General features: G+C 38.5%; 1 protein-coding gene and 2 pseudogenes across 6 annotated transcripts; 1 reads left to right on the plus strand and 2 right to left on the minus strand.

Moving 5' to 3' along the window:
• The first annotated feature begins 256 nt into the window (after positions 1-256).
• On the plus strand, positions 257-94,420 carry ANAPC1 (anaphase promoting complex subunit 1). Of its 6 annotated transcripts, none has more exons than XM_048222649.2 (49): positions 257-521; positions 1,075-1,190; positions 2,181-2,417; positions 3,433-3,594; positions 6,864-6,915; positions 7,141-7,241; positions 7,803-7,885; positions 8,984-9,057; positions 10,905-11,050; positions 11,274-11,494; positions 12,202-12,411; positions 15,110-15,205; positions 16,618-16,708; positions 16,800-16,865; positions 20,136-20,270; positions 23,143-23,283; positions 24,241-24,301; positions 26,201-26,388; positions 31,715-31,789; positions 33,773-34,041; positions 35,274-35,365; positions 36,291-36,439; positions 39,107-39,185; positions 39,611-39,647; positions 39,739-39,809; positions 42,144-42,322; positions 45,157-45,371; positions 47,677-47,795; positions 52,505-52,776; positions 55,868-56,102; positions 58,130-58,221; positions 60,118-60,252; positions 60,433-60,515; positions 61,404-61,482; positions 62,185-62,259; positions 66,150-66,226; positions 66,748-66,838; positions 66,931-66,984; positions 67,856-68,049; positions 72,173-72,259; positions 74,521-74,638; positions 75,551-75,628; positions 75,992-76,059; positions 77,519-77,657; positions 79,523-79,609; positions 80,804-80,899; positions 82,517-82,715; positions 88,473-88,607; positions 94,049-94,420. In XM_048222649.2, exons 3-49 carry the CDS (start codon positions 2,205-2,207, stop codon positions 94,162-94,164), a joined length of 5,835 nt encoding a protein of 1,944 aa, XP_048078606.2. In that variant the 5' UTR covers positions 257-521; positions 1,075-1,190; positions 2,181-2,204; the 3' UTR covers positions 94,165-94,420. The 6 variants fall into 6 exon arrangements, with proteins under 6 accessions (XP_048078606.2, XP_048078607.2, XP_057165058.1 ...); XM_048222650.2 differs by having other exon boundaries at positions 16,803-16,865; XM_057309075.1 differs by lacking the exon at positions 1,075-1,190 and having other exon boundaries at positions 257-882.
• Positions 73,424-73,731, minus strand: LOC113242391 (60S ribosomal protein L35a-like; annotated as a pseudogene).
• On the minus strand, positions 86,032-87,448 carry LOC113268486 (protein S100-A10-like; annotated as a pseudogene).
• Positions 94,421-105,191: the final 10,771 nt, after the last annotated feature.

Raw genomic sequence — 105,191 nt, forward strand, 5'->3', positions numbered from 1 at the left:
TATCTCCTAATTCAGAGTTAAGAGGCAGTTCTAGTTGTAATGACATGACTGGAGAAGATCTGGACGCCAGGATGGACCTGTCACGGTACACACTCCGGCAGAGGCAGGCCGGCTTTGAAGGGCCGCGTTGCGCTAAGGGAGGTTGAAGCAGCCTGCAAATCCTGCGCCGCGCTTTCTTCCCGCAGCTGCGCAGGCGCTAGGACGGAGATATTGCCGCGCGCCTCCTGCGACGCCCCACCCCGTCCCGCCCCTGCGCGAGGCAGGACGGGAAAGCCAAGATGGACGCGTTCATTTGAACCTCTCGCCTGAGTGGCTTCCCAGCACTTCAGCCTGTCGTCGCAGTCACGCCAGCAGCTGCTGCCCATTCTTCCTCCGGAATAGGGGAGGGAGAGGGAATGAGAAGCTGCAGCGGCCGAGGAGTCACCGTGACCGACCCCGCCGCTGCCCTCGGGCCCCCTCGGCCCCGCGCCTCCGGGGAGCAGCCGGGGCTCGCCGCGCCTGACGCGTCCCGAGTTACACAGGTGCGGGCCCGGGCCCGCAGCGTCCGGTGGTTCACCGCATGTCCTGTGACCCTCGCACCCGAGGTTGACCTGCGTTCGGTGACCGGAGGGCTGGGAGCCCAGGGGCAGGCCCTGAGCGCGCGTTCGCGCCAAGTGGCCCCCGGCCTAAGGACTGGGCTTTCCGGGGTGCACCTCCCCGCGCCGCTCCTCGCTGACTTCCTTCCTGAGCTAGAAGCGGTGTTCCATGTGGGCCTCAGCTTCTACATCGGCCCCTTGCTCTGCCTTTTTGCGGAGACTCTATGCAAGATGCCTTTCCTGTGCATTTGGGTCTCTTCTTGAAGCAATTTTGTGGTTACCTTTGGCACGGTAGTTTTTGTTTATGGTAAACAATGCCGATAACTTGATTTATAGCTTATCAGTGTAACATAGTACTTTCATATGTAGCTTTTTATGTTGCCCTAATAAGTAAACACACAGAAATTTGGGGGACTATGAAAGTATTAAATATATTTTAATCGTACAAAAAGATGTTGCACTGTTAAAATAATTATGTAATAATGTAATTTTCTCAAAGTTTTAATAGAATAACATTTCGAAATTGCACAACTGAAGTTGGATAAAGTCGCAAGTTTAATGCTGGCTATCCTGTTGACTAGGAAATAGGAAGACCAGCAGTTTTGTTGTTTTCTTGTAAGTTTTATAAGGCACGTTATTAGTGATGTTCTAAGTTCAACTGTTCTCGATTCTGAATTTTAGCAGGAGGAAATAAGTGCCACCATTGTGACATACAGTTGTCTCAGGAATAATGTTAATTCACAATAAAATAGCTGTGCACCTCTGGTTGCTGCATAGGATCTACAGAGGCTTTGAGATACTGCAGCAAGGAAAACTGATGCCAAAAAAACCTCAAATGAGAAATCTAAATCAAATTTAATTAAACTCTTAATCATGAGTGCTTTTCAGATACTAAAGGTTGTCTGTGGTGCTGACATCAAATGTTTGTTTTGATTTCTGTGTTTGAGGATTGCAGTTTAAATGTGATGCCACAAAACCTATTTTGAATGTAGGTTTTGTCTCAGAGACAGAACTGTCATCCACTTTATATACCACATTGCAGAGTATCAGAATTTTATTAGCTGTCGATTACTGTATATAGAAATGTCTTGGAGGTAAAGGAGCATTTTTCCACCCACAGCTCATCTACATCTAATGAATTGTACTGTAATAGATTGTGTTAATGAAAAGCTAACACTCTTAAATTTGCTACAAGCATGACTATTCCATGGCCGGGGTTATTCATGCCTTGGTTCTGGTTTGACCAAAAAATGGAATTCATTGTAGTTATATGTTTAAATGAATTGGGGTGTCAAAACTGCTGATGACACTTGATAGTTATTAGGTCTTTTGTGGACTGGTCAACTAAAAGCAGTACTTCAACTACTGATGAGTTAGAAGTAATATTTTTTTGTTTGCTTCATTCCAATATGCCAGTGATCCTTTAGGTATGCTTTTCATGGAATCTGGAATGCCCTTTGATATTATGATTACTTGTATACCTACAATATGATAGGGTTATTTGACACTCATCTAAGGATTAATGACTCTTCTGTAAACCGTTATGATATTTTCATTCAGGTTTTGACTTTAGAAGCTGACCAGAATGTGTTTGAATTCATGCAGAAATAATGTTGATATTTGGAACCCATGTCGAACTTCTATGAAGAAAGGGCAACGATGATTGCAGCCGGGGATTTGCAGGAATTTGTTCCTTTCGGTCGAGACCACTGCAAGCACCACCCTAATGCTTTGAACCTTCAGCTTCGCCAGCTGCAGCCAGCCTCTGAGTTATGGTCTTCTGATGGTGCTGCTGGCTTGGTGGGATCCCTTCAGGAGGTTACAATCCACGAGAAACAGAAGGTTCCATTAAGTTTCCCATTACATTTTTGAAACATATTTATAATTTAAGGCTACTCAGATGAAACAGAGATGAATATGATGTAACTTGTGGAGTAGAGATTCAGATTTGGTAATTTCAATCAAGGCTAAAGTGACGATATTATTGTATTATAGTGTCACAGCTGTTTAGACGTGTAACTCATGGTGTCATAATGAGTGTCAAGTTCAGTAGTATGATTATGGTCTCTTTTAAACGTCCTCTTCACTTAGTATGTAGAGACCAGATTTCATGTTATTTGATGAGTAGATGGTACAGTTAGAAATTGTCCCTACTGCAAAAGATGTGCATGTTTCTAGAGGAGAAAAGAAATGCTACACAAGTAGATAGAGTAGTAATACTTAAATAGGGGAATGAGATGCAAGTATGTATCAGAAAATCAGTCTTTCCTGCCTTATTCCCTTTTCCTATCCAAAATGCCAAATCTCAGAGAGGGGAGGTTTATGTAGTTAGAAATCTAAACTTTTCTTGTTCCCATTCATTTTGATGGTTTGGACAAGGGAAGGAAGGTGAGTGTATACGCAGTTGTGAAACAGGGAAATCTGCATTATGCATAAACTCTGCCAGTGATTCCCATGTGTACCTCACTACTCCCTTTCCATCACCCCCGCATGTGCTTAATATACCTTTTTAGTGTCCCAAGTATGTTGGTTTCATTCTATAGATAAGTATAATTTTTGTTTGTTTATATTTTTGGCAGAATAAATGTATTATAACATAAGGCAGTTAATATGGAGAATTTTTAAGTGAATTTTTGTTCATGAAATCCTGTAAGATTTATAATACACATCCATTCTGTTAATCAGTGGCACCAAACCTTCTGAGAGTTGGGTTTGGATTGAGTCTTAATCCACAGGCAGAGAGAGAGAGAGTAGGAGACTTGTATCTGGATGACCATTTGATTTAATTAATAAATCTTGTTCCATACTATTGAAAAAGAGAGTGCTTTAACATGTCTTACATTTGTTAATTTTTAAGGAAAGCTGGCAGTTAAGGAAAGGTGTCAGTGAAATTGGAGAAGAAGTGGATTATGATGAGGAACTCTATGTGGCTGGAAATATGGTGATCTGGAGCAAAGGAAGTAAAAGCCAGGCATTGGCTGTTTATAAAGCGTTTACAGTTGACAGTCCTGTTCAACAGGTGAGTTGATTTGAATTTTAGCATTTAGTTGACTATTTAACACTTTTTTTTAAAAAAAGCTTTTATCTTAGAATTTAACAGAAATGATAAAAACATAGCTTAATGATCCCAACAGCTGGATGTATATTTTAAAATGTAGTGAAGATAATGGTAGGAAAATAAAAATTTCATTTGTTTTCTGTGTCATTACTTTTTTTATACTGTCCTTTGTCAGTTTAATGATAATCTTTAAACATTGTCCTTGATTAATTTGATTGTCAATAAAAATTTATAAGACATTAAGGGTACAAAAATATTTTAACACATGATGATTATAATTGATTGCAGAGTTTTGAATAAAAAAAATTGGGCTCAGAATAATACTCACAGAGAAAGGGAAAGGAAAAAACACCTAGTTTACTATTGTTGTAGTTGACTCTTAAGCCTGTGTTCTGAAATAGGTAACTAAAGGGAAAGAATTAAGCATTTGCCATGCCTTTTTGGAAGACATGCAGTTCATCTCCAGTTAATAAAGGAAAACCCTTATTTATAAAATGCTGGTGAATAAATAAAAAGGAAATGGTAAGATTAGAAAATGACCATTTTTTTAACCTCGCATGTAAACTGATAGAGACAAAGACTGTAAACGGACACTAACACTGTTGGGTAAAAGGATACAACCATAGCACCAAGGTGTCACCCTGTGGCTTACTTGTTAATGTGAAGGAACAAATGTATCTCTACTTGTGAAGCATCTGTTGGTCTCCACCTCAACCAAATTGATTGAGTTTATCATCACTGGTAGTGGGGAAGAGGAGTAATACGCACCTCTAGCTGTAATGCAGCATGACGTACATGATGTCATTTACTAAGTTGTCTTCTCAGAAATACTTAACTTCACTATCTAGGTCTAACTTTTAATCATAGGAAATATGGGGATAAGAGGATCAACTTTTAAAATATCAGGAGATGAGGAATGGGTTGGATGTGTAGATGAAACAAGAATGGCCAAAGCTTGATAATTATTGAAGCTGGTGGATGGGAATTCATTGCTATTCTGTTTACTTAATATATATTTGAAATTTCCCATAATAAAAAGTTTAAAGAAAAAACGCCATGAGAAAACAATTGGGGGGACGGTCTACATTCTGGTCTCTTTAAAATGTCAGGGAGAGGTCACTTCTCGCCTTTCGGCTAAAATCAAGTGTAAAAAGTCAGGGAGAAAGAAAGAAAAGGTGGGGATTGCTCTAGATTAAAAAAGACTAAAGGGGCATTCAAATTTTGAAATTTGTTAAATGGACTTTGAATCCTGGTTCTAGAAAATCAGCTAAAAACATTTTTTGGGAAAATTTGAAAAACTTGCAAATGGACTGGCTATTAAGTGATGTTAGAAAGTTATTTTCTTCTTAGGCAGGATGATGGTTTTGTTGCTATATAGGAAAACATCTTTATTTGTAGGAAGTGCATGGTGAGGTGTTTAGGGGTAAAGTGTCATGATGTGTAATTCAAATAGTGCCCCCTCAATCCCATATATACACAAATACATGCACATAAACAGATAATGGCAAAATATGAATAACTTAGATTTAGGTGAGACAGATTTTCAGTGTACTACTTCAACTTTTCTTACTGAAAATTTTCAGAAATAAAAAGTTGAGGGAAAAAGGAATACATTTATAATAGTTGGATTGGTAGGCTGTTTATAAGATTTTGGAGGTTTTTTGACTAATGTTAAATTTCTTATTGGTAAACACTGAAACATTTGTACCAGGACACTGCTTATTTATTATTTTTACGTTAATTCTTTCCTCATGAGCACTATACTCTTCTAACAATTTATTGGGAAAGATAAACTGAATTATTTTGAAACCTAAGGGCATGTGTGAAAGTGTTTCTGTTCAGAAGTGTTAAAGTCAATGATCTTTTTTTTTAAAGATTTTATGTATGTATGTATGTATGTATTAGTGCTCATGCCTGCGTTCACTTGTGCAAGCTGGGGAAGGGGAAGAGGTAGAGGGAGAGAGAATCCCAGGCAGGTTCCACGCCCAGCATGGAGCCCTATGTGGGGCTCAGTCTCACGACCCTGAGATCACAACCTGAGCTGAAATCAGGAGTTGGACGTTCAACCAACTAGGCCACCCAGATGCCCTGCCAGTGATCTTTTTGATGATGATTTTTCTGTATGTAATTCATATGATTAGTGTAGATGTGAAAAATGGACTTGATGATAGTTCTTTGCTTCTCTGTTTCCATCTTCGTTTCTCCCAAGAATGATTTCCTGTTTACTGGATTCCATGGATATGTGGTTAGATGTTTTCTCTCTTTTCTCTTGTCTCCTTTCTCTTAAGATTGCTTATAAGTAGGGGTGCCTGGGTGACTCAGTCGGTTAAGTGTCCAACTCTCAATTTCTGCTCAGGTCATGATCGCAGGGTCATGAGATCAAGCCCCAAGTCAGGCTCTGTACTGGGTGTGGAGCCTGCTTAGGATTCTCTCTCTCCCTCTCTCTCTCTGTTCCTCCCCCTCCTCCCCCTGCTCTTTCTCTCTCTCTCAAAAAAAAAAAAAAAAAAAATGGTTAAAGTGGTAAGTTTTATGTTACATGTATTTTACCACATTGGAAAAAAAACATAGGGGTGCCTGGGTGGCTCAGTCGATTAAATGTTTGCCTTCAGCTCAGGTCATGATCCCAGGATCCTGGAATCGAGCCCTGCATTGGGCTCCCTGCTCAGCAGAGAGCTTGCTTTCTCCTGTCCCTCTGCTGCTTCCCCTGCTTGTGCTCGCTCTGTCAAATAAATAAATAAATAAATAAATAAAATCTTTAAAAACAAACATAAAAATGCTGTTAAATAATTTCAACAAGTGATTGTCATGCATGCCAGTTGAAGTCTAATGGCTTTTCCTAGTTTGTATTTTATAAGAGGGGCCTTTTAGAAAGGAAAGTGTTAATTTTTTTGAAGTTTTTTTTCTAAAATGAGTCTAGGACAGTCCGAGAGTGATAAGATCTTTGGGTAAGTCTGGAGATTATAAAATAGCGTGGCGATTTGGAACTCTTCTGATAACTTTAGCTTTCTAAAACTGATTTGCAAACATAGTTTGTCTTTTCTTATAATATTTGTCATTAATTAGTCTAATTTTATTTTATCTTATTCTTTTTTGTTCCCATGGTGTGTGTGTTGAACTGATAAAGAGGGAAAGGTATATGTAGGTGTCATTGTTACTAGTCAGATGCCATTAGTGAAAAGGTTATTATTTAGATACAATTTTCTCAGGTAAGCATTTTGTTTTAATTTTAGGCATTGTGGTGTGACTTCATCATATCACAGGATAAATCTGAGAAGGCCTACAGTAAGTTTCTTTTTTGAAATTTTATTCATCTTACTCCAAATGTTTATCTCATTTTTTTTGTTGTTGTTCAGAATAAGTAGCCACTAATAATAGTGATTTAGCCTAAGTATTTTTTTAATGGTACATTAAAGAATTTATGCTGTTGGGATTGCAGTTCATAATTGTTGAGATTTTTTTTTTTTTTGGAAAAAAATGCATAAATCTTGTTGTACCCTTTCTTTTCAGGTAGTGATGAAGTAGAAAAATGCATATGTATATTGCAAAGTTCGTGTATTAACATGCATAGCATAGAAGGAAAGGATTACATAGCTTCTTTACCTTTTCAGGTGAATTGAATATTTCACTGTTTTTGTGTTTTGTTGTAGAATATTCTTGAATTAATTGGTTGCAGAAATACTGCTATTCTTATGCTTTGTTGTAATCAATAATGTCATTTTTATTAAAATAAAGTAACCAAATTTTAACAGTTTTAATTCTTACCATTTTTCCATCCTTTGCATAAAAAATAAATTATTTAATGAAGTGGATTATGGAGTTTTTTTCCTGAGAGATTTTTTTCAGTTTAAGTTACAGAAAGAAATCATTTTGGTATATTAAAGCACGTGAACAAGATTAGTCTTTTTCCTGTTTCTCATTATCTTTTTTATACCTAGTGTTACTGTTAAAATTTCATCACATTGTCATTTTGGTATTGTTATTAGCCAGTGGCAGGAATTTCTGATTGAACTCTTAGATTTGATTTTGTCTTGGACTTTAAAAAAATATAGCTAATGATCATTGTTTTGTGAATCTTTAAATTGGAAGAAAATCTAATGTTCTATAGTTTCCTAAGCACATATAAAGAGTCATTGCTTTTACTTCTTTTTTTCTGTCCTTTTACCTGATAGGTTGCAAATGTTTGGCCCACCAAATATGGATTGTTGTTTGAACGAAGCAGTTCTACACATGAGGTACCTCCAGGTCCACCCAGGTATTCATTTTACTCAGTTCAGTATATTATTATTTGGGCTCTTTTAGTGTTGGTTTTGAGGTAAAATTGTTTACCTAAAAGTTTGGGATGATGATAATTTCCATGCTAACAGCATAGATAAATGCCATTTTCTCGCATCTCAGTATTGTATACTTACGAGGTCTACTTCTGACTTGGCACTTAATTATCTACTGCTTTCCTCCTCTCCTCCATAGTAAAATTAAATGAACACATACTTACGGATATAAAGACTGTTCTTAGAGCTGTCATTGTTTCGTTGTGTTACTTTGGATAAGTCATTAGAGCTTTCTTAGCTTTAGTTTCCTTATCTGTTTACAGAAGTACTATCATTTACCTCTTAGGATTTATACAAAGATAAAATGAGCTGATGTATATAATCTTTGACATAGGACTTAGTATATATTAGATGCACAGTAAATGGTAGGTGCTTATTGGTAACACGTTTACCTTGTGTCCCTAATAAATTTTGAGCTCATTGAAGGGCAGGAACATATAGTACCTGTCATAGTCTGGTGCAAGTAGTAGACACTGTTTTTAAAAAATTGCTTATAGATTTTAATCTTTCTGTTTAGATAGACGGCCTGTTTTTTTTCTCCTTTTTAAATCACTCCTTAAAAAAAGTAGCCTTTTTATTTACTTGAAGTTTTTCTTCCTTTTTTTTTTGACACTTTTTTGTAAATGAACGTAGGACACTGAATTTCTTTCTTAGCTGCCAAAGACGCACTGCCCCTAAGAGGTTTAAAAAAAAAAAAAAAAAGATTGCCTTATGCTTATTACTCCATTGGCTCTGTATTGTGAAGATTGCTATTTGTAGAGATTCCCTGGGCTGTATCGATTTCCCTGTGTGTGTGCATGCATAGAATTACCATGCACAAGAAAAGATATTTCCAGGAATGAAATAGAAGATACTGTGAAAAATAGTATGTAAAAAATTTAGAGGCTTGCTTTTTGAGATGGTAGATTTCCAGTTGCTTGTATAATCTGGAGAAGATATTTCTTTGCAAGAAAAGTACAAAATTTGCACATGAATGGATTCATTTTGTGTTGGCGATTGACTGATTTTTTGTTTATTACTAGAGAACCTTTACCCACTATGTTCAGCATGCTGCATCCACTAGATGAAATAACCCCACTTGTTTGTAAATCTGGAAGTAAGTGTATTTTTATAAATTCTTTCATATAAGCTCTTTTTTTTAAGGTTGGGGCATAAGAAGAAATGAAGGAGCTTTATGAAAATTGGGCTTGTTTTATGGAAATAAACATTTTTATTATGAAAATATATATTAAAGCAAGAATTTCTTGAATACCATGGTATTAACTATTTTAATAGTTATTCTTTTATTAAAAATAGGGCCTATAGGGGCGCCTGGGTAGCGCAGTCGTTAGGCGTCTGCCTTCGGCTCAGGGTGTGATCCCGACATTGCGGGATCGAGTCCCACACCGGGCTCCTCCGCTGGGAGCCTGCTTCTTCCTCTCCCACTCCCCTGCTGTGTTCCCTCTCTCGCTGGCTATCTCTCTGTCACATAAATAAATAAAATCTTTAAAAAAAAAAATAGGGCCTATAATCAATCAGGAATATTGATATATTCGCTAACCTATCTGTAAATGAGTGTGGACTCTGTTCCTCAGTAATAAGTAAATGAACAATACTTAGATGAACTAAAATTGTTGTTGAAGAAAAAAGTGCAGATTTTTAAGCCTGTACTGTGTACATTTTAATAATTCATTTTCTCTTTATAATAAAATAATTTGTGGAGATGTAGAACTTTTAATATTTCCTACAGGTATTTCTAGATGCTTAAGAATTTAAAAGTGGCCAGACATGATAGGTAATTATAAATAATGAGGACTTGAAAACTGAAAAAAATGTTTATTTTTCTTGACCAATTTTACTTGCACATATTCTGAAATTCCACTGAGGTTTTAATCTTCTGTATTAGAGCTTGGCAAACTACAGCCTATGGGCTAAGTCCAGCCAAAAGCTTGTTTTTGTATATCTTATGAGCTAAGAATGGTTTATATCTTTTTAAAGAGTTGTAGAAAAAAGCATTATGCAGCAGTCAGTATATGGTCCACAAAGCCTAAGCTATTTATTCTCTGGCCTTTTACAGAAAAGTTTGATGATAATTCTGTATTATATTGGTAACAATTACGGACAGCTTAAATAAACATGTTAGAGCCTGTGACCGAATGGTGTGAAGCATTATTGATCACATTTTTGAATAATATTTAATGACCTCAGGAATTGCTTATTCATAATGTTAAGTAGAATAGAAAACTGAATACAGTGATTCTAATTTTGTAAATGCATGAGAAGTGTATGTATACGTGTAGGTAAAAAACACTAGAAGGAATACTTCTTAGTATATTAATAGTGGATATTTTGAGATGGTGGAATTATGAGTGATTTTTATTCATTTCTTTATAAAATATCTCTTATTTTTATAAAATAATTATTTAAAATTAAAAAATATTTTAACAGAGGGAAGCATTTAGGAAGCTGTTAGATAAGATTATAATATCAATTCAGGGTACTACAGAAGTAAAAGCTAAACTCACTAGGAGAAATATTTTGCGTGTATACTCAGTAAATAGTGTACTGTTCAGCTCTGTTGATAGAGGACAGATTTCATACAGAAGAAAAACAGTCAAGAGGTCAAACTTGGCAGAATAGTTGCTTGCAGTTTACAGATCAGTCAGTTGAGTAGCCACAGACCTTCTACCTGTGGGCGATGGGACAGCGAGTCAGCACACATCTTCAACATGTAATTGCATGTATGTGAAACTGAAAATGGTAATGTATTCTTATCTTTATGTATTTTGAGGAAGTTGATGCCCAAAGTAAATTTAAATTCAGGGTAATTATATAACATATTAGTGGATTTTGTATCTTAATTGGCTGGGTTTCTCTTTAGGAATTCTAGAAAGTCACTTCATAAAGAACTGTCTTGCAAAGTTCATTGTTCAATACCTGATCCGCTTCTCTTTTATCATTAAGGTCTTTTTGGTTCATCAAGGGTGCAATATGTTGTGGATCATGCAATGAAAATTGTTTTTCTCAACACTGATCCTTCCATTATAATGACCTATGACACTGTTCAAAGTTTGCATTCTGTGTGGGCTCTCCGGAGAGTCAAAACAGAGGTAAGGATAAAGGCAAGTCACTTCTTAGTATGAAAGGATAGTTAACACTGAAAACTTTCACATGTATTTGGAAGAATCATTTGTGAAATGCATTGAGCTTCTTAGGAAAAAAGAAATATTGTGTCTTTAATAACTGGCTTCTACCCTGAATTCTCACCAGGAAATTACCCTTTTAATCTAATTATTGCCTTTTTTTCCCCCCTTCTCATCATTTTGACTTAAGGAAGAGAATGTTGTCTTAAAGTTCTCTGAACAGGGGGGAACCCCACAGAATGTGGCCAGTAGTAGCTCCCTCACAGCACACCTCAGAAGCCTCTCCAAAGGAGATTCCCCCGTGGCTTCACCTTTCCAGAATTACTCCTCCATTCACAGTCAGAGTCGCTCGACCTCCTCACCCAGTCTACACTCTCGTTCACCTTCTATTTCCAACATGGCAGCTCTAAGGTGGGAATTAAGTGTGGAAGTGTTTCCTTGTTTTAAACAAGATTTCCCAAGAAAGAGATACCTTCTTTTCAAACTTTTCTTAATGTTTTGAAGGATTTAAAATCTCTGTTGACAGCTCTTGGGTATTTTTTTAGGGAAAGTAGCAATTATCCCAGTTGTGTTACTAAGTAAAAGTTCTTTTAAATGAGTCCTATTTAGAAGCTGCCTGTGCTTGTCATAAGATTGGTTGCCTCATTTCCGTCATTAAGTGGCAGCAATTTGATGAATATTAATTGCAAAAATATTTCGGTTTTTCTTTTCTTCCTTTCTTTTTTTTGGTTTTTGCATTAGTTTTTTCATTTTTATTAGTATCTATCTGGTAATATGGGGACATAGTTTCGTTGGTATGTACATACCTGAATGTAAAGGAATGCAGTTTGGACCTTTTTGAATTAAAAAAACAGTTCATGTTCTGAGGCAGAAAATGAACTAATTTTCAGTTTTAAAATTAAAGGATGAATTCTAACAAGAATTTTAAATCTTTAGAATATAATAAAACATGTTAATATGAACCATTTAAGTAGTTATTCCCTTTAAAAAATGTATTTTTGACTGGGATTATGCCATGAATGCACTTGATACATAGAGTTTTAGAAAATATGATTGGGAAGCATGTTCTGTCAGCCTGCCTTGTTAATTGTGATGCCCTCTCTATGTTTATTTTGCAGCCGTGCTCATTCTCCCGCCTTAGGAGTGCACTCTTTTTCAGGGGTGCAGAGGTTCAACCTTTCAAGCCATAATCAGTCTCCGAAGAGACATAGTATTTCTCATTCTCCAAATAGTAATTCTAATGGCTCCTTCCTTGCACCAGAAACAGAGCCAATTGTTCCTGAACTTTGTATTGACCATTTATGGACAGAAACAATTACTAATATAAGGTTTGGGATATATATTTTTCTATTCAAAGAAAAATGTTGATGAAAGTCTTAGAAAATACTTGGTGTTTTTCTTAGAGTTTCCTTTTAATCTTTTAATATAATCAGTTATTAATACTTATAAAAATACAGAGATAAATATTAAGGCTAGCTCAGTTTCAATAAAGGATGTTAATGATATTAAAGTGATTATAAAAATATTCTTTTATCATTTCCTATTTCTTCTTTAGTAGTAAGAATCTCTCAGATTTGAGGTGTTTGATGTTTTAGGGAGAAACAATTTCTGTAGATGGAACTTGGGATTTTATAGTGTTTTTTAAAAGTTTTATCTCTATGTTAGTTGAGTGTTAGCTGTTATTTATGGGAAATGCAACTCAGACCTCTGTTCCGTGTGGTCTTTCTCCTTTTACGTTCTCTTTGGTCATTCATTAATTCAGCCAGTTCCAGTGTGTGTGCTAGTGACTGTGGTTTAACAGGCAAATTGGTCACTGTCCCTGTCCTCAAAAAGAGACAGCTAAAGATGGTGACCCAGAGGCACTGCCTACTCGCTGGTAGGGCTTTGGGAAGTATTTGCTGGGTGGGAAAGGGAAGAAGGACACAGTAGGCAGGATGATCAGAACAGAAGTTTAGAAGTATGAGAGTGTGATATGTACAAATACTCTCACTTTGCTTATGCTGGAAGGAAGGGCAAGGGTTGAGAAAGGGGAGGCTGGAGAGAGAGATTGCCCTTTAGGGCTGCTCTGCCTAATGAGGGCTGTTAAGAAGGTGCTTTATATGTGGGTCATAAACTTAGGGGAAAGAGCAGAGCAATAAATGTGGGAGTTGTTGGCTTATAAGTGGTGATTGAGGCAAGGGAGGTGGATTAGAAGTTAAGGAGTGTGTAGACATTGGGCTCCTGGAGGGCCTGCGAATGAGCTTGCAGTTGCAGAGGTTCTAGTAACCTAGCATCATATGGTAATCATGTGCATGTTGGTTTATAGGACTTTTCCTAAGGAGAGGGTTTTAACATTCATTAGATTCTCATAGGGGGTCTGAGACCTCCAAATAATGGATCTGGTGGTATAGAGTCAGAAGAGAGCTAGGGACTGAAGTCTTGGAAACTTAAGCTTTTGGGGGTAAAAAGAGAGAAGAGCTGCTACAGAAAGAGCAGGAGAAGCAACAGAAGTGTCATGGGACACTGGAAAAGAGAGCCTTTCAAAAAGAAAGCTGCCAGTATTTCCAGGTGGTGGTGAGGTGTGGCACTAAGCAATGAGCTCAGAGAGGAGGTACCTGGATGGCAGTGAGTTCACTGGTGATCTTGGCTGGAGCACTTGGAGAGGGGCTGTGGAGGGAATGGGGTGGAAGAAGTAAATGGGGACCAAGGAAGTGAACGTTGGCATACAGATTATGTTATGGATTGCCTTTGAATGGGGATAAGGATACAAAATTAGAGGGATTCTCAGGGTCATGGGAGAGTTCTGTTACTGCTTAATTACATTAGAGAAAATCAGTCTTCATGACTAAATACCTCAGTGTGTATCTCTAAAATGTAAGGACATCTTACCTAACTACAAGGCCATTTTTACACCTAGCCAATTAACATTAAGTCCTTCATATCATTTATTATTCAGTCCATCTTCATATTTCAAGATTTTTATCTTAATATGAGAGAGTAGGCTGCAAGGGCTATACTCAGTGTAGGGAAAGCATTGAAAATGAGAGAGGAAATGATGGATAGAACGAGGAGCCAAAAAGGAGCACAAGTGGAGAGATTAGCCTTCAGGAGAAAGACAAAAGACAGTGATGGTTATTAGATACATAAGACAGGAGGCTGGGCTCAAGCCTTACAGCTACATTTTCTCTGTGACGCAGAAGGCAAATGCGTGTTCTTAGGGGTTAGGGAATAGGTATAGTTGGAGGAAAGCAAAGCTGTGACTGCAGTGTTGAAGTAGCTTCTCTGTTTTTGTTCTTCATAAAAATTTCCAACATTTAAAAATAATTTGTCTTTAAATATATCTTGGTAAATTGAATATGTTGCAGATTCTCATTTTACAGAATTATGGTCTTCTGTTCTACTCCAAAAAGAAATCTTTGGAAATTAGAGATATGATTTCAGAAAGAGGGTTGAGGGGGGCGCCTGGGTGGCTCAGTCGTTAATTTAATGCATCTGCCTTCGGCCCAGGGCGTGATCCCAGGGTCCTGGGGTTGAGCCCCTCATCTGTCTCCCTGCTCAGTGAGAGGCCTGCTTCTCCCTCTCCCACTCCGCCTGCTTGTGTTCCCTCTCTCGCTGTATCTCTGTCTGTCAAATAAATAAAATCTTAAAAAAAAAAAAAAAGGGTTGAAGTAGAGCCTAATCTGTGAGAGAGAGAAGAGGTCATGTCGGAAGAGGTCTGACCCCTTATACCCTTTAAGGGATAGGGATTCAAGTTTGCAGCTTTAGCAGTATGTAACTTTACTAATATGGAATTAAAAAGATCATTGATAATGGTTAAATTTTTTGTAATTTATTCCCAAAAAAGCTGTGGAATGGACTCAGAATCAAAGAACTGAAAGGAATTTCAGAGATCATGAAGGTCCAATCCTAGAGGTGTTGTGGGGTCTTCAATGTTAATGCTTGGCCCAAGTAGTTTTAAGATTTCTTTCAGGATATTTTCATTAAGAGTTACTGTGGCAGATTTTAGAACCAATGCTGACAATTATTTTATAAATGTATCTACTACAGAGAGAAAAATTCACAGGCCTCAAAAGTGTTTATTACATCTGACCTATGTGGGCAGAAGTTCTTGTGCTTTTTAGTGGAGTCTGAGCTCCAGTTACGGTAAGTGCACGTACTTCCCTTTGATTCTGTGTAAATAAACTTAGGGCTGCTTTTTCTTTCTTTTTTTGACTTAAGTAGCTTTATTGAAATAATTTACATGCCAAAAAATTGACATGTTTTAAGTGTACAATTAAATGATTTTTAGTAAAATTATGGAGTTAATGCAACCATCACTACAATCTGGTTTTATAACACTTCTGTCCCCTTAAAAAGATCCCTTATGTTTGATTGGCAGTTGGTCTCTCTTCTGATTCCCAGCCTCAGGTAACCACTCCATACATAGGCTTTCTACCTAGTAGATTTACCTTTTCTGGAGATTTTATAGAATCATACAAAATGTAGTTTTTTTGTGGGTAGCTTCTTTCAGTTAGCATAATGTTTTTTAGAATCTACCGTGTTTTAACATGTGTGAGTACTTTATTCCTCTTGCAGTATAGTAGTCCATATGTAGATACACCACATTATGTTTAATCCATTCATTTGTTGATGGACGTTTGGTTTCCACTTTTTGACCATAGTGAGTTATGGCCCTGTGAACATTGGAGTGGGAGTCTGTGTGGACATACATGATTTCTTTTTTCTTGAGAAGATATCTACAAGTCGAATTGTTAGGTTGAACCATAAATTCATGTTTAACTTTTTAAGAAGTTGCCAAACTGTTTTCCAAATAGGCTACGCCCTTTTCTATTCCCACCGGCAATCTGTGAGGGTTCTGGTTTTTTTATTGTGTTGTCCGTTTCTTTGTAGCCATTCTAGTGGGTTTGAAGTGTTCTTAATTTTCATTTCCCTAATGACTTATGATGTTGAGCATCTTCTCATGTTCTTTCTAGCCATTTATCTTTTTAGGTAAAAATGTGTATTCAGATCTTTTGTCCACTTATTTACCTTTTCATTTGGAAATAAATGATAAAACACAGACAGTTGCAAAATAGTAGGGGAGCGGTCCTGTGTACCCCGCACTCTATCCCCCAGAGGTAACATCTTATGTAATTATAGTACATGATCCAAACAAGGAAATTGACATCAGTACAATCCACACACCTTATTCGGATCGCATCAATTTTACATGTACTCATTTGTGTGTGTTTATATGATTCCGTGAAGTTTTCTCGTGTGTAGATTTGTGCAAACGCCACAGTCAAGATATAGAACTTCTTTATTACCTCAAAGATGTCCCTCATGCTATTCCTTTATAGTTCCGTACACCAAACCCACCCACCCCCATCCCTGTCCCCTAGTGACCACTAATCTGTTCTCCATTTCCATGATTTTATCATTTGAAAATGTTACATAAATGGAATCATACGATATGTAACCTTTCAAAATTGGCTTTTCCTAGTGAGCATAATACCATATAGATCACTCTAAGCTGTTGCACGTATCAGTAGTTTGTTTCTCTTTTTAATTTTTAGCTGTGTAAAGTTTCAAGAAAGTAATGATAAAACTCAGCTCATCTTTGGCTCCATCACCAACATACACGCAAAGGATGCAGCACCTGTGGAGGTAAATGCAGGCACATATCTTGAGACGTTGAAAATCATTATGTTTTATAATTTGCACAGATTGGCAAGTAAAATTTTTGTCTTTCTGTCAGAAGATAGATACCATGCTGGTCCTTGAAGGCAGTGGAAACCTGGTGCTGTACACAGGAGTGGTTCGGGTAAGTAGTAAGTAGCCTTTCATCCTTTCGTAGGACCACCTCCTTGATGATGATGATGATGATGATGATGATGATGATTTTTAAACATTCTTTTTTAAAGATTTTATTTATTTATTTGACAGAGCGTGAGCAGAAGCAGGGGAAGTGGCAGGCAGGGGGAGAGGGAGAAGCAGGCTCCCTAGTAGTTCGTTGTTTGGTTATACTAAAACTTTTACCATTTTATCATCACTGGGGGTGTTTATGTTGCTTCTGCTGTTTCCTCTGGTAATGCTTTTTTTTTTTTTTTGAAGATTTTATTTAACTAGGGATGTACTGTATGGTGACTAACATAACATAATAAAAAATTATGAAAAAATAAAGATTTTATTTATTTGAGAGAGAGGGAAAAAGAGAGAGAGAAAGGAAGCACGAGCAGGGCGGGGGGCAGAGGGAGAGGGCGAAGCAGGCTACCCGCCGAGTAGGGAGCCTGATGTGGGGCTTGATCCCAGGACCCTGGGATCATAACCTGAACCGAAGGCAGATGTTTAACCGACTGAGCCACCCCTCCTCTGGTAATGCTTAAAAAAAATTCTTACACATAGTTTCTTAACCTTTAGAGTATATGCATATTCAACTTGGCCATGGTGAGGGGGATGCCAAATTGTCTTCCAAGGTGTAGGTTGTACCAGTTTACAACATCTCCCCTTACTCTTGCCTTCAACAGTGTATGAGAGTTCCGAATGCTGCTTTATGTAACATTCTTGTGAATCCATAGTACTATTTGTCCCCCCCCCCCCCCCAAATCGGTGCTTTGTTAAAGCCAGGTGAGAATGGAAGTCTAGGCGCCCACTTGGCCTTTGCTGACAGGACTGAGAGGTGGGACATAGTTTTTCCCATGGTATTTGTCTGGAGTAGATCGCTTATTGTCTAAAAGTTTTGATCTTGTTAAGCTATTCCTTTCTGATTTTTTTGGCCAAGGAGAGAGGTATTTCTGGGGCCCATTTTTTGTTGTCTGCTCTCTTAATGAGATTGTGGTCTGCCACAACTTCTTTGTGGTACCAACTTCTTTGCTACCCAGAGGCCAGTCTGAGAACTGAATGGTGTTACAGATCAGCATTTAGTTCTCAGATCTTTTACTGTGTCATTGTTGGTCAGTTTCATACATAGCTCACTCAGAGGCCTGCCCAGGATTTCATACACGTATTTATGGAATCCTTTTCTCTACTTACTTCCTTTCCATTCTTCCTCTCACTCCCTAAATGGGACAGAGGGGGGTTACTGCCTTGTTATTGCAGGGTGGGGATGGAACACAGTGCTCCACCCATAATTTCTGGGGAGGACAGAAGGGAATAAGTATGCCAGCTTATTATTGTGGATAAGGATGAAAGCCAGTGTTCCTCCCCCTTATAGCTTTTGCACACCATGGGGAGGTACAGAAGGGCTACCTCTTGGCAACGAAGGCGGCAGCGCTCTGTCCATGGTCTCTGCACCTACAGTGCTTGATGAGAAGGGGAGGAGTACCACCTAGTTACCACCGTGCAAAATAGGCCTGGCCACAGGTCTTATGCTGGGGGAGGGATGCCACCCACTCCTCACAGAGGGAATGACAGAATTCTGCTCATAATCTCCAGAACACAGCTCCTGGTATGGAGGAAACAGGGCCATGGCTTTTTAGTGTTTCCTGTGGTGGGGCAGGTATGGTGAAGATGTCTCTGTCTTGGTTGGTCCCTTTTTTCCCGACAGTTTGTCTAAAAAGACCAGGATTTCTCTTGGTTTGCAGCTGTGGCCATTTTTGGGTTGCAGGCCCCTTGAGAGCTCAAGACCTGGTTAGGGAAAGAGTGAAAGAAACAAAAATGCCTAGGGAATTCATCATAGGTTATGCCTGGTCCCCAGGTCCTTAGCCAGTGTCTTCTTTACCTTTCAGAGTCTTCTCCATTGCATTATAGATTTTGTGCAGAATCTATTGTAAACAGCGGGAGGGGTAGCATGAAATGTGCCTACTCCATATATCATTAACTGGAGGTCTCTCATAGCTTTTTATTTTATTTCTTTAAAGGTTTTATTTATTTATTTGAGAGAAAACATGAGTGGGGAAGGAGCAGAGGCAGGGGGAGAAGCAGACTTTCCACTGAGCAGGCAGCCCAATGTGGGGTGATGTGGGGCTCCACAGAGGGCTCAATCCTAGGACCCTGGGATCGTTACCTGAGCCAAAGGCAGGCGCTTAACCGACTAAGCCACCCAGGCACCCTCTCGTAGCTTTTTAAAAACTTTATAGATACTAGTTTTCACCCTCAATTTGTTTTCTAATCCTGAGGATTTTATTTGGGTAACTTTGTTAATTTATTAGCTTTTGGGTAGTATATGGACATAAATATGGATTTTGTTAGAATTTCACTTGAGTTCTGAATATTTCCTTTGAGTCTTATCAGAGTTTTCAGCCTGTGTGGATCTGAACTTCTGTTGTGTTTTTCCTGAGAACCCCATCGATAGCCAAAATAAAGGGTGATTAGCATGGATTGTCAACTCAGTCTTTTAATGAAGAATTTATATGAAGGGAATATTTGAGAGTTTATGAGGGAAGGAGGCAGATTATGAGCTCAAGAGCACAGTTTGGATTACATTGGATTTGATTTCTGGAGCATCAATCAGCTTCATATTTTTGGCCACTTGAAAGTAATTGATGTTCATTCTCTCTGCCTGGAGATTTCGTTAACAAGATTGCTGCTTATAGTCTCTGAAAGCTTAGTGTCCCTGCTCTCTCTACCACCAATATGGTAGGAAAATGCATAGTATATGGGATTTTGTATAATGTTCTGACTATATTAGCATTCACTCGCTTTCCTGCCACAAATAATTCCTCCATAATGAAGAGAAGGAATCAGACCAAGAGAAATTATACCAAGATATTTGTAGTTGAATAGTGGAATTACTAAAATCTTAGTTTGGTTTTTTTTTTTTTTTTGAAGTATTTATGTGAAAGAGAGTGAGAGAGCACAAGCAGGGGGGGCAGCAGAGGGAGAGGGAGAAGCAGGCTCCCTGCTGAGCCAGAAGCTCAACGCAGGGCTCGATCCCAGGACCCCGGGGTCATGAGCTGATCCAAAGGCAGACACTCAACCGACTGAGCCCCTAGGCGCCCCTAAAATTTTAGTTCTTTTTATTCTTTAGATGTGTTTGGTGTGTATAAAATTTGGACTAACAAAAAAATTTATGCTTATGTGCCATAAGGTTTTATTTAAGGATATGATACATTAAAGCCCATATTTTTTCCCCGCATCTTTTTATTGCTTAAAGGTGGGAAAGGTTTTTATTCCTGGACTGCCAGCTCCTTCCCTGACGATGTCTAACACGATGCCTCGGCCCAGCACTCCACTTGACAGTATCAGTACTCCCAAGCCTCTTAGTAAACTACTTGGATCCTTGGATGAGGTGAGTAAAGAATTAGGTGTTGTCAAAAATTAGAGAACTTTTTTTTTTTTTTTTTTTAATTTGACAGAGAGAGAGACAGCGAGAGAGGGAACACAAGCAGGGGGAGTGGGAGAGGGAGAAGCAGGCTTCCCGCTGAGTGGGGAGCCCGATGTGGGGCTTGATCCTAGGACCCACGGATCATGACCTGAGCCGAAGGCAGACACTCAACAACTGAGCCACCCAGGCGCCCGTAGAAACTCTTAATCATAGGGAAGAAACTGAGGGTTGCTGGAGGGGAGGGTGGGGGGGGATGGGGTAACTGGGTGATGACATTAAGGAGGGCATGTGTTGTAATGAGCACTGAATGTTATATAAGACTGATGAATCACTGACCTCTATCTCTGGCACTAATAATGTACCATTTGTTAATTAATTGAATTTAAATTAAAAAAAAAAACAAAAATAAAATAATAAAATATTTAATTAAAATTAAAAAAATTAATAGTGTTTTAAAGAAGTTTGGTTTAAATATTAGTTCTTCCCATGGTTAACTTTTTTCTGTTTTAAAAACGACAGAATTGGAAGTTTAGCTAATACTTGGTAGAATATACATGTTTTCAAACACAAACGATTCAGTAAACATATTGACCTCCCTTGTGATGTGTAAGGTGCTACGGAGATGAGAATGAGACATTCTTTTTCATCTAGGAACCTCATAATTGATTTGGGTGGAACAGATGTACTGTCTGCATGAGAAATTATAATTTAAGGTAGACTATTAAGATTTATGAATGAGGAACAGAGAGTACCATAGCAGATTTGCTGATAGGAAGATACATCCTGATGGTTTGATGGGGCAGGACCAGAGGCTCATATCTGAGGGGCATGTCTGACTTGGTTTGGACCTTTAGGATAAGTAGGATATCTGTAGATGGAAAGGGGCATTTGGGGAGAAGAGGAATCACGTGGGAAATGGCTGTGGAGGCAGGTAAGTGCATAACATTTTTATGCATATTCGTATTTCCATCATGTTGCATATAAGACAAGTCTGTGGAATGAATGAATGCTTATAAAAGTACAAGGAGCCTGTTGGGGCAGGGCAGGGAATGGGTAATAATAACTTGTTTTTGAGTGTTTTCTATGTGCTAGGCATTGTTCTAAGTGTTTTATATGTATTAACTCATTTAATCCCTTAGAATGGCTTTTTTGGGAAGATACCACTCCCCATTTTACCAATGGGTACATAGAGGTATAAGGAGGTTACTTATCTAAAGTCATATAGCTAGTAAGCTGGGATTTCCACTCTTAGTAACATGTTCTTAAAGGCAGAAGGGATGAAAAGGCTTTTATTCTGAATGCTATCACCAGAACATTACAGCCTTTTGAGGATGGAGTTATGAATGTTAGGCTCTGTGTTTTAGATGTTTATCTTGGGACTTAGACCAAAGAGATTCCAGGTGTTGTTTTTGTGTTAATTCAAGAGGAGTGAAGAGAATCCAAGTTACGGCGGCATATTAGAAAGGAGGGGAGTGACTGGTGAAGTGGAAATGGCAGAATCTGTCAGTTGATTGGTTTTGTGCTGTGCTGGGGAGAGGTGTTGGGGAACAAGGCTCAGTGTTCTCTGAGCAAGCTACGTGAACACCCATGCTTACCAAGTTAGGAAGCCTGGAGAAAGGAGGTCTGTATTTGAGAGGCATTTGGGTGCAGATGTTTACAGGAAGTTGAAAGTGAAGGTTGGTGCAAGCAATTAATTGTACTGGTCAATGTCTAGGCCCTGGTTTTATTTTTTAAATATGTGCAGCATTGAGTTCTTTCCCTTAAAGTAGGACATTTGCAGAACTTTCAAAAGGGAGCTGGAGAAGTGTCAGAGTTTTGTGTGATTTGGAAGAATTTTTGTCTTTTGTAATGTAAAATGGTTTCTAACTTTCTTAGAATTCCTTTAACCCAGGAATGGTTAGTGTCTTTGTGGTAGCCATGGGGTCACAAGATGATTGTATTACACATTGATCAATGGCTTTCCACGTCTCTGGTTGATTGTGCAGCTAGACTTAGATTCAGGACCAGTGGAGCTCGGTTTTTGTGGCAGCTGTGGGAATAGAAGCTTGAATATAATAAATAATCTTATACTTGATGGGCTGTCAGTGTTGACAAGATATTCACTTAGAGATGTCCTATAATTGGAATTATGGGAATACAAAAAGGGTCAGTGGTTAGGACTGGATCTAAAGCTGGAAGCATCTGCATATAATTAGTAACTAAGATTATTTAGTATTAATTAGTAACTAAGATATGTTTGCGTATCTACAATTGAGCAAAGTAAATGTTCTCATACTTTCAGAACAAACATTTGGCTGTAGAGGAGATACCACTTTGTACCCATCTTGTTTCTTTGCTTTCTCATTGCTCTCTTTTCCCTCTGGGGTCTTAGATCCTCAAGTCATCTCTGGGCTGCCTCAAGTTACAGTTTGTGTGTCTAGCTGTGTAGGATTGCCAGAAGTGTTGCTGTTTCTTCTTCCTCTTAGCGGTGGCATTTCTTGTGCACTCAGTGTATCCATACTCCCTACCAAAATCCCCACCAAATATTGCACATGCCAAGAAGAATTTTGGGCCACCTCCCTGTGACTCCCTTCTTTTCTTCTAGACCTTGGCCCCTCAGGTGTACGCTGTCTCCCTAGCTCTCCAGTGCTGTTGATCAGATGTTTCACTATTTTACTGACCTTTTCTAGTTGCTTTGGCTGAGGATCTTGGTCTGCCGTAAGGTGCTTTGTCATACCCAGAGCAGAATGATTTTAAGTTATTACGTACAATTGTTAGACCATGTACAAAAAGAGATTTCTTTGTCCTTAATTCCTCAAAAAATATTTCATATGTGTTGTATTTCTGACTTTTTCAGGTGGTTTTGTTCTCCCCAGTTCCGGAACTGAGGGATTCTTCAAAACTTCATGATTCTCTCTATAATGAGGATTGTACTTTCCAGCAGCTTGGAACTTATATTCATTCTATAAGAGACCCTGTCTGTAACAGAGTAACTCTGGTAAGTATATTTATTTTTAAAAGATTAGGTAGCTCTCTAAGAAATATGACTATCATTTCAAATTTGTCAGAGTGCAGAATTTTGTCTGAAAAATAAAAACAAATATTTTTCATGATTTTTAAAATCTCTTACAATGTGTCATTTTTTGTACTATTTTACTTTAAAGTAATTCTGCTTAACTTTTCTACGGTTGCTTTATTATTAAAAAATTATTGAAGGGGCGCCTGGGTGGCACAGCGGTTAAGCGTCTGCCTTCGGCTCAGGGCGTGATCCCGGTGTTGTGGGATCGAGCCCCACATCAGGCTCCTCCTCTATGAGCCTGCTTCTTCCTCTCCCACTTCCCCTGCTTGTGTTCCCTCTCTCACTGGCTGTCTCTATCTCTGTTGAATAAATAAATAAAATCTTTAAAAAAAAAATTATTGAAAACAAATCTTGTTCAAATAGTTTAATTTTATGTTGTTAAGATTTTTGTCCTTTCATTAAAAGTTCATCTTTTTTAGTGATGGTGACTCTTAGTGTATGTATAAAAATTAAACATTTCATTAAAACAAGAACTTTTGGAAATGTTATTTATTTATTTTTAAAGATTATATTTATTTGAGAGAGAGAGAGAGCATGAACAGAGGGAGAGGGAGAAGCAGACTCCCTGCTGAGCTGGGAGCCTGATGCAGGGCTCGATCCCAGAACCCTGAGCTCATGACCTGAGCCAAAGGCAGATGCTCAACCGGCTGAGCTACCCAGGCGCCCCTGGAAATGTTTTTTAAATAAGCAAATTTACAGTTTCTGAAATTTGGACATATTCAGTTCCATTTGAAAAATACTTGTTTTTCATTTATTTTATTAAATTTTACTTTGACAGGCAGTCTTATAAAACATAGCCATTTTTAAGACATTCAGAGACTTAGAACGCACAAATTCTATTTACATGCTCCTGTTTGTTTCCATTCTTTCCCCTAGGAATTGAGTAATGGCTCCATGGTTAGGATCACTATTCCTGAAATTGCCACCTCTGAATTAGGTATGATTGAGGTCAGACCTCACTTCCATGTATTCTCAGTTTGATTGATAAGATTTGTAGTATTTGCTGATTTGCAGTAGTAATTGGGATTTTAAAAAATTTGCTGTTTTTGAAGCCATGGGATTGAAATTTTTACTTTGCAGAGAAGCTGGGGAGCACTTTTCAGTGTTTACTCCATGTGTTCTAAGGCTAGGGGTATACTTGAAGGATGTGCTAGTTGTGTTTCTCTGAGATTTCTTACGTTGAAGAAGGCCATACAGTGAGTGGACATGCCTCTTTCAAGAAAATCTGAGAAACAAGGAAGCCTAAGCAACTAAAATAGTTTTTGGCGTGTGTGATGGCTTTTAATCATATAATAAATGTTTCAATTGTTAGGTAAATTGAGAAATTAACATAATTGCCTTAATTGAATAAAACTTAATGTTATAGTCAAAATACAGTTAGGTGTATTTTAATAAAATTAAAGCCTGCTTAAGTTACTATTGAAACACAATTTGGAAAATACTAGGAGAATATTTCTGAATAAAGAATGGTAAAACTTTAGAATTGAAGGGATTTGTCAACAATCTTAATGTATAAGAAAACTCGTAACATCTATTAGTTTCGAAATCTAAGTGGCAAAGCAAAGCATTGGCAGATTGTGTGATTTCTGGAATTTGCTAAGTAGGATAGAATGACTTTCATTTTAGGAAATATCTTTCATTGGTGTGGTAAAATGATTCTATGAGTAGGTATAGGATACCTTACTCTTCAAAGAGTATTTAGCCCATAATTTCAAGGCCACGTACCTTAGAAGTATAAGCCTAAATAAAATACATAAAAACAAATAACGGATTAAATAAAATAAATAAAAGTGAAGGAAAATCTTACTCTCTTATAGCCAAATAGAAGTCACTAAATTTCTGTACTTCACTTAGAAGTTTCTATACTTTACTTATAAACATTCCTCAGCCCCTCAGGCAGTATCTGGTTTACACGTGTTTTGGATTCAACCATGACAAACTTGGTTATTTGGTTTTCTAACATTTATTCTAGTTGACTCTAATCTTTGCTGTATGTGTACACACATAGCAAATTGATGAGAGAGAATATGCTGCTGAGGATGGCCTGGTGACAGTGGCAGTGGGAAGGGAAGACGGGAAACCTCTAAAGATAAGATGTGAGAATACAAAAACATTGCAATTTGGGGCCACTTAACTACAAAAAGCAGACCCAGGCCTCTTCAGCGCAGTAGCCTGACAGTGTAGCACTGTGACTGATATTTCTACAATGGCTTTGAGTCACTAAGGAAGGTGAAAATTATGTAGTATTGGCTGATGCGTTACGTAAAACATTCATAAAATGAATGGTGTTGGAAATAAAAGTTATAAAGTTTTGGCTAGCAGGATGTTAACTCATTGAGAACATCTTTTAATGATAGTTAAGCATTGCTGTTTGAGGTTGCGTGTATTGAGTATTGCATATGAAATACTGAAGTATTTCAGCAGTATTTTGTGTGAACTTATTCATGTAGAAATTACATGTTTTTGATAAAATGACCTTTAATTTATTGTCCCTACTAGAGTATTTTTGAGAGCAAAATGGGGAGCTATTAGTAATTGCTGGGGCAGTGGGTATAAATCATTTCTGTCTCAAACAATCTGTTGATTGTCTTATTTCTGATCCAGAGTCAGTGAGCGGAAAGCTGCCCTGAGACCTCTTTCAATTCCTGTTGAATTCAGTAGTTGGTTTAAATTTCAGGTGATCGGCAGGGAATGTTTGCATCCCGGTGGCTCTGTAATGACAGTTTTCTTTTCAGAGTAATTGGCCTTTACACAGAAGTAGTTAAAAAACTCTTATTAAAAGGGGAAAAGAAATGCATATGGGAAGCATACTTAAATTAATCTTTGTTTTTAATAGTGCAAACATGTTTGCAAGCAATTAAGTTTATCCTGCCAAAGGAAATTGCTGTTCAGATGCTTGTCAAGTGGTATAGTGTCCACAGCGCTCCGGGGGGACCCAGTTATCACTCCGAGTGGAATTTATTTGTGACTTGTCTCATGAACATGATGGGTTATAACACAGACCGCTTAGCATGGACCCGAAATGTAAGTACATGTAGTTTTTTTTTTTTTTCTGAGTTATTCTGTTGTTGCCAATGTAATGTTTACATGATTGGTAATACAGTATTTAGAATACTTAACAGATAATTTACTAATAGGTATACCTTTTTTTTTTTAAAGGTCTTTTTTTTTTTTTTTTAAGATTTTATTTATTTGTCAGAGAGGGAGAGAGGGAGAGAGCACAAGGGGGCGGGTGCAACAGGCAGAACAGGCAGATAGAGAAGCAGGCTCCTTGCTGAGCAGGGAGCCCAATGTGGGACTTGACCCCAGGACCCTGGGATCATGACCTGAGCTGAAGGCAGCCACTTAGCCAGCTGAGCCACCCAGACGCCCCTACTAATAGGTATACCTTAATCAACAAAATGGAATAATACTAAGGCTTATTGTGTCTATCTATCTATATGGTAAATCACATGTCATTTAATATTTAATGATAATGTTTTACTAGTAATTATTGAGTTTTATAACATGGGAAAGCGTGTTTGACTATAATTTCTCATTTCATCTTTGTAAAATGACTGCAAGTTATGCTAGGATTAGTGATAATCATCTTGGTTTTATTAATGAAGAAACTGAATCACAGAGAGAACACAGACTGGTGATTTGCTCAAAACAGGGCCTAGACTGTGTCTTCTGAATGGTGGCTTAGTGTTCTTTTCTGTAGTCCATACTGTTTTCACGCACAACTTGCTAGTCTGTGGGGAGGAAGGTTTGATTTGAGGGCGATTTAAAGGGATTTAGCCTAAGTGTCTGATAATGATGCAAAGCCGTGTCCCTCTCTCTCCACTCCAGAAGCTTTCTTAAAAGGTAGGCCTTTAACAGGTTATTTACAAAACCGGCAGAGTAGTGTCTTTGGTATTGGTGATTCCTTTTGGCTCTAGAGATAACTCCCAGGACAGTCTTGCCTGGATCACTCTGAAGAAATCACTCCAGAACACACTTACCTTTGTCTGGGTAGCTTAGCTGTATGTTTTAGTCTTATACTAGTAAATCCATTTAAAAAATCACTTTTTTCGGGGCGCCTGGGTGGCGCAGTCGTTAAGTGTCTGCCTTTGGCTCAGGGCATGACCCCGGTGTTCTGGGGTCGAGCCCCACATCAGGCTCCTCCTCTAGGAGCCTGCTTCTTCCTCTCCCACGCTCCCTGCTTGTGTTCCCTCTCTCGCTGGCTGTCCTGTCAAATAAATAAATAAAAATCTTTAAAAAAAAATCACTTTTTTCTTCATTATGAATATACGTTCTGAGGAAAATCTGGAAAATGGGAGAATTAAAAAAATAATACTGCTCAGATAACCACTCTGAACATTTTTATATTGCCTTTTAGATAAACACGATATAAATGAAAAGTTCCAGTACCATTAAAAATTCTTAGGAAAAAACCCCTCATTTTATCATCTTCATAGTAGGCTGCCATGTGGTTTTATCATAGTAAGCCAACAGCTACTAATAGAACGTTGTTAAATCAGTCTTTTTTCTCATTAGGAATAATTTGTAAACACAGATCTTTACAGTTCTAGTCATTTCCTAAGAATTTAACCTTAGAAGAGCTATTACTAGGTCAAATAATTTTCAAAAAGGTTGTCCCATTGACATTCTCACTAGCTTTATTTAGAAGTGCCCATTTCAGCGTAGTGATGATTTGTGGTGTGGTGAACCTTTGCCGACTTAGTGAGACATTTTCTCTTATTCCTGTCTAAGTCAACGGGAATGGGTTTTTCAGATTCTCACTGGTTATTTATTTACTTATTTATTTAAGTAGGCTCCATGCCCAGTGTGGGACCCTGAGATCAAGAGTTGGATGCTCTACTGACTGAGCCAGCCAGGAGCCCCTCTCATTGGTCATTTATAGTTGTTAATTTTTGACTCACATTTCATGTCCTTGCCTATGTTTCATTCTCTTCTCTGCCCAACAGCCAAGGTAATCCTGTCTGACAAAGTCAGGTCATGTCACTCTGCTCAGAATCCTCCAGTACCTTCCCTTCCTACTCAGAGTAAAAGCCAGAAGCCTGCAAGGTGCCATGTCATGTGACCCATCCCTCTCTTACCTCTCTCATCTTGTCTCCTCATCCCTGTCTTGCTCACATTGTCCTCCCCACTGGCTTCCATTTCTTTTCTTGGAACACACCAAGCATGTTCTTGCCTCTGGGTCTTTGCACTTGCTGTGAAATCCAGAGGAAAAAACCTTTCCCCCACACAAGACAAGCCTAGGCCTTTTTCATATGGCACCTCAGTGCAGCCTGCTCTGTCCATTCCATGTGAAATTGTTACCCCTCCCCATACTTTTTATCCCCCTTACCTGTTTTATTTTTCCTTTAGCACTAATTAAATATGCTGCATATTTTACTTATTTATATAGCTTGTGTGTCTCTCTTCCTTCTAGATTGTGAATTCAATGTAAGCAGGGATTTTTGTTTAGTTTTGTTCACTATCTCTAGGACCTACAGTAGTGCTTGGCATATAGATAGATGCTCAGTGTATTTGTTGAATGAATGCCCTTTCACATCTGAATGAGATATTATTTTAAGAATTCGTTTTTATTTTATCATATGAAAGAATTTCTCTCTGAAATTTTCTTGAGAAAAACCTTCCTGGGCAAATAGGGACAATTTTCTTATTTTAAACAGTTTCATGAAAATTACTTTAGTCCACATTTTCCCATTCTTCATTAAATATGAAGAAATCGAGCCTTACTGGAAACTAAGGATTTCTGCAGTGCTTGAGCTTCTTGTAGTTCTTCTGTGTTACTGTGCTGTGGGACTTGTTGATGAATGCAGGTTGTTGTGCTCCGTTCTCTAGCAGAGAACCAGGGGCCCCCCTCAGGTTTCCATGCTAGGGGGAAGACTGAGCACCCACCATTTTTTCTTTTGTAAAGAAGAACAGGGCTTTCTGACTTATTTATTGGATAATAGTCCTGAAAGAGGGAATAAGGAAATCAGTTCTGAGGCTGAGTTGCTTTCGCATTTATTTATAAGACTGCATGATTAAATCCTTGCTATTCTTTTGTCCGTACATCAAAGCTCAGGATGAAATGGTCCTCAGTGACAAATGGTTTTCATTTCGCTTTGTTCAGATATATCCTTTTTTGTTTTCATTTAAATAATGGGGTGGAGAGTAGGGAGTACAGAATTTTTGCCAATGACTAGGTCCATGATTTTTGGCATTGTTTTGGGTCTTCCTTAATTTATTGATGTGTTAAATGGAGGTCTGGACCAGATACTGTTTCCTTCTGGTTCTCACATTCTGTGAGTGGTTGCATCTGGGGTTGACGTTTTGTGTCCTTCAGGATGCTCATATTTTCGTTAGAGGTTGAACCTCTGCTGGGGGCCAGGCGTGATGCCTGGCTTTTCAGATATGCATTAGGCAACATAGTTCCTTTCATGGACTCGACAGTCTCAGGAGAAGGCAGATAAGTATTTTACATCAGGTTATGATAAATGTCAGGGATCTGCAGAAGCATATAACAGGGTTGGGTAACCTGCAGAATATTAAAATAATGAAAATAAAATAGATCCATATATGCCACAAAGAGGTATCTGTATCAGATAATTTCTGTGTTGTTTTTCATAGCACCAGGTCTTATAAATGTGATAACCATAACAAGGACATTCTTTATGACTGTGGTACTTAGAATATGTGAGAGAGAATGTGTGTATGTAGGTGTGCGCGTATGTGCTAAATTTTGGTTGAAGGTTTAGGTAAGATAGCTAACAAATGCATCTGTTGCTTTGATTTTACTCTTGTCATTTTTTTTGGATAGTATTGTGTGTGAGTTGGACTGTGTTTTTTTTGAATGCTTCACAAGAAAATCTTTTCTCTTGATCAGTTTTAAAATTACTCAGTTTTAAAAACTACTTTATTCCATTTTATATTTGATATTTAAATGTCATATTTATGAATATTTAAATATAAGATATTTAGCTTTAAAAATTACTTTATTGCTATCTATCTTTATATGAAATCAACTTTCATATGGGCGATATTGATTGACAAATATGTAAGTTTTTATAATAAAGCATTGGAAAATAGCCATTGCCATTTATGGACTTATGATTGATTAATTGCTAGTTCAATGACATGTGAAGTAGCAGAGGTGGCAAAGGTGATGCTGGGGGAACTAAGACTGAACTGTGAGAAAGGTGCTTTTATGTAACTGTATGAGTTAGGATAGGCTAAATATAACAAAGTCCTCAAAAGGTATAATGGCTCACACAATAAAAATCTAAGTCTTGCTCATATATAGTACTTAGCAGGTGAACAGGCTGCACAGTTACTAGGGACCCAGGCTGATGGAGCATCTGCCGTCTTCAACATGAGGCTTCAAAGATTCCAAGATTGCCCTGGGGTTGACTCCATCAGTCAGGTACAAAGGAGAAGAGCCTGGAGGAGCATACACAGGAGTTTTTCATGAACAGGGCCTGAAAGTGGTAACATCTTTTCTTTTTTTTTTTTTCCTTCTCTTTCTCTTCTCCTTTCCTTTCCTTTCCTTTCCTTTCCTTTCCTTTCCTTTCCTTTCCTCCTCTTTCTCTTTGTCTTTCTCTTTCTCCTCTCCCTCTCTCCCTCTTTCTTTCTCTCTTTTTCTTTTTTTAAAGATTTTATTTATTTATTTGTCAGAGAGAGAGCGAGCACAAGAAGGGGGAGCGACAGGTAAAGGCAGAGGGAGAAGCAGACTCCCTGCTGAGCAAAGAGCCTGATGTGGAACTCGATCCCAGGACCCTCGGATCATGACCTGAGCTGAAGGCAGACGCTTAACCGACTGAGCCACCCAGGCGTCCCTATCATCCACTTTCATTCATAGTCACACTGTCATAGGGCCATACCTTTCTCTGAGGGAGGCAGGGATATGTAGCCTAGCTGTGGGTCCAGGAGAAAGAGGAGAACTCTTTACTTTGAAGAGTAGCTACCTGTCTCTGCCATAGAATTGTTAGCCTGTCCACTGTAGACAGACTCTAATAATAATGCGTGCTTGTTTCTGACATTTGGCTAACATTGGGTTGTACTTAGCATATTTGGGATATGGCTAAAGGTTCTTGTTTTACTAAAGCAGTGGTGATCTGTGTCATCCCAGAAGTCGGGGAGGAAAGGGAACCACCATTGCAGTGCCTGTGAGCCGAGGCACTGTACTAGGTGCCTTGTATATATGATTTCATTTCTTCTTCACAGCCCCCTGAGAGGAAAAGTATTCATGTTTTTCCAGATGAAAAAATGAGTTTTGGTGACTTTCCTTAGTTTCCATAATTGGTGGAACTGATAGCTGAATTCTTTAAGATGATCAGTTAATTTATATGATTTTATCTTTTTTGGGGTTTTCTTTCAGTTTGACTTTGAAGGATCGCTTTCCCCAGTCATTGCACCTAAAAAAGCAAGGCCTTCTGAGACAGGATCTGATGATGTAAGCATTATTATTTCTTGATACTACAAATTAATTTGCGAGTACTTGTACTGGAATCTACAGAAGTGGTACTCTTACTGATTTGTGTGTATTTCTAACACCCTTTGCTTCATTTTGATACTGAATAGCGGTTATTTTGAAGGTTGGATATGTTATGTTTCCTGTGGTTATTCATATACTTTTGTCTTTAATGATCATCTAAAAATGACTGAACATAGATAATACTGCATGATTTGAGTTTGGATTTGTAGCTGTTTTACTGCTAATTAATCCTCTGGCTTAGGTTCTCAATCATATTAGATTCCATGGGTATATTCTTAAGTGATTCAAAACAGTTTTTTTAAAATTGAGGTATAATTTACATAAACGAAATGCCCAGATCTGAAGTTTACAGTTTGATCAACTTTGACAAATGGACACTCATTGTAACCCATACCCCTCTCAAAGCACAAACATTTCCATTATTCCATAAAGTTTCCATGTGCCATTTTTAATCATTCGCTTCCTTCCCTTCCTCTATTCTTGAAGCAACCACAGATTGGAATTCTATCACTATAAGTTAATTTTGCCTGTTCTAGAACTTGATGTAAATGAAGTAATGTGGTACATAATCTTTGGTATAAAGGTTTCTTTGATTTAGCATGATGTTTTTGAGATTCCTCCCAGGCGTGGCAGATATCAGCAGTTTGTGCCTTTTATTGCTGAGTAGTATGAATATACCATAGTTTGTTTATACATTCTTTTGCTGATGGACACCTAGGCTGTTTCCATTATTTGACTAAATTTTGGTTGGATTATGAATAAGGCTGCCATCAGTATTCAGTGACAAGTATTTGTGGACATATATTTTCATTTCTTCTGGGTAAATACCTAGCAGTGAAATTGATGGGCCATTGCTGGATCCCAAACTCATTATACCTCATTACAATCTGACCAGTGATATATGAGAGTTCCTCTTTTCTTCATCTTGGCCAACATTTGCTGTTGTCAGTCTTTTTCATTTTAACCATTTGAGTATATATAAAGTAGTTTCTCTTAGGTTTTAATTTGCCTTTTCCTCATGACTAATTGTGTTAAACACTTCTTTATGTTTTTATTGGCTACTTATCTTTTTGTCAAGTTTCTGCTCAAACTTTTTATGAGTTTTTAATTGGATTTTTAAAAATATTTATTGAGCTGTAGAAGTTCTTTGTATATTCTGGATATGAGTTGTGTACGTTTTGGTAATATTTTCTCTTCAGTATATGACTTAATAGTGTTTTTTGATGAACAGATATTTAAAAATTTTCGTTACTCATCAATTTTTTACTTCTATGGTTTGTTCTTTCTGTACCTGGTCCAAGAGTGTTTAAGTTAGAATAACATACTGTATTAAACCTTACAAAAACATCAGTGAATTCCAGGACCTGAAAATAGCATATCATATTCTCTCAACACGATACAATAAATCAAAGTGGAAACCAGAACAGACTCAATACTTGGAAAATGGAGTACAATCAGTGTGAATATAAAATTCAGTTGATTATTAGGTTGTAATTGCCAGCCCCAGCATCTTATAAACATAGGTAAATATACTAACTGGACACAAGTAGACTTCTCACCTTACCAAAATACAGATCAGTGTAATGGTCACTAAACTTGCCTATCTACACTTCCCACCTTTTATTCTGTACTTTTGGCTTCATAAGAAATCACCTAAGTTAATCTTAATTTTCTTTCTCAATCTTTGTAAATCGTGGGGGATTCTTCTCTCAGTCTTTCCTAATAGGGCATGACTAAAATTTTTCAAATGGGTTTTGAAGTGGTTTGTCTTAATGTCTATTGCTGGCATCTAGAAATTGCTTAGCTATTTTGATGTGGGTCTAATTTTTAAGCTTTGTGATTTTTTTCAACTTAATGTGAAAATAGAACTTGAATTGTTTTAATGATGACATCACAAGGAGGCATTATTTTAAAAATTAATATCTTCTTTATTTTTCTCAGGACTGGGAGTATTTACTAAATTCAGACTACCACCAGAATGTTGAGTCTCATCTTTTGAATAGATCTTTATGCTTAAGTCCTTTGGAAGTTTCACAGATGAAGGATGAGGATTTTTCACAGAATCTTATTCTGGATTCTTCTACACTTCTGTTTACTCATATACCTGCAATTTTTTTTGTTCTTCACCTTGTCTATGAGGAGCTTAAGTTGAATACTCTAATGGGAGAAGGAATTCGTTCACTTGTTGGCCTTCTTGTTCAGTTGGCAAGGTAAATATTGTTTGTAGATTAGAAACTGCCAAGAGGTTCTTAGATGACTTGATCTCAGCCCTGAATGTCATATAGGAACCTTGCAAATAAATTTCTGAAATCTACCTTTTCAGAAAACCAGAGCATTTTTTATAAACCACAGAAGTGTTTGAAGGTACTGGCTATGAAAAGGCCTTGTGGGTTTTTATGGGGTTCTTAGTCTTTGTCCTAAGTTTAGTGGGAAGTCACAAAAGTGTGTTAAACAACGGAGGTGACCTGTTCAGCTCTTCATTTTGACAGGATGACTACACTGTGGTGGGCGTTCTAGAACACCTGCTGTTTTACAGTAATACCTAAAGTCAAATAGGAGGTATAGTTAACACAATCGTAGTTTACATATATGAATTGTAGGTATTGTGATCCCTGTTTTAATGATGATGAAACTTGTCTAAGTTTGTTTCTAAGAACATGAATATTGTTTGTTAGTTGAGGGTTCTTTTTGCTGTGTTTTTGTTTTCTCAGTCTGTGGTTGTCCCTCTCTTTGAGGCTCTTGTAGTGTGTCCATAATAAGATTGTGTTTGGCACTGAATTCTGAAGGTCAGATTTGGGTGCTATTTCAGCCTTTGTGACCCTTGGTAGTAAAGAAAGCTGAATTTGAATAGAAATGTCAACCTCTGAGTTAAGATTATAGCACATTTTCTAATTTCTGTGATCTTCCTCGAGACTCTGAAATTCTTTTCTGAAATATGGCAATTTTAATTGATTGTCAGTTTTTTTTATGACAAATCATTACTAGCATGAAAATTCTTTTGTAATGAAATGACTTCCAAACCATAATCGTGGCTTTCTGAAATAAGTAACATTTTTATAATGTTTACATTCTTAAAGCTATTTTTTACATATGTATCTTATTTAATCTTCAAACCTTCTGCATGAGTAAAGGAGAATTTACCTACTTTCTGGAAGAAAATATGAGGTTCATAGAGATAATTTGCTGAAGACAATAAAACAAATAATGGAAGAGAAACTAGTTTTACCCCCATAAAATTTATCTAGCAAAAAGTTTAGGTTGCGTTTGTTATTTTGGTCACTTCAAGGTCCAGAAATAGAATAAAGGGACTCTAGATTTGATGATATTCTTTGTCATAAGTTCTTTAAATTGAAAAGTTGAACCGATGAATCCTAACTCTGTGGGGGAAAATGCTTTAATACCTTTCTTTTCATTTCTTTTTTATATGCACTTATCGTTTTAGGGATTTAAAATTGGAACCTTATGTAGATCATTACTATAGAGATTACCCAACACTTGTCAGAACTGCTGGACAAGTGTGCACAATTGATCAAGGTAAGTGTTTAAGCCGTTAAACATTTTCTAAACTGGGAGTGATGTTTGCTTATATCTTTCTCAGTGAATAGCAGTATATTTCTTACCTCTAGTGTCTAAGTCAAAGGTGGTATCTTTCCATCAGGTAGATTTCAGTTTGTAGTGTTTGAGCTCTGACATACAGCGCGAGATAACATTAACCTCTTCAGTGTCTGGGAAAAATTTTACCCATCCCCAAGTGCTAAGGATGCTTTGCTGTAGAGCTGTCTAATCAGTAGCAAACAACCAAATGTTACTTAAATTAATTCATACTGAAAAATCAATTCCTTATTTAGTTGCAGTAGCCACATTTCAAGTGTTCAGTAGCCACATAGGGTAGTGGCTGCCATATTGCATAGTACAGGTACAGAACATTTCCATCACCACTCTACCACCATAGACCTTGAACTACAGGGACTCAAGATCGGAGCCCAGTTGTTAGAGTGGAATCCTAGGGTTCTCTTGTTTTCTCACCTTTAGGATTAGGGTACAAAATTTTGGTTAGATTCTTTATATGCCTTGAGTACAAGAATTTGCTAAATTTCCATTCAGAATGGGATATGATAGTAGTCATTTAGATTCCGCATGTTATAATATAGTCAGTTATTTTCTGTGACAGAAAACATGAAGTATTTTGGAGAAAAATGTTATTCTGATTGTTTCCAAATGGCAGATACTGATATTTTCCCTTTAGAATAAAATGGTATTGTGGGGCACCTGGGTGACTTAGTAGATTGAGCATTCGACTCTTGATCTTGGCTCAGGTCCTCATCTCACGGTTGTGAGTTCAAGCCCCATGTTGGGCTCCGTGCTTGTCGTGGAACCTACTTTAAAAAAAAAAAAAAGAGGAAACGGTATTATCTTAATATATTCTTGTGTCTTTATAAATGTTTATCTAATTCTAAAGGTCAAACAGGATTTATGCATCATCCATCATTTTTTACTTCTGAGCCACCAAGTATTTATCATTGGGTGAGTTCTTGTCTGAAGGGTGAAGGAATGCCACCCTATCCTTACCTTCCTGGAATATGCGAAAGAAGCAGACTGGTAGTCTTGGTATGTATTGCCTACCTTGTTTATTTTTTTCTTTTTAAACTTAATTTTTAAAATTATACCAAAAAATTTACTTTTTTTCATTTTGTGTACATTTCTGTGAATTTCAACAAATGTATAGGTTCATGTAATTACCACCATAATTAGGCCACAGAACAGTTCCATCACCCCCAAAACTTCCCACAAGCTTTCACGATTCATCCAAGTTGTTGCCTGTGTCAGCAGTTTGTTGCATTTAATTGCTGAGCGCTAGTCCTTCGTGGGATGTTTCTCAGTGGTTACCCATTCATCTGTTGAAGATATTTGGGTTGTTCCCAGTTTTTAGCAGTTATGACTATAGCTCCTATAAACATTCATGCCTAGGTTTTTGTGTGAATGTAAATTTTTATTTCCCAAGAGTAGATACCCAGATGTGGGATTGATGGTTATAAGGGTAAGTATTTTTCAGAGCAGCCATACCATTTTACATTCTCACCATCAATTGTGAGAGTTCCAGTTTCTCTACATCCTTGTCAGTGTTTGGTATGGTCATGATTTTTAATTCTTGCTATTTCTGATAGATGTGTAGTAGTATCTCATTGTGGTTTTAATTTGCATTTCCTTAATGGCGTATGATGTTTAGAGAGTTCTAGATAGGAGGTTTTGTCAGCTATGTGGATTGTAAATATTTTCTTCTGGTTTATAGCTGTCATGTCTGATCATTTTCTTAATGTTTCTTTTAGCAGAGCAAAAATGTTTAATTTTATTGAAGCCAGTTTATCCAGTTTTTCTTTTATGGATAGTGCTTTTGGTGTCTAAGAATTCATTGTTCAACTTTAGGGCACAGTTACTGTCTCCTATGTTTTTTTTGCAGAAGTTTATAGTTTTATGCCTTATACTTAGATCTATAATCCATTCTGATAATTTTTTTTTTAAATAACATATAAGGTTTAAGTTAAGGTTATTCCATTTGGGTGTCCAGTTCTTTTAACACCATTTGTTGAGAAGACTCTCCTTTCTCTATTGCTTTTGTACTTTTGTCAAAAATTAATTGGCCACACTTTTGTGGATCTATTTCTGGGCTTTCTATTGTAGTCCATTGATCTGTGTTGCTGTCCACACTGCATTCATTACTGTAGCTGTATAGTGAGTCTTAAAAATTGGTTAGTGTGACAATTCCTTTTGTTACTCTTCTTTTTCAGAATTGTTTAGCTATTTTAGTTCCTTTGCCTTTTCATTTAAATTTTACAATCAGCATGTCGGTAGCTACAAAAAAATCCTACTTGAGTTTTTTCTCCAAAGAAACACATCTTTACTTACTTTAAAAAATTAGTTCACTTTGAATAGTTAATACATATCCAGGGTCAAACCTTCAATAGAACCAAAGGACTTTGGTAAAGGTGTGTTCTTTCACGCTCCTGTTCCTTAGTCCCTTCTCCCAGGAGCAGCTGGCCTACAGGTCCTTTGTGTACCTTTCCAGAGATGGGGCCTTCCTGGGCTTACAGGAGAACCCCATGCTTTTGTCTCCTCCACAGGTTATCACTGGTTGTCAATGTCTTTGTACCCCACATGTCTTTTCCTTAAAATGCATACTGCTCTGCTTCATGTTGAGAGAGGCTTCAGAGTTCCCTGTGGCTCTGAAACAGACATGTAAAATAGTGGTTCTGCTTTTTTTAAAAAATGGTGGTAAAATCTACATAATGTGATATTTATTATTTTAACTGTTTTTAAGTGTACATTTAGTTCAATGGCATTAAATACATTCACAGAATATTAAGAGCAGGTTAATCCCAGAACTTCCACATCCCTTGATGCTTGTGTCGAAACATTTAAGCGAAACCACTGAATATATTGGTCCTGTCCAACTCTGCTGAATGGGAGGTAGACCTGGTATAGTCTCTAGCCACAAAGAGGAGCCAGAGAAATACGAATATACCAAGTCGGTCAGCCTCCAACTTAAATTATGTTAGTCAACTTACAGGTATTCATATTATGACTTTTTTTTTTGTTAGATATGATGTTAGGTTCAGGAATATGTCATTTGCAATGCTTGTATTGGTTTAGAATATAGGATTTTTAAGATTGTCCAGCATTGTGGTAAAATTTTAATAGAATTGTGCTACTTTCTTTCAGGAAAAAAAAAAAAAGCTACTTGCAGGTGTAGCTCTTGGTGGTAGTAGCAAGTAGCAAATATTCAGATGAGAACTTTGAAGGCCAAAGTGGAGAAGGGTTTGGGTTAAGGTTAACTTAACAGAAACAATCCAGGTTTCCATCAGTTGATGAATAGAGAAAGTTTGGTAAATCTGCGTAGTGGACTGCTACTCAGCAATAAAACAAAGCACTGACGCATGCAGTCATGTGAATGAATCTCAAAGGAATGCTAAGTTAAAGAAGTAGGGCACAGAAGATTACATATTCTAAGATTCATTTATGCGACATTGTAGAATAGGCGAAACTATAGGGAAAGAAGACAGGTGAATTGTTTCTGGTGTAGGAGGAGTGGATTGTCTACAGAGGGATAGGAGAGGTTTTTTTGATGTGATGGAAGTGTTCGATATTGTGATTGTAATGTTATATTATTGTATAATGTTTGTCCATACTCAGAGCTGTACACCTAAAATGGATGAATTTTCCTGTATGTAATTATACCTCATTCGTTTAAAAAATAATGTTAATTTTCTCCTTATGCAGAGTATTGCACTCTACATACTTGGTAATGAGAGCTCTGTTTCCGAGGAATCCTCACAGTATTTATCCAGAATAACTATAGGTAAGTCAGTGTAGTGTTAGGCTTCCCAAAATGAATTATTTTTTTTCCAAAACAAATTTTTATAAACTTTGATATCAGAGTTGAAATTAAAAAATGAAAAATTTCCTAAGTGTTTGCTTTAGAGGCCACGTCTGGCTTCATTTTAGAGGTGACCTTTTTTACTGTTCTAGTCTGCAGTCCACAGCTGATTTTCAGAGACCAGGAGTACTTCAAATTTAACAATTTTTTTGTTTTTCTAGTGTATGTAAAGAGGACTATTTTAGCCTCAGGGAAATTATTAGTTTCCAGCCTGCCAAAGGATTGCTTATTTTGTTATTTTTTAGGAGTTATTTGTTAGTGAATTTTTATTCCAAAGGTCTTCTATGTGTTATGTTTTTTTAATGAGGATGACTATTAAAATAAAATTTCACTTTGTTGCCTTTTAGCCCCCCAGAAGTCACAAGCAGAACAAGAAGAAAACAGGTGACTTTTATTCAGATTGTGCTTATATATTAGAAATATAAAGCACTATTGTGTTTTACTGTTGAATAACTTCATGTTCATTCCCTTACAGGTTTAGTTTCAAGCATTCTACATCAGTTTCTAGTCTAGCTGAACGATTAGTTGTCTGGATGACTAATGTAGGTAAGGTAGTCCTTGTTACTTTTTACATGTCTTTGAGATGCTGGTGCCTGCTTTCGCCCAGACACCACCTTCCTCAGTAGGCCCAGTTCTAGAACTGGGAGGCAGGACAGGGGCTCTCACTCTGTGAAAGGGTCCTGCAGGACCAAGATTGTGGCCCATTAAGCCACACTTCCCTGAACTTGTCACAGCTTCCATGGCATATGGAAGCTTTTTATCTCTCAGTGGGTAAGAAATGTTTATTTACTATTCACCTTAGGCCAGTCAAAGCTGTGACTCTGCAGACTGGCCTCAAAATGGAGGACCTTAGTCATTACACGTTCACACTTGAAGCCATTGTAATACTCACATGTCAGAAGGGAGTATTTCTGGTAAAATCTAAAAGTAATTATACAGACATTTCAGGGTATGCTTTTGAAGAATATAGGCTAGTGATGGAGGCTCCAAGATGAGAATACAGTTGGGAGGAAGAGATGGGAAGAAAGGAGTTCCCTATTCCCTTTTCCCAAAGCCAGTGCTCTTAGGCTTTAAACGGAGTAAAATACTAAAGACATTTTTTTTTGAAAATGAAGAGCTGAAAAAAACCTTTAAGTTATGGATACGAAGATATAAAAAAATGGCAGTGTTGGGGCGCCTGGGTGGCGCAGTTGTTAGGCGTCTGCCTTCGGCTCAGGGCATGATCCCAGCATTCTGGGATCGAGCCCCACATCAGGCTTCTCCGCTAGGAGCCTGCTTCTTCCTCTCCCACTCCCCCTGCTTGTGTTCCCTCTCTCACTGGCTGTCTCTCTCTGTCAAATAAATAAATAAAATCTTTAAAAAAAATGGCAGTGTTATGGACTATGTTATAATGTAGTGATGTAATGAATATTACAGGATGTCTAAATTCTTAAAGAGTATTTTAAATGTCTTAGTTTTTTTGCTGTTTTTTATATGCTCCCTTGAAAATTACAATAATTGTCCTATAGAACTATAGATAGGATACCTGTCCTGAAAAATATTAGGTGAATTAGTTCTATTTGTATATTATATAATATTTTATAAGTGTTATTCTCATAATGAAATATTTTTACCTCAATAATTAACTTTCATTATTAATAAATAACATAATTTGTAGTATAAAATTTAGAAAATCCTAAGAAAAATAAATTTTACCTGAGGATTTGAAAAATTTTAAATATGAAGTGTGGTAAAATACAAAAGAATGTATAAAATGTACAGAGAATAATAATGTGAACATTGTTGTGTACTGGTCACCTACCATTATAAATAGAACATCGCTAGTGTTTTAGAAGGCCCTGCATCTCTGCTCCACGTGATAATCTTCCTCTCACACACCCTCCTGGTAACCATGGCCCTACCTAAATTTTGTACTACCTCATTTTTTCCGTAGTTTTATCATCTTTGTATATTGGTTGGTATTGTATGTCTTTGAACTTCATATAAATGAACGTAGATATAATTTTTTTCACTGCATCCATGTTGACGCATATAGCAGTAGGTCATTCATTTTCACTGCTACATACTCTGTTGTTTGACTACAGCACCATTTATTTATCCATTCTATTGATGATAGCACTTAGGCTGTTTCTTCCCTTCCCTCTTTTTGTCATAGTGAATAGTGTTGCTACTGGGTATTTTAGTAGTTATGTCCTGGTGTACTTGTGTACAAGTTTCCGTATGGCTGTTAATGCACCATAGAGGTGGACCTATCTGTACCTGCCACGTGTTTTCCAAAGTGATTGATTGTACCAGTGGGTGGGAATTACTGTTGCTCTGCATAGTTGCCAACACTAGCTGTTGATTTACTTTAATATTTGTCAAGTGAGTGTGAAATTATAATTTTGGTGATTTTAATATGAACTTTCCTGATCACTTTTCATATGTTTATTGCCCATTTGTGTTTCCTCTTTGGGAAAGTCTTTTCGTCCTTCCTTTCTTTGCTATTGGGTTGTTTCTCTTTCTCTTAAGGTTTTTAGTTCTTTTATTATTATTTTTTAAAGATTTTATTTATTTATTTGACAGAGTGAGTGAGAGAGCAGAAGCAGGGAGAGGGAGAGGGAAAAACAGGCTCCCTGCTGAGCCTGATGCAGAGCTCCATCCCAGGACCTGAGCTGAAGGCAGATGCTTAACTGACTGAGCCACCCAGGTGTCCCGGTTTTAGTTCTTTTAAAGGGAACTTTTATACTAATCCTTGATGTCAAGACACTAGTCTGGTAGTAAGATGAATAAAATTGATTTCTTTTTTGTCAGGATAGATGATGATTAACTTGAGTCAGAGGATAATTGGGACAGTGGCAGGTCTAAATGAAAAATTTTCTCCCTTCCTTTCATCACAAGGTTTCACTTTAAGAGACTTGGAAACTCTTCCCTTTGGAATTGCCCTTCCCATCAGAGATGCAATTTACCACTGTCGCGAGCAGCCTGCTTCAGACTGGCCAGAAGCTGTCTGTCTCCTGATCGGACGTCAGGATCTTTCCAAGCAGGCCTGTGAAGGAAACTTACCCAAAGGGAAATCTGTGAGTATCAGCGTAGAAAGTTCGAAGTTCAGATTTAGTCTCAAAGTAGAAATGTTCTTCATTTTTCTTTTAAGTCTTTCTACAAGTGTACATATCGGTTTGTCTTTTATATTGTATGCCATATGAAGTTTGTAACTGAGCAGATTTTATTTATAAATTGAACATGGGAACATTTTGTGAAGGCTCTTTCTTGCCTAGACCTTTCCTTTGAGTCAGGACAAGTGCTGAGTCAGTAGATCCACTACCGTGACTCTTTCTCTACTTGTACTATATTGGTAATTAAATATATCCTCAATTTGAATATGTAACTATTTTCTCTTTCATACTCTTTTGATATGTTGAATTTCTTGAATTTAACCTTTTAAATAGGTGTAAATATATCTGTTTAATCACATAAAACTGAAGCTCCAGGAAAGGATTTTTTGGAAGCTGGGATGGGGGACACTAAAGTTGTTTAGAAGATGTCTTAGGTTATTCCTCCTGAAATTCTGTTCTTTGTCAGTCTCCTGCTTTTATAAAGAATGGGTTCTGAGAAGCTTACAAATAGAAAATGAAATACATCATTACTCTCCAATTATCTCTTTTAAAATCAGCCTCTTTTAAAACTTAAAAATGGAATTTCAACTACTTTTTCTAGAACTCTGTTTAACTTAAAAAGATATAAATGGTAGCACTACATTACCCTGAGGATCATAGAGATTCAGGGAAGATTTTCCCACTCTTGGTGACTCTCGTACTTTGGGGTTTTTTTGTTTTGTTTTTGTTTTTAGAGTGAGTGGGGTGAAGGGACAGAAAGAGAGGGAGAGAGAGAATCCTAAGCAGGCTTTTCACAGCATGAAGCCCGACACGGGGCTCAGTCTCATGACCCTGAGATCATGACATGAGCTGAAATCAAGAATTGTACGCCCAACCAACTGAGCCACCTAGAAGCCCCGTTTGTACTTTGTTTATATCCCCAGGAGAACAGCCCAAATTTGCCTCATCTTGTATTAGCTTTTGAACCAACACATATTAATCAAAGTATTGTAACTATTTGTAATCCACATTAGGTCTTAGGCTATTAATGCTTCTTCAGAGCTTCAGAGTCTGTATCAAAATTTAATTCCTAACGTCAGAGTTGCCTACTGGATCTATGAGAAAAGCAGTTTCCATGGGATCCCATCTCTGGCAGGCTGGCCCAGCATATCTCTCTTATAATCTGCACTCATATAATAGCTCTTAGTTGAATTAGTGTTTGTCCTACTTTAAACAGAAACCCCCCCCTTTTTTTTTTTGCTAATATGATTATTCTTTCCTTTACCAAGATAAGTTTTAGCTTTTTTTTTTTTTTTTTTAAAGATTTTATTTATTTATGTGACAGAGACAGCCAGCGAGAGAGGGAACACAAGCAGGGGGAGTGGGAGAGGAAGAAGCAGACTCATAGCGGAGGAGCCTGATGTGGGGCTCAATCCCAGAACGCCGGGATCACACCCTGAGCCGAAGGCAGACGCTTAACGACTGCGCCACTCAGGCGCCCCAAGTTTTAGCTTTTATAGCTCATTTGTTACTGTGAGTGAGAGCAGTTTAACATCATTATCACTGAAACCAAATGGTATTAATAATCTTTCATCTATTTAGATGTCATTTTAAGTAATTCTATCTAAATTCAGTTATCTGAGGTTACATTTTATATTATTTGAGGCTACCTTTTATGACTCATTGAAATTCAGTTTATCAGCTATTTGGATCTTTACTTTATACCTAAGTCTCCCAGTAGAATAGTTTCTTTTAAACTTAGATATTCCAGGGCGCCTGGGTGGCTCAATTGGTTAAGCGACTGCCTTTGGCTCAGATCATGATCCTGGAGTCCCAGGATCGAGTCCGCATTGGGCTCACTGCTCAGCGGGAAGTCTGCTTTCTCCCTCTGATCCTCCCCCCTCTCATGTTCTCTCTCTCTCAAATAAATAAATGAATAAAATCTTAAAAAAAAAAAAAGATTAGGTATTCCATAGGAACCATAATGAATATTTATGAACTAAGTAAGAGGGATCAGTTAGTCATATCTGCCATAATTTCTTTAGGCTAATGTTGTTTCTATGTTAAATGTTGCAAAACTTTAGCGTTTTAATTGGGAGTTAGTCTTTTGTTAAAGGAGTATAAAGTTCTTCAGAGAAAATGAGATTTTATGCTATTGAATTATTTGGACGGGAAGGCTCATATGAAAGCACATGCTGAGTTTCTGGGACAGAATGATAATCAAGGGATTAACCTTTTTCATTTGTTTTGCTGCAGCCACTTTCTGATTAAGACATTTTTATTTAGGACATTCTTATTTTAAAAAAAGGTGAAAACCAATAATGATCCATTTAAAGTACTAAAGTAGAATATGTTCAACTTCCTCCAGCCCTTGGTATATATCCTTCCAGTTGTTTTCTTCTGCTTATATTAATTGAAGATAATATTTATGTTTGTGTGGGTTCTTTAGTAATAGTGAGTGGGTTTCATATTCCACTTGCAGTAATTTGTTTTCTTTTTAAGATATTTAGGATATAGTTAGATTTTTAAAATTTATTTAGAATGCTTTGGTGGAATCAGCTTCCTGACTTTTGTCCTAAATTTAAAGTTTTTCCCTTGGCTCAATAAACAGTTTTCCCGAGTGAGCAATAAATTGTACTTTTAAAAAAGACTTCTAGATTAGAGTCCTAGTATACACTGGGAACCCAAACCAGCCTTGCTTTGGAATATGTATTTTCTCTGTACGATAGTCACGGTACATTATCCTGTATATCCTTGTGTTCAGTAAGTGCATGGTGTTTGGTTTTTAAATTATTATTACAACCAAGTCTGTTACTCAGGTGCTCTCATCAGATGTTCCTTCAGGAACAGAAACTGAGGAGGAAGATGATGGCATGAATGACATGAATCAGGAGGTTATGTCGTTAATATGGAGTGAAGATTTAAGAGTGCAGGACGTGCGAAGGCTTCTTCAAAGTGCGCATCCCGTCCGTGTCAATGTAGTACAGTACCCAGAACTCAGTGATCACGAGTTCATTGAGGAAAAAGAAAACAGGTAAAGGAGGCATGTTGTTATCTGTTGTCAGTGTTTTTTAACACTGAAAACCCTAAAAAGACATTTCAGAGTTACAAGTACCATGTATTTTAAGTTTTTATCCATCCTCGGTAAACCATACATTTTTTCAAAATATTTTGTCATTTGATAACACAAGAGTGTCTGATGACATGTGACCCTCCTCCTCTCGAAATACAGCTGTGTGCTATTTAGAAAGTCCATTTTGCTTAGTTACTGTAAGAATTTACAAACAAAGCAAAACTCTGAACTCCTTTTTCTGTATCTTGATGAGGAAAAAAATATGTGTGTGTGTATATGTATATATATATATATGTATATGTATATATGTAAGTTTTAATGTAGCTTAAACTTATACCACTATTTTTTTTTCTGATATGATAGGTAATACTTTATAAATCTTCTCTACTGCCATTCTCTAACATATATTATATCCCATGATAATTGTAATGCTCAGTAGTAACCATCCTGTGATATTCCAGAGCCTTGGGACAGTTCAACTTATATTTGAAAATTCTCTCCTGTCCTGTTACCTGCTGTGTCTGTCACCTGTCATTTTCCACCACTGTTTTCTGGTTCTTTTTGCATTGCTTACGGTGGTCCTGCTTTATGGAGAAGGATCATCCTATACCGAGCCACAGGGTGCTGAAGATCTGAGTTAGTCCTAATCTGCCTCTCATTGTCCTCTCCATGTGTACCTAGGTATTAGTCACCTATAACTGAGGAGTCTGAGGGACAGAGAAGTTGTGTGAAAACATAGTGGCTGGTGTGGGCTCTGGATGTGCTGGGTGTCTTTGGATGAACTACTTAACTTCTTGCTGCCTCAGTTGTTTCAACTATAAGAATAGGCATAATTGTAGCATTCATACCTCACAGGGTTGCCCTGTGTATAGAATGAGTTATATCTATATAGTGCTTAGAACACTACCCAGTACGTAGTAAAGCTCAGTGCAATTAGCCATGATTATTAACTGAGTTCATTGATTCTATGAGGCTAGTTTTTTTTTTTACCTTTATAATCAGTTATATCTCAGATAGAAGGGATTATAGTATTTTGTTTTCATTATTACAGTTTTGCAGATTATGTTTAAGGTTTCTGCTAAAAAGTTCTATGGGATATGGCCTTGAGTTTTTTGGATTCTAAATTAACATGGGGCACTGTTCCTAAAGAATCTTGAAACAGCAGATTTTTCTCACCAAAAAAACTAGAAAAGTAGCTGTATGTGTGTACAGTTAGGGAGAAAAACATACTTATGAATAACTTTGTCTGCAAAGAAAATGTTAACCTCTGACGGGGTATTTCTGTATCCTAACACAGATATCTCAGCAAAAGATAGAACTTTTGTTAAGTGTTTCCTGGTTATAAATGCCCCTACTTCCACAATTTCTGTTTGATTTTGCTTTAAGGGGCTATATGGAATGTAATTTAACATAGAAACAAGTTAAGTGTGGTGTATTAGTTTCCAAATATAGCCCACTGAAGCCATTTTAACTCTGAATGTAACTTATTTATAGTGCTATTAATCCTGTAAGTCTTAGCAGTCATGTAAGTGAAACTAATTCTTTTTTTTCCTGGAGACACCATAAAATCCACTGACCTCTACTATAGGGACTTTCTGTCCTTTCTGTGTACAGGCCACAGAAGTGGCACTTTTTTTTTTTTTTGGAAGATTTTATTTATTAGAAAGCGTGAGAGAGAGAGATCATGAGCAGCGGGGTGGGGTAGAGGAAGAAGCAGACTCCGGCTGAGCAGGGAGCCCAGTGCAGGACTTGATCCCAGGAGCCTGCTGAAGGCAGATGCTTAACTGACTGAGCCACCCAGGTGCCTGCAGAGGTGGCACTTCTGAGGCTGTGTTGGCAAAAAGGATGGGAGGAGGATCCCAGATGTACTGAGGGCAGCTAGACTGAAAATAACAAAATGAGGAAACCCAAAACATATTTTCCTTTGAGCAGGTTAGCATCAGAATGGCATTTTGGGTTTCTCTTTTTGGTTGCTGAAGGAGAGTTGGCTTGGTTTATAGACCAGCTGGTTTTCACTCAAAGCAAACATGAAACAAAAGAAATGTATCTCTCCCTTAGAGTTTCTAAGGGGAACAAAAATATTAAAATGAGAATAACCATATTTGGATGACTCATCCACATCTTTGTGTGGATTTACCCTGATGTGATTTCCTCTTACAGAGCAGTTTTTCTTTTGGAATGCCTAACTACAGATAACATTCCAGTTGTTTGTTTTCTTTTTTTTGCTTAAAATTTTTTCACATGTTGGTTTTGATTTTAATTATAGATTGCTCCAGTTGTGTCAACGAACTATGGCCCTTCCGGTAGGACGAGGAATGTTTACCTTGTTTTCGTACCATCCTGTTCCAACGGAACCACTGCCTATTCCCAAATTGAATTTGACTGGTATGTTAAATTCTGGGCTCAGTGAGGAAGGAAAATGATTAAGTATGTTTTTAGTGGAGTTATTGGATTTTTTTAGTTAAAACTAAAGAAATGCTCTTTCTATCCCCACTGATTTCAAATATCAACCACTCAAGTGGTTGTCAGAGCTCAAATAGCAAATCTTACTAAACATTGTGGGATTAGCATGCAGCCCATTACTAAATTTTGCTCTTAATGAGACCGTTTCATGATATAAAAAGGTACTTGGGAAAGTTTAGGAAGATACTATTGATGATGGTGAGGTTACTGAACTTTAAATAATCTTAAAGTATAATATGTAAAAACATTGTATCTTAATGTTTGTTATCTTATTATGAATATATGATCCTTGTACAAAAACACAAAAATATACTAAGCAAAAAGAAAAAATCCTCACGTGTAGTATAGTAGTCCCACTTGCTAGAGTGTTAACATTTCGGTATGCATGGTTCCCAATTTTGTTTTTCTGGTTAATAATTTTATATATTTTTAATTATCAGAAAACATAACTCTGTTTTAGAAATTGTTTTCATATTTACTATAGCGTGAGCATCCTTCCATATCTAGCATACATAGGTATACAATTATGTTATGCACATATGTAGGTAGGTGAGTATTATATACAGACATTTTTTTTTTTTTTAAAGATTTTATTTTATTTATTTATTCGACAGAGATAGAGATAGCCAGCGAGAGAGGGAACACAAGCAGGGGGAGTGGGAGAGGAAGAAGCAGGCTCATAGCGGAGGAGCCTGACGTGGGGCTCGATCCCATAACGCCGGGATCACGCCCTGAGCCGAAGGCAGACGCTTAACCGCTATATACAGACATTTTTAATCAACAACTTCATTTTTATTTGCTCCAGAGTAGTTTATTGATGGAATATAGTTTATGTAAACAACCTGATTTTGTTGGAAATTATCATTTTTTTGCTATTATAAACATGCTGTCAGGATATAGTCATTTATTTATGTTAATTGCTTTAGAAGTAGAACTCCCAGGACAGCAAGGCTTTGATGTAACGTATTGTCGAATTACCTTTCAGATTGGTTTTGTGAATTTTTATTTCCGCAAGATATTTGTGTGTTCGTTTCCTAATATTTTTGATTACAGTGGGTTTTATAGTACATATTCACCTGATACTGGTTTGAATATGTTCTAAAGGTGACAGTTGTATACATTTGAAATTATCATTGAAAATTCCTGAAGTATAGTATGTGTGGTTTTATGAGACCTGTACGAAATGTATTTATCATACACACAGTATGATAAATGTATAATAATATATACCAATATAATTCTACAGTGTTTTAAGTTGCATAATTTAAAAAAATCCGGGTCCCATTCAGATACTTGGAGAGCTTTTATTTTGAGTAACATATGGAAGATGAGATCAGCTGAATGAAGAACACATTTTCATCTCCAATATTATACCTATTCTGGAACCCTGATCTTACTTAGAGACATAGCAAGCAGAGTTACCTTCGATATTTGAATTGTTCTCTTAGAGATGGAGCAGTATGGCAAAATCTGAATAATTACTAAATCTTCCTGGAGTGCGGGGCATATAGGTGTTCATTCTGTTAGTCTTCCAACTGTTTGAAGTTTTCATATAAAGAATTTGAGTTAAAAAGAAAAGACTCTCATGTAAACTGGCAAATGTTAAAATGTTTTAAATCTGGGCAGTGATGCTTGGGTGGGTGTTAAAAAAATAAATACATGAATCATCTTTTTTTTTTTTCTGATTACATTCAGTTAAATTTGCATATTCAGAATGTGTTTTTGACATTAGTCCAAACTTTTATTCTTTTAGCCATTCTGGTAAGCCCCCCCGAAGTTATTATCTTATTTTAATAATTAATTTAGGAAAAGATACTTTCTTAAAATAGCTTCTTAACTCACACTGTTACTTTCTTAAAATAACTCCTTAACTCACACTGGTATAAGTACTTTTGTATGTTGTTATTCTTACTGAAAAAAATTTGCTTTACCCTTTGCCTGTCATTTTCTCTTGTAGTGTAAATATGATGAATTGTTTTAGAAAGTTCATTTGTTTTTTCATTTTTAATCTCTCTGCCTTTTGAGAAGGTAAAAGTATACCTCATGAACTTGTCACCCAGTGGCACTGTCATACACCAGTATTGAGTTAGCTCTTAGGTACACAAAGCAAATGGGAAAAACAAATGTATTTTACTTTGTGGGTATGTGTGAGTATACACACTCCAATTAAGACATTGTGCATCTATCTGAAATTTATTTTACATAACTTCAGAATTCCTTTAAAACCATATTTTCAAACTTGTAGTGAGCTATATAATTTTGTGTGGTATTTAGAATACTTATTTTGAATATTCATCCATGACGTGGCCTAATTAGTACAGAACATTAAAGATATAAAAAGAATTCAGGATTTGACTACACAGTGGAGATCCAAAAGAGAACCAAGAGAACTCAAGGAAAGGAATTCAGAGAGAGCGTAGCTTCATGAACATTTAATTTACAGTGCTCTTACATAAGTTGACCATAAAATTTAATTAAGCAAATACTGTATGGTTCACTGGGTAACTCAGGTAAATAAAATGCTGCTTTTTATAGTACTATCTGAATGTAATTCGGCATTTTTAACAATGGCCTATAATTAGATACTTATATAGAGAGACAAACATATATAGTAAGAGAGCAAATTTATAAAAGTCCTTGTCTCTTTTTACAATATATTTTCTTTAATGTTCAGGGAAAAATATAGGATGGCATATTTGAAATTAACATCAGTGTTATCAATCACAGGTTGAAATTTATTATTCGTATAGTTTGTGATGTTAGTCTTCGTTTTATTTTTTAATTAGCTTACTTCTGTTTGACAGTTTTTGAAGTAGAGGGTATCCTAATCAGATCTGTATAAATTTAAATTGGTATCAGTTATCATAGCCCCATGTATTTTAGCAAAAAGGATAATGAGTTATTTTTTTGAGTATAGTCGGCATACAATGGTAGATTATTTTCAGGTATACAGCATTGTGATTTAGTAACTGTATGTTATGCTCACCACAAGTGTAGCTACCATCTGTCATCATGCAGTGTTTTTATAATACCATTGACTATATTCCCAATGCTGTATCTTTTATTTCCATGACTTATTTGTTCCATAACTGGAAGCCTGTATCTCCTACTGTCCTTCACTCATTTTGCCTGTCACCCTACTGTCCTCCTCTCCGGTGATCATCAGTTTATTCTCGTATGTATAGGCTTGATTCTGCTCTGTTTACTCATTTCTTTTGTTTTTTAGATTCCACATGTAAGTGAGATCATATGGTATTTTTCTTTCTCCGTCTGAGTTATTTCACTTAGCATAGTACCCTCTAGGTTCATCCAATGTTGCAAAAGGCAGGATGTCATCACTTTTAATGGCTGAGTAATAGTCCTGTGTGTGTGTGTGTGTGTGTACACTCTACGTCTTCTTTATTCATTCATCTGTTGATGGATGTTTGGGCTGCTTTTGTATCGTGGCTATTGTAAATAATGCTATAATAAGCATAGAGTGAATGTATCTTTTCAAATTAATGCTTTTGTTTTGGGGGGTAAATACCCAGTAGTGGAATTATTGGATCAGATGGTATTTCTGTTTTTAAATTTTTGAGGAACCTCAAAATACTGTTTTCTACAGTGGCTGTACCAACTTACATTCTCACCAGTAGTGTGTGAGGGTTCCTTTTTTTTTTTCACACCCTCACTAACATTAGTTAATTCTTTTGTTTTTGATTCTAGCCATTCTGACAGGTGTGATATTTCATTGTGGTTTTGATTTGCATTTCCCTGATGATGAGTGATGTTGAGCATCTTCTCATATCTGTTAGCCATCTGTAGGTCTTTGGAAAAATGTCTGTTCAGGTCCTCTGCCCATTTTTAATTAGATTTTTTTTTTCGATGTTGAGTTGTTTAAGTTCTTTATATATTTTGGATATTAACCCCTTATCAGATATATGATTTTCACATGTTTTCTCCCATTCAGGTTTCCTTTTTGTTTTGTTGATGGTTTCCTTTGTTGTGCAAAAACATTTTATTTGGATGTAGTCCCACTAGTTTATTTTTGCTTTTTTTTTTTTTTAAAGATTTTATTTATTTATGTGACAGAAGGACAGCCAGCGAGAGAGGGAACACAGCAGGGGAGTGGGAGAAGAAGAAGCAGGCTCCCAGCGGAGGAGCCCGATGTGGGACTCGATCCCGGAACGCCGGGATCACGCCCTGAGCCGAAGGCAGACGCTTAACGACTGCACTACCCAGGCGCCCCTATTTTTGCTTTTGTTTCCCTTGCTTAAGGAGACATATCTAGAAAAATGCTGCTTTGGCCTACGTTGAAGAAATTACTGCCTATGTTCTCTTCTAGGAGTTTTTTGGTTTCAGTTCTCACATGTAGGTCTTTAATCCATTTGGAGTTTATTTTTGTATATGGTCTAAGAAAGTGGTCCAGTTTCAGATGATGAATTACTTTAAAGAGGGTTTTTCCACCTTGCATCAAATTTGACGTACATGTTAAAGTTTAAGTCCTCATAATAACCTAATGTCATTCCAGGTATTAATGGGGTTAAGGGTTTTGAATGTAGAAAAGGTAATCCGTGTTCTCAAAAATCTAAATTGAGCAATTTTTGGTTTATGAATTATTCTCTCAATTTTAAATTCGTTTACCTGATTAGGACGGGCCCCTCCTCGGAACACAACAGTAGACCTTAACAGTGGGAACATCGATGTGCCTCCCAACATGACAAGCTGGGCTAGCTTCCACAATGGTGTGGCTGCTGGCCTGAAGATAGCCCCTGCCTCCCAGATCGACTCAGCTTGGATTGTTTACAATAAGCCCAAGCATGCCGAGTTAGCCAATGAATATGCTGGCTTTCTCATGGCCCTGGGTCTGAATGGGCACCTTACCAAGCTGGCCACTCTCAATATCCATGACTACTTGACCAAGGTGAGACTCCCAGCTCCTGCAGTGTGCCTCATCCAGGCCACTGCAGTAGCTCCTGATTGTTCTATTTGCTCTTCCTTCTTCATTCTTGTACCTCTCAATCCATTCTTCCCATAGCAGGCAGAGTGTAAATTAGCATATATCGTTTTCCTGGTCAAAACTGTTTAAAGATCTTTCATTGCTCTTGATACACATTCTGGGAGCCTATGTGATCCCACTCACTTGTCCAGCCTTACTTTGTACCACTCATCCTCTTGCTCTCCACACTCCAGCCATAGGGACTGGCCATTTTAGCTCCTTGGCAAACCAAATTCTTTCACTTCAGAGTTTGGCAAACCAAACTCTTTCTCTTGGCATAAATTCTTTTTTTTTTTTTTAAATGATTTTTTATTATATTATGTTAGTCACCATACAGTACATCCCCGGTTTCCGATGTAAGGCTCAATGATTCATTAGTTGTGTATAACACCCAGTGCACCATGCAATACGTGCCCTCCTTACTACCCATCACCGGTCTATCCCATTCCCCCACCCCCCTCTCCTCTGAGGCCCTCAGTTTGTTTCTCATAGTCCATAGTCTCTCATGTTTCATTCCCCCTTCTGATTACCCCCCCTTTCTTTATCCCTTTCTTCCCCTACCAATCATCCTAGTTCTTATGTACCATAGATGAGAGAAATCATATGATAGTTGTCTTTCTCTGCTTGACTTATTTCACTTAGCATTATCTCCTCCAGTGCCGTCCATGTTGCAGCAAATGTTGAGAACTCGTTCTTTCTGATAGCTGAGTAATATTCCAATTGTATATATGGACCACAACTTCTTAATCCAGTCATCTGTTGAAGGGCATCTCGGCTCCTTCCATGATTTAGCTATTGTGGACAATGCTGCTATGAACATTGGGGTGCATATGGCCCTTCTCTTCACTACGTCTGTATTTTTGGGGTAAACACCCAGTAGTGCAATGGCTGGATCATAGGGTAGCTCAATTTTTAACTTTTTTTTTTTTTTAAAGATTTTATTTATTTATTCGACAGAGACAGAGTCAGCCAGCGAGAGAGGGAACACAAGCAGGGGGAGTGGGAGAGGAAGAAGCAGGCTCATAGCAGAGGAGCCTGATGTGGGGCTCGATCCCATAACGCTGGGATCACGCCCTGAGCCGAAGGCAGACGCTTAACCGCTGTGCCACCCGGGCGCCCCTCAATTTTTAACTTTTTAAGGGACCTCCACACTGTTTTCCAGAGTGGCTGTACCAGCTTGCATTCCCACCAACAATGTAGTAGGGATCCCCTTTCTCCACATCCTCTCCAACAATTGTTGTTTCTTGCCTTGTCTCATGGCATAAATTCTTCCACTTATATGCTGTAAAAGTTCACCCACTTAAACTATACAATGCAGTGGTTTTTAGTATGTTCACAAAGAGTTGTGCATCCATTCCTGCTGTTACTTTTAGAACATTTTCATCAGTCCATAAAGGACCCTCATAGCAGTAGCAGCAGCGGTCACCCTCAATTCCCTTTCCTTCTAGCCCCTGGCTACCACGGGTCTACTTTCTGTCTCCGGATTTGCTGATTCTGGGCCTTTCATATAAATGGAATCCTACAGTAGGTGGTCTTTTATGACTGGCTTCTTTCTCTTGTAATGTTTTCACGGTTTGTTCATGTTGTATCATGTATCAGCACTTCGTGCCTTTTTATTGCTGAATAGATATTCCATTGTGTGGAGAGGCTGTGTTTATCCATTCATCAGTTGGTGGATAGTTGGGTTATTTCTACTTTTTAACTGTTACGAATAATGTTATCAACATGTACATGTTTTTGTGTGGACGTATGTTCTCATTTCTCTTGGGTATATTCCTAGGAGTAGAATTGCTGGGTCATATGGTAACTCTTTGTTTAAATTTCTGAGGAACTACCAAACTGTTTCTAGAGTGGCTGTAACCTTTTTATAATCCCACCAGCAATACATAAGAATTCTAGTTTCTCCACATTCTTGCCAACATTTGTCTTTTTAATTATAGTCATCCTAGTAGATGTAAAGTAATATATCATTGTTTTGGTTTGCATTTCCCGTATGGATAATGATGTTGAGCATCTTTCATGTGCTTATAGGCCATTTGTAAGTCTTCTTTGGAGAAATGTGTATTCACATCCTTTGTTTATTTTAAAATTGGGTTATCTTACTGAATTGTATTTTTTATGTATTCTGGATACTAAGTCCCTTAACAGATAAATGATTTGCAAAAATTTCTCCCATTCTTTGGGTTGTCTTTCACTTTCTGATGGTATCTTTGAAGCACAAAAGTTTTTAATTTTAATGTCCAGTTCGTCTGTTTTTTTCTCTAATTGCTCTGCTTTGGTGTCATATGCCATTGCCTAACCCATGGTCCTAACCCATTTACACCTATGTTTTCTTCCAGGAGTTTTATAATTTTAGCTCTTATGTTTAGTTCTGTGGTCCACTAAGAGTTACTTTTTGTGAATGATACAAGGAAGCAGTCCAGCTTTATTCTTTTGCATGTGGTCTACAATTAACACAGCACCATTTTCTGAAAAGACTATTTGGTTCCCATTGAACTGTCTTGGCACTCTGTGGTCACTTGACCATTACTCTGAAGGTTTACTTCTGGATCACATCAGAACCATTTACTTGTTGTTCTCTCACTTGACCTCATTTTCTCTTACTTTCTAAAGCTGAGTGCCTCCCTTTCTACCACTTTTCCTCATTAGTTTGTATTGATCCTTCAGGTCCTATTGTAAGTTTTACTTCTTTAGAGATTCCTAATAATTCTTCAGCTCCTCCTAATCGAAATTAGGCTTTTAGAAAAAATACTACTTCATATTACTTTGTACTTCTTCAGTATACTGCTTTTTAATAATATATTTATTTGTATATTTTTACTTCAACACTTTTTCCCCTTAGGGCGCTAGCATCGTGAGAGTAAGAGCTCTATTTGGTTTGCTGTTGTATTCTTGGTGTTTCTCACTGTGCCTGTCAATAAAAGCACTTACTGAAAGTACTGGCAGGCAGTACTTTATTTAAGACTGCACATTTGTTTTGGTGTTGACTTACATTTCATGTTACTTTCTACCTTAGGGTCATGAAATGACAAGCATCGGACTGCTCCTTGGTGTTTCTGCTGCTAAACTAGGCACCATGGATATGTCAATTACTCGGCTTCTTAGCATTCACATTCCTGCCCTCTTACCCCCAACGTCCACAGAGCTTGATGTTCCTCACAATGTCCAAGTGGCTGCAGTGGTTGGCATTGGCCTCGTATATCAAGGGACAGCTCACAGGCATACCGCCGAAGTCCTGTTGGCTGAAATTGGTATGTGTCTTCTTCATAAGCATACATTGCCCTCTCCAGAGGAACCAAAGTTAAAAATGATAGTAAAATTATAAAAATTAAGGAAAAATAGTAGCTTTTGTTGGAATGTTCTGATGCTAATTAAAAAAATAGTGTAAGTAATATTTTCCAAGGCTGATATTAGTGTGCAGGTTATTAATCTGCATGTTTATTTGGCCAGCCTGTTGTTGAGCTCCAGAGATCCTATTTAATGAGGTAACCTGTGGTCTTAATCACAAGTGAGAGTGCTGTTTATCCTGCTTTGTCTTTACTAGGCAATATCTAGCAGTGATCTGCACTTGAAATGCAAATTTGATTACTTTGGTCCCTAGAAACAGTGTTCATTCTGTTAGACAACAGTACTTTCAAGAGAATGGAAGCGATTGACTCTTGCTTTTCTTCCTTTATGTGCTGGTAGGTATGTTGGTAATGAAATGCATTTTCTCTGTTTTTAATTGAGTCTAAACCTTTTGTGTCTTATGTATTATCTTTTTCTGACAAATGGAAATGCTATTGACATTATTAGTATGTTCACTAATTTAGATACATAGTTCCATGTCTTGTTCTATCCTATTCAGGATCTTTTCTACGTATATTTCAGGATATATTGTTGAAGGTTTTTTTTTTTCTCTGGAATGGTTCTGTTAGTTAGCCATTGCCACAGTAATGCTACCTAACAAATAACCACAAAATTGGCCCGGCATCTCCGCTTCAGGCTGTAGATCTGTGGGTGTGCTGCTCTGGCTCTTGCTCCAGATGACTTATTCTGGGGCCCAGGCTAGAGGGTGTGCTTGTTTTATGGTGATAACATAAGGTCAAGAGGGAGAACCAAATAATGGAAGCACATTTCAGGCCTTTGCTTATACACTGCCAGCTAAGATCCCAGGCCAAAGCTAGTCACGTGTTCAAGTCCACCATAAGGCTCTGTCAAGAGTATGGATGAATATATACTAGCAGTATAGGGCAGTGAAAAATTGACACCAACAATTTAATCTACTACAATGATGAAATAAATTACTCACAAAACTGAAATTTTTCTGTTACCAAAATATGGAATAGCATAAGTTGGTCTGAGAAACATTTATTCAGAAGATACTCAAGATTGGCTTTTAAAGCTCGTTCATCTGCGAGGTGAATCATAGCACACCTCTTTCATGTTGTATATAGAGGATTTCCTCTAGATTCGCATGCAGTATGCTCTTTTACATAATTACAGTCGGAATGTATATACTATTTTTATATTGCCCTTTCCATATATCATTGTCGTAAATGTTTTTAAAAATTAATTTCACATTGTATAATATCTCATCGAATTGGTGTTATGAAAATCGTGTGTTTTCTAATTTTCAGGACTTTTTGGTTTGTTTCTCATTCTTTGCTATTATATATAAGCATTACTTTTGTGTAATATTGGTTACTTCTTTTTTTTTTTTTTTAAATTACATTTTCCCTGTGGGTAAAATCCCAGGAGTGTGAAATTTGTTTTGGACATAGGGGTCTTCATGTATAATACATTTTGCTTCCCTGAAAGGTAGAATTAGAATCAGGGGGTGCTTTTTAAAAGTATGAGTTAAGTGTCTGAAAACAATATTTAGCTTAAAAACTGAGAGTCCTTCCTGTCCGTTATTAGTATTTGAACAGTGGATTGGAAATACTAAAACAAAAACAAAATGCAAGAGATTAAAAATTAAAACATTTTTGAGTGCCCTTCCTTTAAAAAATTTTTCTACTTCTTGATAATTTTTTTTTTCTTAATAAAATCTAAGGTTTCATAGTGTCTAAAAGTCACTGCTTTCAAATTGGTACATTAACAGAACAATTTTGGGCTTTATTTTGTAGTAAACCAGCAGTTGTGGATACCATTTGTGATAATGTCATATCTTTCTAAGTGGGGTTTTATTGAATCAATGATTCTTATGCAGCTTACTAGAAAGCTAATTCTAAAACTTATGATAGAATTTTAAGAGGCCAGGAGGCCAGCTTGAACTGTGTTATTTTCTATTTTACAGGACGGCCTCCTGGTCCTGAAATGGAATACTGCACTGACAGGGAGTCTTACTCTTTAGCTGCTGGCTTGGCCCTGGGCATGGTTTGTTTGGGGGTAAGCTTTCCCTGTGCCTTCAGATGCCTCAGTTATGACATCTGCATGTTGAGACAAATGATCTTGACACTTAACTCTGAATATCACTCTGCCTTACTGTGACTTAACCTGATTCTCAGCTTTTTTTTCTTTCTGGATATTTTTCAAAGTGCTACATTTGAAAATGGAGAGAATTTGTAGTGAAGAGTGGGGCTGTAAGGTTTTTATCCCCCTGGCTTAGATGTAAATGTTCATGAATGAACCTAAGGAATGAACTATCTCAAAGAATTTAAGACTTAAGATGAAGTGATAGCCCCCTCAGAGAGAAAAAAGAAAACTGTGTATGGTGGGGAGCTATAAGTGTCTACAGTAGTTGCTAGAGATAAACTGTGACCTTCTTTTGGCATCCTGACATTCACTGGGATCTCAGAATGTTGTCGCTGTAGTATTTGCTTTGTGACAGAATGCGATATCATTTTGTTCCATCTTTAACCACATCCATGAGACGTAGTGTAGAATTATCAGAAATAATCAAATGACTGTGTCACCTGGAAGGTAGGTTCCTTAAGAACCACCAGTACAATGTTATACTGAAACTAAATTGTATAAAGAAAGGTCACTGTGTTAGGTTTTTGATTCTTCACATTTGACACATGAACTAAAGAAGCAGATGCTATAGTGGAAAAGCAGCATACTAGGAATTGGGACTTTGATTTGGTTCTGACCAGTGAGTCATGTCCTTTAACTACAGTATTGTCTAGTGGTTAAGCAACTCCATGGATTGTTTATATCCAGCCCTGCCAGTTACTAGCTTTGTAACCTTGCAATTTGTGTGTGCCTCACTTTCCTCATGTGTAAAATAGTAGCTGTTTGGTAGAATTGTCATATTAAGTAAGTTAGTCCGTGTTTTAAACACACTGAATAGTACCTGAAACAGAGTAAGTGTTCAATAAGTTTATTATTATAGGTATTGTTGCTGAAATAGTTCATAGGTACAATAGTGAAAGGACTCAGATGTTCATAGGTCAAGTTTCATTTACATACCTAATATTTTCTTTTATTGTTAGTATAATTTTTTTTTTTTTAAAGATTTTATTTATTTATTCGACAGAGATAGAGACAGCCAGCGAGAGGGGGAACACAAGCAGGGAGAGTGGGAGAGGAAGAAGCAGGCTCATAGCAGAGGAGCCTGATGTGGGGCTCGATCCCATAACGCCGGGGTCACGCCCTGAGCTGAAGGCAGACGCTTAACCGCTGTGCCACCCAGGCGCCCCTATTGTTAGTATAATTAACTGTATTTTGAAGCTTTAGTTTTGTGAAATGAAAGTATTAACTGAACATATAAGTATTGTAATTCTTTTTTTTTTTTTTTTTTAAGATTTATTTATTTCTTATTTTAGAGGGAGAGAAAACGTGCGTGCTAGCACGCTCAGGGGGAGGGACAGAGGTAGAAGGAGAGAGAGAATCTCCAACAGACTCCCTGCTGAGCACAGAGCCCAACATGGGGCTTGATCTCACAACCCAGAGATCGTGACCTGAGCCAAAATCAAGAGTCAGATGCTCAACCTATTGAGCCACCCAGGCACCCCTAAGTATTGTAATTCTTAATGTGACTAATTAAGAGCTTGTTTGAATATTAAGTTATGGATAATAGTTATTTTAATTAAAAATATAAAATATATTTTATTAAATAAAATTAATATATATTAAATATATTTAATAAAATATAAAATATATTTATTAAATAAAATAAATATATTTTATAAATATATATATAAATAGTTATTTTAATTAAAAATATAAAAAACGCAACATATCTTGTCTGAAGTTAGTTCATTCTTGTATTTGTCATGGGTATGTGTTATGAATCTTACTCCATAAGATTTCCTTTCATATGTTTGTTATTTCATTTTCCAGCATGGCAGTAATTTGATAGGTATGTCTGATCTCAATGTGCCTGAGCAGCTTTATCAGTACATGGTTGGAGGTCATAGGCGCTTTCAAGCAGGAATGCACAGGGAGAAGCATAAATCTCCAAGTTATCAAATCAAAGTAAGTCCAAAATAAAGCAACAGATCAAAATTCTGGAAGCTAAGAAGTTAATTTGAAAATAGTTATTTTCTTACCAACATTTGTAAATCTGTTAATTTTAAGCATAGGCTAGTATTCAGAAGAACTTATAATAATTCAGAACTCTTTTACATAAATAAACATTTTTTTTTTTTTTGATAGGAAGGAGATACTATAAATGTGGATGTAACTTGTCCAGGTGCCACTCTAGCTTTGGCTATGATCTACTTAAAAACCAATAACAGGTATCACATCCCCCCGCTTCACCCTTTGCCATGATAGTGTGACTTCCTTTCTGACCTCAGTAGTAAAACTAAATTATTTTAATGTGTTTATTTTCCTTGTACTGGATTAACCTGATTTTGATTCTCTCCAGTACTACAAGTTATACAGATTTTTATCTAGAAATAGTGTATTTTGCTGTTTTAATATTTGACAATAGCCAATTTTTATTTTATAGTTGATGTCACTGACAATCAAAAAATGCCCAAATTCCTTTTCATTAATTGTGCATGTTATTTGAGGACTGGTTAAGCCAGAATCACTTAGCATTATTCTATTCTTGGTTACCATTTATAAAAACGATTTCTGCTTAGTTCAAGAACTTCCCTAATAATCACACCATCTTCCTTCCCAACTCCCAATAATGAGTGCTGGATACTTTGAAAGTAGACTTTTGGCATTCATTCTTTTACATTTTACATACAAGAGTATGTTGGGTAGGAGACATTAAACCAGTTTTAAATTTTAAGTCTTCTAAGCTAAAAAATATTCTAAGATTCAAGATTTTTTTCAGTTTTGTGAAAAGTGAATATATGCAAAATTAACAAAATAGTTAAAAATAGGTATTTATTCATCTATTTTGATGAATATGTATGTTAGTGCTTTCTTGGTAATGGAGATATTTCAGTGAACAAAACAAAACTAAAAATATCTGTTCCTATAAAGCACATGTCGTTGTAGGACAGCCATTCATACATAACAAATACTGTATTAGAGGGTATAAAGTACTATGAAAAGCAAATAGGGTAGTGGATGGAGTGGGGAAAAGTGTTTTGAAACCTGTCTTGGGATTCCTGATTATTTTGTTCTCTAGTTGAGCAATAATGCCTACTAATACCCTCCACCAACAGATCTATTGCAGATTGGCTTCGTGCTCCTGACACCATGTATTTGCTGGACTTTGTGAAACCAGAATTTCTCTTGCTTAGGGTATGGTACTTTGTCATTTTTTATTTCTGCTAACATGAGGAGTCTGTGTTTTTCAAGTTTAGCTTGTGAATATAAATGTTTCTACAAGGGAGCCTTTTACTATTAATCCATCATCTAGATGTAATTGGTAGTATTCTTTTGAAATTTCCCAAATGTAATTTGTAGGAATGCCAGGAAACGTAACCATGTTGCTATATAATACGAGGAGTTGACATTTCAGCTTTCTTACATTACATTATTCAGCAAGCAGTAAGTGGCCCAGGGCTGCTTTATTTTACATTCTTTCATTATTAAGGATGTAGCATTACTATTAAGGGTATAATTAATGACAGTAACTACTTGACATAATTGCCTACATTTTTCCCTTTATTCTTTAATGTTTAAACTTGTATATGAAAGCTTTTAAGTTATATAAACCGTGCTAAGATTCTTTTCTTTGTGATTTTTCTTTCATGAAGCAAGTTTTTAAAAGTCCTTTAAACTTTGGTAGCAGTTAACTCAATTTTAGGTTTTTTTTTGTGTGTTAAAATCTACATCTTCAGTTTATTTTAATGAGTTTAGCTTAGGTTGATATTATGTACCGTATTTTTCAGAGTTGCCATCAGTTGGGAACTGATTTTTACATTATTTAATATGATCATTGTTGTAAAATCTTTGAACTTTGTGTGCTCTGATTGATTTTATCTCTGTTACATTTTTAAGACACTTGCTCGATGCCTGATTCTGTGGGATGATATTTTACCGAATTCCAAGTGGGTTGATAGCAACGTTCCTCAAGTGAGTATATATAGTAAACATTGTTAATTCTTTAATAGCATAAATTATGATTTTTTTGTGGGATTTTACAAAACCCTGTAAAATACTTTTTTTTTTTTTAAATAAAGCTGATACTGTTAATTATAGTATCTCTTGAAAACATGGGAACTTTGAGTTTAAGATTATGTGCCAACCAGAGACCACAGTCTTCCCTTTTGGCCACAGATCCCGAGAAATTGTAATATTAAAAATTAAATGTACCAAGTACCCTAAAAAATTGTTTTTGACATTTTTATCCTAAGTAAGCTGTCCTTTATGGCACAGACTAGGACCTGCCCTCAGGCCAGAAGCCATGAAAAGAAACTTACCCAGTGGTTTTCCTATCTTTCAGGTGTCACCTCTCTAGAAACAGCTTGCTTTTTTTTGATCTCTAGTGCCTTTAGGTTAGGGATTGGGGAATGATGCCCACCTGTTTTTATAAATAAAGTTTTATCAGAACACGGCCGTGTCATTCATTTACTTCTTGTAAGGTGGTTTTGTGTTATAACAGCAGAAATCAGGAGTTGCTTTAGAAACTATATAGTCTAAAACCCAGAAATGTTTACTCTTCGGCCCTTTAAGGAAAAGTTTGCTGACTCCTGCCATGATAGTTGATTTTTATATTTTGCCCAGAGTTTATACTTGTTATCTGCAGGAGAGTCAGTCTGATAGTTTATTCATCCATTACCTGAAGTCCTAGATTTATTTTTATTTGATTTTTCCAGTTTGTTAACCATTAATGTGAAACAGGTGAGGATGAGTTGTTTTAATTGACTCAGCCATTTGTCACCAGAATTTTAACTCTTAGCACATTCGGATGTCAGAGATGTCAGTTCCTTCTGAAAGGGCCCTTTAAAATCTATATTGTAGGATAAAATTATGCTTTTCCCCCCCATTCCTTCATTCAGTACATATTTGTTGATCTGTAAATGACCTCTGTAAATGCTGAACTCTAGGCTATATTTAACATGCATCCGACATGTGGACTGTCCTCAAGAAACGGTAGTAAATTTACTAAGTTTAGTTTACGAAGTTAATAAACATGTACACAAATAACTGTATTCCAGAACAGAAAGTGAAAATCCATGCCGGAGTTGTCTTTAGCTTTTGTGGAAATGTGGCCCTTGGACTTTTAATATAGTTATCTTTCTGACATTTCTTTTACTTCAGATTGAACATTTTAAAATTTGGCCTTGTTTAAATCAGGGATCCCCAAATACATATAACAAGTTCATAGTTCTCTGTTCATTGATACTTCTTGTCACTCTTCACTTTTCTTCTAGTTTTCACTCATTTAATTGATTCTGTAGCAGGGCCCCTTGTAGGGTACAACCTAGTGTCAAAAGAGGTATTAAAAGGTCACTTTGTAAACTGCTTTTTTGTTTGTTTGGACTTAAGGCACATCTAACATAACAACAACTAGGGTCTTCATAGCACTTTGTCCTTCATTACAAGCTTTACTATACAACCTTGTTTTGCTTTTAGGCAGTGCTGTACTGTGACTTGTTCTAGTACTGCCCTCAGTGAATGGTGGGAACAATGCTATTTTTGTTTATTATCAGTATGTCTGTGCATCCATAAGACCGTGAACTCCTCAAAGTCAGCTGCTGTGTCTTTTCCATCTTTCCTTCCTAGCAACTAGCGCTTAGTAGCAAGAGCTACTGTTACACTGTTACAATGTGCTCTTAATTGAAAAAAGGCGGAGTGGTCCAGAGTCACCCAGCTATTAAGAGGTGGGGTAAAACTGAAACTAGCTATTAGGACTTCAGATCTGAAGAGTTTTGCATTGTACCCTGTATAAGACAGAGGAGTTTGGTGGTATTTTCTTGTTCATTTCTTTTATACCTCACCTTGCCCTTAAAGGATTATATTTCTCCCTTTGATTACTCCTTATATTTTTGAGTTTTTTTTAAACTTCAGGAGACCATAGGAAAGATGACAAGGACCAGATTGAGGAGGGGTTCTCCCTCTCCTCCCCCAATTATTTACAACCCAAGTTCTTTTTTTCTTTTTTTTGGTGGGTAGCAAAGCAAGATTTATTAAGCAACAGCAAAGTGATAGTATAAAGCTCCCGAGGAGGGAGGGGACCCAAGAGAGTTCCCCTCAACCCAAGTACTTGATGCTTTTTAATGGTTTATGATCAAGTATGGTGTTATAGTAGTGCACAAATTAATGGTAATGCTGATGATAGCAGCTAACACTAAGACTTACTATGTAGCAGGCATTAATTTTAAGAGCTTTGAGTCCGTTGAGTCTTCTCATTCTCACAGGAACCTAGAAGGTAGGCACTTATTGTGCTCATTTTACAGATGAGACACGGAGCAGTCAAGAAAATTGCTCGCGGTCAGAGCTAGTGTGGGCCCTGCTGAACCTAGGCCTTAAGCTCCAGTTTTGAAGACAAAAGGAGCTTATAAATGCCTGCTGTCAAAATAGAACTATTCCATTCCTCTATGATGTTATAATAAACACTTTCTATAAATGTTATAATTAGGTTATCTGTGTATATATAAATTAGTCACTTTGGAGTTATATCAGTTTTTCAGAATGCCACTCAATTTCTTTTTTTTTTTTTTTTTTTAAAGATTTTATTTATTTATTTGACAGAGACAGCTAGCGAAAGAGGGAACACAAGCAGGGGGAGTGGGAGAGGAAGAAGCAGGCTCTTAGCGGAGGAGCCTGATGTGGGGCTCGATCCCAGAATGCTGGGATCACGCCCTGAGCCAAAGGCAGACGCTTAACGACTGCGCCACCCAAGTGCCCCTTGCCACTCAATTTCTGAGTAAATAACATTCAAAATTAAAAATAAAGTCTGGAGAGGAAGGAAGAAAGATGGAAATAGTTATCAGCCTATATTACACAGCCAGCATAATTGCTTACCTTATTGAGATTATCAAAGAGAAAAGGTATTTCAAGTTTTTTAATTTGGTGATATTCAGTACATAAGAAGATTGTGTCATAAGCGAGTTTAGAATATTTATTGGTTTATTATAGACTGCATCCTGAAATGTTACTCTCCTAAAGAGTCTTCTAAAAGATTATAAGAATAATTTTTAAAATTTAATTTGAAGTTAATTAAATGATTTAATTGGGTAATTTAAATCAAATTTAAATTTGATAAAGTTTTTACTGCTTACACTATAAGGAAAGGGATGTGTTTCTAAATAGGAGTTACAGATAAACACATTGATGGTTTAGTTTAGCGTGGGTAATTAATCTAGTGACTAACCTTACTCTAGTAGGCATAAGGGTAGAAATAGCTCATGAATAAGAAGTATATGTCTCTGGTTAGAGTTCTTTCCAGTTGCTTTTTTCCCTTTCCCCACTGCTTTCCCATATCTTTGCTCCAGCCCTATTCTACAGTCATCTTTGCATTTCAGTTCACTGGTGCGAAATACTGTCACCCTGTTGTTGACTCAGAATACACTTCAGTCATCCACTTCATATGCATACAGTCCTATTCAGTTATTGTTGGGTCTGTCTTAGATTTGAAGTTGGATTGCATTTGATGTGATTAAAATATATGTCTTTGAATGAAATGGCTTATTTTATATAATTATGACCATGAAAAGCAGTATGTTTTTTCTTTCTTTTCTTTTTTTCTTTTTTTTTTTTTTTTTTGGTAAGGGACCCTGAGGGGAGGGGCAGAGGGAGAGGGAGAGAGAATCTGAAGCAGGCTTCATGCACAGCACAGAGCCCTATGTGGGGCTTGATATCACAACCCTGAGATTATGACCTGAGCCGAAATCAAGAGTCGGATGGTTAACCAACTGGGCCACCCAGGCACCCCAAAAGCAGTATGTTATTTTTCAAATCATTTAATATTTGTAGCTTAAATATTAATGTCCAGGTATTCTTGCTTTCTCTCTTGACAGATTATAAGAGAAAATAGTATCTCTCTCAGTGAAATTGAATTGCCTTGCTCAGAGGATTTGAATTTGGAAACTTTGTCGTAAGTCAGAAAATATGTAAATCAAATGAACTATCGTAGTATCTTGCATAAATAAATAGAAATATACTATGTGGGAGAAGTACAGTCCTTGATTTCAGTAATTCTGAATTCCCCGTGTTTCTAACCATTATTTATCGAGGCTCACAGAGTTGATTTTTTCTTTGTTTAGGTCTCTGAAGTGTAGAGCTCTTGCCCTCAAAAAACAGTATCAGAGATTTAACTTATACATATTCCTCTTTTATCCTTTTCATTTAAAAAAATTGGCTGTTATTTTTAAAAATTACTTTCTTTGCTGTGTGTGAAACATGCAGTCAAGGTGCACACTTCATCAGTAAGGGCTGCATGGTCCTTCTACTGAAGAAACCTGCTGATGGAGCAGAGGCACAGTTGAGCATTCCCAGAAGAATATGAACTAGTTTCAAGAACAGGAATATTTATTATTTTTATCCCCAGAATATAGTAATAATGAATTTTTAAAGCAAAACAGTGGTAGGATTAAATTTCTTGTCATCTGTTTTCAGGCAAGCACATGTCTACATAATTGCAGGAGCTTGTTTGTCTCTGGGTTTTCGATTTGCTGGCTCAGAAAACTTATCAGCGTTTAACTGTTTGGTAAGAAGTATCTTAGTTTACTCTGTTCTCTTTTTTAACAAAGTGTTGATATGCTTCTTTTAACCTCAGATTTTTTTCTTTTGCTTTTCCAGCATAAATTTGCAAAAGATTTTATGACTTATTTGTCTGCACCTAATGCTTCCGTAGTAAGTCTTTTTATGATCATTCTCTTTGGGAATAAAACTGAACTTGAAGAAAATTCACTGACAATTCAGTTACCTATGTGTTGTTAAGTATCTCTGCAGTTCGTTTGAGTTTATTTGAAGTTTTGACTTATCTTTGTATTTGTGTTTTGGGGTATTAATTAAGTGAAAGTATGCTGACCCTTGAAGGATGTACAGGTCTCTAATTCTTGTGATAACAAAAACCGTATCCTTCATGGATTGTTGTACCCAGTGCCATTCTGTCTAAGGACTGATTATTGATAACTGCTTTTTTTAAAAAAATTAGCGCTTAGTAAAAATGCAATTCCTTTTGAGGCATTGCTGCTCTAATGACAGGAGATCGTAAGATTTTATTTCCTGATAAAACCACACAGATTTTTTGCAACATTAAATATAATATGAGAAAACTGGAAAATCAGTCTGAAAGTAGGTAAATTTGATTATGGTGTATGTAGACATTGTTATACAATGGAGCTATCAAACTTGTGCTATAAGAATTTTTTGAGTAAAAATTGTTTATATATAATAGATTTAAAAAGTTAAAAATATCATGTATAGTAATATCTCAATTTCATTTGAAAAAAACCTCGTAGATACCAGAAAAGATTTAGGGAAAAGGTCAGAATGTTATGGCAGTTCTCTTTGGGTGTTAGTATTCCAAGGAATTGTTACTTCCTTTTTGATACTTTATTTTCTGAATTTCTACATAACTTAAATTTCATAATCAGAGAAAATTTTCGTTTTTACAGATTTTTTTAAAGTTGTAAGTATTTATAGTCTAATGATGGTCAATTTAGTTTCGATAATAAATGTAATGCAACAGTTGTAGTAAGTCCTCTTTTTGTGTTACCAGACAGGTCCTTACAACCTGGAAACCTGCCTCAGTGTGGTGCTTCTGTCTCTTGCCATGGTAATGGCTGGCTCGGGGAACCTAAAGGTTTTGCAGCTTTGTCGCTTTTTACATATGAAAACGGGTGGTGAAATGAACTATGGTTTCCACTTAGCCCATCACATGGCCCTTGGACTTCTGTTTCTGGGAGGAGGAAGGTAAATGAATATATGTTTTTTATTTAATGAAAAGATCTCATGAACAAGACCTGTAAGAGTGAATTATTTTGGTTTTGAAGATACTTGAAAATTTTTGATCCTGACTAGCTGTTAGCATATTGAGGAGCATTGTTACACTTTAAAACGGTTTTTTTTAAGTTTAACCATCAATTTATGCCTTACTTAGTAGAGTTACCATCCATGCTGTATATTTGCAGGAGTCGGTACTCAGTTCTTCAGTGTATCACCTCTTGTTCCCCACTGTTTAATGACTTTGACCCTCTCCTGAACTACTCTCTCACTAAGGTCATGAACAGTATCAGTCATTAAGTCCTGTGAGAGTTTCTTAGTTTTCCCTTTCTTTGCTCTCTTTCCAGCATCTGTCATTCCTGACTACCTCATCTTCTTACAAGACTTCCCTGTAGACTACCAGGTAGATCAAGATAGAACTCAGAACAGCTGTCTCTGCCCCGGCTGTGCCTCGCCTGTTAACTATTACTTTCACTTCTACCCCAAAATAATCACTGTTTAGTCTCCTAACACCTTAGACTGGCTCTGCCTGTTTTTGAAATTCAAATGGAATCATACACTGTGTATTATTTTATACTTACAGTTGACCCTTGACCAGCATGGGTTTGAACTGCGCAGGTCCACTTACACACGATTGTTTTGGTTAAATACAGTACAGTGCTGTAGATATATTTTGTCTTCCTATGATAATATCTTCTTTTCTGTAGCTTTTTCTGTATTGTAAGAGTACAGAATATAGTACCTATAACATACAAAATATGTGTTTATCTACTGTTTATGTTGTCGGTAAGGCTTCTAATCAATAGTAGGCTATTAGTTAAGCTTTGGGGAAGTTGTAAGTTATTCATAGACTTTTTACTGTGCAGGGTGGTTGGTACCTCTAACCCTTACATTGTTCAGGGGTCAGCTGTACTTCTTTAGCTCAACATTGTTTGTGAGATTCATCCGTGTTGCATGTAGCAATGGTCTATTCCTGTTCTGTGCTGTAGAATTCCATTGTATGATTATACCACAGTTATTGATCTTCTCTGCTCTTGATGGATGTGTTTTTTCTAGTTTAGGGGTGTTATGAATATTCTTGTGCATGTCTTTGATTTTGTTGTATCTAGATCTGTGTGTGGATCTGTGCGTGGATCTGTGTGTGTGTATGTATGCTTAACTTCTGTAGATGATGCCATCGGTGCTCCAGATAGACCCATCAGTGAGTGTCGTATGCCATTCCAGTTGCTCCCTATCCTTCTTAACACTGGTTTTATTGCTAGTCTTTTTAATTTTGCCATCTGGTAGTAGTTGTGGTTTTAGTTTCCATTTCTCTGAATAATGATATTTAGCACCTTTTGTATCGTTAATGGCTATCTGGAAATCTCCTTTTGTGTTGTCTAAGTCTCTTGCTACCTGTTTTCATATTGGCTTAGTTATTTATTTAAAAATTTTATTTGTGGTAATATACACATAAAATTTATTTTTTAACTTCTGAATGTGCAGTTCAGTAGTAGTTAGTGTATTCACTAATCTCTAGAACTTTTCCACCTTGCAGAACTGAAGTTCTGTCCCCTTTAAAGAACAGCTTGCCCCCTTGCCCTAGCCCCTGATGGCCTCTGTTCTACTCTGTTTCTGTTCATCTGACTATTCTGTATTGGTTTATCATTATGATCCTGAACCTTTGTCACTCTTACGTGTTGTACTTACCTCTCCTGCTGTATGGTTCACCTTTTAACTCTCTTAATGGTGTCTTTTGATGAACAGAGTTATTAACATTTTTCTTTGATGGTTTATACTTTTTTGTCCTTCTGATGAAATATTTCCTTACCCCCCCATCCCCCAAATGAAGATACTCTCTTTATTTTCTACAAGTTTTTTAGCTTTTCCATTTACATTTGGGTATAAAATCTACCTGTACCTGATTTTTCTATATGATTTTTTGATAATTGATGCCCCACTATTATTGAAAAGTTTATCTTTTCTCCACTGTTCTGCAGTACTATTTTTGTTATAAATTAAGTGTCCATATGTATACATTTATTTCTGGGCCATTCTGTTCAGCTGGTCTATTTTTCTATACTTGCACAATACCACAGCCTTAATGGTTGTACTTTTATAATAAGTCTTGATGTCAGGTAGAATTAATCTTCCAAACTGTGATTTCTTCTTCAAAAGTGTGTTTTTCTGTTCTTGGCTCCTTGAATTTTTATGTGAATATTGGAATTTGTTAATGATTTTCCACACTGAATAACCTGATAAAATACTGATGAGAATATGAGTCTGTATATTGGTTTGGGAGGAATTGAAATCTGTTATAATATTGAGTCTTTCAATTTGTGAATATGGTGTATTGTTTCATTTATTTAGCTTTAATGTGTGTGACCTTGGTCAACTGATACAATTTCTACAAGTCATATAGGTTTATTTTTTTCTCTTCTATAAGACTGAATTAAACATTGGAGCTCACCTTTCTGGAAGTATAAAAAGTAAAGATTATCAGAAAGGTGTGCTTTCTTTTTTAACAGGTTTTATAGAATTGTTCTTTCTTTAATTATTTAGAATTAAGAATGGTTAAAGAAATCTTACTATGAAAATTCTTCTTACTTTATGATTTTTGAAAACATATTTTCCTTTCAAAATAAACCCCTGCGTCTCTCTTGTTTTCTTATTCTTTTTTTTTTTAATTTCAATTCCAGTATACTCTTATTCAATCTTATTTTTCATTGTTTCACACTGTGACCTTGCTCTGCTTTCATATTGAATAGATTTTCTCCCACTCTGCTCTGCTTTTGTAATGATTCCTGGTCTTTAAATGGTTATGTGCACTCTGTGACAACATTTAAATTTCTCATTGCATAGCCACATCCTATGTTTAATCTCAAAATTTCTAACATTAATATATAATGTTTATCTTTGGATTTTGGTTTTGTCAAAATGGTAAAGAGACAATGGCCTGTTTTATGCACATGTGAAAATAGATATATTTCCTTAAATTTCGAAGTCTCTTCTTCCTAATTCATTAAATAATGTGTGCATATGATAACTGTTAAGTTCTTACTTAATACCTTAATTATTAAAATAGATAAAGACTTGGGGATATGTATGTGTGCGTATGCATGTGAATGTATATAATAAAATATATATGTATATTGATTATCTGTAACAGTGGTTTTATGTGATGTCCGGTACCATGTTTTTTCAAAATATTTGTAAGAAAAACTTTAGAATTTTAGAGTAATCTGCCTGTTTGCCATGCAGAGTTTGAGCAACTGTAGAATAATATAAGGAACATCTCAAAAGATTTTATTAAGAGTATGTGGCCTTTACTTATTTATTTTAAAGATTTTATTTATTTATTGAGAGAGAGAGAGCACGAGTGGGGGAAGAGGGAGAAGCAGGCTCCCTTTTGAGCAGGGAGCCTGATGCAGGGCTCAATCTCAGGACCCTGGGGTCATGACCTGAAGCCAAAGGCAGATGCTTAACTGACTGAACCACCCAGGTGCCCCAAAAGTATGTGGCCTTTATAAAAATAAGTTTATCACATTGATAAGAAAAAAAACTATTTGTACTTGGAGGAATAGTTGTTTACACATTCATTGTAACTTTTTATGATAACTTTTACCTTTTCATTTAGTCCATCATTCTAAAGAAATGCTTAGGCTTTACAGAAACAGAAAAAAGTTTGAGATATACCCAGTTACAAACCTTGTATTTTTAGAAGTGAGGGTTATTATTATCTAAGGAGGTATGTATACAACTGGAGAAGTGGTATTGTTCATACGTGACTTTTTCAAAATCTGTAATCTCTAGGATTGCATTCACGGTCCTCATTACTGTGATATTTTCGGTTAAAAAACCATGTTTGTTAATTCAGGTTTTGAAAGTTAGCATCTGTGAGATGTTGGTTCTGCTTTCATTAGTAGATGATCTTGAAATGGCTTGAAGACTCACTGAAAAGTGAAACATTGACAGTGTTGACACACTTGTATCTGTCAAGGCGTTTCATCAGTGGACCTTGCCACAGTACCCCAATTTCCTGATTCTCAAGAAGGCCTTCGAAGTTTGCACAGTGTAATTAATAATGTCCTTCCCTCCTGCATTTGTTTCACAGGTACTCCTTGAGTACGTCAAACTCTTCCATTGCTGCTCTCCTCTGCGCCCTTTACCCGCACTTCCCGGCTCACAGCACTGACAACCGGTGAGTCTCTGTCCTCAATGTGATCTTGCATAAGGTAAGGTCCCTGAGGGGTAATTTGATGGTGCTTTGGTTCCATGGACTCATTTCCAAATTAGTTTATTCTCTTCTTGAACTTAGTTATCTTCCTGACTGAATCTTTTAAAACGTTTCTCTAAGTATTAGACCAAAAGTGGACTTTGGACATCTGATGGACTGATGGATCAGTCTTCCACCATTCTTTCATAGGTAGAACTGCTGTAAACCCAGAAGTGGGCCAAACAAGGTTATCTTTAGGGAAAAGTTAATCAAACAAAAGATAGTAGCCAACAGAAGCAAGACAATATATTTTATACCATAATTGTTTAATTCTAAGAGAGAAATTGGTCTGATTTAGTGGCAATGTCTATATGAATTCCTTTTTTCCCTCTTTTACATGAATGGTGATAAGTTTTCTATAAATGAGATAGAAGGGACACGAAAAGCAAAATGCAGCAAAGAATCAGAGACAACTTAGAAGTGTCAGTGAGCCCTAGAACCTCAGACATGTAGGAAAGATGTGATCGTACAGCAGCTCTGCATTTGCGAGCACAAAGAACCGTCAGGGCTGCAGCCTTCCCGGCAGGTTCCAGCATAGCTGATTCCTGCGGCATGTGCAGGAGGGGGAGGAGATAGCTCCTTAAGTTCTAGTGACATCCAGGATGACCAGTATGTTCAACTCAACTTTCAAGAGAAGCATCAAGAGATGGAGCTCTGACCGTAGTAACTAAGCTGTCACGCTCTAGTGCAATGTAGTTTAAAATAGTAGTAATAAATGAAAGTTAGCTGTTTTATAAAAGTGGCCTGGTCTGACGTCCAAACTCTGATGATAGGTGGAGCACAAGCATATTCTTGTTAAATTAATGCAACTCTGACAAGTGGTCTCTTGCTTGTCAGTTTAGGAAGACTTTTTGAGTTGTTAAAGTCAGTAATTAGTGGTTAGGGTACAACTAAGAGCCACACTTCTGTATTGCTGGGAGAGTCATTTGGTTTAGCTATTTTACACAAAGCAATTTGGTGATAAGCACCAAGAACCTTTATGCAACTGATGAATATCCTTTTTTTCTGGCTTTGATTGCTTTTAATTCCTTTTTTTTTTAAACAAGAACAGATCTACACCTTTATTTATTTATTTATTTTTCGGTAAGGTTAAATCCTTCAGGGGTACAGCAGCACACAGATTCTGTGGCCAATGGCTTTAGCAGGAAGGTTGCTTTGGAATTTGGCACGAACCATGCCACTGTTTCCATGAGCATGAGTTACTTTTTCCCAGTCACTGTGTCATTCTTTGCTTTGTACATATAAGCGTATCTCTTGCCTAGATAGAATTCAGTTTCATTTCAAGCATGAACACTGTCAATTTTAAGAAGAGCTGGGTGCTCTCTCTGCTTCTGGAGACCCTGCTTATAGCCAGCAAAAATGGCCTCGGACCACAGCCTTCCAGACACATTTGTCATTTTAGGAGTCTCTTCTCAGTTGGCCCCACTTACTTGCACCCAGAGTTCGGCAGCAGAAGCCCCTCTCTGCTTTTCATTCTAATTAATTTATAGGAAAGGGTAGGTTTGGGTGGGAAAAGGGAAGCTATTGCTGTAACTAAAATTTAAAAAGAAAAATTTGAAGTCTCATTTTATCCTTTTATGGCATCTCAAAATGTAAAAACTTCTTTGTCTAAATGCTACAATATAAATTTTAAAATTAAAATTTTTTTTTGAAAACCCAGAAAAGCACACACACAGAAAAACATCATAACCCCCCCATTAGTTTTCGGTGTCCTAGATCCCAGATGTGTGTATGCGTTTGTGTAAAGATGCGTACGTAGAAGAGCCTTCCTCCTCCGTACCAACCCTTGAGCCAGAAAAACAAAGAACAAGAAATAAGTCCCCTGGAAGGTAAAAAGGTACCTATGTGGGGCATTAAAGGATTATTTGAGAACTGATTTTATAAGTGATGAATTTATCAGTAAATATTTTCATGTTAAGATAATTTTACCTCATCTATAAAGCCTCTTAACTGTGAAAATGCAAATAAGGAATCCTTGAGTCAAGGATCATGTGTCTATAATTTTTTAAAGAGAATCTCTCCCTTTAGTTTTTAATTGAATCTCATCATCTTCCTTTAGGATGATTGTCATGGGAAGATAGCAACCCCACCTTCTGTCGTGGTTCCATGTGTGGGCAGCAGCAGATTGTAGAGCTCACGCTGTCGTCACCCTTTTGTTACCTTCTTTCTGTGTTTTCTGTGAGTAGGTACCATCTCCAGGCTCTGCGGCACCTGTATGTGCTGGCTGCAGAGCCAAGGCTTCTAGTGCCTGTGGATGTGGACACAAACATGCCCTGCTATGCCCTTTTAGAAGTTACCTACAAGGTAATTCTTTCCTCCTTTCATTTATTTGTAATTTTGTTACCACTCATACATCTTTGCAGGTCAAAATATTTCAAAAATGTTGTTCTTTAAAAGATGACAGAGTGAATTAATCTCTTATAAAAATTGAAGCTTCTAAAGTTCTTGTACATCCTGCCAGGCCATTTGGGCTGATTTGTAGTTTATGAGGGTAGTATTTTAGAAGTCATCAGCTGCTCTTTTATCCCTAGAGCCTATAGTTTGAAAATGTCCTTGTTCACTAAAGTGTTCTAAAAAATTAGTCGAGTTAGAACTATTCTTAGGTTTGTTTGCAGAGTGCTTTAAGATCATGTATTTGATGAGAGATCTTTGATTTAGACACAGATTGTAAGCCATGTATCCTTCCTTCATTCGGAATATTATTAAGTACCTTCTGTGCTTCAAAACTATGCAAAGGCTCTGGGGCATAAAAATTACATCGTTGTATTCCTTAAGGACCTCCTGTCCATTGGGTAGCCAGGCATGGGTGCAGTAAGAATAGAATGTGGGGGTATGTGTAGAATGCAGGGGAGCAGAGAAGAAATGTCCCTCCAGCTGTTGAGGGTTGGGGAAGTCGTCATGCTGGACACTGTTTGGGCTGAGATTTGCCAGCTGAGCAGAGGCCGTTCCCAGAAGACAACATGCGCAAAAACCCAGAGGTCTCAGAAGTACAGATCTTCTGTACTGTTAGCGTGTGAATGGCGTAAGGTGATGCAGGCCCTGCAAAGGATTGTAGACTTAGCCCTTAAGACTTGATACCAGAGAGTATTTTATGTCGTTTGACCATCTGTGTAGAAACTGGGGGGGGGAAAGAGAAGTACAGAGTGGAGATGTTTCTTCTTTGGAGCTTCCGTTAACCACACAGTGAATTGTGGCTGTTCTTTTACATTCGTAAAGGGTACTCAGTGGTATGAACAAACCAAAGAAGAATTGATGGCTCCTACCCTTCTTCCAGAACTCCACCTGTTAAAGCAGGTAAGTGGGATGTGATTTAGGAAGATCTCTGCAAGAGGTTAATTCAACCAGAATAGTATAGCATCAAAGGTAGCTAAGTTAAAGTCTATGCTTTCTTGGTGTTCTGTAGGAAATAGGAAAGCAGCGCAGGAGGAATTGTCATGAGGAACAGAGAAGGTCTTTACTTGCTGATCTTTACTGAGAGGTTAGATGGCCGTAGAACTTGATTCATGTACATTTTTGTGTAGAAATGAAGCTTGTTAACTTGTCAGTATCTCTTTCCAGCCTAGTTATTTTTATTTTCTCTGAGAAACATGGGTTTCATTTTGTCAAACTAGCACCTTTTTAGCGTTCGATTGACTGTGTTCATATTTCTCTTGGCAGATTAAAGTAAAAGGCCCACGATACTGGGAACTGCTCATAGATTTAAGCAAGGGAACACAACACTTGAAGTACGTATACTGAATTTCTTACATGTATCTGTGAAGTGAATAGAAGTATATGGGAAGGTAGAAATTGCAGATTATTATCTAGAATGTTCCTTGTTATCCTTTGATCTCATGCAAGACAGTAGAGTATATGTTGAATAAAGTGGTCTATAACTTTGAAACAGAATTTGTATTAGAAAATTAGTTTTAGTTTTCTTTTTTTTTAAAGATTTTATTTACTTATTTGACATGGCAGGGGGTGGGGAGAGAGCAAGCACAAGCAGGGGGAGCGGCAGGCAGAGAGAGAAGCGGGCTCCCTGCCGAGTAAGGAGCCTGATGTGGGGCTCGATCCCAGGACCCTGGGATCATGACCCGAGCCGAAGGCAGCTGCTTAACTGGTTGAACCACCCAGGTGCCTGAGTTTTAGTTTAGAAGACAAACCCTCACTAGTTATATTTATTCATTGAGAAACTTGTAGTGACCTAAGTTGGTACAGTAACGGAATTATCTGTTGGAGCAGTAATGAAAGATAATCAGTGTAAGAAAGTAAGGCTGGGGGGCGCCTGGGTGGCTTAGTTGGTTAAGTGTCTGCCTTCAGCTCAGGTCACGATCCCAGGGTCGTGGGATCAGGCCCTGCATTTGGCTCCCTGCTCACCGGGAAGCCTGCTTCTGCCTCTCCCTCTGCCTGCCCCTCCCCCTGCTTGTCCTCTTTCTCTGTGTCAAATAAATGAGTAAAATCTTAAAAAAAAAAAAAAAAGAAAAAAGAAAGGCTGGGAAAAAAAAAGTAAGGGTGGCATGTATGTCTGTCTATAAAAGGAACTTCATAACAATTGATGTTTGTCAGACCACATCTTTACATCTTTTTATCATTGTTTTGTTGGCTTGTTCTCATAAAATTAAGATCATGATAGATTGTTTTTGGGTGGAAATAATCATATGCAAGTAATTAATGAAGAGAGTGTTAATTTTATACCTTGAGTAGTGTGTAAATTAAGTCTTTAAATTTCTAGAAAGTTTAACAAGCCCATAAGAGTTTTTATAGTTTGGTACCGATTTATATTTCCCTTAAACTCTCTATATGATAGCCGTTTTCTGTATTGTTCTCTTTAGATTTGCAGCATTAATTTTTTTCTGTCGCAAACCAATCAATAGATATTCAGTACCTCCAGTGGATAGAAGATAAAGGGAATATGAAGAAGTGTTAGATAAAATATTGCCTTTGAAGCATACACTTGAGTGGGCAGAGCACCTTTTTACTTAACTAAGCTCTGTGAACCTCAACACCAAAGAAAAATAGAACTTTGTTTTGGCTTTCTCATAGGGACTGATTTAATTTTAGACACAGTAAATAATCATGTACCCTACTGGAAAATGATAAAGACTTCATCTCATGTGAACGTGGTATTAGGAGACATTATATTTCTAGCTGAGAATTACAAATAATACCTCATGTAAAATTCATTCTTTTTTTTTTTTTCTTCAGATCAATCCTTTCTAAGGATGGAGTTCTGTATGTTAAGCTCAGAGCAGGTCAGCTCTCCTACAAGGAAGATCCAATGGGGTGGCAAAGTTTGTTGGCCCAGACTGTGGCCAACAGGAACTCTGAAGCTCGGGCTTTCAAGGTAGTATTGATTGGTTAAAAACTGAAGGATGAGATGGAATAATTACAAATCCCGCAGCCCACCCAAAGCATGTACTTCTGTGATAACATTTATGGGACCGTTGAGGTGAATCTGCTCTCTCATCACTGCAGATTATAAAGACTGGATCTACTTGTTGTTTTATGTAGCAACTATAATAAAATATGGCCATCTGCCAGGACTCTAAGGATGACTTACATTTAGCAGTAGGGACAATATATCTTAACACTGTAAAAATGTTTAGCTTAATAATTTTACTTATTAATCTTCAAATCTGTTAAGATTTGCTTAATTCATGGCAGAAACAGAAGAAGATTTTTACAAGGTAACACTAATTAGTTTCTGTTTTAAACCCCCCATTGTTGGTTAAATCTTGGTGAGGATAAAATGATGACAGATTTATTTTATCAGTTCGCTTTATTCTCATAGTACTTAACTGCTGATTTGAGTATTTCGAATGAAAAGTTAGAGTGCGTGAGAGAATCTCATTCCCATCTCGGTCAGTACATATTTTACTCTACACTTTAGAACTCAGATAAGTTCCGCACACTAGAAATGTATTCCATAAGCCAACTTTAAAATTTCTCAGTTTAAGTACACTTTTCAGGAATTTCATGAGCAAATGTGCTCCTGCTGAAGGTACATCAAGTGGCAGTGTAAAGTGGTCAGGGCCCTTAGAGGTAGAGGCAAAAATGTGGCTGGTGGACTGACTACGTGGTGGACAGTGGACTTAATTAGCATTCTTTGTTTTTCCACATAAGGGGATAGCATTTATTTTAATTTAACTCGCATTTCATTTTAGACCAGTTACTTATGACTGAACCTTTATAATAGCTCCCAGGGTTTAAGTAGATGCAGTTGACATCAGTGAATTTTGTTTGGCAGTGTTTGATAGGATGTCTATGAAATAGTTTTGAAGGACTTTGGATATGATTTAACTTAAGCTCTGTTGCTCATATAAATTAGAGCCCATCTCAAAGACCCTAATTTGTAAAGAAAATAGAGAAGTTTATACTTGATTTTGATTTGGGAAATTACATAAAGATTAAAAGACATCTCAATTTCCTGCTTCAAGGGAATTCAGAAGTGAAATATAAATCTCAGTGGAAAATGGTAATATTTTTGTATTCCATATATTCCATATTCCATTTTCTTGAACCTTGAGTGTTACTTTTTTTTTTTCCAGTTTCTTTATTGTGGTAAAATACACACAAAATATGCTGTTGTAGCCCTTTCTAAATGTATAGTTGAGTAATATTAAGTCCATTCATATTGTTGTACAACCATCACCACCGTCCATCTGTAGGACACTCTTTCATCTTGTAAAACTGAACCTCTGTACCCATTGCACAGCGACTCCTGTTCCTACTTCCTCGCAGCCGGGTGCCCACCATTCGGCTTTCTGTCTCTGAATTTGATTATTCTAGTATTCTCAGATAAGTGGAATCATACAGTATTTACCTTTTAATGAGTGACTTATTTGAGTGGTAATCTTTTTTCCTTACGTTTTCAGTAACAGTTCTACTTTCTTACTTGTTTTTCAGTAGGTTAATTGAGGGAGAGGGGAAAGCCTTTTGGGAGCAAGTTGTGTAAGAAAGACCTGTTTATTATTGGCCTTTTGATAAACAGTAGCTCTTGTTTGACTTGTGCAAAAAAGCATCTTGTAACTTCTCAGCAGAACAGGTTGGTGAAGCTCTAGCAAGTTTGTACAGCCTTGGGCTTTATGGCAACGTTGTGTGAAAACAGTGAGGTAGATTTCTCACAACTGCATATACCACAATTTGAGCAGTAAGGAAAATAACCTCTAATATCTCACTTATGTTTGTTGCTGTTGTTTATATTTTTAGCCAGAAACAATTTCAGCATTCACTTCTGATCCAGCACTTCTGTCATTTGCTGAATATTTCTGCAAACCAACTGTGAACATGGGTCAGGTATGTGTATCATATGTTTTGCTCAGCTGCCAGACTACAATGGTACTATATTTATCTGTGGACACGACCACAATATCCATACCTATCTTTGAGGTTGATGACATGCCTTGGGTACATTGGATGATTTTTGCTTGGCAGATACAGATTTTTCATAGTCTAAAATTATTAAATTCAGTAACTTACTACCTTGATAGAAGAAACAACTTAAAATTCTAAGACATTAATTTCAATACTTTCTTATGTGCATTCTTGTACTGACTGATATTTTCACTGTTTACTGTCTCTTATTTTTACATAATTTTACTGTTTGCTTATAACTTTTTTTCTGTTGGTCATAAAACTGTTGCTCTCTTCAGGATTCAAAGGGTGCCCAGCAGATCTTTTATTTAATCCAAAGCTTGGATGTAGGAATTTTATATCTGGGATTGATGGCCGGTTCCCTATAAGTGTGTGTAGCTCCGGGAAAATTTTTCAACTTCTCCAAAATGCAGTTTCCTTGTTTCTGAAAGTGGGATTATGATAGAACCTACCTGACGTTGTTGTTTTGAGGGTAAAGTGAGATAATCGTAACCCCTTTAACTTACTGAATCTTGACTATTTATTAGACGCTTTGCTCAGTATTTTATGTAATTTTCTTATTGGATTCTGACTCTGAGGGTAGGTACTTCGTCATTCCAGGTTTACAGATGAGGAAACTGCCACTCAGATATCACATACTAAGACTGCACAGCTAGTAGTAAGGGCTGGGCATGCACTCAAGGCCGCAGGTCTCTGATGAAAGGCCGTGCCTGCCCTTGAGCCTAGCTGGATTTGATTGTGCTGCCTCCTCCGTACCTGCTCTGCTCAGTGTTTGTATTACATCTTTGTGGATGCTGGGTTTTCTTTTTGCATCTTGCTCTTGCCAGCCTAACCCAGGGCCCATCTCTGTGGTGTCCCGTCTGCTCATTTTACCCCCGCTGATCCTTCCTCTCCTCACAACGCTTACATACATAACTGTCCTTTGGGACTCAATTTTACTATATTTTGATGATGGTTAGTGTTGCATTCACTATGATTTTATAAAGAGATAGCTGTTTTAGCCTACGTATTATTGACTGTAGAGCTTAAGAATGGGCCGTAGTAGTTGCTATACAGTGTTGAATTGATTTCAGAATATACATTGATGTGCTACAAAAAGTTTCTGATTTTCCACAGAAACAGGAAATTCTGGATCTGTTTTCTTCAGTACTGTATGAATGTGTTACTCAGGAGACCCCAGAGATGTTGCCTGCATACATAGCAATGGATCAGGTATGGTTCAAAAAAACAGTCCAATTCTGATGACATTTATACTGTATTTTAAATAACGTACTTAACAATGAGGTAAGATTCCCTGTGTGTCCATCTTTTTGTTTCTCATTTGCTTTTAGAAATTCAGAAAAGGAAACCCTGTAAAACTTGACAGCTCTCTACATAACAAAAAAAGTTTAGAATTTATAATGACAGGAATGACTCCTGGTGGGCTGTCTTACTCCAGGGTTCCCATTCTCCCCTTTTCTCTTTTCCCTTGACTAGTGGAGGAAGAGCACGTTCCCTCCCTTTCCCCCCTAGCATCCTTGGGTGGTGTCTTGCCTCCTTCTTGACAAAGCCTCTTCATGGAAAAGATATGCAAATGAGCAGTAAGTGAACAAACAATGCCCTAGTGATGGCAGTAATGTGAAATTACGCCTGCGTGATTAAGCTTGCAAGAGGTTATAGTATTAGTATGTAGTGATTTAGAAAGCTGGAGTTCATTTTTAAATTTCTTTTGTGTTATTGCTGTTCTAGAAGAGCCTAAAAGTGGTAATACAGAAAATGATGCTTCACTGCTTCCCTAAAGGATCAGGCCAATTTATTCACTTTGGGTTATTAGTAATACATATGACTTTTTAATAGTATCATACCTTTCAGACCCCAAATTGCAGTTAAGCTTAGCCAGTAGTTTTCTAACTTCAGTTTATATGAGGAATCTTATAAATACGGATCTTCAGATCCCATTCTGTATCATGTGCTGAATCAGAATTTCTGGGATGAGGTCCAGGGCTGTGATTTTAAACAATTCTTTAAGTGAATGTGACATGATCGGTTCATAGATAAGCATGTGGGACTCAGTATCTAAAGCCAAAGGAAGTAATCTCTAATGGCAAAATAATCTTTATTGAAAAGTAGGAAAATGACATTAGGGAGGGGAGAATGCCCCAAAACCTGAAGATCACATTCTTTTGAGTAATATTCATAATTAAAAGGCAAGTTCTAATTTACCCAGATAATTTAACCAGAATGGCAATATTGTCTGGTATCCATCCACATTTTTTTAATTGGAAAGTATGATTGTGTGATGTCCACGCTGACATTGCTTCTCACAGGGTCTCTCTATATAGCAGCCAAGTAATGAGTTGTGTTTTTCTTTTGTTGGTTGAAAGCATTCCCTTTTTATGCTTTGAACCTTTATCCCTTCAGGGTCATGGGCAGGTGTCTACAGAACATCCCTGCTAGTTGCAGGCATGGTGACTTTGCAGATGGATCCCAAGAGCAGTATTATCAGTATATTGTTTTGCTTTCTGACCCCTGGGATCCCCGGCCAAGTCATCGTAGCGGGTCTTCATTTTTCAGAGCCGTTGAGCCAAGAGTGAGCTCATTTGCCTTTGTTGCTTTTACCTAAAAGCTGTTTATGTGGGGAGCGTATCGAAGAGAGTGGGCATGTATCTGCACCCAGTGGAGGGCTCCTCTGTGGGGCCGACTGCATCAAAACATGGAATGGATTCCCCTTTGCTCTTTATTGATCTATGAGCCATATTTTAAAAATACTCTGTTATACAACTCTGAGGAAGAGACAGAGCAATTTCACTCTTTCATTAAGTGGACTGCTGTTCCTTTCTTCTCTTTGAGGCTATGAGAAGACTAGGAAGAAGAGAGATGTCTGAGACATCTGAACTTTGGCAGATAAAGTTGGTGTTAGAGTTTTTCAGCTCCAGGAGCCATCAGGAGCGGCTGCAGAATCACCCTAAGCGGGGGCTTTTTATGAACTCTGAGTTCCTCCCTGTTGTAAAGTGCACTATTGATAATACTCTGGACCAGTGGCTACAAGGTAATAATAGCATTGTGCCTGGTGCTTTTTTATCTTTTATTTTTTAATTTTTTAAAATTCTTTATTTAAATTCAATTTATTTCACATATAGTGTATTATTAGCTTGAGGGGTAGAATTTAGTGATTCATCAGTTGCATATAATACCCAGTGCTCATCACATCAAGTGCCGTCCTTAACGTCCATCACCCAATCACCCCATCCCCCCACCCTCCTCCCCTCCAGCAACCTTCAGTTTGTTTCCTAGAGTTAAGTGTCTCTTAAGGTTTGTCTCCCTCTCTATTTTCATCTTACTTTATTTTTCCTTTCCTTCCCATATGTTCCATCTGTTTTGTTTCTTAAGTTCTGCATATGAGTGAAATCATATGGTATTTGTGTTTCTCTGACTTACTTCACTTAGCATAATATCCTCTAGTTCTACCATGTTATTGCAGAAGGCAAGATTTCATTCTTTTTGATGGCTGAGTAATATTCCATGGTGTGGAATACACACACCCCCACATCTTCATCCATTCATCTGTCGATGGACATCTGGGCTCTTTCCGTATTTTGGCTATTGTGGACATTGCTGCTATAAACGTTGGGGTCCATGTGCCCCTTCAAATCAATATGTTTGTATCCTTTGGATAAATACCTAGTAGTGTAATTGCTGGGTCGTAGGGCAGTTCTATTTTTTAACTTTTTGAGGAACCTCCATACTGTTTTCCAGAGTACCTGGTGCTTTTTAGATACACCGAGACTCAGGTTTTTCTGTTGTAACGTTTTCTTTCGGTGCTAAGCAAGATTAATCTGAATATAAGCTAGAATGGCTATAGATGTAATGTTTTCAGTTAGGCGAATTGGACTCTGCTTATTTACTTCAACTTCTATAAAAAATGTATTTAACTATGCTTAATACACCGTAAAAATGTATACATACATATATATACATATATATGTATACATGTATATATACATACATTTATATATACACACACACACATATACATACATATATATATATATTTTTTTTTAAATACCACTTGACCCTTAGGAACTTGTTTTATATTTTCGAGCACCAGATCCTGTTTCTTTTCCAGTGCCTCTCTGCTATTTCTTAGGGGTGTGGCCTATCACCTAGCTGTTTTTTCCCCTTTTTTGTACCTCCACCCTGTGTACACTGAAAACTTGATGTGTGCTTAGAGTGAATGTTTGTTTTACCAGCTCTGTGAGTCATTTAGTGGGAACCTGGGACATCGTGTGACTATGGCTTGGAAGTACAGACTTGTGATGGCAGGGGAATTGTGAAGTTACTCCTAATAGTGTAGAAGTAATTGTGCCTTACGTGAGGCAAATGATGGGCCTTTTGATTTTTGGAAATGTGTCTAATGTGTGATATATGTCTGAAATCGATTTTTAGCCAACAAGTGATCTTTCTATTCTCTTCAGTTCCTTCAAATAACTTCTGATACATATCTGATAGCAACCTGTTTGGGGGGGGCAGAGGGAGAGGGAGAGAGAGAGAATCTCAAGCAGACTTCCCGCTGAGTGTGGAGCCCCAAATGGGGCTCAGTCTTATGACCCTGAGGTCATGACCTGAGCTGACATCAAGAGTCGGATGCTTAACTAAATGAGCCACCTAGGCTCCCCTCCCTGCACATTTCTTTCTTTCTTTCTTTCTTTTTTTTTTTTTAAAGATTTTATTTATTTATTTGACTGAGAGAGAGGCAGCCAGTGAGAGAGGGAACACAAGCAGGGGGAGTGGGAGAGGAAGAAGCAGGCTCCCAGTGGGGCAGGGAACCTGACGTGGGGCTCCATCCCAGGACCCTGGGATCACGCCCTGAGCTGAAGGCAGACACTTCACCGACAGAGCCACCCAGGGGCCCCCTCCCTGCACATTTCTTAATTGAATCTTTTTTTCTGTTGAGTTGAGTTTTTTTATGTATTTTGAATATATGATTTGCAGATTTTTTAATTTAGTAGGTTGTCTTTTCATTTTTTTGATCGTTTCCTTTGCTGTACAGAAACTTTTTATGTAGTCCTACTTAATTCTGCTTTTGTTGCCTTTGTTTTTGGAGTCAGTTCCAAAAATTCAAAACCAAAGAATGATGTCAAGGATCTTATTGCCTGTGTTTTCTTCTTGGAGTTTTATGGTTTCAGGTCTCACAGTCAGGTTGTTAATCCATTTTGACTTATTTTTTGTGTATAGTGTAAGATGGTCCAGTTTCATTCTTTTGCATGTGGCTGTCCAGTTTTCCCATCCCCATCTGTTGAAGAGACTATCCTTTCCTCACTGTATATTCTTGACTCCTTTGTTGTAAATTAATTAACCTTATATGTGTGTGTTTATTTCTGGGCTCTCTGTTCTGTTCCATTCATGTATGTGCATTTATGCTGATACCAACTATTTGGTTACTATAGCTTTGTAGTATAGCTTGAAATCTTCCTTTCCAGTTTACATGCCTTTTATTTCTTTTTCCTGCCTAGTTGTTGTGGCTAGGACTTCCACTACTATGTTGAATAAAAATGGCAAGAGTGGGCATCCTTGTCGTGTTCTTTGTCTTAGAAGAAAAGCTGTTAGCTTTTCATAGTTGAGTATGATGTTAACTATGGCTTTGTCACATATGGCCTTTATTATGTTGAGGTACATTTCTTCTAGATCCACTTTGTTGAGTGTTTTTATCATAAATGGATGTTGAATTTTGTTAAATGCTTTTTCTGTATTTGTTGAGATAATCATGTGATTTTTATCCTTTTTTTTTAAATTTGAAGTAGTTTATTGATTAATATTAGATGTAATAATGTTTAAAATGTTTTAAAGATGAACAGTTTTAAAGTAACAGAAAAATCAGAATAAATGAGAATATTCTACATTTGGAATAGGGAAATAATGATTTCCTCTTAGTTTATTAATTATTGCTTCATTATCTTTTGTTCTGTTATTGTGTTATATCACTTTGATTTGCAGATGTTGAACCATCTTTGCATTCCTGGAATAAATCCGACTTGTGTGGTTTGTGCGATCCTTTTAAAGTATTGTGTTTTGTTGTTGTTGTTGTTGTTGTTGTTTTGAGGAACTAAAAAAGAATTTGTTTATTGAGGGCAAGAGGATGCAAACAATATAAAAATCAGAAGTTTATCTAGCTTTCACTGACTTTTCTTTCTCTGCTTGTCAAATGGTGGATATTACTTGTACATTTTCTGAGGGTCCTGATTTGTTCATGGAATCCTTTATATAGGGGGCAGCTCTGGGGCAGATTCCTTAAGAGACCCTTAAGAAACTCCTTAAGAGACCCTTTGGGAAAACTCTCATTGGGCCAGAGTGTTGCTCAGTGCGTCCTACTTCTTTCTCTTCTGCTTCATGTCTACTACAGAATATTCATTGCATGCGATGGTGAGCCCAGGAATTAGTGAAAAGAAGCTCTGGAAGTCTGCTTTGCCATCTCGGCACTGGTCCGTGTCCTTCATTATTTTTCCACAGCCAGAGGGTCTTTTCGATTTCCAAAAATCCAGGGAACTGCTTTTCCATGAGTGCTCTCAGGTCGTCCTTTGTTAAGTAGACTTCATCCCTAGCAGACTTGTGGAACATGAACGTCATGGTTTCCATGGCATGTTCTATTTCAGATAGCCTTTTGATGAGGTCTTTTGAAACCTTGGCCCCTTTTGATGTATTGTTGAATTCAGTTTGCTAATATTTTGTTGAGGATTTTTGCATCTATGTTCATCAGGGATATTAGTCTGTAATTTTCTTTTTCTTTCTTTCTTTCTTTTTTTTTTTTTTTTTTTGTAGTGTCCTTGTCTGGTTTTGGTGTTAATGCTGGCCTTGTAAAATGAGTTTGAAAGTATTCTCCAATTTTTGGGAAGAATTTGAGAAAGATATGTGTTAATTTTCTTTGAATGTTTGGTAGAGTTCACGAGTGAAGCCATCTGGTCCTGGACTTTGCTTATTGGGAGCTTTTAGATTACCAATTCAGTCTCTTTACTAGTAATCAGTCTATTCAGATTTTCTATTTTGTCATCTCTCAGTCTTTTTTTTTTTTTTTAAGATTTTATTTATTTGACAGAAAGACAGCCAGCGAGAGAGGGAACACAAGCAGGGGGAGTGGGAGAGGAAGAAGCAGGCTCCCAGCGGAGGAGCCTGATGTGGGGCTGGATCCCAGGGATCCAGGATCACGCTCTGAGCCAAAGGCAGACACTTAATGACTGTGCCACCCAGGCGCCCCCTGTCATCTCTCAGTCTTAGAAGGAATATATTTCTAGGACTTTACCCTTTACCCATTTCTTCTAGGTGGTCTCATTTGTTGTTGTGTAGTTATTCATAGTAGTCTCTTATGATTGTATTTTCTTTGCTATCAGTTGTAATTTCTCCCTTCTCTCATGGAGCTGTTAAATATGTTGCTTTCCCTCCCTAGAACCTTTTTTCTTTCATTCTCTGCCTACTCAATTTATATTCATTCTTACAGCCCTAATTTAAGTGCCCCCTTCTTGTAGGCCTTCTAAGACCACACTACTTCAGGCAACTTTCCTGCCATTTTTATTTCTTTCTCCCTCCCTCCCTTTTCCCCTTCCCCTCCTCCTTCCTCTCCCTCAACTTTTATGTATCAAAATGCCTTTGTCTACAATAGAGGACCTAACTCAACCTGGTTTAAACAGTAAGGACACATTATTGGAATAGGTAAGGTGGTCTAAGGGTCATCTTATTTTAGTGCCTTCAGCTCCATTGCTCTGAGGTTCCATTATTTACGCTCTGTGCCATGGCTTTATTCTCAGAGTGCTTTTTCTCATGATAATAAAATGGCTGTCCTTGCCTCAAGCTTGGAAGAATATAGTTGCTTCTAGGAGCTTTGCCATAATAATGAGGAAGTTTCTTTCTCAGAAGCCTCTAGCAGATGTGTTGTCAAGCATCTCCTCATGTTCTCTGGCTAGAATTGGAACTCATACACATTCCTTAGTCAGTCCCTGGGGAAGAAAATGTCTCTTACTGAGTAGCGTAGGTGTGCCAGTTCCTGAACCAGTCACTGTGTTGAGAATGGGATTGCCTTGATTGTCCTGGACTAGTGGTTCTCAAAGTGCAGTCTCTGGAGCAGCAGCAGCATCACCTGAGAACTTGTTAGAAATGTAATTTTTCTGGGCCGCCTGGGTGGCTCAGTCGTTAAGCATTTGCCTTTGGCTCAGGTCGTGATCCCAGTGTTCTGGGATCGAGCCCCACATCGGGCTCCCTGTTCAGCGGGAAGCCTGCTTCTCCCTCTCCCACTCCCCTTGCTTGTGTTCCCTTTTTCACTGCCCTTCTCTTGTCAAATAAATAAATAAAATCTAAAAAAAAAAAAAGTACTTTTTCTGACCCCATCCAAATAACTTTGGGAATGGGGCCCACTCATCTGTTTTAATCAACTTTCTCACGTGATTCTGGTGTGCCTTAAAGTTTGAGAAAGTCTGGCTAATAGTAATGAGGATCCAGTTCTGGAGCTGAAGTCAGTCCCCTCAAATGTTATATACTGCAGGGAAGAAGGGTCGTAAAATGGGTGTTTGGAGAGACAGCCTCAGTGACCACTACCTCTTTATAGCACTCATCACAATTTCTAATTATGCATTTGTTTGTATCTTTATTTGTGTAATGTCTCTGTCCCTTACAACACTTCATACTCTTTGGTGACAGGTACTCTGTCTGGTTTACCACCGTAGCCCTAATGCCTAGCATAGTACCTGTCTGGTGTATGGTAAGTGCTTAATGAGTTCTGGATGAGAAAACAAGTTGCTTCAGTTCTGTGTTTCTCTCACAGCTGGGGGTGATGTGTGTGTGCACGCCTACCTCAGTGGGCAGCTCTTTGAGGAATCTCAGCTGAGCATGCTGGCTTGTTTCCTTGTCTACCACTCAGTACCAGCTCCATGGCACCTGCCGTCTATAGGACTAGAAGGTAATTGCAGATCTAAATCCTCTTCAGTACCTGTATTATTGACTCACTTATTTTCTTAAGGTTCTTGGTAGGAGGCATTTCTAGTGAGTTATTTTCTCTAGTTATGTTTGGTTTTCATTCATGTTTGGGTGTTATGGTTGAGAACTTTTTCTAAAAAGACTATCTGAACTTTATACATGCATAAACTTTTATTTACATTCAGAAAAGAATGGGTTCTTCTTCATAGAGCCCCAAACACCAGTATATACTAATAAATTAAGTGGTTACATTATTTTTCTTTCTTAATTTTTATTAGTCATTTTTATTTTTCTTTATTTTCTGGGTTTTTAGTTTGGATGTTTCTTTTTAATCACATAATCTTAATTTCTAATATTATAAAGCTTTAAAATGACCAGGTACCTGATTTTGTATGAATTTGAATGTTTTTGTAATACAGAGTTTAAAATATTAGCACCTCACTGTATGTTTCAGAATATGTAATCAGATATGGAGTTTGCCCAGTAACCTGAATGATAAAATATAATTAATTCTAAGCACCTTTATTATTATCACTTTCAAATTTCTGCTTATTAATTGAGGATTTAAAAATTGTTTCTAAGAAGAGCAAAAATTGCTCCATTTAATCATTTAAAATTTAATAACATTACTAGTTTATTGCTGTTTTGAAAACCTCAGAAAAAAATGCACTATCTAGAGACTTCTAGTTATAGCCATGATGGAATTGCTTATATTGGACTGACTCTCCTACAAAAACAAATATAAAAAGTTTGACAAACTACATAAAAGAGCTATTTAAAGGAATTGGTAGCAACCATGCTGGCCAGACTTGACTGAGGGGCCACGATCCCCATGAGAAGGGAAGCATAATGAGGAAACTCCGTATTTACCCTGGCTTTCTCCCAAAGGCATTTGCCAGTTCATAGCACAAGAAGTAGAGTCCCAGCAAAAGGCAGTGGTGCTGCTGGGCAGAGTAACCAGAGGTTGGGTTAACGATTGCCTGAGAATCTAGAACTCGAGCTAGATCCCTGGTAGGAGGGAATAATAGGAATAGTAACTCAAAAACCTGGACATACTCTTTCCTCGAGACACATACCAAATCTTACACATGCACAGGATGAGACTTCAAGAAATCTAGCAGAAGCTGGGAGACTAAAAATGTGAGCAAAGATTTCAGCAACAACGTAGTTCCAAGGAGACAAAGGGTAGAGTTCCAGGGCTGCCAAGAAGTGAAGTGGCTCTGATAAGCATCCCAGCCATTCTGATGAAATCACAGCAGGACCAAGCCCTAGGAGTAAAGGTAAAAGGTGAAGCGGACAAGACCTAAAGTTAGCCTCAAGCAGAACACAGGAGATCTGTTTGCATTCTGTTTGCCTTATAGAAGAAACCATAACCTTCTTAAGAGGAACAGACTATATCCTGAACCTTTATGCTTTTTAATACACAGTATCTAATGTTGAATCAAAAATTACAAGACATAACAACAACAAAAAAAAGGTAACAGAAACTGACTTATATGTGATCTAGATATTAGTTACTAGATTTGAACTTAAAATAACTATAACTAATATTTCCAAGAAAATAGATGAAAAGATAGAGAATTTCACCAGAAATCTGGAATCAATAAGAAAGAGTTAAGTGGAAATTCTAGAACTGAAAAATATAACTGAAATTAAGAATTCAGTGTATGGATTAAGTAGTGTATCAGACACAGCAGGTAAATGAGCCAGAAGGCAGGTACGTAAAAGTAAACAAATTGAGCACAGAGAGAAGATGATTGAAAATACAGAAAAGGAACATGGTGGAACATGGTGAAAAAGTCAAACATGCAAATGGTTGAGATCCCAGAATAAGAGGAGAGAGAAAATGAGATAGAAGCAATGTTTGAAGACACTGAGGCTGAGAATTTTGAAAAATGGAGAATGGACATCAACTTATAGTGAACCCTAAGTGATAAATATGAAGAAAACCACACATAGTCACGTAATGGTCAAACTACTAAAAATAAAAGAGGAAACAATTTTCAAGCATAGACTTCCATTTCCAGCTAGGGTGGGGTAACGGATCTGATTTACTATCCTGCTTGGAACCAAAAAAACTGGACAATGCATATGAAGCAGTGGCTTTTGATACATTGTATATTAGGCAGTGAAGAACAGTGATCCCTGAGAGATGAAGAACAACGAGATAAGCCCTATGATTGCCCCAGCTTATAACCTTGAGAGGTCCCAGACTGTGGGGAGGAAACGAGAACCTAAAGGGAGCCTGGGAGACTCTGTGAGTGATGGTGATGTTGCTGAGAGTACAGGGACACCAGAGGAGCTAGAGTTTACAAGATTAAATGCCAGAGAGGGTAGAGCTACACAAAGAGAATGTCAGGCATCTGCAGAGGGTCCCCCTCAACTATCAGAAGAGTGCTTACTGGTCAGCACATGCATGTGAAGAAACTGAGGTTGGGGGAAGAACTGTCTACGTGGATTAGAGGACACATTACCAGTTGCTTACACAGGTTCAGGAATAGTGCCTCTTGCCACAACTTCATAATTTAAGGGGCCATAGATACTCAGAATGGTCTTGCTCTAGTAATGGGAAGTATTTGGCTCTAGACTAAATTGACCTGAATGTATTCAGGCCCTACCAGCAACTCTTAAAAGCATGGCACAAAAGGATCAAACTGTTTTTTCAAGAAATATAATTCTAGAACAAAGCTCAAGAACATAGAAATACAGAAATATCTAGCACCTAACAAGGTAAAATTCACAATATCTGGTATACAAAGAAACAGGAAAATAGGACCTATAATGAGATAAAAAATAATTACAACTGACCTGGAATTAACACAGATGTTTGAATTAGCAGACAAGGACATTAAGACAGTTATTATAACTCTGTTCTGTATTTCAGAACATTAAGAGACATGGAAGATATAAAGAGACTGTAATTGAACTTTTTGAGATGAAGAATGCAATGTTTGAGATGAAGAGTACACTGAATGGGATTAATGGGCAGATTAGACATTCCATAATAAAAAATTAGCAAGCTTGAAGACATAGCAATAGAAACTGTCTAAAATTAGTTGCAAGAGTAAAAGAAGGAAAAAAGAGGAACAGAGCATTAGTGAAGTAAGCTGTGGAACGTAAGGCACCTATTTTACATGTGATTGGAGTCCCTGAAAAAGAGAGAAATTGAAGGGGGCAGGGAGTGCAACAGAAAAAAATATACGAAGAAATGGCTGGAAGTTTTCCAAATTTGTTGAAAACTGTAAATCCACAGATTGAAGAAATTCAGTGAATCCCAAGCATGAGAAATGTGAATAAAGTTACATTAAGGCACATCATAACCAGATTGCCCAGAACTGGTGGTGAAAAAGTCTTAAAAGCAGCTAGAGGAAAAAGACATGTTATACACAGATAAAAATAAGAGTGACTGTATTTCTCGTAGGAAGCAATGTAAGTGATAGATTAGTGGAGTAAAGGACTCAGGAAAAGAAAATATGTTAGAATTTTATACCCAGCAAAAATATCTTTCAAAACAAACGACCATGAAATAAAGCCTTCTCCAGACACACAAAAGCTGACAGAATTCACCACCAGCACACCCACACTATTGGAAATGTTGTCTACTTAAGTCCTTTGGGCAGAGGGAAAATAATATGAGATGGAGATAGGGGGCTTCACAAAGGAATGCAGAACACTGGAAATGGTAGTGGCATGGGTTTATTTATGCAAGGTTTTTATTGCTTTTAAAAATACTTTTTTAGGGGCGCCTGGGTGGCACAGTCGTTAAGCGTCTGCCTTCGGCTCAGGGCGTGATCCCGGCGTTCTGGGATCGAGCCCCATATCAGGTTCCTCTGCTAGGAGCCTGCTTCTTCCTCTCCCACTCCCCCTGCTTGTGTTCCCTCTCTCGCTGGCTGTCTCTCTCTCTGTCAAATAAATAAATAAATCTAAAAAAAAATAAATACTTTTTTAAAGACCATTGACAATAAAAATAATAACACTGTACTATGGAGTTTATAAAACATGAAAAGTGAAAAGTATGACAACACTAGCTCAAAGGCTGGGAAGGGAGAAAGGGAAGTACTGTTGGAAGGCCCTTATGCTAATATGTGAAGTAGTATAATCTCACATGAGGGTCTTCTTTGATAATTTAAAGGTGTATGCTGGAAGTCATAAAGCAATTACTAAAGTAAGAAAACAGAGTCAGAACGTACTGCAACAGAACAACTACAGTGGAATCATAAGAAATCATAAAAAGTAATCCAAAAGAGACAGAAAAAGAGGACAGTGGGGAACAGAGCACAGATGGAACAAATAGAAAACCAAGAGCAAGATGATATGTTTAAACCTAACCATTTCAATATCACATTGAATGTAAATGGTCTGTTAGATTCCACAGTGTATTAGTATGTTGGAGTTGTTTCATATCTTCCTGGATGTTTTTATTCTCTGTGCTTGGGTTTTAGCAAGGTCTGGGGAACACCATAGAATAACAATTAAATAGGAAATGTGTCTTAATTTCTGTTGAGGTTTATTAAACATTTAGTTCAGCTGACTGGCAGAGGCCAATCAATAAAAGGAAATACTTAGGAGAAATAGTTGCCTCCCTCATATTCTGTGTAGCAAAGCTCTTTCTTGTGTTAGTTGTACCTTAATCAGAAAGCCACTTGATCACATTGTGAGATTTTTCTCTGTTCATCTTCATGAGATCCTGTGATCATGTCCCCTCTGCTGTCTGCATGTCTGCTAGGATGCTTGCTGTGGCCTAGAGTCACAGGGAGCACATACATGCATGTATATTGGGGCTAGGAGAGAGGGAGTAGTGCACAGTTGTATGTGGTGGGATGGAGGCAAAAAGGAAGATGATGCTTAATAGGATCTTCAGGCTAGACCCTTCTACTTCCTTTAGAGCAGTGGTTCTTGACCTTGGCTGTGCACCAGAATCACCCGGGCAGCCTTCAGACCTCCAGATGTCCAGGCTGTAGTCCACATGAATTATGCTGGAATCTTGGTGGGACCACGGTTGAGAACCTTTGCTTCTTAGAGGTTGAGGCATTAGGTTAATTTAGATTAACTTGTATTTCTCATTTTAAGCCTGTGGGTTTTTTTTAGATACGTATTGGAGTGTATAGATTATGGTAGTTGAAAGTAGACAGGCATGTTTATTAATTATATGTAAGTAATAGATAATTAAATATTAATAGTTTCAGATGTAGTTACAGGTCACTTTCTGATGTACAGAATGGAAACATTTGCATTTTTATATCAAATTATTTTTTACAGTGCATTTGGGAAATTCATAATTTAAATATTATCTTTGGGAAGCTGTTTTCAAAGGGAAGAATGTCAGCTTTAAATGTGATTGTGTATCTGAAGCTTCCTTGAAAGGGGTGTACAGCTGAATTTATTTAGAAGTGTGACTTTTCCCCCCCATTTCCATTTCTTTAGGGAGCACAAGCTTTGCTGAACTCCTCTTCAAATTTAAACAGCTGAAAATGCCAGTGCGAGCTTTACTAAGATTGGCTCCTTTGCTTCTTGGAAATCCACAGCCAATGGTTATGTGATCATGTCTGGTGGTAAACCTACCCTGAAACGTGACTTCTGCACAAAAACATGACCAAACAACAAAGCTAAAGAAACGTTTATAAGTTTTATAATACAACTAGGGGGAAATGAGCTGCACAAACCTCAATGTATTTTAAAATCCAAGTGTTTTAAATATTCCAGAGGCTCTGTTGCTGTCAGCATTAACATTATATGATCTATAAAAGTGAGTTAAAATTTACTTTTGTAAATAAAGTTTTTTGGTTTGTTTTCAAAGCTCTTGATTATTTTAGTTTGGGATTGCAGAGAGTAGAGCAGTGGGGGCTGGGGTGGATATTCATTTTTAAAGTCTTTCAACTATGGTGATTCTGATGAAGTGACTATGTTCAAATTTGCAAGGTTTTTAAAAAACTCCGTCATCAAGTTTTATTTTCTGCAGCAAGAAAATGGCTTTTAGCATCTCCTAAGATGTTGCAGTTTTCCTGTCTAAAATTAGTGTGTACTTTCTGTGGCAGTGCCAGGCATCCTCGTGGTATGAGCAGTCACCTTCAACATTTACACCCTAATGAAGAATCGCTCAACGCGAAGCCTGCTCTAAGTGGAGAAAATACGCAGTTTCCAGTATAGAGAGGTCTTCAGAAATTGCATTTAAAAATAAATGATGGTTCATTTCCACCCAAGATTTAGAGAATGTATCAAGAGTTTGTAGACTAAATAACAATGAAAGATATTCACATACAGATGCCTCCAGCTTCAGATTTCCCATACAGGAAGAAGAAAACTCCCTGCTGTCCAGATCCTGACATGTGCCTTATGCTTCCGGAATGGCTAGTGGGACCCTGAACTGGTAGAAACAGCAAGATCCATTCAGTGATTTCACATTTCCACATCCTGAATTTTGCTGTTTAGCTTTCAGTGTAAAAATCAAAGCAAATAGAAATGTTTCAATTGAGATTTTGTCAAAAACCCGTGTGGCATTTGCTTCTGCGGGGGGTTGGGGGGGTGGGGCACGCCTCTAGAGACGATGGGTTCTCTCTAGACTCAGTATTCCAGCTGCATGCTTGTCCCAGGGACTTGTTCCTGCATGTACAGCATAGGCAAGATGTGGCTGCCTGGGAGGGTGAAATGTGCTTCCCTTTCACACTTAGCTAGCTTTTCTTATAATTAAAACTAAAAGAAAAAAATTAAAATGGTAGATGATAGAAATTCCATTTGAATTTAGATTTAAAGAACTCAGTATCTGGGCAACTGTTGCTGTCTTCAGTCTCAGTTGTTTATAATTTGTATTCTTTTCTCTGAAGGAGAACTTGAGAGACCATTGCTTGCACACTATGTATTCTCATATATGAAGGAGAACAGTCATTAGAATGTTGTCAACAAAAGCAAAAATCAGGCTTTCTAAGAGAGAGGGCAGAATAAAATATTGCAGATGGCCTGGACACAGCATTGTCTTTATAGTTTGGACCTAGTGTTTAGGTACAGGGAGTAAAGAGGGTATTCTGGGCAGTCTTTTGAGCAGACATGCTAGGATCATCAAATAAATTCTAGTTATTTATGGTTCTCAAAAAATTGGGAGAGTAGCTCTCACCAGAATATTTCAGCCTCCTCAAAGTTAAGACAAGAGCTGGAGAAGTGCTTCCACCTCCTAAGGGTTTTGGCCCAGAAATGGCACATGTCACTTCCAGTCATAGCCTGTTGGCAGGAAGTAGTCAAATTGCTCAACCTCGTGACCCTACTCTTCCATGTGTCCATGAAGGGGAGAAGAACCGGACACTGGTGAGTACTAGTTGCTTAATGTCTGTCATAATATGGTTCCTAACGTATACTGCGTTCATCTTTTCTACTTTATACAGCTATAAATGCTTCCATAGATGGACATAATTAAATAGTAGTTACACACACGCATACTCAGAGAGATTATTGTCTCCTGGGGTGGGGGGTGCTGATATCTGTGCCCCTCCTTTGAGTAAGGTGTCGTGTGAAGAGGTGAAGGCCTGAACTTGTGGGCAGCTCTGAGGCATGGATGCCAGACCCTAGCAAGAGTGTCCATTGGGTTAAGCCCTGCAGAGCTTTCCTCAGTGCTGCCCAATCTTGAGTAAGGCCACTTTTTTTACCCTTTGTCTAGAAACCAGCTGACTTCATAGCTTATGGTGATCCCCACTCAGAGATCTGACAGCCCAGAGGAAGCAAGGAGGAGGGGGCTTCTCATCTCTCAGCTTGATGGTCAGTGCACAGACCCACTCGGTGGGAGGCCTGGGTGCCTGCTGGGCACAGGCCAGAGTTTGGGAGCCAGGATTCTGAGTAGAAGCCCCAGCATGTGGAGCCAAGGCAGGAATTGCCAGAGGAGTGGATTGTGTGTGCACCATGGATTCTGAGGAAAGCCACGTGAAAGCCCAGTCCGAGGACAGGAATAGACCAAAGTCAGGAAAGGATGCTGGACAGCTGAGTGAAGCTGAAGGCCACGGAGCAATTTGAGATCCAAACCAGGAAGACTTGGTTGGCAGCACACAGACTTAACATGCCTCTGGTTGGGGGCTCGTCTTCTGGGTTCCACCATCCTCATACCACATTTTGTAGGAAATGCCTAGTTGTATGAAGAGCTCTCCAATTCAGCTATGGGGGAGGGGACAGGATTTGGTCCCCTTTGTAACCCCAATGTCTGCAGTATTCAACCAGCAGTGGAAGGAAGCAGAGGGGAGGTTAGAGGGGAAGCTACTAAGAAGGTGTACCCAGGCTAGAGGCCTCTGTTAGCAGTCACCCTGCGGATACTCATGTAGTTTACACAGGTTCCCAGGTGACTGGCTTTTTCCTGCTTGCCAGGGCCAGCCAGGTTTCCCCAACTCTGAAATACATTACTTCTCATTAGTCACAAGCTGTGGGGAAGGTTTTTTTGCTAAATTGAAAGAAAAGCCCCTAAAGCCATATCCTAACTTTTTGCTTGTGGATAAGGATGGACTTGCCTGTTGGCCATCCTCTTGCTTTGCTCCATGTTCTGTCCTTGAAAGAAAGGGAGGCCGGGATGGGGAGTAGGCGTTGTTACCCCAGGTAGCAGGACCTTCAGTCTTCAGGCAGCTGCATAAAAGGTCATCACTGGACGATCTCTCTGGCCCTCTTTCTACAGCTGAGACCCCTGAGGCTTAGGGAGGGAGGTGGCTGGCCCAAGGCTGCACTGCTCCCGTCACAACCCCTAACAAGCCTGGGCTTTCAGACCATACTGCTTCAAACCCCCGAATCTGGTTCATTATTGCCTCTCTTAGTGTAGGAAATGCTGAGAAAGAGGCAGATTAATGTAAATTAGGAGGACGTTGCACCGCCGAGTTTGTGGACCCTGCCCTTCTCTGTGCATCTTTAGAAAAACAAAGACCTTTGTGTAGTTTCTTGGAGTTAGATTGAGTTAGTCTCTGTGCTGCTTTCTTGGTCATATAATCACTATCTTAATTTAAAATGTCTTTTAGCTAAAGATATTTCTTCCTGTTCTGTGGTACATTATAACATGAAATAGGAAATTTGGAAAAAAATTTATACTAGGTTCAATAAAATCAGTGAAAATCTATGAATAACTGCATGTTCATAATTTCCACCGCTTGTACTCCAATACTTAGGTGTGCGATCTGTTGCCTTGTCTCTATAGTTAATAGATCCATCTCTGGTCTTAAATTTAGGTATGCTGCCTTGTGGGAGCTGTAGTCCATGGGCTTCCAGAACCCAGACGTGCTAGATCGTGATCTGGGTAATCATGTCACTGGCAGGACTTACCACAGGGACAGTGTTTGGAAGCTAGTTAGTGCTACCCACGTTCTTTCATTTGTCTTGTGTTCATATTCGTGCCTATTTTTCATTTAATCAAGACTTCTGTTTGCTTACTGTGTACCATTCCAGAGACTAAGAAGATAGTCTCATCAACTGGAAATGTGGGTAAATATACACAGCTCTTCAACTGTTGAAGGAAGAATCATTAGCAAATCCATTGTAATTAACATCCCTAGCTGCAGAATCTCTGTCCGGTAAGATCTAGATGAGAGGAGCCCTGACCCCCACTTTATGAAATTTTTGCAAAACCCCAGAGGGCGGTATGGGTGCTGTCCAGTGTCATCTTGCTCCAGACTCCCTCTCTGCTTCTTTAATCTGTGGGTCATCTCACTGTGCCCTCTGCCTGGGCTGGATGTCACCTCAGTATCTTCACCCCGTCGTCCTCTCTTTGCTCAGCCTCCAGCTGTTTCCCGTGTGAGGCCAGGTAAGAGTGTGCCACTGTGAGAAGCCAGTGAGAGATGTGCATGCGAGGCCTTGAGGTGGAGACGGCGGCCAAGCCGTTACTCTCCTTCACTGGTCACGGGCGGGCAGGAGGGCAGATGGCATGCACCTGGCTGCGGGAAGCTACCGCCAGCTGTGACAGGTGCCCCCCACCCACGGGTTCTGTAGTTTTGCAGGGGCTTCTCAGCCTGCTGCTCCCCAAACATTTCCATCTACTCCCCTTCATCAACACCCTTTCTGCTTGAGTCCCTTAGCAAACGCTGCGCTGTTATGTGAGACACAATGACCCAGGTGTGAACTTAGCCCCATCCCCAAGTCCTGTAAAAACCACTCACCACCACTTGGTTTCCCCTGGTTTTGCTCATGGAATTTCCAGCCCCTTGGCTATCTCTTGAGCTCCCAGTGCTGTTCACTTCCTTTTCCATGATCAAACCCTCAGGTGTGCTCTGATACTCCCAAGATTTTGTGACAGTCCTGTAATCCATGTACCAACTCATCTGGATGCTACCAACCTCAGGCCACAGAGGCAGTGACCCCCCTGAGTGGCCTCGGGTTTCTCCATAATGCACTGAGAGGACTCACTGACTAAGAAGAACACAGTCTTTATCAGCTGAGTAAGTGGAACGACGTGGGTTGGCCCCGTATTGTGCCAAACTTCCCCGGGAAGTCACTAGATGCATGAGTGAGGAGAGAAACCACCTCTTAGCTTAAGTGTTTCTACCTTGGCCTTCAGGGGCTGGAAAGACTAGGTGTCACAGACAGGAAGTACTGTGATTATTTGCAACTGGAAAGTTCCAGAGGACTCAAGAAAATGCTAAGCCCTCATGGGATGGAGAGGGTTGAAGAGCAACTGTACTGCTTCCCGAAAGGAGTCAGCTTTTTACAAGACTGGATATTCTATCTGGGCTTGACTGTGAGGTTCCTGGGAACCTTGTAGTTATAAGAAGTTTTGAGGCAAATCAGGCATTTCCATGGGAAATAGTGGTGAAGGGCTAGACAGTTTCTAATTACCTCTTACTCCCTCTCTTGTTTCAGCCTTAGACCCACACATCAGTGAGCTCCGTGCCTCCCTCTAGTCTGTGGCTGGAATTCCCCAGCATTGCTTCATTCTGTTCTAGCAGAGTGTCAGGAAGGGCTCCAAGGACCACTGTCCCCAAGATGCTGATTGTCTAGGATGGGCTGGCCACATCCTGTATCCTTTCTCCTCACGTGTTTCTCCCCTTCCTGTCTCCTCCTCTTTTCCTTACCATCTTCTAGCTGTTTCTTTGGCCTCCCCAGTGATCCAGACCTCTTCCCAGACTTTCGGTTTCTTCTCCCTCTGCCTGTTCTCAGTCTCCACAGAGGCTCCTGCTCTGGTCTCTTGGCTCCTTTGGTCCCCCCTCCATGTTACTACTACATCTTTCCAGGTTACCCAGGGGTCAGGGCCTTTGCTGGCTGACCCCCACTGGAAGGTGGGGAAGCCATTCAGACTGCCGTAGTCCTGGTTGTCCCTGCACCCTCCTTCCTGAAGGCCTGAGGAAAACTGGAGGCCCAGTGCTGTCCCTCTGTGGCTCCCGGAGCCTGGGAAGGAGGCAGCGGCTTGGTGTTGGGGCAGGGGGAGGCAGGGGATGGGCGGGAGCTACAAGAAAAGAAAGCGAGGTCAGCGCAGAAGGCAAACTCCCAAGTGAGGAAGTTCTGAGCACCTCACCACAGGTGCGTGTGGGAAAGGGGCTCAGGCAAAATCAGCTGCCACCCTCATTGCTTGTGTAAGTGACCAGATCCAAGAGCGGCCCCTGTAACCACTATTTGTCTCTTTTTTTTATTGTGGTGATAATGCAATTTTCTTTGGAATTTGAGATTCTGGCATATATAGTAGCTGTTGGTCCTCAAATAAGAAGCCTGTGGATGAATTAAACTTTATCCCAAACTTGGTTTATCACAGAACACACTTGACCTTCTTTTTCCTAGGGTCAGAATAGGCTCCATCACACCCTGCAAAGAGGCGGGGGTGGCTCAGTTTACAAGGTTTTTCTGGTATAGCTGCCTCCCCCAGGCAAAGGGTTCCTTCTGCATTTCACCAAAGGTTTCCCCCAATTTCAAGTAAACGCAAATATAAAAACCAAATTTAAACAAAAGAAAACACATTCTAAAGAGTTCGTGATGCTGGTTAAGCAGTCATTTTCTATAAATGTGTCATCTATTATGTGCTTCCTCCCAGTTCTCCAGGTGCTTGTGCCCCTTTTCCCCCAGCAATCTGATTTTTGCCGAGACCAGGAGCCCTAGGAGCTCCTTCTGCCTGTGACAAGATGAGACTCTGACATATCCTTCAGGGACCCAGCTACTAAGCTTGCTTCATGTGGGAGCAAAACACATACCACTTTTGATGAATGCTGAAATTAATCTCTCTTCCCTCCCAAGAGCCACCAAGGTAACAGCCCCCTTTCCAGAAAGGGTGACTTCAGTGTCTTCCATTTATTTGTTTGAAATTTTCAACTCAAATCAAAACCCTACAGAGGTTTTCATTACTTAGATCAGCATTTCCAAGAGTTTTCGTAACAAAATTTTTTGATATGCAAATTGGGATCTGGTGTTGCATACATGATTCCATAGTCAAATTCATTTGGAGAGTTTTGATATAAACACAGGTAATTACTTTCTTTATCATTGGAGTTCACAGAGCCCTTACTGTGCTAATATGCATGAAGGGATGCTGTTCTGTTTCCCCTTCATGCCCGCTAGCCCAGGAGGTGACTGCAGGGGCACAGAAGGTGGGGATGTCCGACCCTGCAGAGCCCCAGAGCACCCACACTCACCTGGACTACCTGCAGCCCCCCGCTCTGTTCCCTGGGGACCTAGGGGGCACACTGGCGCTCCCGACTCCAGACCCAGTGATGTGGGTTCTGGGCCTGGATCTGAAATGGAAACAGCAATGTGAGCACCTGGAGGAAGGGTCCAGCCCCACCACTGGGGTGCGCCCCCTGGCCCTCGTCCCCAACAGACCTCCTCACACAACTCCGGGGTGACCCAGGCTCGGTGCCCCATTGCATGGAAGAACTCCACCTTCAACTTCAGGAACTCCTTGTAGAGGTCCGGCCAGTGCTCCCTGCCCAGCAGGAACTGGAAGATGCTCCGTTTGGATGTGGGGTTGTCCTCCTCCATGTCGGAGGCAATGTAGCTGCCATGGCAAAAGAGGGGAAGCTTGTCAGGCCTGAATGATGGCTGCCAGCCTCAGGCAGTGCAGCGGGGAGAGGCTGCAGAGGTCACACTGGAGGACCCAGGGCCCAGGGCAGTCTATCCAGGAAGGAGGGTCGGGGAAGCCCTATCCGCAGGGAGCCCGGCTCCAGAGAGACAGTAGGACCATCCTCAGGACCAAGCCTGCATGGGCCAGGCCAAGCTTCTGGCTCCCTGCCATTTCCCTGGGGCTTCCTCCCTCAGGTCACTCCGTCTCTGAGCAGCAAGTGATGTTTCTTGGCTACTTTCACGATTTTAGGACCTTACTCATTGCCTTTCCCTCCCCTATGACCGTGTGACCCCCTAAAAGCCTTGTCTGCTCTGTGGCCATGAGGAACCACCAGTTGAAACCCTTGGGCTCATAGGCATGGCCAAGCCATTCTGATGGGGTGGTGAGGCTGTGCGATGGGGGGAGCTGGGCAGAATTGAGAGCAGGTCCCCGAGGAGGCACTCACAGGGCCAGGAAGAAGTGGATCCTGTTGTAGAGGTGTCCAGGCAGCCCTACACGGCCAAAGTATTCCACCACCATGGAAAGCAGGTACTGTGTGGATGCGGAGGGCAGGTGAGGGATAAATAGAGGGGGTGAGAGTGTCTCGCATGGGCCACGGGTCCTGCCCCATCCAACGGCCATGGTGGGAACCCCTCAGGGTGGGCTGTGCTGAGGCCCTTTGACATGTGGAGAGGAATGGACTGGAGGCCAGGATAAGATGCCTGTGGGCAGGGCAGGCCATGGGTGCCATGTCCTTTGCTTCTCTGACCCTGAGAGCAGGTCTCTCCAGGGCCTCTCCCACCTGGCCAGAAATCTGGTTCTCTGTTCCTGCCCCCATGGGGTGGTGACTCTGTGGACCCCTCGGTCCCTCATCGTTTTGGTGCTACAGATACCTTATCAGATACTTTGAGGAAAATGTCAGCTTCCAAGAAGCTCTGGATCACGGGATCCTCTGCAAAGGAAGGGAGAAGTGATGAGGGCCTTGGAGCAGCCCTTCTGGGAGAAACAAGTGAAGGGCTGTGGGACATTGCAGAGGGGAGGAGGAAATCCAGAGCCTCCCCAAGTTCCTTTGTCTCCCAGAAGTGGAGGCAGCCTCCTTTCTGCCAGAAGCGTTGTGAACCTTATTATTTGTGACCACGGCTATTCCTTCCGGGAGGCCTGTGTGGTTGAGTTTCAGCTGTGGGGCATGGATTTCGCTATTGTAATTTAACTTCCATGTGATGGGCGGGGATACATTTGTTGATCACAGAGATGTGACCCGGCCTCAATGCTTAATACATTTGCCTTAAGCCAGAGCTTGGATGTAGCCATGGTCTCTGTGACACCACACCCATCCTTGTCACTTTATCATGCTGTGACCAGTGCAAAGCTTTCTCCCGCCTCCCATTAACTGAGCGCCCTGAGTCTGTGGCAGTCAGTTTGCAGCCCTTAGGGGTGCTGGGCATCCTGCCCTCGTTCTCCTGGATCCCCTTGCTTCCTGCAGATAATGACCTGGCCTCCCCCACTCCCAGAAGGCTCGTCTGGAATTTGAGTTGTCCCCTGGAGGTACGATTTTCCAGGGGAAACCTGATAATGCTGGGTGCTATCTATCTCTCGCTCCTGGCCTGGGACAATGACACTTGCACAGCAGGGAGGATGGAGGAGTCAAGGATCATTCCGTCCTCCTCAACACTTCTCCAGTCAGTCTGGCTCTCTGCGATAGAACTTTCTGTGATGATAACAGTGTTCTAGATCTGCACTGTTCAGTGTGGTAGCCATTAGCCATGTGTGGCATCAAGCTACTGCACACTTGAAATGTGGCTCATGAGACTGAGAAACTGAATTTTTAACTGTAATTTTAAATGAGTTAAATAAGCTTTTAATAGCTACATGTGGCTAATGAACGCTGTAGTGGACAATGTGATCTCAGTGCTGTCCCCAAACCTATCACACTAAATCCTGCCTCTGGGCCTGATAGCACCTTCTCAGACAGACTTTCCCTGAGTACCCCACTGCATAGAGCTCCCCTGTCCTTGCTCATGCTCCATCTCCAGGCACTGTTGCCTTTGAAAAACGTTACTTCTCTGCTGTCGTCATGGTTGAGAGCAACTTATTTCTGTATGGGTTTGTTTTTTGTCTCCTCCCACCTTGAACGTAAAGACAGCAAGATCTAGGTTGTCTTTCCATCACTAATCTCTACAATCTTAGTTGGAGGGAATACACAAATGCATCTCAGTGGGCAGAGGATGGACCCCTTGGTTTGTTCCGAAACGTCTTGACCGTGGAGTACTCTTCACTGTAGCCTCCTCGCTCTCCCTCCAAGAACTTGTCTCAGAGAGGAAAAACCTGCCAGCCCCGCCGCAGAAGCAGGGTTGCTCTGTGTCTGTGCCGCCCGGACACCTGACAGCTTAGAGCCCAGGGGGAAGTTTGAGCATGACCCCAGAGCCCCTGCCTCCAAAATGACTCAGCTCAGAGGGGCCCTGAACACTCCACCCGCTCAGAGCACACACCCAGAAGTCGGTAGAATGCTTCTTGGTCTTCAGGACGGTAACTGGGTCTTCTCCTCTTGTTCATCCTGAGTTTTGTTCCCTCAACATGATTGACCGTCCATATGTTCCTCTTCTGTCCCCTCTTCTTCCAGGACCTCAGCTCAGAGATAGCTTCTGAGGTGGTGGAGTTGGAGGCCGGGACGCTGCTCACCTGGGCAGCTGCAGAAACAAAAGATTCTGAGTGAGCCTGAGAAGTGGAGTCCTTGCCTTGCAGCTCGCTCTGAACACTGGACTCAGTCTTGTGCAGACAAGCTGATAAGTGGTCACTCAGCAGTAGTGACACTTCGGTGCAGGGAAGCTGAGGCATACCCGAGGACACATACCTGCCTTGACATCCATCAATTTCCTCCTCTTCCGGCCTCTCATTCTCCTGGCTCTCTGCTTAGGGACAGCCTCTGAAGAGGCAGAACTGGAGGCCAGAGGGCTCCTATTCCGTGGAGCTGCAGAGAGAGAGGACGGACCCCATATCATCATGGCGGGAGGACCCCCTTGGGAAACGCTAGGCTCTTTCCCACTCACCTTGAGAATTTTGCATGTGACATCTGGAGGGATGAGAGAATGATCATCACCCCCTTGCACTTGTCTATAAAGGAGGGTAGGAATTGAGTTATTATTTCCCTTTCTTTGCTAGGCAAAAGCTGCTCTCCTGTGCCTCTTTCCATGGATTGTTCTGCCTAAAGGATACCTCTATAGAGACAGATGTAAAATTCTCTAGTCCTAGCTGTCTTTAATACCTCGAAAGTGCACAGGATAGGGACTTCCCTGTCTCATCCTGAAAGCGCTTTCCCCTGCCTAGGCAGAGCCAAACACATGAGAGCCGAGAGGAGGAAGGAGACATAAAGTTGGAGCCATGGTGTTCTGTCAACTTCGAACATTCAGAGACTGTGGGTAGAAGCCAGACGACCACACACACCTGCCTTCCCTTCCATGCACGCCCTTTTCTTCTGACTCTCCGTTCCTGGGTCCTGTTGGCTTGGAGCAGTCTCCGAGGCAGCTGATGTGGAGCCCAGAGGGATCCTGTCTTCTCTGCATATGAAAAAACCGGAAGGGACTCAATCTGATTCTGACC

This window comes from Ursus arctos, unplaced genomic scaffold, assembly GCF_023065955.2.
Source record: "Ursus arctos isolate Adak ecotype North America unplaced genomic scaffold, UrsArc2.0 scaffold_8, whole genome shotgun sequence".
In the NCBI taxonomy this organism is placed as follows: Eukaryota; Metazoa; Chordata; class Mammalia; order Carnivora; family Ursidae; genus Ursus; species Ursus arctos.

Excerpts from the sequence above, each read along its gene's own strand:
- ANAPC1 (XM_057309075.1), top strand. The coding sequence starts at position 2,205 with ATGTCGAACTTCTATGAAGAAAGGGCAACGATGATTGCAGCCGGGGAT. Across the intron at positions 12,412-15,109 it reads GAAACAATTACTAATATAAG|AGAGAAAAATTCACAGGCCT; the intron begins GTTTGGGATATA and ends TATCTACTACAG. Across the intron at positions 26,389-31,714 it reads GCTTAGCATGGACCCGAAAT|TTTGACTTTGAAGGATCGCT; the intron begins GTAAGTACATGT and ends GTTTTCTTTCAG.